Source organism: Argiope bruennichi, chromosome 7 (genome assembly GCF_947563725.1).
Source record: "Argiope bruennichi chromosome 7, qqArgBrue1.1, whole genome shotgun sequence".
Taxonomy (NCBI): Eukaryota; Metazoa; Arthropoda; class Arachnida; order Araneae; family Araneidae; genus Argiope; species Argiope bruennichi.
Window position 1 is genome coordinate 65,806,926 of NC_079157.1, and position 110,806 is coordinate 65,917,731.

General features: G+C 28.5%; 3 protein-coding genes across 10 annotated transcripts; 1 reads left to right on the forward strand and 2 right to left on the reverse strand.

The window, feature by feature from the left end:
• The first annotated feature begins 711 nt into the window (after window positions 1-711).
• Window positions 712-64,086, forward strand: LOC129976327 (protein hu-li tai shao-like). 6 transcript variants are annotated; one of them, XM_056089835.1, is made up of 18 exons: window positions 712-838; window positions 28,325-28,507; window positions 29,725-30,019; window positions 31,038-31,268; window positions 32,521-32,664; window positions 33,834-33,932; window positions 34,097-34,324; window positions 35,639-35,769; window positions 36,617-36,743; window positions 42,983-43,093; window positions 50,764-50,856; window positions 53,018-53,210; window positions 54,341-54,460; window positions 55,274-55,336; window positions 55,624-55,695; window positions 58,830-58,909; window positions 59,714-59,879; window positions 59,965-64,086. In XM_056089835.1, the coding sequence occupies exons 2-17, from the start codon at window positions 28,341-28,343 to the stop codon at window positions 59,870-59,872; spliced, it is 2,313 nt and encodes a 770-aa protein (XP_055945810.1). In that variant the 5' UTR covers window positions 712-838; window positions 28,325-28,340; the 3' UTR covers window positions 59,873-59,879; window positions 59,965-64,086. The 6 variants fall into 6 exon arrangements, with proteins under 6 accessions (XP_055945810.1, XP_055945812.1, XP_055945809.1 ...); XM_056089837.1 differs by lacking the exon at window positions 712-838 and adding an exon at window positions 24,986-25,317 and having other exon boundaries at window positions 55,274-55,321; XM_056089834.1 differs by lacking the exon at window positions 712-838 and adding an exon at window positions 24,987-25,317.
• Window positions 64,087-66,975: 2,889 nt separating this feature from the next.
• Window positions 66,976-76,456, reverse strand: LOC129976287 (gastrula zinc finger protein XlCGF62.1-like). The gene is made up of 2 exons (XM_056089776.1): window positions 76,303-76,456; window positions 66,976-70,365 (listed from the first exon to the last, which is right to left on the reverse strand). Exon 2 carries the CDS (start codon window positions 69,259-69,261, stop codon window positions 68,335-68,337), a length of 927 nt encoding a protein of 308 aa, XP_055945751.1. The 5' UTR covers window positions 69,262-70,365; window positions 76,303-76,456; the 3' UTR covers window positions 66,976-68,334.
• A 4,931-nt stretch (window positions 76,457-81,387) lies between these two features.
• On the reverse strand, window positions 81,388-97,385 carry LOC129976068 (uncharacterized). 3 transcript variants are annotated; one of them, XM_056089438.1, is made up of 4 exons: window positions 97,330-97,385; window positions 84,538-84,674; window positions 82,771-83,130; window positions 81,388-81,727 (listed from the first exon to the last, which is right to left on the reverse strand). In XM_056089438.1, the coding sequence occupies exons 2-4, from the start codon at window positions 84,571-84,573 to the stop codon at window positions 81,554-81,556; spliced, it is 570 nt and encodes a 189-aa protein (XP_055945413.1). In that variant the 5' UTR covers window positions 84,574-84,674; window positions 97,330-97,385; the 3' UTR covers window positions 81,388-81,553. The 3 variants fall into 3 exon arrangements, with proteins under 3 accessions (XP_055945413.1, XP_055945414.1, XP_055945411.1); XM_056089439.1 differs by lacking the exon at window positions 97,330-97,385 and adding an exon at window positions 90,460-90,523; XM_056089436.1 differs by lacking the exon at window positions 97,330-97,385 and having other exon boundaries at window positions 84,538-85,201.
• Between the last annotated feature and the right edge of the window lie 13,421 nt (window positions 97,386-110,806).

Below are 110,806 nucleotides of genomic sequence, written 5' to 3' on the forward strand. Positions count from 1 at the left end.
TTCATTTTTAAAAAATAAGAAAAAGAAATATATCGAAGAAATTTTCAATTCGCAATATTTTCCTTTCTCAAATCCGAACATTTTATTTTTTAAAATTTATTTCAAATTGAAAATGAGAAAAGAAGGGAAGGAAAGAAAAAAAAAAATCGATGTGATACAAGTTTACTGGAAACCAGGGCGATTAATTAAGATTCTGTCTAAAGAAATGGGCTCCATGCTACCTTAGGCCAATCCGTACAGAAAAGCTAAACTCATTTCTAAAACTTTCTGGCTGAAAGACTTTTCATACAAAACTGACAGGCTCTTTATGTTTGCTATTAAAATATTTTCCCCTTGATTTCTAAATAATTCCAATGCCAATGGCAGTGCCGATTAGAAACCCAACATACCCATTCTTTGCAATACCTAAAATAACATTTCTACTGCCTTCAGTAATGTTGGAAAGATGAGATCTCTCGCAATATTCGAACTGTGTAATTATCATTCATTTAATTTGAAAACTCATCGAGACTCAGAAAAAGTAAGGCATTTATATCTATTATTTTTACTGTTCCTCACAAGATGGCGCTTGTAATATCACCTTCAGAGAACTCGAGGACAGTTTACAGTTTCAAATTTTGCTAATTGACATTTTTATTATCATTAAAATCGTTAAATAAATCGGTTTCATAGCTGCAAGCAATATGAACTTGCATCTTGAATCATGTGAGACTCCGAATAAATTCCAAAACCGAAAGTAGTGAAGAGTTTCTTTCAATCGAGGTGGCAACGGTGTCAAGTCACCGCACCCTGCGATACCGAACGGATCTCGAAGCAGCTCATTTGGGAGTGGGCGCAGGTAATATTTAGTTTTCTATGTATTATCTTTTATTTAACGCTTGATTAATGTTTTTGTTTGTAAAATTTATTAAAAAGTGAAGTGTCAAATCTATGCGATTCTGTTTTCAAAATTCTTATATCTAATATTTAGTGTAGGTTATATCCAAATCTGATGCTAAGACTAGCGGTCTATGTTTGTTGTTTTTTTTTCTCCTTCATGCGGCGTGCTCATAAATATTTATTGCACGATTGAACTTTTATAAGTGTTTGATCCAGAAACGGATATTTCATACGTGAACGGCAATTGAAATTGTCATTGTTGTTTCCGATTGTATGTTTATTTCTAACATCGGTAATTTTCAGATGTTAATGATCATCGATTTACTTTTATATTTCTATTTGGATGAAAATTGTTGAATCAATAACATCCATTGTAAGTGTTGAATTTTGCTATGATTGTTGTAATTATTTTTTTCATTTTCATTTTCATTGTAAAAAAATTGTCTTTGTCGTTTTTTTTCGGAGAGATATTTTTATTTTCAAGCGTGGGTGGAGTCGCGACGTGCAGAGCATGCATCTTTCGATAATTTCCCATAGAGCACCACTGCATCTGTTGGTTAAAGATTATATATTTAAATAATTAGTGAATGAATTTGAAATATCTTGACAAAATTAGTTTAGAAAGGTTATTTAAGTTGTAATTTTATGATCTTGTTTATTATTTTTTTATTATTAAATTGCTATATATTAATTCTTTTTCTTTCCAAGATTTCTCTGATGAATTTTCCCTAGTTGAATTAATGCTAAACATTTTACCTCAAATGCGTATGAAAAATCTTGGAAGTAAAGACCACCAGTAATATCTATTTTCATTTGTTTTATATTCCTGTAAACTTTGTGCAATGATCCATACCCCTAAATAAATCAACTAAAAGTATCTTATCTGATTACTGTATAAACTCATGATTTTCTTATATGCTGTTTTGAGTGTATGAAGGATTTAAACATTTTGCTTTATCTAGTTATTTAAAATATAATTCTTGATAAAAATATAAATAAATGTGGCATAATTTGTTTAAATCATATTTAAATTTGTTTTTTAATGTTCTGTATATTTTAATGTATATCTTTTAGTTACTGTGACATTTTATTTTGCGTATATTAAATTTAAATTTTTTCGAAAGTCCTCAAAAATTAAAGACTTCCTTTAAAATACATGCAAATATGTGTAATTAGTTTAGATTTCATATGATATAAAAACTCTTGCAGAATTTGTTTACTGTTAATTTTCACTACTTTTTATAAAATATTTTGTAATAAAATATTATTTTCTAATTTTTTTTTTTTTTCATTTTATGTGAAAATACAGAGTGATAAATAAAATTTATCAAATTGTATGTCAAATGGTTAAGACTTGTAAGCAATGATATTTTTGTTTTATAATCTTACCAAGTTGTTAAAATAATTCTAGTTTTTAGATAAATTCTTTTTTGGTTAGTTTAACATCTTTAATTTCATCAAGATGTATGATGAAGAATCTACTAATTACTTTGAAATAGTTCAACTATCTTTAGCAGATTACAATTAACATGGAATTTCTAAGAAATTACAAATAAGTTGGTTGTTTTAAAAAATTATCTGTCATATTTTCTTATATTTGCAATAGGAGATTTTAATTACTAATAGTTTTGCAAAAGTTAGCTGGATAAATTGTGCTGAATTTTCTGAGCAATGTTAATATTTAAGTCTAAAGTTTTATTTTTTGTTATCATTTTAGATTAATAATAATTTTTAAATAAACATAATTGTTACAAAATAACTATTTGTTATAAAAGCGATTACAAAATTTAATATATCATTATTATTCTGCAATTCTATATTTTTGTCATTTTCTTTCATAAACAGAAAACCTGTATAGAAGAAGCTGTTTTATCTCAATGCATTCATTCATCTTATTTTTTTTTATTTTATTTTTTTAGATTTTATGTATAGAACTAATTTTGAAGAACTTAATTATCCGATTGTTAATAGTTTGCATTAAAATATATGACTGAGAGAAAATTTTGTTTCGAAGAAAAAAAATTCACAAAAGAATATTATATGGAAATTAATGGAATAAAATTATTTTATATCTTTTTAAGGATTTTTTTTTTTTTACAAAAATTTATTTAGTTTCTGGAAAATAAAGTTTTGGTTATTTTAATTGAAAACAGAACTTTCATTTGATTACCTTATTAATTAAAATTGTATTAAGTGAAATGATTGTGTATCAATTTTTTATTCAAACGTTATCTTTTTTTTTTTTAGGATTTATTTTAAAAAGTTAGTTTTTAGGAAAGAGATTAGTTAATTTCTATACTTTCTGTAAACATAGGGGCAAGAAAAATGAAGAAAATCATTAATTGGTTTTTGTTTTTCTTTCTCACCTTTTCATTACATAAAATTGTTATATGTCTCGTATTAGCATAGTGATGTGTTAGACTGCTTGCTATTTTTTCATCTACTTTATCTCAATTTTTGATATTCATGATTAAATCATTTAAAATATTTTTTGTTCATATTTTTACAGAGAAGTAAAAGCATTCCTTGCGAATTGTTGCCCTGATAAAAAGTACATTCCATTGAGGCTGTTCCACTTTTATACATTCAATCACAATGTCTAAAGGAAATTCATTGACTGCATTAATATAATTTTGTATTAAACATTGACAGTAGTATATAACTTAAAATATATACATTAAAAAACTTGTGGGTTTGGGTGTAGCTCCTTTGTTGTGGCATCTAGTCGTTGTCAGTGTAGAATTGAAATAGAAACTTAGTTAATCTCTATATTTCTAGAAAATGTAAGAAAATAATTGTAAAGGAACTAAACTATTATCAACTATATGATTTCAAAATATATTCAAACAACCTAATAGATTGTTCATAATTAATGAGGGTTGATAAGTCTAATGTATCAGTAACATAATTTCTGGTTTTTTAAAATTAATTTTTTATATTATTATCCTAAATTCAATAAAAATAATAATTTATCAATTTATTTTGAGCTTTTAATTTTGGAACAATTGAAAATGAATTTTAATGACAACCATGTTTCCCTGCGAGTTAAGTATTTAATGAGCTTTAATATTTTTAATGTAATACAGAATTGATTTTTGTTTTTTTCTTCTTTATCAACATATATTTTAAACATAAATGTTTCAATATCATCTATATAAATTGTATATCTTTACATAAAATAAAGTTTTCAAAACATTTCCATTCACCTTGAATTAAATGCTGTTATCAAGTCATTTCCCCCCCCCCCCCCGAACCTTGGTAATATTTTACTGGTAATATAAATTACTATAATAGTCTAATTTTCAGCTTTTTTTTTCTTCATGTAATCAAAGGATTTCAGTTGCGTATCAAATCTTTGAGCATTATTTATGTGAATCTGCAAACATTGAAATTTATTGTAACGAAATTTTCTCAACTACTTTCTAAATTTTATTGTGGGCCTTGGTGTTAGTCCATTGTGAATTCTGAGATATTTTTTGTAGGTGTTGTTCTTGTTTTCTGAAAATCGCAAAATATTTTTTGCAAAACTTAAAAATTAATTTGGCTTTTTTTTTTTTTTTTTTTTTTTTTTGTATAAAATTGTGTAAAAATTTTGAGATACAGTTAGCTGTAATTGTTTAGAAGTTTAAAAATTAACTAGATTATAAATGTTCTTTCATGCAGTATTTTGTTGAAGTTAATGTTTATATTAAAAACATATTTAAATATTTGAGAATACTTAAAAATTCACTATGACTGATATTAAACATATAAATAATTAACCCCTTTTCATATAGAAATTTTTTTAAAAAAAATAATGAACTCACAAGTTTTTACTAGCTTATTTGCAGTTCTGTGGGTTTTATTAATGCAAATGTTATTGCTGTACTCGTTTTTTCGTTATGTTTTACATTTGTTCAGGGGGGGGGAGCTGTTTTTTTTTAATCCCTTAATCATCTATTAAATTATTTCATTCATTATAATATTTTCGGTTCGTGTATACATACCTATACTACTAATACATATGCAAGATTGCCTTTGACACGAAAAAATCATTTATTTATTTCGATTTTGGTCACTAGTAACGAAAAAATCACGAATTTCTGTTTAAAAATCCCGAAATATTTCTAGGAAAAGAAAATGTTTTCTCGTTAGGAAAAAGAACGATTTCTTAGATATATAAATATACTTCGAAAATATGGTACTGATTTTATAAATTTTATTTTTCTCCTCTGCTTTATATCTTATTGGATTGCATAAAGTAAACATCAAAACGAATAACAAAAATAATGTTGAAAAAAATTGATTCCTTGATTGAGGAAAAGGCGGCTAAATAGGTTAGCGTTATGGGATATCAGACGAATCTGTTATAATAATAAGTAAAGAGAAATCAACACATTGGTATTTATTATAAACATTTTGTTTTTTCTTTATATAGTGTGCGGTTCGTTCTTTTCACTCTCACTAATTGTTTTTCTCGTACGAGTTAACGGTCAAACGCCAATTTATCAGAGCCGAGTAATTGAAAATTTCCTGCTGACGATTTATTTTTTATTTTTAGAATTTTTAAATTGTGCAAAAATAATTTTATGATTATTGAAGGACCAATTCTTATTTGGATTCTTGCCAAGTCAAAACTGGAAGGACGTGACATCTAGTCCTAATCGTCTAGTTAAGAAAGAAAATTTCCTTTCGATTTGCAGATGGATATCATGGACATTATGACTCATCAAGAAAACTATTAATTAAAAATATGTTTCGGCCATTCTTATATTTAATTAGGAAGAAATTCACAAACAATGGTTACGAAATGTCGATATTTGGTATGAATCTAGCTTACAATCTTCGCCGGTTTTTTTCACGGTTAACCGCTGGCATGCAGTTAATATACAAGCATAAAAAAATTCATTATTTATTTTGGACACCGTTTTTCCAATGCCTGAAATCAAAACTTGCCATAGAGCTACGTCTAATAGTAATTACATTCCAAATTTCATTTATTTAAGTCATTGCTTTTACATGCATGCAAACGGATAGTTGGTGAACCTCGTGACGGATATGGTTCTAATTTTGGTAAGAATATATATTTTAGATGATAAACCTGTGCATTTATCTATCTGTCTTGTTTTTTCCGTTTTGTAATTATCGGTTTTATTTGAACTCTAGCAAACTGACACAAGGATTTCGTTCAAAATTTGATAGAAATCTACAAATTTGGTTTATAGTCCATATATGTTCCAAATTTAATTCTTCTAGCTCAGTAGCGTTTTTAAGTTTGTGTTCACAGGCAGGCATAATGCCAAAAGTGAGCCTTTTGAATCCAGGAAGATTTGAATATTTTTATTATTACGTTATCCTTATATACTTCTTATGCGAGAAAGTAAAAAAGTTCAGACTTCCAAGTTGCGATTTTCTTTTAGTGTAAGCCTTGGATTTTGAAAAGTAAATGAAGAAAGCAAAAAATCTGACACATTCATATTAAATTTTTACTTTATTGTATAAATTAATTGCAATTTCAGATATTATTTATTTTCTAATCATCCGATATATGGATCAGCACTTTCCAACTTATTCAGTACTTCTTGAAATCATAACTGTAGTTGGGCGGATTCTTCTTGAACTGTTAAATTGGCTTGTCATTTTTCTTAATGATTAGTGAAAACTGCGATGAACACAAAATGTATGAATGTCTGTCTGTATCTAGTTTCGAATTGTAGATGTTTCAACCTACGTAAAGATTGCGTTTTTTCTCTCATTCTAATAAGGAAAAAATGTGGAATCATCGAAAAATCGTTTGTTACAAAAACCTTTACCATATCATTTTCCGACGAGTTTTCTCCACAAAAGGATGATATGCACATTTTCGGATTTCTCTTGTTAACCGCGATTTTACCTGTTGCTGTCCCGAGGTTGATTTTAGCTTTATTTTTGGATTGTACTATTTTTTAAATTCGAAACTGGATTATTGCTTAATGAAAAAATAATCATCTCCTACTTCAATGCTTTCGTCCCTATTATGGTGAACTCCAAGCAGATGATCAATACCTGGATGGATTTAATTCCAGATTTGATGCAGATCTGTATCTTGGATGTTAAACTTATGCACTGAATTTTATCTGTTCTGTCTTGTGTGCATTTTTTAGTTATCATATTCATTTGGACAACTTCCCCCTTAGTGGATTTTGTCTATTCAAAATCTGCAAATTCATTACAAAGACAATGTATTGAATTTCATCTATCTTGTTCAAAGCGTTTTTGAGTTATCGTGTTCACAGACAGACTGACATAATTCCAAAAATGTGTTTTCCTGATTTAAACCCCATGGCTCGTTGCTTTTACGAATATGGTCGTAAATCTACCATCTGACTAATTGTAAGACCACTCTCAGCTTGTGGACGTCGCTCGGGAGCTCCCCGCAAACTATCGGTAAAAGAGCAGACATCAAAGTGTCCCGGATAACCACAAATGAAGGGAAAGAGGGCAAAATGCGCAGGGCGCACGCAGGCATGGAAAGAGGCTTTATGTTTCAGACCTCCTCGTGTTAGCACAATTCTTGTTGATTTGTGGGAGTTTAAGCGTCTACTTGCACTCTTTTAAGTTCTTTCCTCCGGACATTTCAGTAGATGGATTAATAGCATAGTAATGAAGTGATTGTGCATAAAAAAATTCTTTAAGTGTGCTTTATAATTATAAAATTTATTTATGAGACTGGAGAGCGGTTTTATAGGTAAAATTCGTTTAAGAATCAAATTGTTATGCTGAAGCTGTTGGAAATACTTTAGTCTCAGAAAAAATGACGAGATCTTCTGCGGTTCTCCGACAGTTTGGAGTTGTTCTTCAACTCTTGAAGTTCGTTAATAGTGATATTATCACTTTTGTCAAATTTTTTTAAGAACTGGACAATTGCTTATAAAAGCTTTTAACTGTTGAAAGATCAAGGTCTTTTCGAATATCATTGTTCCGCACAAATTATGGCATGTTACTGGTTTGCCGAACTGTTACATTTAATCATCTTCTAGTGTTGCAGCAGTTGCCCGTATGGGGGGATGCATATAAGATTAACGGCCGCAGCGTTGTTTTATAGATGAGAAGATTTGTTTTCCCTTGAGAATTTAGGTTTGAACTTAAGAATTGGATAAAGTTTTGCCTTCGTTCCTTTGTAGTTTTTGAATTATTATTATTATTATTACTTTTGGATATGCTTTTTGAAAGTAAGGTGCTTGTTAAGTGTTATTTCAAGATAAATGATATTGTTATACCATTGAATATTTTTCCGAAAAACTTTAGGTTGGTTGAAAGGTTCTGTTAACAAGAGAAGAATACTGCTTGGCATGTATTAATATTTGGATCTTTCACTGTATAAACCATTCTGCTATTAACTTTAGGTGTTAAGAGAACTTCTCAGTGTTGAAATTGGAATCTTTAGCGATACAGAGTTTAGTCCTATCGTCCGCAAAAAGTTTAGTATCTTGGAATATGATGCAAATATTGAAATGAGATCGAGTTTCGGTCCTTGAAACAACTCTTGCATGGATTACAATACATTGTGTACTTCGTATACCAGAAAGTAAAAAGGGATATACGTTTCACAAACTAGAGTTTAGTTCTCTAGAGTTCATTAGAGTATTATTAGAGTAGTTTATTAGAGTATTTTGTTCCCTATTTATAGCACTTTTCTCAAATAAATGCCCAATAGCAATTAGTTGCTAGTTCTACTCTTGTTTATTACTTCTGCACTACTACTGGCTAGGAGAAAGCTGTATATTCCATTTATATTCTTTTGATTTGGTTATCATTCATAGATGTGAAATAAAAGTCATTTCCTTGTATGAAGCATTTACGTCTTTGCAACTAGTATTGTGTTTACAATATTAAAACAAACATTTATTTCAGACGAAGAGCATACTTCTTTCCGAAATATGCATTCCAAAATGGATTTCTGTTTACATCTTTTATTCCTTGTTCCTTCTGAAGTTCATTAAGATGATTTATCCTTTTGCTACTGACAGGGGTGTTTGTGCTCCGGGGAAACCCCGGAATTCCGGGGATTTTGAACTTTGATACCCGGAAATTCCGGGGATCGTCGTTCAAAAGGAAGTAAGAATAATAATGAATAATTTATTTTGATCTGGGTAATTTTGTTTGCTTTGAAAGCAGAAAACGCAAGGTCAGTGTGTGCGGTGAAAACTTTTCCTTTCTTTCTCCAAAGGCAGTGATAATGCGTGAAAAGGGGGAAAAAACTTCTTTTTTGTTCTTTCCTTATTGCGAGTTATGACTCATTCCCCCGGTTCTCGGACATTCTCTTCTGGATTCTTTTCGGCAAGTAGGCGCGGCAGAAAAAAAAGGGAGAGACTTCGTTCGACCAGATGTGCGATAACGTGACTCTGGGTTCAAAGGTCTTATCTCTCCGGGCGTGGCGCCAATAAGTAGAGAAGGGGGATTTTTCGCCGTATTAGCTATTTGTCATTGATCGCTTCGCAACTTTTTTTTCTCCGCTGTGTAAAATTTTCGTTTCATTTATTGATGCACGTGTAAATTTTTCGTTTCGCTTATTGAAATATTTTTTTATTTATGTACGCAAGAGAATTTCACTTTGAAATTTCAGCATATGAAACAGAAATTACCCCTTAAAAATTCATATCTAATTAGTTTTACAGCATTAGATCCAGAGCTAAGAGGTAAAACCAGTACAATATTAGCTTTTGAAAAATTATCATCTTTTATGTCCCATATTTTTAGTCATAATGAAAAGTCAAAAGTAGAAGCTGAAATAAGGTTATACCAGAGTGATATTGATATCACCAAAGAAATGCTCTACACATCTGATGAAAGTGGAAATCAAGTCAAGTGTACAATTGATAAATATTGGTCTAAAGTTTTTAATTTAAAAGATGATTTCACAAATGATTATAAGTATCCTACATTGGCTAAATTGGTCAAAGCCTGCCTTAGCTGCTTCCATGGCCCATTAGTGGAAAGTGCATTCAACTTAATGGATACACTTGTCACTGACTATAGAACCTCTCTTAAGATTGATTCCCTAGATGCAGTGCAGACTATTAAATATGATTTAATGGCTTCTAAAGAAACCTCATGTGAAAAATATGGCTCAAAAAATCCAATGACTGATCCAATTCACAAAGATCTCTTACTGAATATGAACAGAAGTTGGAAAACATATCAAGAGGACTTAAAAACATGTATTTCAGATGAGTCACCTATAAAAGTCTCTGAAAAACCTTCTACATTAGCAGAAAAGCAAACTGCTTCTACCTCTGCATGTGCTGTTCTCGAGGAAATTTCTTCAACTGTAAATGAGGAAAATAAAAGTCAACCTTCCTGCAATTATGAAGTTCACCACAAAAGAAAGACAAGCCCACAAACATCAGAAAATAAAAAAAAAGCAGCAGAAATTAGATAATTTTTTTTAAAAGAATTAATTCAGGTAATTTAAAATATTTGCATAAAATGTAGTAATTTATATGTTTGAAAATTTATGGTTCTTAATTTTGCAAAAAAAGTAATTCATTGAACTTTTATAATTAGGTCATTCAATACTTCATAATTGTAATTTTTCATTTCTCCCCCCCCCCCTTCTCGAAACTCCAAAATGCCGGTAGTAAGTCCGTAAAAGTTTCAGGGGATTTTTTGGGGTCCCACAAACACCCCTGTACTGATGATTATCACGAAGTGTTTTTGGTTGGTTAGAAAGAGTGTTTTTGTTGGTTATTTTATTTTGTGTGTGTGTTTTCTCCACGTTGTGCGCTTTTTTTTTTCTTCTTTAAGCAATCTAAACTTAATGAGTTAGTAAAGGGCTGAGTTAGTTTTCATATACTAAAGGAATTTAAAAACATTGTGAACACAGGAAATCGACGATGGCCAAAAAAAAAAAAAAAAAAAAATTGTTGAAAACGACGGAAAAATATAAAAGCCGATAATGCTGTATTGTTGTCTATAAATGTAACAGAAAAAGAGGGTTCATAATATCAAATCATGATAAAGCCCCAAGCCCTGAAGAGCCCCCCCCCACCCCCATGATCATCAAGAATTAATCACCTTTTCTTCATCATCATCTTTTTTGTTTTTCCTTTCTAATGTACATCTGATAGATATAAGGGGGGGAAAAAACCAAACTATAAAACTGGTTTATTAACCGCCGCACCCGAAAGTAACTTGTAACACAAATTCCAGTGCGTAAAAGGGACATAGATAATGTTATTGTGAGGGGATAAAACGAATGTAAAATGATTAAGTCTAACAATCTTCATATAGAATCAATTTTGCTGATTCTGGGAGGCTCGTTTGGGTAATAATTGGCAACTGTATAACATTTCTTCCACATCCACCATGCTGAATTATCACCCCATTCTGGGTGTGGGAAAAATTTTTGTGGACCATCATGCTTGAAGAAAACGGATGAAGGTTGGAAGACAGGCTCTTTTCCACTTGGGTCCTGTATTCGACAGCTTAAAATGCCATACCTTTTTGTACTCATGACGTTTTTTCATCACCTAATTGTTTTGAAAAATATTTTAGCTCTTCTTCCTAATGTTTTTTTTTTTTTTTTTACGTTCTTACAAAGGTAGCTGGTTTTGCTGATAATAGAATTTTAGAGATATTTGACTTAAGTTAATTAATAAAACGTACAAACTACGCCAGCGAGATTAGATTTTAACTAATAGATCTTATCTTGAGTTTCATTTTGAATTATCATTCTGAAGAGAGCAAAACATGTTTTTATTCCTTAAATGAATTTTAAGTTTTTAAAAATTTGAATCTACTTCTATGATTATTTCATATTAAATTCGTTAATTTGAACGAGTTAAACCAAAATGAGATGGCCGACGAACAACTTTCTTTTCTCTTCTAAGTCATTTTTTTTTTTTTTTTTTGCTCCTTTTGCCGTGACTCAATACGTGGTGATTCAATTAGTTACACTTCCTTGAAGTTGAATTTTGGCACTGGTGTGTGAGACACATTTTGTTGCTGTTTTGTGCGGGACTTCTGTCTACAGTCGTATTAAATTTTGCTCCCGCTCTCATTTCCTTAACCTGCTGAAACTTGAAATTAATATGAAGTATCATTTCTTTTTGTCTTTTTGTATCAAACTGGAAAACCTCGTTCAGTATTTTCGATGTGATCTCATTTTTGTATCGTTGTCGTATTTGGTTTCTTTTCTTTGCATTATTTATTTTCTTATTATATTCGCCGGAAGTTTATGAATTCAGTTGAAAAATAAAAAGTTTAAGAGTCCTTGATAAAAGTGTGTCAAATTCGAGTCTGTTATATCAGCTGAAAGTTTTGTGACAGATGCTTGGTGAAAAGAGAGAGCAGAAAACCTAGTTATATTGGAATTGGAGAACAAGTGTATTTTTTTTTTAATACTTAACCGGTTATTTTTATATCTAAACGCTATTAATCAGATTTCAAAGTTAGAGACTTAGAAGAAAAAGTGATTTGGAAGAAAAAAAATCATAAAATATTTAACATAATTAAGTATGAATATTAATATTGTAAAATGTAACAAATAATTTAATATTTTTACTTGGGAATAGTAGACGTGTGATTATCTGTTTCTAATCTACTAAACGTTTTCGTTGATCAGCTATTCGTTAAACCTTGTTAATAGTTTTAATCTGATCATATGTGCTAGCTTTGATGAAGTAAATTTTACCGCAAAAAAAGAGAAAGTGTTATATAAAATAGAACATTCTGATTAGTTAATAGTGATTGCAAATAGTACTAATGATTTATCTAGAAGTCATGAGTTTTCATTTAAAATAAAGCTTTTCGGATATTTGTTGTTGTTGTTAGAGAATGTACAGTGGAATAAAGTTTTAAAACTTCTGTTGAAAATAGAGGGTTTTAAGAATAAGTGACCATTAAAGATATTTAAAAATCATAAACTAGCATATAAAACAAAAATTGGCGTAATTGGACAAGTGATTGGGGCTAGGGAATTGATTCTTTGGGGGGGGGGTTCCAATTAATTTTCTACTTAGATGGCTTTCATGATTTCTGAATGCGAGATTAGCTTTAAATAAATAATGAATATGATTGATGGCAAAACTCTGTTGAAAGAATGATATGTAGTGATTACAACGGTGTTCGCGGATGCGAAGGTTCTTAACCTTCAATCTTTATTTTTGCCTTAAGATAAGTGGTATTACAATTAGCACATTTTTACAACTTGGGTTATGTCATAATATTTTCTATTAGTCGAAAAAGTTTAATTTTTAGTGCAATTATTCTGTAACCAAAAAGTTCAATCTTAATGATAAAGATTATTAAAAGTAATGCGATATTAAAAGAAGAATCGCAAAGTAAATGGCTTTTAAAGTGAGAGGCAAAAATTACTGACTTTAAATTTTATCTCGATCTTCGGCCGTATGATCAGATTAAGAGAGTTATTATTTTTTTAAAATTAATTAGTTAAAAAATCGAAAGAAAGAATTTGACCAGATATTCACATTTTTAATCAATTATTTAAAAAATTATTTTTAAACAATTGCTAAATGCTTGGTAATCTGACAAAAAAATATTAAAATTTACTAATTATGGCTGTGCCATTTAATTCTATTCTAGTATTATCATGAATAAATAATGGATTTTTTAAAAATATATAATTTTATTTAAGTATTGAATGGATTGCATCGAATTACAAAAAACATAATTATTTTAATGGAATTAAATATGCAATTTTTTATTGTCAAATTATGCCTGTATTATTGATATGATTCTCTTCCGTCTACCCCGACGCGATTGCCTGAGTGATGGCATTTTTTCACACCCATTTCGACATTGTTTGATACGAGTAAATAAACGGTGTATGTCTTATCATTTTCTTTTATACTTGTTGCACTTTTCAAAAGGTAGGATCTTTCAAGTGGCGGATGTCTGCAATCTGTGTTTATCATGGATTCTCGCAAACAGTGGAAGATTTAGATGTTTTGTTGCTCAAGACAGTGCACAATATGTGGCCCTATTTTTATTAAGATGATAAAGTTTCACTCTCAGTATTTTTTAGCATGTTTGTAATTTATTTTAGATCAATATTTTTTTATTTTTAAATATGGTTTTGTTTTTATTCATGTCTCCAGATTACCAGCACCCATGTTTGTCTACAATATTATTTAAATAGATGTTCGGTTTTATAAATTTTCTTATTATTAAGAGAACGTAATGAAACCGATAGGAACCTGATCATTTTTATACTTGATAAAATGTTAACATTATTCTTATGTTTTTGTATTTTTTAAAATTATTTAATGAGAAACTGGAAAAATAAAAATATATAATAATTTTTTTAATGGGTCTGCTTTCAACCCTGCCTCAGCTAGGTAGTTGCTTAGTTGAAAATCCCCCACTAGTCTTAAAACAATTTTTATGTAATTTGGCACACGTCTTTTTTTTTTCCCCCTTTCTTCATCCTTACTATAGAAATAATATTTATTTTAATTACTAGCCGCCTTTGGCGACCAGCCGGTTCGCCAATCTTAATGCTCGTTAAAATTTTAATAATTAAATATTTTAGGCAATTCCAACTTTAATAGATTCTTCAGCAAAATATTTTAAAACTTCAAATTTTGATAGTCATATAATTCACTCATAATATTATAAAGGCCTTCAGTCATAACGTGATATGTATCTCTCTAATTTTCTGTTACCCCTCGTAGAATTTATGCTTTAAATTAAAGTGTAAAGGATTAATCTGCAATTAATATAATAATATTTTTTACTGAAACAAAGCATTTTTTTTAATAATATGATTACTGATAATAGAGTCACTGAGCGTTTAAACTTTATGGACACTAAAGAATATCTTTCTTAATTTATATAATATCTCAAGAATTTGTCAACAAAATTTTCTCAGATTCATCATGAACGGATCGATTCATTTACAATGTTTCATTTTAAATGCATCAAACACTAAGAAAATAAAATGAATCGTTTAAAATAATCGGTCGAAAACAGGTTTAAAAAAACTACTTAAAAAACGATGTACTTAAAACTATAAGCATATATCAAAAATTATATAACTACCATAAATACAATTTAATTACAAAAACATGCAACTAACCTAAAAATAATTTAAATCATTGAAAACAGGCTAAAAAAAACTACTTAAAAAACGATGTACTTAAAACTATAAGCATATACAAAAAATATATAACTAACATAAATACAATTTACTTACAAAAGCATACAACTAACCTAAAAGTAATTTAAATCGTCCGTTGATAATGGTTGCCATGGCAACAATCAGAACACAGTGCGCATGCGTGAATTTTCTTCGCCTTTTACGGTAACGCAAATGCGTGAATTTTTCTACGCCAGTTGGGGTAACGCTATGCAGATTATACATTTTTAATTTCCTTTATTCTGTGTTATTTTAATTCAAAAGTACTTCAGAATGAATGTGAAACATGGATTAATTAACAATGTTTAATTTTAAATGCATAAAACATTAAGAAAATAAACAGAATCGTTTAAAATAATCCGCCGAAAAATCTTAACCCTAGCCTCATTACTGTTGGGAGAAAAAAAGAACTAAAGCCTAAATCATTTGGCGGTGGGGAAAATGGAAGATTTTTTTGGCGGGAAAGTTAGTTTTTAATTAATAATTAAAATTCTAATTAAAATTTCAAAAAAAGGGACCCCAGGTGCACATTCCCGACCTCTAAGGTATACATGTACCAAATTTGGTAGCTGTATGTCAAATGACCTGGCCTGTAGAGCGCCAACACACACACACACACACACACACACACACAGAGCTTTATTATAAGTATAGATATAGAAGAATGAGACACGGATTTCAAGAATATCCAGTTAATGGTTTCAAGTACTGGTAATACTTTAAATCAATCTCTTGTTATTGTCTTTATTCTGTATAAAAACTTTACATATTTTTGTAAATGCAGATAAAATCTTTTTCTCGAAACGTTGACTATTTTTATTCTGAATTGCTTGTAAATTGTATGAACTATAGCTTATAATTTATTCAATGGGAAGAATTATAGCTCGAATTGCATTTGCCCTGTCTACTTTATTCTTAACAAAGTTAAGAGAATATGGCTGGCAAATTGGCTGTCTCTTTTTTTTTTTTTTTTTTTTTTTTTTTTGCAAATGAATTTATAATGGCGCTCTTTTTTGCGAGTTATTTTTATCTAGACAGAAACTTCTGATAAATTATTCATATAAATTGAAGTAAATAAAGAGTATGTAATAATTAATGAAATTCGCTTATATATCTCAAGCATTTCCTGTTTTTTATAGCTTTGGATCAAATTATTTTGTTATGTCTAACGGTATATATATATTTTTTTGTCTGAATATTGTATGCATGACATTTCCATTTATTTTATGCATTGTTAATGATTGTTCCTGGAATTTTCAAAACTGCAATGGCATCAAATTGCTTTTTTTTATGATAATGGGAACAATCAAATCTTTCATGACGAGTTATCACGAAGTAACGGGGCCGAGATGATTTCACCTTCCGTATTTGAGAGTCGTCGATTCATGATTGAAATCCACTGAAAATCCATTTTATTTGTTGGCTTCCAATTAATATGATAAAATTTAGAGAAATTGGCTAGGGATTGCTGTTTCAAATGTTTTTTCACGTAATGTTGGTTCAAGATTTTAAGGTGGTCCTAAAATAGCCTCTTTCATCGTCATAATGGATTTAAAATAAAGGATTCTCATTTAAGCCTACTTTGATCTAGCCTATATCGAAAACTGAGAGAATTTTATTTCAGAATCGTAGCGAATTAATTTTTGTGACCAAAATTATTTCAAAATCTTTCAAGATTTTCTTAGTTATCTGACATTAGCACATAAGGCGTGAAAGTTTTATCTCGATTTCTTTCTTCTGGGATTTAGTTCGAACAAATAACCCATTACTATTTATCCATTTGAAAATAAATAACTTTCCATTTGAACCTCATTTAACACAATAATCAGTGGATTAAAAGAATGATTTGTCCTATTAAATTTCAGAAATAATAAACTAAAATTAGGTTTCTGAAACATGTACTTTCATGATTGAAATATTAAATTGGCATCCATTGTACAAAGTATTTAATTAAATAAAAATATTGTTGTGTTTTTCTTTTTGCATTTGAAATTTTGAATTTAATAATAGGTTATTTATTAAAACTTGGAAATTTTTTATTTAACCAGTTTTTGAAATGAATTGTGTTGTTAAAAAAGTAGTACTTATTTCGCCATACTTCTTGCATATATCTGTAAAATGCTTATTAATATCATGCATTTACGTATATATGCCTAATGCCTGATTTTTTCACTTGATTACTTAGATTTAATACTGTAAATAGAAGGAATTAGATTTAAAAAGTATTGTCAGAATTAAATTATTTCTCATTTTTTATTTCATTAGATTGTTTTAAATTTCCTTATATGATATAATTTAAGATTCATAATAGAATACTTTTATTTAAACTTACTTACAGCAAACGATAATAATTTTACTTTTTAATGAAATTTTTTTGCCTTCATCATGTAACAAGTTAAAAATCATTAATAAAAGAGATAATGATTTTTTATAAGAATCATTTTATTTCGAAATTTAATTTTTTGGATTTCGTTCTTATACGTATATTTCAATTAAAAGGTGAAGTACGTAGGGTTGTATATGGAAATATAAGATTAAAATGCATATTTTTGTTAAAATCTCTTGATAAATTTTAGAATACTAATTTTACATGTTTTAAGTAAAACATGTAAAATTAGTATGTTCCATTAAAACATGTAAAATTAGTATGTTCCATTGTTTTCTATTCGATATGAAAAATAATTATGGGATCTGAAGTGAGACAGTCAAGAAAAGCAGTGAAGAATTAAAAATTCTGACAGATAAGAAAAAGAAAATCTAAGAATTAAAATAATAAAAATAATAAGATATAAAATTTTTAAATTCATTCGCCACCCAATTCGAGCTCTAATTTTCGAAGTTTTGTTCAGCTATGGGTGTTTATTTTCACATAAAATTCATACAAATGTAAAATTTTAATATTAAAAATTGCAATATTTACTTGTGAATGAACTTACATTTTTGAATAATTGATTTTGCTTTAAATAAGTAATTCATATTTGCGTCCAACATGAAATGTTTAAACTAGTGTGATTTTTTTGTTGGTTTTTTGAAGGCTTAAGAATCTGACCCATAAGAAATATTGCAGATTCATTACGAACATTTTTCCGCAAGTTACTTTATGCTTCCTTCATTTGGAGCCATCAAGAGATTAAGAAAATTGCGTGCTATTTAAAATCAGTAGTTAATACGAATCATAAATGTACCCATAATGTATTAGAAGTAAGGTCTTGCATATGAGTACAGAAATTAAATCTATTTTGGGACATGTAAGGATATTTCGGCCAATTTTTTCCCCGCAAAAAACTGCCTAGGATTTGTAATGAACTTCTTCACGAATGTAGGATCTCCGTGCTTATGCTGCTTTATTTCATCCCAGAAAGGCCTCGTATAATTTTGGAATATTCACTGATTTTCCATCAGTTAATGTGGAAATATGTCATTTCTTAAAGTTATAATCTGATTGATTTTTTTAAAAGCAATTCTAAGTTATTTTTAAGTTTGAAACGCGTTGCGTTATGCGTGTCGAGATCTCCTGATTGTTATCAAGTTTCCATCAACTTTTTTTCGAACTAAAGATTTTTTTTTTTTTTTTGACATCTTGATACGGATTTTTCTCTTTCATTTATCTAAAACCGTCTCTTTTTTTCCTGAAGATTCTCACGAGAAAAACTTTCTCATTCAACCGAGTCTCTCTTTATGAGAAACTGTTTATCGAAAAAAAAAAAAAAAAATCGTCTGTTTTCTTATTAAGTAAAATTGAAGCTACATTTCAATTTATTTACTTCCGATATGATAGTGCAGAGTTCTTATTGAATCTGCGATATATAATAACTTTGGATTCCTTATCCAAGGAGCGGCTTACAGTCCAGCAGCACGCACCTCAAGAAAAAGAACGAGAGAAATATAGAATTGACGAAAAATCTCCAACACAATTGGCATAAATTTCGCCAATTAAAATTAGGACAAAAAGCCATTATGAATTAAGCATATCTTTTATCCAATAATTCTGCTATAGAATGTATCGAACTGAAGGTATTAGAACTTGGATTAAAATTCCTGGATAATTTGAAAAAAAAATTAATAATATCTTATTAATTTATGTTTACAAATCTTCTGTTAATATAAATGGTTTTTTTTTTTTGCTTATGTTTTTAAAAATTTAAGTTCATTGCAATTATATCCTTTTCGAGTATTATTATGCCTTTTACATTATTATTTTTTGAAGTTAACTAAAAAAAATTATACAACATTGTTTCAAATTACGTTTAAGTAAGCTGGCCAAAAAAGTCAGCTGTTTAATCTGAAAGCTTGGCTTAGTAGTTAACGTCTGGTGACAATTCACTGCGATCTACCATCGACATCAGAAAAGAAAGGATTATTTTGCTTTATGTGAGTCGGCATCTGCTGACGTTTTCGGATGTGGTGCAGAATTCTAAGAAAAGAATAGATATGTAAAACCGACTTGAAGAAAAAGAAAACTATCTCCGTTGACTGCTTGCTGAAAACCGTAACTATCACAACTTTGTATCTTTTCACAGACGGCGAGAGAGGACAACGCTCTTTGCGGCGTGGCATTGAACGTTGTTATATTGATTTAGTCTACCTGGCGTCTGGCTTGCGATCGATATAAGTGGATGCCAGTTAAAATGTCACTCCGAATTCTCCGGATAGTTGTGGGTGGGTGTGACCATTGTTATTGATTAAAACAGCTGGCACCAGAAAAAATACTTGAAATACTTCCTGTTCATATGATTTGATGTCTTCCAAGTTTTATTTATTTATTATTATTTTTTCATATCGGCATTCTTGGAAAGTTTGATCTTAGTTGAAATTTAAAGTGAACATCTCTTTGCCGTTATATTGGGGCGTTGTTTTGGTTTATGCTATTGGCTATCGATGCGAAACTGCGTGACTTGGGCTTTCGTGTTTTAGTATCATTAAGGGATTGTACTTCCCTTCAATTTTGCATTGGTCCGTCACAAGTGCAGCTGTATGGAAATACTTTTCATGTTATTAGGGTAGTGTGTTCTAGGAATGTGTGAACAATAATCCGAGTTAAAGAGTTTAGTTTCATTTTTTTCTAGTTTATATATATACATGTATTATGTTGATGGAATTTTTTAGATTGCTTTGACAGTACTCTTCATATTTAATTTAGCAGCAAATGTATCTGTGATAGCTTGGTGACAGAGCTGGGACTTCGAGATCTAATGATCGCATAATTCGAAGTTCTTTTTTTATTGAGGAAACGACGTGCATATGGTCTGGTGTAAGTCTTTGAATGAACAATTTTTTTAGTCTGGTATGCATGTTTAAAGATTGGATCATCAGGTAAAATTTCGGTATTGCAAAATGTTTCCTTATATAGTCTTCGTGTAGTTTTGTATTGGGTTGCTTTAAAAAAATCAAATCAGCCCTATTAGCAAATTATCTGTTGTTCTGTATTTAAGAAAAGGGGTGGTGGAATTTTAGATATTTTGTCAGTTAAGTTTTTCTTCCCCTCTGTTTTACAGTCATTTGTTGCATTTTATCTATGTATTTAACTGAGTTTTATACCTGAGGAAATATTTTGTTGATTTTATAATGTCCAATCCAATCAAATTATTGGACGGATCTCAAGATTAAATATTTCGATAATATTTTAACTTAAAAATTTCTCCACTTAACTGTTCACCATTTAAAGATATTCGGTGTCTGATTTCGCTTAAGTAAAAGACAACTTTGTTAGTTTGCAAAGTCTCAATTTAATCTCTTAAATGAAGAAAATGTCCGCTCTTGATGTATTTTGTCAACTGGATATAGTTCGTAATATTCCAAAATCAAAGTGCTTTCATTTCAGGCTAATGAATTCTAGTTAAACCTTCTAGAATAAATTTAGTAATAGGATTGACCTTACTTTTTATTGTAACCGGTTTTTCTTTAGACATAACAGCATTGCGATGAAATGTCAGAGCGCACGTTTTCGACATCATAGTTTGTGTGGGAGCTGTAAAAGGTGCAGATATTACACTTTTAAATCACAGAATACGTTTTGCTATTTCTTTATTTTTTAACTTTGACCGTAGGTCATCTTTCAAGTTCAAGGTTTTGCTTCTTGAAAAACTTGTTAGGTCTTAGGTAAGAAGTGCTTTAGTCATCAATATACTTGTACTTGAAGCAAGAGTGTGAACTATGCTCGGTTAGAAAAGTGAAATGGTTTTCTTTATTCGGTGCGTTGCTATTGAGAGTTGTGTGAAAAGGTTATGTGGTAGAAATAATAGCACTTCATAGTCATCACTAAAAACATTTTCAGTGATTGAACGAATTTGTTTCATCGGCTTCTACACGAATTTGTCATGTTATGTTCAGTTGTAGAAGAAGTATTATTAATTGTTAAATAGCTGTTAATGAATCATTTTAACATCCTGGAGTTCGTCGAGATGGGAACAAAGGATCAAAGATTTGAAAGCAGCATCCGAATTTATTTTTATGGGGAAGCAGATGGATTTATTAACGCTTGTATTAATTAATGTATTTAATTAATACAAGATTGATGAAATGTTTGCAAAAAGTACGTGATGGTATTCAAATAAATATTATCTTTAAAAAAATAAAAGTTTGTGCAGTTATACGTTTGGGAACCAACTCCAAAATTAATTATTACATTAGCTGTCCTTTTAGCGGTTGTATTTCTTTCTCTTGGCGAAATCCATCTGGTTGTTGATGCTGGAGTATACTGCTAGTTTTATTTTCATTTATCTTTCGAAAATAATAGGGGGTAGAGGAGGCTGTCATTGATGACATACCTTGGGTTCATAAGTTTCCGTATGAAATAAAAATGAGCGAGATCGGTACAGTTATCGTGGCTAGGGAGTTGTTAAAGTTTTGCCCTATAAAGAATACAATAAAATAGTGTTTTTGAGATCCAACCCCCTCAAAAAAAATAGATGCGATAGAGTATAGACGACGAAGAAGTATTTAGGAGTCAAGATTTTTCCTGTGGCATAAAAACTGATGAACTCGATGCAGTGGTTGGGCCCATGATTATAGTTTTTTAGTTTTTAATTTATTTTAAATATGTAAATTATTAGTAGTTTGTTGTGCAACGCAGCGGAATCATTTTGGCTCTCTGTAGCAAATTACACACACATATTGGCATAATATAAAATTAGTGAATCCTGTATCCGTAAAATAATTTCCAATTGAATAACTACGTTTAGATGTTCTACCAGATTTCTCTTTTCTGTTTGGATTTAAATTCTCCAGCTTAAAAATAACAAAACAAAAAAATGTATAAATGATTATCTTTGCTATGAAAAATTTGTTGTATAAAAGTAAAATAGTTTTTGCTAAAACCTTTTTTCTTTTAGTGGTTTATTTTATGAGAAAGCGGATATGAACGAGGAAAGGAATCCGATAGTAAAGTGAATGACCCTTTACAATATCGCTTTGATTTGAAGCGAATGCAAATTGTTCTTTTATTGTTGCATTCACCATTTTTATGGAAATCTTTTTTGTTCACCTTTCACGTTTTCTATGACATGGATCCGATTCCTGATTTTTCGAAAAGTAATTTTGTGGCTCTTTATACATCGGATGCATGGATTTTGCTTGAATTTGCAAACGATATTTAGAGTAAGGTATTTTCATCTGAAAATGGCATCTTTAGTCGCAGTGATGAAGTTATTATTGTCGGTTCGGATAAAAATTAAATATGTTTTTAAATAAAAAAGCTTTCTATCTTGATTGGATTCAAAAAGTGTTAATTTAAGAAAACTTTTATCTTCTATACTATGTTGGTGAAAAAAAGATTTTGTCTTTAAAATAATTAATTTTCAATTGATAATTAAACGAAAGTTGGTTGCTTCTTTTTTGAAAAGTTTAAAAACTGGTGAGAAATTTGCTTCTAACTTTACTCGTTTCATTAAAATTGATTTTAAAAAATGAAACTGGTCGCAAAATCTGCCCTTCCGTTCGTTTTTTTTTTTTAAACTATAATTCGAATTAAATTTCGTATCGCAAATGAACTGAATTGATTCTATCTACGTATAAAAAGTAAAATCTTTGGAATGGAATTTTAATGCAATGCAGAAATTAATCATTAATGAAAACTATTCTATTTTCCTTCTATATTTCCGTATAAACTCTGACTGTACTTATATCCTATACATATCGACTACGACATTCGGGGGGCACGAAAACAGTTAACAAGACAAAAAATAAATTCTGAGATAGATACATCTTCCTATTACTGACACTAAAGTTAGGAGGCCTTTTCTGTTTATGCAGTTGCTAAGAAAAAAAAAAATTTCGGTTATAAACTTGCCTAATGGAAGTTTGGGTTTCAGATATGTGTCTTGAACGGAATTTCAAGAAATGCGGATCGTTGCGCGAGTTCATTGACCTTTCTTGGTGCTACAGACAGTAATCGATTTATATGATGCGAGGATTAAGATACTATTATTAAGTAGTATGTTATCGATTAAGCAATATATTATCTCTTACTATCATTTATAAATAAATTTCTAGTCTGTACCCTAATTATATTTGTATTTTAGCGCATAGTTGTCTGTTTGTTTACCTAATATATTTGAAGGTGGGGAATATAAACTGTTTAGTTACATCCCAAATAGACAAAATATCTATCACAATAACAAATTGCGCTACGCTTAAATATTACCAAATTCTTTTGAAATCTTAATAGTTGATTAATTTTTGAGAAATTTTCGTATCGAATTAATAACGATTCATAAAAGGATTTCTCAAACTATACTGCACTTAGTGCTAATAATTTATTACATTTATTTTTGGGGTGTGGTATTAAAATAAATGAATGTAAGAATTGCTGTCCTTTTAATATTTGTGTAATGGCACATATATTTTGGTTCACATTCTAGTACATACATTTTTTTTATTCTTATTTATGTTGTATAGATTTTTTAAAAGTATGAGAATCACTGATCTATTATGTTTCCATTTCTCTCTTATTATCGCAAAGATTTAAATGATTATAAAATTACCATACTTCCATTATTGTAAATTGAGGTAAGCACTCATCTGTAAAATTCAAACTTTTAAAATCCACTTTTGAAAAAAATAATAATAAAGAATGCTTTTTATAAGTTAAAAAGATATTCGATTATGGAAGCTTAGAAATCAATGTATTTTTGGGAGTAAAGTCAGAAAAAAGAATTTTTCTCCGAAAAAAATTATTTCTGTAAATTAGAGGTATTAAAAAATAAATTTAAAATAGTCATTTTACAATTTTAATTAAAAGAATTGTAGGTCACGATAATTTTTTGGCATTTTTTAAAAATCAATATTGGGGGGGGGGGAAATGCTGTGGAAATTTTCACCGTTCTAGTATTGCGCAATGCAAAAGGTTAAGAAAAACAGTTAACTTTTTTAGGAAAAGAGAAACGATAACAAAGCTTACATCTTTCATAGTTAGAGTTGAAATCCATCATAAATGCAGTCTAAAACGGAAGTTTTCAGAAGAAAAAAAATGTTTTTAATTATTATATATTCGAGCAAATGTTATGATATTATAAGATAGAAAATAAGGAAGAAAAGCCCAAATAGTATATAATGTGAATGCGCTTTAGCATTTATTGTATTGTAAAAGGTACGGGTGTGATTATATATTTTATGAAGCCATTTTCGTTATCAAGTGCTGATTTCTCCATTGGGAGTGTCTGTCAACTCTTCATCTTTAAAGTGTAGGATTTGTTATTTTCTTTCTTCCGTGTTTTCTCTAGATAACGGATGTCTACGCCTGTCAGGCGTCTTATTTCTTAACTGCTGCGCATTTGAAGTGATTGAAAATATTGAATATAACTTGTTAGGCGGGAACTTGTTAACTCTCTCTTTGTGATTTCTATTATGTCGTTCATGTTCACATGATAAACGTTAGTTGCGGCTCGGTTATTCTTTTTTGGCATTCATAATACATTTTGTAGGAGACAGAAGGCGTCAGTGTCACTGCTCAGTGTAGACAGCGTGCAGTTAGGTGAATGATTAATGAACATTTATGTTTGTTATATGAAATGGAAGCTGCATTTCTACAAAATTAACCAATTTAAATCAATTATTAAACTTTTAGTGTATGCTGATGTGTTGTTGTTGTTGCTAATCTCCATGGTCTGACTACGTCAGACCAAATCCAAAAATCCGTTGACAAGAAGAAAGTCAAAAACGAGGAAGGGAGAAGAATAAATTTCTCCCCAATGAAATCCTAGACAGTCCAGAATATGTTCAGCAGAGGCCTTATGCTGGCAGCATTTCGGGCAAAGAGGGTAAAACTTTTCACCCTGAGAAAAGAAAAGACATTTAAGGTGGCCACTGGCAAGGCGCGACAGGCAAGTGTTGGTTTTTCTATCACAAGGAAGATTTAAGGACTGCCCCGGCTTATTGGCTCTATACCAATCATGAGTAGGGGGAACCATCCAATTCTTCTTATTTAGGAATTTCGCCTGAGAGAATAGTTCTAAGTGTGTGAGCTCAGCAGAAGAGGAAGTCGCTAGGCTGCTTCCTTTCTTTGCAAGCCTGTCTGCTATTTCGTTACCAAGTAGATCCACATGAGATGGGATCCACTGGAAATGAATATCATGTTAAAGATGCTGATGTGTAAAATTAATAAATAGTATATATCCTTCCCCTGAAATTTGCTTATTCAAATTACTAGATTTGATACTTTACAAGGACTGATTATTTTACCAAGAAAAAAGAGAAAATCTTTGATAAGAGTTAGGGATTTTTTTTCCCCTGCTTATTTTTTTAAACATATTTAGAGTATTTTCTTCGGAAAATAATTATTCAATTAGCATAGATATATTTCATACGTAAACTTTTTTTAAATTTAATTTTATTTATTTAATTTTTCATCTGGCATAGATTTGCATAATTTTTCTTTTACAATCGCTTTATAGTTTATTAGAATTTTAATCATCCTTATAAATCTTCTGCTTTAAGTAATTAAATAATTATAAATAATTCTGATTGCATAATTTTTAATGCAATTCGTTTTGTTCATTTTCTCTCTTTTCCTGCTCCTGTAAAAAAAAAATATATGTGATGATAGAAATTTCATTCGATTAAAGTATGTCCACTTCAACCTTGAATCTTGTTTTGTTTGTCTTTTAGTCTTTTTTATGTTAATTAATTTTAGTAATAATTATGTGATAATTTTAATCTTTACCATGAAATAGCAAAAGACTCTATTTCGAATTAATCTAATCTTGAGTAGATGGTTGTTAATAATAGCAGCCATTTTTCAAGAATCTGACGTGTAATCGCAAACAATGTAAAAATCGTTTGGCCTCAAGATTTTTCATCGATTTAGCTGATACTCATATTTAGTAGATTGCTATAAAAAATATAATCGAATCTTAAGGCAAATGGATCGAAATATTATTTTAAATCCATTTAATCATTAATAAGATGCGGATTTTATGGACATATATAACATATTTTGATGTATTATATTGCAAATTTATCATTTGCATTTCTACATTTTATTTCGGTTTTAGAATTTCATGTGATGAAAAATTACAGTATGAGTAATGTATGCTGTAGAAGTAAATGTATCCCGGCCTTGTTCCATTGTTCTGAAAAGTTTACTTTTCTCTTTCTTTCATTTTTGTTGCTGAATATTCAAATGACCTGGTTCCACAATCCTATACATCACGCCATTCCCGCTTATTAAGAGACTATCGCCTGCCCATTTACTGCTGGAATGGAAAAGAAAAATTCTATCAACCCGATTTCTAGTGCGAAATTCGCTACTTCCCATTCCATTTACGAGATGTTTGACCCATCTCTTGACCAGTTTCTTGCAACATCTACCGAGTATACTTACTCTATTTTTATAAACCGGGGATTGCAGGTTTGGGTTCAATATGCGTATATTTTTCGAAACTTTTCTACCGAGTTTGACGAATCGCATTTTTCTCGTCGTGGTTTGCTTTCTATAAATAGAAAATGTGGTTCGTTAATGTCGTCAGACGTAGCTTCCGAAGGAGCATAGGTTTGCCGGAGAAGTTAGTTGGTGGTGGAATGAAATGAAAACTGATTATTGTTTATTAATTGTATTTTTCAAGGATTCTTTTTTTTGTAAGACCGACAAAAAAATTATTGCTGTAAATATTCAGTCTGAAATTTTATTATTTTAGCAAATAATTGGTAATAAAATTTTCTTTTTAAATTTAGTAAAAAAATTTCACCGTACAATTTCCAATATTCATTAAGTGCAGCGATTCAGAGTGAAGTGTTCTTTTTTTGTTCTGTCAATTTACTTCTTTCAAAATAACCATTTTTCTAAAATGTATGTTTACGCCATATTACCTCCTATGGTGAGTGATTCCATGCTGTGAGTGAGAGAATTCCACTCATGTGGCTTTGAGTTGAAATTTTATGAGTTAGGAGTAGAAACACTTTCTTATGAACTCTGTAAACATAAATATTGATTCAATTAAATTTAAAATTCGCCTCTTTTACTAAAATAAAGAACACATTATTAAAATAACAAACATTATTAAACAAATTTAAGATAGAAAAGTACAACAGCAATACTTATTATTAGTCCCATAAAAGAAGCAAATTGAGTAATTAAACCCATTTCTTATTTTCTGTGATTCTGGCAGCATTGAAAGCACAAAAGTGAGTTAGTATTTACTGTTTCCCAGAATTCGTATGCGCAGAATTTTTTTTCTCTCTCTCTCCTTCAATGCATGTGCAGGGGTTTGTATCATTCTTATTTCGTTTCTTCTAAATTGCAAATTTGTTTTTGGATTAATTTGTATTTTCCAAAAATTGCTTGTTGATTTTTTAAAAGTATTTTTCGACTTTCTCCTTCTTTGAAGTAGAAACAATGTTTATAATTGTCGGTTTGGACATTTTTGTAAAGATATGGATCCCTTATGGAAAAATCTTTTTAAATATGCCACATATAATTTCGAGGAAATTATGAAATTTACAAAGTATCCATTAGGCAAAGCATTTTTAGAACGAAATACCACATATCTATTTCCAAAATGAAGGAAATTGCCTCATTTAAAAATTATTTATCCAATTGATCTTTTGTCGGTTAGATGAGGATTGATTTTTACTGTAAAAGATACTAAACTATTTAGTGAATATCTGTGGAATGCATTGACATTATTAACAGTGTTTATGAGAGGTTGCATCATGGTTTTGTCTTTATTTTTCCTTCTTTTGGATTTGATTTTTCTGTGTGTAATTTTTATTCTATTTTATCACTTTTACTTTTTTTAAATTTCATCATTTCATTAAATTTTATTCTAAAATCTTAAAATGTATTGATTAGTATTGAAATTCATAGAAATAATATTTTATTTTAATTTTTAGATAAAAAGAACTCAGTATGTCCAATGTCGAGAATGCCAATGAAATCATTGAAGAAACTAGAAATTTAGAATTATATGATCCTGATGATCCTGAATATCAGAAACAGTTATGGAGGCCTCCTGATATTGAACAAGATGTTAAAGAAATGGAACGACGAAAACGTGTAGAGATAATAATGAACAGGTGTGTGATTTGCCATAAAATACTTATTTTTTAATTACAATTTTGTAAGACATGTAAATATTTCAGTTAACATAAATTATTAGTAGATGTTTAATTTTTTGTGAAATGCAAACTCGTTTAATTTATATTGCTTTAACAATGTTTCTATCATTCAAGCTTTATTTTAATTCTTAAAAAATTATTTTGATTTCTTCTAGTATGTTATTAATTTTCCTAATCTTTTTACTTTTACTGTTGAAATCATCTTGAAATTTTTCACGCCTGTCACCATTTTGAATGGAAAAAATTTTATAGCCTAGTTTCGGTTAGAAAATTTATGTCACAACCAAAAAGTAAAAAAGTAATTCTGAAAATAAAGCATTAATTAATGTTAATTTAAAAGTAACTACAATGAGAGTGAACTAACAAATTTTAATGAAATATTTTAAGTCAAAATGAAATTAACAATGATTTGCAATCGTACTTGAACCTTCCTAGTATGATTGCAAATCACTGTTTAAAATATCTTACTGTAAAAAACAATTCTTTTCCCCACAAATTTATTTTTATTTTACTTTTATTTTTGTGTGCTTATTAGTATTAGTATCTTGATTTCAATTATTTGTCTGTTAACACTATTTTTTTTAAAACTTAGGTTTTAAACTTTTCTGTAAAAAAGTTGTTAATGAATTAAAAAAAAATTGCAAAATATGTGAAAAGTCACTAAAAAACTTTTTATATATTTATATTATAAAAGGCTAAAAAAATATAGTAAAGTTTTTTTTTTTTAAGCCAACATTTTGACTTTGAATTTGACTGATGCATGATACATGTTGGTTGAAAATTAGGAATGCATATTGACTTCTTTGTGGGGGGGGGGGGGAGAAAGGAAATGAAATGATGGAATGTGTTTCGGCTTAGCCAGAATTGAACTATAAATAGAATACTGGCCATTGATTGGTGAATTAACCACTATTATATATTTATTTATTACATTTTTAAAAACATGTAAAATATATATACATTTTATTAGATATAGATAATGCTATATGTTAATAAAACATGAAAAAAGTAACATGTTAATTTTGTGCTTCTAAATCAAAACATGTATTAATTCTGAAATTTATCTGTTTATAAAAAACATATTTAAATGAATGAAGAATCAGTGGTTTAAAATATTTGGGCTTTAAAATTTATTTTGTTAATTTCATCTACATTTACTTATTTATTACATTTAGCCAAGTATTTCGTGAAGAGCTTGAGCGTATCATCGAGTCTCAAATGAGTGAAGGATATGTGCAGGCCGATCTTGCAGCACTACAACAAGTTACTGAGTTGCTTCTGCCTCACACATCTAGAACTACTACAACCTCAGTTAGGTCTGGTTCTTGTGTAATTCCAATCAACGATATTCGGGGAGTCGATGGATTACGATATGCGAAAGGAGAAAAGATTTTGCGATCTAAGCTGGCTGCTGTGTACAGATTAATTGATTTGTATGGATGGGCAGAGAGTATGTTTAATAACATAACAGTAAGTGTGAATATATTATCAAGTATTTCATTTTAAAGTCTGAATTATTTTTAAATTCATATTTCTTGTTTGTCTGAGAAAAACTGTTATTTTTATCTATAAATTTATTTTCTTGATTAGTGAGATGAGATTTTGAAATTTCAAAAATTTGTGTTGGTTTAATTTATTTAAAGTTACTGTCTATCATTTAATCACCCCTGATCTTGAAATCCATAGATTCCACTAACAACCATTTCTTAAAATAAAATCTTTTGAATGTATTGATCTTATTTATGAATACACATAATTAGAATTTTTCATAGATGCAAATCAATTACACAAAATTTAGAATCAAAATAAAAAATTTGATCCTTTGTATGTAGTTCTTAAATTGTTTGAATCATTTATTGAGTGATATCAACTAGTGTAATTATTTTGCACCTTAAATCAACAAAGGGGTTATTGATTTTTCAAAATTGTTTCATCTGCTCTTTCTGTTTAGTGAAGTGAAATCTATTTTTTTAATTAGTACTTTTATTTATCTGCATTAATAAAAATTAAATTCATAAATGATTTTATTATATAAATCCAAACAAATAAACAATTTTTTTTTTTATTAAAGTTTGTGAACCAATTTTTTTAATAAAATTTTGTTCACAAATATTATAAAACATAAACAAGATTTTAGTAAAGGTTTCAAAGCTGTTAATTAAGTTAACTCGTATATTAATTAAAAACCCTTTGTTTATAGAAAAGATTATTTTATCTGTACTGTTGCCATTCCCAATGAATATAAGATTTTTAAAATCATTTATTTATTTGCCTTTGATTATTTAACTAGCATTTAGACTATACACCCTTAAAGCAACTGACCAGGATATTATAATTTTTATTGCTGATGTATTTCCAAGCTGAAATCAGGCATGAAAGTATTTGATATTGAGTATTGCAGCTGATAGTTTGAAAAATTAAGATTCTTCTGCAACATGCTGTTTTCTTTGAAAGAGTGCTCAAGTGATGACTTATGTTTTCCAATTAGGTGCGTGTTAGTCAAGATCAGGAGCATTTTCTATGCCATCCATATGGTTTACAATATCATGAAATTACTGCTTCATCTCTTTTGAAAGTGGATATGCAAGGGAATGTTATTGATCCAGGCACTACTAATTACACATTCAACAGATCAGGATTTGCTCTTCATTCAGCTATTCATGCTGCAAGACCAGACTTGAAATGTATAATACAAGTTCATCATCCTCCATGTATTGCAGTAAGTATGCAATTAAGTACTTAATGTGTGCCATTTTGATATGTTTGTATTACTATTTGTCTTATTACAGTTAAGTGAATTTATTTAAAGAAATGAACATCTCACTTCATTCCTGGAACTATTTCTTTTATTCTGTGATTATAAATGAGCAAATTAAAATCAGATGCATTTTTTAGTGTAAGAATATCGAAGCTACAATTTCTTTTATTTGAAAAAATTAATGTACAATTGCACATTTGTATGAAGAAATTCTTGCTCAACTTCTATTTTTTTTTAACAGAACTTGATTTTATTTCCATATACTGTTGTAAAACAAATATATGTTTCAGTGATCTAAATAAAATTTAGCTTTTATGTAAAATACTATACTTAGAATGAAAAATATTAAATATTACCAATTTGCAGGACGATAGGCCCAAGTACTTGAACTAAGAGTTCTTAACCTTCAGACATGATTTGTGGGAGAAAAATTACTTAACAATGTCAAGTGTTTAATTACACTATAAAAAGAAAGAACGATAACAAATGAAAAAAAAGATTTTTACATGATGGAATTAAGGGTCGAACACAAAGTCATATTGATGTCGTAGAACTGCAAGTTATTGATGGCTTACTCACAGGTGATTGTGCGAGTCTCTTCGTGTTGTTTGGATGGGAGGTTTCAATTTCTTTGATTGTAACACTGTCATTTTTTATCCCAATCATGACATATAAACAACATAGAATTTTGTAAAAAATTCATATTTTTTTACCATGTGCGAGTACTTTAAATTCCTAGTTATTTCACTAAAATTGAAACAATTTTCTTCTACTTAATTTTTTCACATTAAATGCAAAGATAATTTTAATTATTTTATAAAAGTTTAATGCATTTTCGAAACTTGAATTAACTAAATTGTATTGAGTTAGAGACTTAGTTGCCAAATTTACTTTCTTTACACTTATTAATGTTATTTTTTCTTTTTGATGTTAGCATAAGGATTCTTTACATAAATAAAAGCATTTCAGCACATGATATGCGATTTGGAAAAGATAAATTCAGCAGGTGATGAAGTAATATCAAACTATTTTAATTTTATATCAGGTAGAGATTAAGAATAAAATAGAAATAGATTCATTATTGTTTATAAATTTTGTATCATTGTGCAAAAATCTCTGATTCATTTGATCTGTCATTTAATTATGATGTATTTCTTTTGCAAATTTTCCCATGCCAGTTAAATTATACAAATGATGTTTTGCTTTATTTTAGATTTCAGCTACAAAATGTGGTTTGTTGCCTATCAGTCCAGAAGCTGCCATTCTTGGTGAAATAAGTTACTGTGATTTTCATGGAACACCAACTACTCAAGAAGAAAGAGAGCAGTTATCTCGCACTTTAGGACCAGTAAATAAGGTAATTAAGTAATAAAGGTAATTAAATAATAATAGTAAATAAGGTCCTCAATTTCATACTTTAGCAATTTGTAATTATTTTGGCATTTTATTTTAGGCAAGAGATGAAATGTCATAAATTTTGTATCTGTTATTCTCTCCATTTTATGGGATATAGTGTGCTGCAATTCATGAATGATATATAATGTTTCATAAAGATAGTTCTTGAAAATAATCCATTATATAATTCAGAAAATTAAGGCAAAAAAAAAAAAAAAAAGGCTTTAGTTAAAGGATTTTAAAAGCTTTTTTTTTTTTTTTGGTGAATATTATTTTGAATAGTTATTAATGTGTGAAAAAAGTAATTATTAATCATCTAAAAGAAGAATGAAATAAATTTTTCATTCTTCTTTTCCATTTCCTGAGAAATTTATTTCATTCTTCTTTTCCATTGTTGAATTCTTAGCTTATCATCCAATATTATGCTTTGGATTTTCACATTACATATTAATACCTGATGGGTTTTTTTTAAAATTGATGTTCGTAATTGCTTCAAATTAGAGAATGGCATCTTCTCTATCTATTGCATTTTAGAATCATTTAATTTACAGTGGTGATATCAATCATTATTCGTTAGTGGTCAAATTGTAGTAGTAACCAAGTATAAAAATTAAAAATTCATCTTATCTTCCTGGCAACAATATTTTCCTCAATTTCATCTTAATATACTCATTTCAACTAAATCTAATCTGTTTGCTGTTATTTAGTTGAAGGATTCTGAAGCTTTTAAATTTTTCTCCTCATAAATAAAAATCACATAAATATGTTGTATTCCAGTTATAAATGAAAGCATCCTAAAGAAAGTATTTGTATTCAAGGAATAGAATATATATAAATTTTTTATTTTGCTATTCATTAATATTTGCTAATTAAAATTTTACACAATAACAAATAATGAATAATAGCCGATATTAAGATTTACTTTGGATGAGAATATAATAAACGAGTTTGTTTATAATATGTTAGACTTATTTTTCATTAATTTCAAGTGTGAATCAATTGTAGTCATATTCTTTAATTAATTTAATAGTATATCTAAAAAATTACTTGAAACTTTGATGTGATATCTAAAGAACTTTAATAAATAAAAGTGCATGTATTAAAAAACTTTCTCGGCAAATTTTTTTATAGGTTCTGATTTTGAGGAACCGTGGTATGCTGATATGTGGCGAATCCATAGAAGAAACACTTTTTATGCTACACAAGGCAGTAGCAGCTTGTGAAACCCAGGTATTTAATTAATTTATGTAACTTTTTTGATATTTTAATTATTGTTATATTGTATTGTGTTATATTATATTGTGTTTTTTTTTTGTTTGTTTTTTTGTACTTAGTGGTGTTCTTCTTTTGTAAATCCAACAATTCTTTTGTTTTATCATATTTTTGTATTGTAGGTGAGATTAATGCCTATAGGTATTGATAACATTCAATTAATGTCCGAGGCTGCCATTAAGCACGAGAGAGAAATAGTGAAATCTGGTGGCTATCCACCTGAATTCAAAGATGATGAGCCACCTGGTGGTGATGAAGATAAAGAACGAGCTGAGCCCAAGGAGAAAGTAAAAAAATGGAGGATTTGGGATCTTGAGTTTGAAGCTTTAATGAGAATGTTGGACAATGCGGTAAGATATAAAAGATTTTTTTCTTTTTTTATGTATGGGGATCAGATTGTATTTTGGAATTATTAGCTTTAACTTTGTGTAGATTTTTTTTAGTAAATAAATAACAAAATATATGAAGTCAAAAGGCACAAAAATGCTATTTTACATTGAAAAGAAAAAATATACATTGTATTAAATTGTGAAGCTGTTTTTTTATTAACTAATCTGATTTTTTTTTTTTAATTCATGAAACATTTTAATACTTTTTAGAGTTCAGGATGCTGTCTGTATCTTTGCTTTATTGTTAAATGTTTATTTCCATTTCATTAAGTTGAAACAAATACTTTCAATACAATATGCAATGGAAAGAGAATTTGGTAACATTTTCATAGAATTTTAATTGTAGTTAAAAAAGTTCGTAGAAAATGAAAGTTTTATTCGTTCCAGAGGCATCATCTCATACTGTTATACTGCCTATGTTTTGTAAATCTGTAGTATTAAGTAATTTTTTTAACTGAAATTATTTTATTGTATTGATACTTTTACTTTATACTCTTTATTTTTTTATCGTGTCTTTTTATTTAATTTCAAACAAACAGAAATGTTTTGAAACTATTATTAAAAGTTAACCATTTATGTTACTATCAGATTAATAATTTCTTTGACATATAAAGCACAGAGATTTGATTTCTCTAATGTTTTAAAATTGTTTTTTATTCTTAATTCTTTAATTTAGTTAAAATTCTTAAGTATTTTAGACTTTAAATTACTGTATAGAACTTTGATTATCCGAGTTGATTAGCGCTACAATCAACTCAATTATATATCAGAAATTCAATTAATACAGACTAAATTTTAAATTATTTTCTTTAAAAATAATTCCTCCCACTTCACAATGCAAAACTTTCGGGACACATTTATAATGCTGTTTCTTCATATCAAATGTTGAAGTACTGAACTCCTCCCACCCCTTTTCTAAGTTTCTTCTTGGTGTATGAAAGATCGCCTCCAAATAATGATCTTTTGCAAGGTTTTTTTTAATTCTTTCTAATTCCTGTTGTGACACTCATTCTAAAAAATAAAGATAATAAAATCTAATTCGGCTTTCTGGTACTAGATCAAATAACAAAGACTTCATTTCATAGGTGCCCAGATAATCGAGTGTTTATTAGAAATATTTTTAAAATGATGTGCTTATCATAGATCTGCAAATCATATGGTACAAAATTGTTTTAAATATTTTGTTTTGTCTCATACTCTTAAATTTGTTTTATAATGCCCTTCTATGTTCTTTGAAAAATCTGAATGTGAGATTGAATCAATTTTTCATTTTAGGGCTTTCGAACTGGCTACACTTTCAAACAACCTATGGTTCGTACTGATCAAGTTCGAGTAAAGAATGATGTAGAAGTGCCACCTTCAGCTTCTTCATATAGTCAATATTATGGAGAAGATAAGTGGCTGAGGTAATTTCATAAATTATATGTCATAGCAATTATGAACTTATAATTCTATTGATAATATTTACTATTTAGAAATTATTTAAATTCTGTTGGTGATATGTCTTTTAATTTGTTTCTTTTTATATTGCCTGCTTTAAATAAATTTTCTTCAGACTCTTGAATGAATATGGCTGTGAAATTATTGTTGAAAATTATGTAGTTGTCTTTTTATGTCATCATCATATCTAGTGTAATGATAAATATTAAAAGGAATTTCTTAGTATTAAAAAAATCATATTGCTTGTAAAACAAAGATTTTATTTTTCAACTGCTCTGCAAGATAATAATGTTTTATTTAGATGTTTTTAATGGAATAATGAAACAAATTTTGTTGATCATTTTTTATGTCACTTTTGTTTTAAGTGACTAAAGATGATAATTTTTATTTGTTTTCATGCTGTTAGTAGTGATATGCATGATAAAAAAATTGTTCAAACACTCTTCTAGTCAAACTGTTGAAAAACTGCCAGATTGTTTGGCACATAGTTATATCTTTAGTAGTAATTGCTCACTTAAAAAAAAAGAATTTGCCTAATTTTAATGGGTTTTGATCATATTTTACATTACTTTAAATAAAAAAGTAAAGTTCTAATGGCACATTGCATTTTATTTTATTTTTTTAGGAATCTATTGCACTTATATTAATAATAATAATATTATTTCATTTTAAAATAAAAATAATGCTAAATTTGCAATTCAAAATAGTTTTAATAGCTCAAATTTGTATTTTTATTATTTGCATTTTATTGAAATTTAGATTCACAAAACATTCATGATTTCAGCTTAATGAGTTTTTAATCTTATATTTTAGCCCCTTAAAGAAACTTGTAGAGGGTCGTAAAACTCAAGATAAGCTGCGTTGGGTCAACTCTCCAAATGTTTATCAGAAAGTAGAAGTTCTGGAAACTGGAACTCCAGACCCAAAGAAAATTACTAAGGTAGAAGCTTAAGCTTTTGATCATTTTAGTTTAAAAAAATAAATTCTGTATTCTGCTTCTCTTCCACTTTTGCACCCAGACTTTTTTTTATGTACTTGACTGAATAAACTGGCATTGTAGACTTTTGAATTATATTGCTCAAAACTTAAAACTGAACAATTATTGTGTGTAAAAATATTTATATTTTGATGTTCATCGCTGCTCCTTTGTATAAGATCTGAGGTAAATATTTTGTAAATACTTTTAAGAGGGAATTTTTTTTATTAATTTGGGGTATTTTAATTTTAATTAATTTTTTTAATGTTTATTACACGAATTTATGTCTTTGTTAGTGTAATCATTTCAATTTATGATGAATTTGAAAGCAATTTCATGCCAGAGTTTCACACTGCTGTGTTATAACTACATATTTGAAGTACAATCCATTTATTACTTTATCAAAAATTGGATGAAAAAATTCAAAATTCTGCTTAATTATATCTGAAGGATTTTAATTTTGTTTCAGAAATTATCAACATGCTGAAATTCTTGATCAGTTAAATGATTATAATTGTTTCTTAGTATAGTATGTGAAATTGTTTTACTTTTATGGCAAATTCACTTGCCATTTCTTCAGTAATGTTCAAATTCCATGTAAAATTATTTCCAAAATCTAGATCATCTTTAAGGATAGTAGATTATTTCATGGCATGATTAATCTGAGAAGTTGATATTGATGAGTTTCATTAAATTGATAATATTGAAATTACATTGTGAAATTACAGTGAAATTTTTATGTTTACATTTATTTTTATATTGAAGAAGAAGATAAAATATTATTTTTTAAAGTAATAATCTGTTGAAGTGGCAGATACAACTAGCATAAAGAAACTGTTGTGGCGGGCATTGGGTAAGCACAGGCAAACAGAAAAGCAAAGCCTTCTAGAATTTTTTTATTTGATTTGTTGATTATCAAGTGCAGAAACTATATACTATACATTTCATACGTGATATTGAAATATACATAATTTGAAGTTTCTAATATAATAAGATATTAATCTCTTCTTTAAAAGAAAATGTTCCATGTTAACTTGCAAATGTGATGAAGCACTAAGCAAAATGCATGCAAATTACTTTGTTTTTGATAAAATGGACCTAATTAGTATTTTTGAAAATTGATTAAATTAACATAATTTTTAAAAAAATAAGAAAGGGTGGGGAAAGTAGGAAGATTTATCTGTAAGGAATCCACAATAACACGTTAACATAATTGGATCTGAATAAAATCATCCGCTATTCTTGCTGATATTGCAAAAATAAAAATATATAAAAGTACTGATTACAAATTATTGGTCAGGCATTTGTATGTTTCATAAATGATTCTGCTTCTTTAAAAGTCTTAAATATAATAATCAAATGATAATTTTTATTTTTCTGACTGTTTTATTAATTTATTTTTTTCTTCAAAATGTTTACCTCAAAAATCTTGGAATTATATTAAAAGTTGTGAGGGAAAAAAAGATTATCACACTCAGTATATGTATATGTTGTTTCCCCACTTTATGTATGTATATATTTGAAATTTTTATTTTAAATAAAAATGTAATTTGTAGCATGTAGTTGCATAATAATGGGCATTTCCTGTAACCTGTTTATCTGTGAAGTGATGTAAATGTTATTCTATGAATGGAGCTTTGTGTCTTTAAGTGTACAGGATCAGTATTGCACATGTGGTTGTTTATGTCGTGTAAATTGCATGTCCGTACTATGCAAGATTTGCCAGTCTTGTTTGTGTAATGGATTAAATGTTCTGTCACATGTCATCATCAGTGAATGGAATTTTGTGTACAGGATCAATGTTGCTTATGTGGTTGTGTTTGGTGAAATGCACTTTCATAATATACAAGATTTATCAGTCAATTTGTGTTATGGATCAAATGTCCTGTTACATCTCATCATCAATGATTGAAGTGTTTATGTCCATGAATGTACAGGATCAGTATCGCTCATGTAATTTGCACTTCCAAATGATGTAAGATTCTTCAATCAATTTGTTTTATGGATCAAATGTCCTATCACATGTTGACATCAAAATTTATGCGTCTTGAAAGAAAATTTATTGGCATGAAGTGTTATTTCTAACATGTTAATCTCAATATTTTATCTTTATTAATACCTTGCATTATCAATAATTAAAATATCAGTTTGCTCATAGTGCAATTTTTTTTAATTAGTGTGATCTAAATAGAAAATGAATAATTTTTTTGTAGACAAATTAATATTTTATTTTGCAACAACTCTTACAATCAATACATTTCTCTTAACTACTTAATGTGATTATTGTAATTAAAACAAACATATTATAGTCATATATGCACTTTTTCCACTGCATAAATCTATGTAGTCATGCTATTTTGCATGAAGAGAAGGTGAATTTTCCCATCAGCATTTTGAATGTCTTATTCAGAAATTGCATTTGTAGAAAATCATTCATCAGTCTCAGTAATACTGCATAACTAATAGTACTGACACATTTATGACTTGATATGCATTACATTTGCAATTTATTAGTGATCTTAATTCTTAATAATCTCTAAAAGGTTGTACCATATTTGAAAATATCATCTCAGTGAACAGCTCATTTATGCTGTTCATATTTAAATCAAACAGTATTATTCTTTATTTTTAAGCCATTTTAGTGATATTTTATTATTGCTCATATTTTTGTTTTTTGAATATTTTTTGAGGCATTTGCAGTAAATTATATTTGTCAGAAGTTCCTGTGACTTAGCATTACATAAATAATAATACCTGAAGGGAAGTAGTCATTAATTGTGCCTTTCATATCATTTTTAAAAGATTGGCATAATAATGTTATGAAGGTTATGTAATTTATTAAAGAAATGTTCAATCTATTTTAATTTTAGTTTGGAGAATATTTCATTTGCATGAACACTTGCTGCTGTTTCTCTTTTTAATATTTACATTGCTCAATGAGATTTTATCATTATTATTTACATTTATATAAATAGTTCTTTTATTGGTAGATTTGTGGGTATTTTTAATTTTACGTCCAAATAAGTTGTTCCTCTTTTTTTTCTTTCTTGCATTTAGATATAAAAATGAATTAGGAATTTCTTTTAAGTTTTTACTAAACTCTATTTTGTATGTAATAAAACATTTTTGGATTTTACCAATATGTAATACCCCCCCCCCCATATTGTAGTTATATTGGATTGGATGTGATATTTGAAAAAAAGTGTTCTCTCTTTATTCATTGCTTTGCGTTATATTAGTATTTAATGGCATTAATTTTTTTATAATTTAGATTTTACCTTATTAATCAGAATTCAGTAATACCCCAACATAAGTGAATTTATCCAGTTTCTTATTTTTCCCTGCTGTTTCAAATATTTCTTATTATTTAGAATATCACTATAAAATAATAATTAATCTATTCTTTTTCAAAAATGAGACAAAAAATAATGTTAGGAAATTGAGCAAGTCACTAATGCAACAGAAAATTTTATCAGTCTTTCCGAACATATTTGGAAATTGATAGTAATGATTGTCAGTGAACTGTTGACCTTTCACCTTCATGGTTGGGTCAGTGAGCTGCATGATCAAATCTCATTCAAATCAAACCCCCTAGAAAAACAAATGACTGTTGCAAGCATGGTGGGCTTTAGCTCCCTTTAAAAAAGAATTGTTTTAGTAGATTTTAATGTTGAAAATATTTCAAATAAAAGATAGGGGGAAAAAATTATTTTTTGTGAAGAAATTTTACATTAAGAAAGAAGATCAGTTGAATTGTCAGAAGAGTTTTTTAAGTTTTATGAAGTCAATGACATTTAAAATAATTTATTTTATTTAGCATCTTAAAATGTTCTTTTGGTTTCTCACATACATGGAAACTGAACTTCTTTAGTATGTGCTTTTTCCAAATAACTTTTTTCTTGGCCCTCTGCCTCTAATTAATTATTTCTAAACAAAATTAGACCCTGATTTACATTCTCTTTGTCACATAATTTTGGGGTATTGCTATAGAAATGTTTGCATATGACTAATTATAACATGTAAATTTATGTAACGTGAGCAGTGTGTTTTAAATTATAATTTGTGTGAGTATTTATTTAATTTAAAAAATTTAGATTGGGCATTTTTTTACATAAGAAATGGCATCATTGCTCATTATGTGTATGTTGTTATCAACGATGCCAAATGTTTTTACAAGTTTTATATTGCATATATTTTGGTTATTCTGTACAGTTTGATGCACTTCAAAAAATTGTTAAATTTAATATTAATGATTATTTTTTGATGTTGTCAAGATATTTCTCCAGTACATTAATGTTCTAAAAATGTATACAGTTATTGATGGAGAATATGGGTAGGCTAGTCAGAAAGGTTATTCAGTATTTCGGTATGTTAACTATAAAATAATAGTTTTATAAATTGAAAATCAAAGTAGTTTTTTTATATTTTCATGTAATAATTTTTACAATTTCTATTAAAATAATAAAATTTTTAAAAATTTCAATAATGAAGTTTAATTTTCATGCTAGTAATTCTTCCATTTATTATTGGTAATAAGCATTCCATTTCGTGAAATTCCACGTCTTTATTTAAGTCTTGTATCGGTTATGCATATCAAAATACCAACTTATACCAAATATTTTATATCAATTACAAAATCTCATTTAGTGCAAGTCTGATTTTTATGTATTTGTTATTTGTAATATCCTTTAAATGTGTGTTCTAATATTAAAGCATGTTTTAAAATGTTTTTGATAATGGTTCACATTATTTTGTGCTTGCTTTTATTTTACCAAAAACTTTTTCTTATAGTAGCATTTATGTGTAGCTGTATTTTGTGAGAACATATTTATGCTCTGTTATTTGTTAATTGTGTTTGTATATATTTAGTTACATTTGATTAGAATAGTGCCTGTGATCTGTTTTTCGTTTAGATAAATTTTGTTGTATTTTGTAGTTTTGCTTTTACATTAATGCCATGTCTTCATTGTATTACATATTTAAAGTGAAATTAAAATCTGCTAATCTCTGCAAATATGAGTAATTTTGTGTTTATTGTTTGTGCATTTCTTAATGATGCATAATAGGAAGACTTGTATATAAGTTCTATTTATAAAAGCAGTCTTAGAAAAGAAAAAGAAAAAAAAAAGGGGGAAAGGGGAAATTTACAGTCAGATCTTGTTTTCTGGATCTGTTTTTATTATTATTATTCCTGTGTTTGAGTAAGGTTTGGCTAAAAGAATTTCAGTATACATTTGAAGAGTAAAGAAATAGTATATTGAATTCTAAAAAATCACGAAAATCTATTGGATGCAAACACCTTGTTATTTTTCAATTATCTTAAATGAAGTTGCTTTTAGAGTGCTTTATTAATTCTTAATTGATACTTACTCTTATTGTTAGCTTTTTATTGAAAGGAAAGAAGTAGCTTATAGAAAAAATAGTACATTGCTTTTATTTGAACATCAATTGTAAATTATGTATCTTTCTGGTGATACAATTACATGCATACAGTAGATAAAAAATGATTCTTTTTTATTCAGTATAAATTTTTAAGATGCCTACTGCAATTTTGTATAATTTGGATCATTTTTTAAGCACTTTTACAGAATGAATACAAAAATGCTTTGGGAATGAAAATAACAGAAGAATAACACCACTTTCTGTACCCACTAACTTTTTTTTCATTTTATTACCTTTTGTTCTTTTTGTTGCCTGTCACTTTTTTCCTTTTTATTTTCTACCTTCATTAATTTCTTCAGGTTTTCTGCCAATACAAAAGCTTTTATTTTGCCTTTATATTCTACATTATCAGATAAAATATTTTTTGTAAATTCCTTTCTTGATTTTAATCTTCTCTCAATGATAGTTACTGCATGCGTGTAATTGTAATCATTAATTATATTTCTTTGAACTGTAGAAAATTACAGTTTTGTTCATATTGAGCAGCTTGCTAATTTAATTAATTCATTCATTTATGTCTTTAATGTGCAGTTTATGGATTTTATGTGTCTAGAATACTCCATAAATTTAGAGCTGCAGAAGCTTTTATATACTTAATTATGTAATGATGCTTAATTATGTAATGATTTCTGTCTAGTGTATTTGGTTTTGGCAGAAAACCTGTTCTGTTCAAATCTGATTTCTTTAAATGTTTCTTTTGCTTTTTTTTGTGTTTAAGTCTTTCTTTGACAAATTCCCTTTTCTTTCTTTTTCCCCTACAGTGGGTACAGGAAGGTTCTCCATCTCACAGCACATCTGTCAAAATTCAGTCACCTCACCAGTTCATTCCAATTTCTAATGACATTGGAGAATTTAAACGCAAACAGAAAGAGGTCAGTCCATACCTCGTTATTTGCATTTTAGTTTTATTTTTGGTGTGCATGCAAATTAATGGTTTGAAAAAATGATTTGGGGAAACATTAACTTAAAATTTTGTAATATTTCTTTTTTTTTATCGTTATTTAAAATTTTCTAAATAATTATTATATAAATTACAATATGACAGTTATTTTTTTATATATGGGATTTGCCAATGTATTTAAAAAAGATGTGGGATAATTCATATATTGTCATAAAGATGTTGATTAATTCCTTAAATTTTGGATAAAATTTCAAAAATTTAAGCTTAGAAGATTTTATTAATAAATTTAAATATTTACAAATATTTCTGAATTAAATCTTGTACATAAAAAGTCGAAATATAATCTTATTGAAGATAGAATTAATTTTTAGAGGATTTATTATACTTCTGTATTTTATTACACATGAATTCAAAAAATATATTCATGCATATTTCTATTAGAGCTAAGGAAATTGGGAATTAGTTACAAATATTTTTCATAATAAAGCTTACTGGTAAAAAATACAGTAATCTTCTACAGCCATGTTATGTTTTATTCTGTAAAAACATTTTTTAGTCTTGACGCATTCATGAATAAAGTGATTTTAGTCCAAGATAAATATGATATGCAGTGGGTTTTTTTTGTTTACATTTGTTTTTATCTGCATTATATAGGTAATTATATATATAGAGAGAGAAAGAGAAATACAATTACTGAAACAATACAAGTCTTTAAAAAAAGTTTACATATTTCTTTAAAAAATTGTAAAAAAAATAATAGAATTAAATTATAAAAGTAATTTAATGTAATTTATTCCAAAAGTCAAGGATTTTTTTAAAAAAATCTTTTATGTTGTGAATATTTTTAAATCTAAAAATTTAGAAGAGTTTTTGAGGATTTTGATAAGTTGGCATCAGCTCTATTATATTAGATTCAATAGAATTAAATAAGGAAATAATTAATAGTTTAAAGAACAATTCATTCCTTGAACAGATGAATCACTTAAAAAGAAAAATATATATATTTATTAACATCTATCCTTACAAAGGAAATTTTATATTGAAAGAATAAAGAATAAATATTACAATAATTGTTGTTATAAAAAAAAACGAAGCATCAAAAATATCAACAGGTATATTATTAAAAATTGTTAAAGCTGTAATTTGTTTGGGGCCATACAAAATATCCTTTTTTTTTTCTTGTGCATATGGGATAGTAGAGTCAGACAATACAGCTGAATATGAGAAGAGTGGCCTACAAAAAAGAGCATGGTTGTTAGAGAAAGAAGTGTTATTTATCTTTTCTTAGTTGGGCAAGACATGATAATTTTGCATTTGTTCCAGTTATTGAAAAAGTTTGTAATTCTTTATCAGGATAGACATTTTTTCCCTAACATATAGTGTGCATACATGCACACACAGAAAGCCTGGAATAAGTTCAGAAACATTGAAGCTGCAATTTTTTACGTAATCCAAATCAGATATCTCATAAAAAGACCTGAAAGATCAGTAAAAGGTAAAAGCGTTGATTTCTTTTGTCCTTGTTATTAGGAATTTTACGGGCAACTCCAAGTCTTGAAAACTATATTATAAGTTAATAGCATTCTTAATAACTTCAGAGGCTTTGATTGTAATTTGAAAATAAATATTTACTACTTGCATATTATTTGACTGTTTTCCTCATAGTCTTGGTGTACTTGTGAAAAACAATCATTTGTCTTTGACACCAGGATTATGCCTAAATTGATGAAATATTCATTGCTATTGGAATCTGTGTAAGCAAAATTCAGTCAATAATCCCTTCAAAAGAAGCTTTCAAAGGGAAAGAAAAAAATTTTTCCTTTTGATTCTTAAATGATTTGAGGAGGATATATTTGAAATATTACGAAATTATCGTTTTCACCCTCAGAATTTATTTGACCAGCTCTAAATAATAATTTTTAAATAAAAATGTTTCATGGAATATTGCATATAAACAATCATAACTATTTAATACCTTTAATTTGGTATAATTTGCAATTATTGTATCATCAATTTTATGGGGAAAAGTCAGGGAAGGAACCTTTATAAAATTAGAAATGCCTCAATTTTATGAGATTCAACAAGGACATTTTTAAGATACAGAATAGAAGCACATGTTAAAGCGAGTAATTATTAGTAGTTCTCATTAGTATAGAATGTACTCCTTCAAGTAGAATTTTCAATTTCCTATTCAACTCATTTTTTCCCTCTCATTTTTTCATTATTTATGTGCCTGAAAAGGTCTACTTATGTAAAAAGATTTGGTAGAATAACTTTAATCTCACTCTCAAGAATCATAAACTATAATTAAATATCAAATAAATTTTATTTAATCGGTTTGCGACTCTTTAAACCTGTCCCATTGAGTTATTCACCATTAATTCTTCAGACTTGCAAATAACATTGGAATTCTTTATTCATATTTTCAGCATAATAGATCAAAATATGAATATTGGTTCAAAATAATTAATTTGTAATTAATAAATTAGTATTAAAAAACAACCATGGATGATGCAAGATTACTCTTTTTATATTCATATTATCTGTTTCTTATCAAAAAGTATCAAAACATCAGCTTCAGATTTGTCTCTTAGCATCAAACTATTTTCTTCCATAGCATAAATCTTCTTGTTTTGTTTCACACTTGACATCAAACAGCGTTAAATAATTACCTAAAATGTACTTTTACTTGCGAATGGTAGTATATATATATATATATATATATATATATATTTGGCATAATGTTCATCATTGATGGGGCAAGATGCTATTGTGTTCCGAGATTTAATTTCGCTTCCTACCGTATTATAACTAATTCCTAGTAAATGAAAAATACATGTTTTTATTACTTTATAGTAATAAAAGCATGTATTTTTCATTTACTAAGAATTATACACTATAATATCTCAAAGTTACTATTAAAGACTTGTTAATTATCTCAAAAGGGAAATTATCGGGGATAATACTAATCCAAAGAGGAAGTCCAAAATTGAAAATTAAATCTTACTCATAACCATTATATCCAATAGACCCTAGAAATATATAAGTTTGCAAATTACTTTGTAAATAAGCAACATAGAAAATGAAAACAAGGATTAGGAAAGTTTGAATTTCACCTTTTTTGCTACAGTTGCAACTGAAGTAAACAAACATTAGAATATAACACTGGGAAAAGTGGGAAAGTCTTTGTCTTCTTCTAGAATGTTACATGTTTCCCAGTTCACTATTGCTTCATTAGTATATACTGTAATCATCATTCTTTCCAGGCCTTATATTTTTCCTTGCCAAAACTCTCTCAGTTTGTTGCATATGGAAATTGTTCATTAATTCTTATTTTGATTTGATTTATCACCATCATGATTACATTGAAAAAAGGAAAAATTTAAATTGGTATTATTAAATTAATTAGCAGTACTAAAAAATAGATATATGAATCACTGAAAATTTAATGTTTCAGTGATTCATATATCTTTTAGTTTTACTTTAAATAAAATTCTATGGGGTTTTTTGTATTTGTTAATTTATCAATAATTAAATATAATTATTAAGATCTAAATCTTCAAAATGCTCCTTAACCACAATTCATTTTTCTATTCAAATTCTACTCTTTTTTAAATCAAATGAAATACCAGATTCTGTGCATAAATCATTCTTTGCCTTACAATAAATAGTCTTTCAAACCTTGCTATTGAGCCGGTATATAAAAAGTATGTCAGAGTTTATATGACAAACTTCAAGGAAAACTAGAAAATACCATATTACGAATTCTTTATATACCAATTTATGGTTAAAAGTGATACATTGAAACATGAACAAAAGAAATAGGCACAGAAGGAAATAAATTGCTTCATTGGAATTGTGTGGAAACCATTTGGCACTATAATCACTCAAATATTTTATAGTCCTATATGACCGTTTAGAAAGCTTCACAATGTATCTGTAATGCTGCTTACATTGAAACACGAACATAAGAAATGGGCATAGAAGGAAATAAATTGTTTAGTTGGGAATTTTGTAGGAACCATTTGGCACTATAATCACTCAAATATTTTATAGTCCTATATGATAGTTTAGAAAGTTTCACAATGTATCTGTACTGCTGCTTTGTCATTGCCTTTAGTAATCACATACATTACACACATATCTGTCTTAGTATCTGGAAAATTACATTTCACCTCTGACTGGAGTGTTTTGTATTCCTTTAAGTGTGCATAACCTGTTAGTGAAAAAATTAATTTAAATCATAAATTTCTGTGAAATTCTTTTACATTAGGTTTAAACCCCCAAAGTCTGTGATAATTGTAAAATAAAATTCAATTCAATTTTTGCTTTATTTTTTAGAAAAATTATTAAAATTATTTTATAAATGTATAGTAAATAAGTTTTAAATATTAAAATTATCATAAAAAGCGATTTTAAAAATGATAACACATTGAATTTAAATTGTGGCTGATAGATAGTAAATGCTAATTGAGATCTGTATTGCATATTTGAATACATATTGATTGATCGCAGGGAGGGGGGAGCAATGGAATGTCATTGGTTTAACCACAAGAATAAAATGTTATTTTTCTTAAATGAAGATATTAGATATGAATATTGATATCAAGTTAGCCCCTACTGCTTTCTACTACAACAATACATATCAGTTGACTGAATTAGAAGTGCTGTTGTGGGTTGCTATGCTTTATCTCTAAAACTTTAAAGGGTGGCTTTAAATTTAGAACATTTATATGTAAATATGATAAAACATTTCTGAAAAAAGAAGCTGTTAAACTTTTGATTGAGATAAAGTGGTCAAATTTTCAGATTTCTTGTTCTCATCTAGTATTCTCTTGATATTAGAAAATTGTATGAATCAGGAATGTATTGGCTAATCATAAATATCCAGTTAATTTATAATTTATTTCTAAAGATAATGCAGTCTGGAGCTGAATTAAATAATGTTCAAAGGAATTACAATATTGAATTGGGTTTACCATTTGTGAAGTCTACCAAAACAAAAATGACTTTTGCTGCAAATTTTGAAAAGAATTTTTTAAAACTAATTTTTAAAAATGATATATTTAAGTTGTTAGTTAGATAGTAATATATGTAATTTGTTAGTATTAATCAATTTTTTGTTTGTTTCTTTCGAGTGAAAAAGGGGACATTTCTTTCAAAATTAGAACAGATCTGAATTAAGATATTGAAACTATCTTGACTTATTCAGCATATCTGATCTATTTGCAAATATAGTAAAAATTAAAAAAAAAAAAAGAAAAAGAAAAAACCTCTAAAGAAATTGGTATCTAAACTTTTAAAAATTATTAAAAATAGTTAATATTTTCCAGTACAAGTTATTTATTTATGATAAAATTTGGTATATTTAATTCAAATCCACAAGTAGTTGGAGACACTTTTTCATTCTGGATGAACAATTAGTTTTCAGAACTGTTAAAAAAGAACCTGGACTTTTAAATCTTTTGCTTTTGTTAAAGTCATTTATGTTACTTGAACATACTCCTGGACACATTTTTACTAAGTTCAATTGAATAAATTATTTATTAGTCTCTATATCTAAGTTAAAATATGCTATATTTGATATTTTACTTTGACAGAAAGGCAAGTTCAATTCTTTTTTCCTTCCTTCAGTCTTATTTTCTGTTGTTAGTAGTATATTCTATATTCTAAGTAATATTTTTATCACCAATCTAAGATGTCTGGATCTTGCAAATCAAAGATTTTTAAATTTTGTTTCCTTAAATTTTCATATTTTCCTGAAGTTTATTTTGCTATAATAGCAGAGATAGTATTTATCTGTTGGAGTTGTAGAGTTAAATGGAAATCATGATATGAAATAAATTTCTGTAGATAGCAAATATTTTTAATTAAAACTGTACTTTCAGTTTATTGGGAATTGTCAGCTTTTAATTATGTTTATAATTAGAAAATCTTCTTCCTTAAAGAATTAGTTCTACACATACTCAGTTACTTTTTTTTTCTTCAATAATTTGAATCCTGAAATAAGGGATATACTTATTTTTTTTAAATATTAAGTGTCCGTCAGGATTAGTAGTTAAAATGTACTTTGTAAAATTTTTATTTGCAGTGGTTAGGTAAATTGTTTTGGTTATTGCAGAATTTCTGATACATGTGTTCTGAATATTTTTAATGAAAATAATTAAAACTCTCAAACTTTTAGTAGAATAAGTCATTTGTGTTCTTAGATTACTTTCAAAACACATCCTTGCATAAGATATTTTTTGAAATTATGAAATCAGTATGTATAATAAAACATAATCATAGTTGCCAACAATATTAAGTCTGAATATGTGAGCTAAAGACAAAATTTGAAGAGGAGGATGATCTTTAATGAAGATAAAATATTTTTTGCTGTGTTAAAATGTGTGACTGTTAAAAAAAGGAATACAGAATTGAAGAACTGATTCAATAAATGTTATCAAGAAATTTTGTTGGAAGTTTTAATAGTATATTTTATAAATGGGAACTTCAAACTTGGCATATATTTTAAATCTTTATAGTATATAAAAAGTTTTCTTTTCAATATACAAAATATAAATGCATAATAATGAAGTGTTTTTTATGATCAATTAATTATTTATCCATAGTATAATTTAGGAAATAATATTTTTAAAAAATAATAATTTATTTTAATATTGACCTATGTTTTCTTCTAGTTTTGCATTTGTTTTGCTGAAGTTCTTATATTGGAAAATATATAGTAGAAAAGTGAAGTTTAATAATTTTTATTATTAGAATGAATATAAAAAAAAACTTAATGGATTGTTTTTACGAAAGTATTTTTTGTCATTTGTACAATTACAAATTGCACTTGTGTGTTGGGAGTAGGTGGTAAAAGACATATTTGAAGAATTCTTTAAATGAAGAATTAACAAACATTATTACACTAAAACATCTTGTTCGGATAGTTGATAAAAGGATTAAATATGTAAATTATAGCAAATTATGATATGGAATTAAAATTAATGAAAAGAATTTTGGTTTAGATTAAATATTAATTATTAGAAATATTAGGTCACTACTAGTAAGTATGTTCATTATAATGACTTGCAAAATAAGTTTTTGTCTGACATTTATTTTACATAGAAATGGAACTATTAGTTTGATGAAATTTTCACTTGATATTTAATTAATTGGAAACAAAAAATTTTTATAAATTAAAATCTATATTATTATTAAATAATTATCAATGTTGTTACATGTAAATATGAGAGATTTTTGAAATAAGTGTGGAGAGATGGAGTTTGTAAATATGCATCTGAAATAGATGAATTTCCTATGGTCATGTACTTAAAAATGTTTTGTACATTGTTAGTTGCAGCTTTCAGTAACTCAGTGAAAATGATTAGAATTATTTAATATTTTTTGTAACTGAAATAAAAATCTATACTACATATAATTTTATTAATAATATAAAAAAAAATTTTTATTATCACTTATATATCAGAATTTTTTCTCATATGACCTATTGAAATGATCTACAAACAGTATTTAACCTAAAATATCAAATAGTATTCTGCTACAATAATTAATTGATTTTTTTTATTTTAAAATTTAAATTCTTCAGATTTTTCAAGTATGCATGTTTTATTATGTACTTCTATATTTCATGCACAGCTAAAAGCAAACAGATTAAAGTCAAAAGTTACTGCCGGCCCACAGTCTAATATTTTGGAAGGTGTTACCTGGGAAGAAATTCGTAAAATGCAGGTGAGTAAATTTTATGTTTGTTTATCAGCTTTCTACATGTGTTTATTTATCAAGTGATTAAATATAATTATACAAAATGAATTATGCATATTCTAATTTTTCTTAATGTTGTGTTCAGGAAGCTTATCTTTTATTTAAGAATTTTTATTAGGTACCAAAATAATTAGCTATAATAAAAATCCATAAAAAAAATTTATATTCTTGATAATATTGTAATTTTCTGTAATGAATGCCCTTTTGAATATATTTAAAACTTCATAAGCTTTCATTGTTAACAAAAAAAAATCTTACATAATCCTTTTAATTACTCATTTATGAATTTATGTGGAAGTGCCAAACTCTGCAAATAATTTGAAATTTTGATGTTTACACACAGACAAGCAAATTTTTGTAGCTTCATTGTTCAGTTTCAGCATCACTTTATTCTGAAATAATTTTGCTTGACACTGATGAGTGATGATAGAAGTGATGCAGGAGATGCATCACAGAATTCATTTATATTTGTAATAAATTAACTCATTCTTAAGTTTTCAGAATATTCAAAATCATAACTAAAAATGCTATTTTTTCCCATTAAAATTTGAATATTATTATTTTGAATGACTTATCACGGCTTAGTTTTTTCTCTTCTGTGTTTGTTTTCCCCCAAAAGATTTCAATCTCTCCACTTCTTCAGAGTCTTGATATAAATCTAAACTTTGTTCTTCATCTTAAACATCCCAACGATTATCCATTTCTTTTCACTTTCTCTTCTAAAATTCCATTTGATTTCTTTTTAGTGATTTCATTAATTGATCAATTACTTTGTTATGAATAATAACTCTAATACAGCACATATTAGTTTATTTAGAAAAATATATTGTTCCAATTACATCATGCCATTCCATACAACTATTTAAATGTTACAATACAGTCTTTGGAATCTATCGTTTGTTTTTAATGGAGAGAAAAAAATATTGGTAGACAAAGAAGTAGATATGTTGTTGGATTTACTTTAACTTACTATTCCTTCTCTACAAGATGTTAAAAATATGTTGATAAATGGGTTTTGGAATTATCATAGAATTATCTCTGAAACTTTATGATTTACTACAGCAAACAGTATTGAAACTGTATTATTTAATCACTTTATATTTGTTTATTTCCTGAAACTAATTTTTGCAATGCTAAATTAGTTTAAAAAAGGCTTTAATGAGAAAATAGACAAATGAAATGACATAAAATAATTTCAGAGATAATGTTGATGAAGGAATTTTAAATTTGTATAAACTTTTTCACTATTTCAATTCAGTGTCAGAAGAGTAAAAAATCTTCAAAATAATCTTTACACTGCATATTAAGAGGCCCTTTTAAAATCTGATCAAGTTAATATCACATTTTAACATATTTGTTACTTAATGAATGTCATTGTTATATTTTATTTTAAATTTTTAATGTTAGTAATTTTGTAAATATAAATACATAATATGAAGAAACAATCACGGAGTTTAATGGTTTTTATAATTCATAGTTTCTAGGAAATAGTCCAGTTTTTATCTTTTGTCAAGTTTTCTTTGTCAGAACTGTGCCAAAAATGATGCAGTAAACTGAATAGGAAAATAAAATACAAAAAAGTATTTTAATCTTATTAAAAAAAAAAAAAAGGCTGATACATTATTTCGGTTTTAGGAGAAAAATCAAAGCCTGCTTAACTCAGAAGTTACAATGAAGCTGAATTATTTTGAGAAAGATTAATTAAAAATTACCACATGCACGCAATAAATATGAAATTATTGAAAGATGAACCATATTAATAAGTTAGTGATTTCCTTGCTTAAAAATAAAAGTATTTTATTTTTATGATAGATTGTAGGAAATAAATAAACTTCAAACTAATATAATACCAAAAATTATTTTACAGGACTTGTCAAATGGAATTACTAATTAAAGGAATCATTAATTTATTTAATAAAGATTTTAATAATTCATTGCAAATACTCATTGTAGTCCTAATATATAATTTATAGTTTTTTTTTACAAATTTATTTATTTGATAACTATATTAATAACATTTTTATTTACCTTTTGCTCTTCTTAGCCCACTGATTCAAATAATTAAAATCTTTTTAAAGTGTGTTTTACATTTAAATTAAATAGAAAGTATATTTTTACATTTGTGTAGGATGCTGTTAATGCTTCTGGAGACCAAGTTGTGCTTGTTGGCGCTGCTTCGAAAGGTATAATACAACGAGAATTTCAACATAATGCTATGGTATATAAGAGTGCATATTCAAAGAATCCATTTGACAATATATCAGAGCAAGAACTAGAGGAATATAGAAAACTTGTAGAACGGAAACAGCGAGGAGAATTAAGTGAGTTAAATTCCTAATTATTTATTTTTCTTTGCTATTTAATCAGTTGAAACTTTTTGGAATTTGTTGTTATTTGCATTCTGCTGAAAGATGTGTAGAATATTTGAAACATAATGAATTTCATATAATATTGATTCATAGCATTCCACACTGAATTAATTTCAATTTATGATTTCTAAAATACGAGAATTCAATCACCTCAATGTTTCATGTTTCACTTCATGTTTAGCATCTTGTTCTCAAGAAAAAATATAAAAACTCTTGTGTATTTTTTGTGAATTTGATCAATATCAGCCCTTTAAAAATTCATGCTAATTGAAAATAATCCAATAATAATTAGTGATATGGTACTATTTTTTTTAAGTTTGGGATATTTGCATTATTTTGTATTAGACAGATTCTTTTTAAAAATTTTGATTGTTTCTTTTGATATCTTTGTTTGTGATTTTGTTTTCTAACTGAATAAATATTTACTTTAAAATTGCCCAGCAAAGTATGAATTTATCTAAGAAAAACAACTCAAAAATAAATACTTTTAAAAAAATTTTATTTTTGAATAAACCAAAAAAATATGAATTATTACCAAATTTGAATTAAAAGCATTCAAATTAATTAAATTCCATAACAAAAAAAATTAAGTTTAATAATGTTCTTTTTGTATTTTTCATTTAAATGAATTTCTACAGATTGACTTTTATCAATTGTTAGAAATAACTTTTTACTTGATGGTTATTTATAAATTTTAGTTTTAAATTTTGGAAACTCATGAATGATTAAATCCTATCAGCTCATAAAAATATGATTATTTTTATATATTTACAAATATAAATATTATAATTGCAGAAATATCATAATATGTTTATCTGTATTGTAATATTTCTTTTCTACTTAAACTTTTTGGAAAATGAAATATTTGTTTCCTATCAATAACATTCATAAAATATTTTTAAATCAGTTGATTTATCCAGTATGTTTACATAAAATTTATGGATATATGATCTTTTGTTTGATACACTTGTTTTGGGTTTAATTTAAAACATTTTCATTCTTTCTTTATAATGCTTTAGTTCCTTAATCAGTATAGTTTAGAATATATCGAAAATAACCTTTCAAATACTTTCACAATATAGTTGAAGAAGATGTTCCTGATGATATTAAACCACTTTTGATGGAACCTGTTGCTGAACCATCAAAGCCTGAACCACCACAACCGCCCACTTCTAAATCTCCGCCCTCATCCCCAGCCAAAAGTAAGCATATCATTTGATTGCATATTACAGTAAAATCCATTGTAATCAGCGTCCATTTAATCTGTACTATCAGAATAACAGCAATTTTGTAAATATAAATTTAAATACAAAATTTAGATGTGGGATAAAAATATTTATGTAATAATGAATTATTGTAAAGGAAGTGCATGCATTTGTGTTGAGAATTCTGCATCCCATGACAATAGCAATCTTGATAATGACATTACAATAAAATGTGTATTACAAAAAGAGAAAGATAATTGCCCACATTAAGTAAGAAAGTTAAGTGGGAAGAAGCAAACAAAATATTGCATACTTTCTTAAAGTTTACCAAACAGTGTTAAGCCATATCAGTGTATTGTTATGAATTTATAATAATACCTCTCTTTGCAGTTAGTTTCTTGGTAAAAAAAATAATAATAATAATTTTGAAGATAGCTTTAATGGATGTTGTGCCATTGTCAACAAAAAGGAAAACCCCGAAATATTCTAGAATCTTGGATAATTCCTTTAGGATTTGAGCTGCATCTTACGTCGGTACATCTTAATTGAGTGAACTCTGTCTTGGATTCTTGACTCTCCTGATTTCTATCTTCCTCTTTGGACTATGTCTCTTTGGTTTGTAGCTCTTACAATGAAATCTTCATAATGGATGAAAACAACTCTCTCCATAATATCATAAAGAATAAAGACATTGTTATGTACTCCTTAAATAAAAAAAAAATATTTAAAAAAATGATATATCTATATTATGTGTATTTTTATATTTAAGATTGACTATTGTTAACATTATTATTTTTTGCTTATTTTTAGGTAAAGATTCTGATAATGTTGCTGTTCAACGGGCATTAGCTGAGCAAGGTAGAACTTTACCCAGTATGCATGCTTTTTCATTTCTTCCTTTTTTTTATAATCATTTTATGCAAAATTTTCATTTTCTACATATTTTATTTGCACTGCATGTTTTCTTTTCTTTTTTTTTTTTCTTTTAATTTATTTTTATACTATGAATGGAGTTAAATCAACTCAACACTTTGAAATATTTTTCTATTTTGTAAATCTTTTGTAACTGCTGCAATATGTTATTGAGACCACATACACTTTTTGCTATTGTTTTTATGCATGAGAGCATGAATTGTATGATAAAATTGCATGTGTTTTAGACTCAGTTGAATCTATTGAAAAGAAGCCAAATTTCTTCAAACGCACATTTTCTGAAAGAAAACCCAAGAAGTGTAAGTATATGCTGGAAAAATGTACGCACATTTTTTTTCTGTGACTTATTTTTATTTTAAATTATTTTATTTTTGCATGCTGAATATTGAATAACAATATTTTTAATAATCATCAATGACTGATTTATGAAAAAGATTGTATCATTTCTTAACTGACAAGGGGAGGGCATGAAGTTGAAAATTGAGTTTGGGATGGGATTCAGCATAATGGTAGTATACATTTAGAATGTTAATTCATGAAAATATTAAAGCACAATAGCCAGCCAATTTCTCGAAATTGGCCCTCAAATTTTGAGCATAACTTATATACCAAAAAAAAGTGTCGCCATTGCCGAGACCCAAATAGGATAGTAAATTAAGCGCTGGCATAGTATTCAGGAGACCAATTCAGTTCTGGGCTAAAATCGTTTTTATTTATTATTATTTTTTTCCATTTTTATTTTTTTAAAATTTATTTAAAATTAATTTAACATTTTACAGAAAGGTTTAATTAAAATATTTTTCATTTTTTATAAAAAAAAAAAATATTTATTCTCCCAATTCTTGGATTATAATTTAATTTTTAGATGAAAAATAATTATAAATGCTTTTTTTTTTAATTTTCAGTATTACCTAAATTAAATTTACAATTAAGATGGTTTCAATTAATATGATACTAATTTTTGTATAGAAAAATAATACAAATAAGCAATAACTTTCTCTTTATGCAAAAATTATAGATTACTTTTTTAAAAATAATTTATGTTCATTCATACGATTCTTAAATTATAATTTAATTTTAAAGTGTTAAAATATATAATTTTAACTATAAAAAAATAATTTGTTATAACTCAAGGGAGCTGTATTTATATCGATAATTAAAGAGAGCAGCTGAAATTAATAAAGTTATAATGTCAAACATTCTTGGTTGGGTCTCATACCCTCAATTTTGTGCCCTCTCCTTTTGAGCTGTAAAAATGTCAAAAAGATGGCATTATAGCAATAAAAATCATGTTATGATGGAACTAGTATTGTCTATTTAATAATAAGGGGGAAGGGAATATGTTGTCACAAAGTTCGAAATAAATAGTTTATAATATGATGAGAAAAAGAAGAAAAAATATAGCTATTGGTTGAGGGGCCAACCATATGGGGAAGAACAAATAAAAACGAAAGATACTATAGTAAAGCAAGTTTATTAAATGCTATGGGTACTTAAACTTGAAAGTACTTATATCCCAAGATACATCAGCTAGTTGCATATATTTAACTAAGATTTGGATTAATTTATACCTTTTTTATCTAGAGATAATTCAAAAATCAGTTGTACTTTTGCTATAAAATAAGATGCATATATAGAATATACCATATTGTAATTGATGATGATCTCTGTAGTTCCATTTTCCATGAAAGATAGACAGGTTAGAAAGGTTCCCATGAAAGATAGACACTATTAATATGCATCATAATGAAGCAGCTGGTAGTTATCCTTTTAAGTTGGTCAAAAGGTGATGCTGGAATCAAAGATTGCCCACACACTATTTATATTTATAAACCATACCAATCCAGCCTACTCAAATAAGGGTTTAAGACCTAATATGGAATGGTGGGGAGCAATTACAGTAACTCACCCAAAGTGGGCAATAATTAAAATATAAATAGAGCAAGACACTATATCTCAATCCAAACCAATGGAGAGTAAAGATGGCTATATGGCTTATTTCACCAACATGAGAAGTGTTTATTTACACAGTAATATATAATAAAAAATATACAGCAGCAATATAATGTGTTACAATTTTGTATAAAATGTAATTCACTTATAAAATAGAAAATCACATAATATGACAATGTTAAATATATAAAAATGATTGATCTCCTAAATAAGTGAGTCTAAAATTATAACACAAGAAATAAATTGATAAAATTATACAAATGCATTAAAATCTTTCTAATGTAGCATCTTAAGGTATTGTAAATTATCTTACAGATTTTAAACGCTTCAATTTTTTTTTTTTTTTTTTTTTTTTTTGATATATTAAATTCCAGAATCACACTTTCCTGTTATCGATACTTTTTTAATTCTTAATGTACATGCATCAAACACATAAGGAAACAAGTTGCTTGGTTTCCCACAGGAGCAACTGAAATGGGCATGAAACAGACTATTGTTATTCTGGAAGTAAATCAAGTATTAAAGGCAAGCAGCTTGTTTTCCATCTTGTTAATGAATTTTCTATCTGACTGAGTTGAAATCAAAAGATCCCCAATATTTTTGCCATTCTAGAATTATATAAAGTTTCATTTTGTGTTTAATACATGAGTGAAGAGCCAGGATATTCAATTCCTCTCCATTAATAGTAGTTTACTTTATAAAATGGTCAGCTTGTTCATTTCCTTTGTTACTAGCATGGGCTCACATTGGAGAGACTGACCAATAGCCTTGCATTATAAATATTATCCTTGATTCTGAAAATTTGTACGATGCTCACGCATTATAAGGATAATGCTATATAGAGAAATATCTACAAGTAGATTGGGAAATTTTGAAATAATCAACTGGGGTAATTAAATAAATTTCCAAAAAATAAATAAATAAATTCAAATAAAAAAATAAATTTTCTTAAAAATATTTCTGGAGGTAGAGGATTGTTGGTATTAATATTGATAAATTAAAATGCAAAAATCCCCATTTGGAATTTTGTATGTCATTTTTCAAGTTTTAAAGCAAGGTTTCTTATAATTGTAAGCATTCGGCATAGTTTCTGCCTTTATGATTACTTTTATTCTGTTTGAATTATAGTTCATTGCATTTTGCTCAAACTGTTGATTTATTAGTATCTATGTAAGACTTCATCTATTTTTAAAAGACAAGTACTTGTAACTTTTGTCAAATTTCATGTTCATAGAAATTTTCAATTAAAAAAAAAAAAAAAAAAAAAAAAAAACCTTAGATTTGGAGAAGTTAATCACCCTTCTATAACAGAAATGAAAAAAGTTAAAAAACTGTTTAATTAACCTCAAAATTTCTTATTTTGATCAGAACTAATAATATTATTACGCACACTAATTCTGATTTCAGAATACTGATGAACAGAAATATTATTTCTGCTTGAGTGTTTTTTAGTATTTATTTGTTAACTTTTCCATTTCAGCTGCACAAGTAGTTAATGGACAGAAAATGCGTTCATTAGAAAGTGGAGATGTTTCAATAGCATCACAAAGTAGTAAAGAGGTAGGAACTACTTACTGTTAAAATATAAATCAAGTAATATTTTTATTTATCATTTTATGTCCCATTGTCATTTTTTTTGCTCTTAATCTTCGTAGCAAAAATTCAATTAAAAAAGAATTAATATTGCTAAAATGATGTGTCTAATTTTAAAATAATCTAGTAATCAAAATTGAATTTTTTTAATGTTAATAAATTTCTTTGCATAAAAAATTTTTCAAATAAAAGTCACAATTAAAAATTTCCTAAGATGTTGCAAACTTTCAAAAAATTTTAAATGGTTAAAATTAAAAGTGTTACTTTAAAAGTCATTCAATTTAGGAATTGTTTTTCTTATGGGTAACTTTTGATTTTTGAAAAAATATTTGACTTTGTAATTTAAAATGTTGGTCACTAGATCTATTTTAATACTAAAATATGGCCATCAGTATTGAGTAATTTTTCTTTCTAACTAATGATGATATTGGGCTGTATTTGATATAAGTGAACAAGTGCACCGTTTTTTATAGAAATAATCTAAAGTTATAAAAAGTTTTAAGACTTTTAGGAAATATGAAAATTGAAACAATTATAGAAAGAAAAAAAAAATTAAGCTGTTAAAGAATGACTAAGAGAAGTTTATGTTCATATTTTTGTCATTTTTAATTTCTGTTGGTGACTTAATAATGTAATATATATGTATAAATTTAATTATTGAACACAAAACAATTTCCTACAATATTTTGTTGTACTTATATAAATGTTTTTTAATAGAAATACTTAATTTTGTGAAATAGTGAAATTTTTAAATACATATTTTAATTTTAGGGCTCTCCCACAAAAGATTTAAGTGAAAGTTCATCAAGAAAAGAAAAAGAAAAGGAGAAAGAGAAGAAGAAGAAGGGTGGAATTAAAGCTCCATCATTTTTGAAGTCCAAGAAAAAGCACAAAAAAGAAAAGCAAGAAAAAGGATCTACTGATATATAGTAAAAAGGTTTCATTCCTGATTGTTTTACTTAGTACAAATATAAATTTTATACCTTTCAATATTCTAATACTTTTTATTTAATTCTTTTCAGATATTTTTTAGATTGCATTAACAAGTGAGAAGGATGATGTTTATTTCAAGTGTGCATACTTTCATTGAGTCTGCGTGCTACGCTTCAATAGCGCTTTTTTATAGATACAATATTTCATATTTATGTGCATTGTTGCTGAGTTTACATTTGTATTTGTTGAACTTTCACTTAGATATTAATTTTTTCATAAGACAAGCTTCTTGAGAAAGTTTTATATGCATTTTAATTGATTGTAGGTTGTATTTTTCAAAGTTTGTTCCATGACTTCTATACAAATTAAGATTCTTTATATCTAAAACTGAATTTTTTTATTTAATTTCTTAAATGCTGGACATTGTTATGGAGATAATCATACTTTCTCCTATGAAAATCAGTTTTTTAAACCGTTGTTGATGATTTTTTTTTAAAAAAGCACAATTTATTCTATCATCTCTTCCTCATCCTTTTGGAGGGGGGAAAAGTCACATTATTATATTCTAATGTTTTTTAATGGAGCAGTTTGAGTTTTTAAAGTTTTAAGAACATTATGCAATTTATAGATTAAATTGTGCTGATATTTTATCTTAATTCCAAGCAATTGTAGCTGTTGCTTTCTGCTGTGTGCTAAATTTTACTGTTTGCTGAAAATTTTAAATTGTAATTTTTACTATATAAATGCCTTGATATAAAATCTATTAATTTGTATCCAGAATAGAATTTAGATTTTTTTAAAAAAGTATGTGAATCACATCTTCCTGTTGCTTGTGAATTTAAAGGAAAACAATAATAATGCTTCCATGAAAATTATCTTTAGAACTGAGACATTGAATAAGATCAGAATTAAATGACATATTTTATTTGTTTTATACATATTAGCAAGCTAGGCATACACATAAAATTTATTCCTATTCAAAATTTTATTTGGAAATTAAATGTTTGTTAAGAACTGTAGGATTTTTGTTTTACTTTTTTTGTGATTTTAAATTTCTGAATGAAGTTAGGGAAAAGAAATATGCATATAAATAAAATTATATTTGTTTCCTAAAGGTTAAATTTTTCCTCACAGGTTTGTTTCCTCTATGATTAATTCAATGTCTAGTTTATAAAAATAATTTTCAGACTTTGCTGATTTATTTTCATTTAATCTTAAGCACTCACATTTGTATCGATTAAAAAAGAAACATCTCACTGTATGCACCCTTCTGTTTTAAATGTGAAATTAACATTTTTTTTCTATCATAATATGATTTTACCAGTCAAATTTCAATGATATAGATCTACATTTATAAACAGTTTTTGATTGTTTCTTTTAATTGTCTTCTAAGTACTTAACATTGTTTTCCTCTTGATTCTATTTCTAATGTAATTGTGTTTATATACTAACAGTATTTTATATACATCTAGATTTTTTTATATTTAATTATTTTGGATTTAACCATTATCACTACATTATTTTCTCCTATTATTACATCATATTCTTCTGGTTGCTGCTATTGCATTTTTTTTTTACGAATATTTATTGTTGCTTCATTCTAGTCAAAGCTATTTTTTGTTTTTAACTGTCCAGTGATTTTTTTCCCTCTTAATTATTCATTGATTTTAAAAATTATCCTATGCTTAACAATTTTTACTTTTTGGAGTGTGTATTTTCTTATCTGAAATTCTTTGTTCTGTTGTTGATAGTATTTGTAACTCCAATAATTTGATTACTGTAGGCTTGCTTCTTAATGATCCTAGTGGGACCATTACAGAATAGAATAGATAACATAAAATATCATGTGCTGTTAAAATGAATGTGTAGAAGATAATTGGAGTCTTTTTTTTATATACAAAGTTTCTTTGTACACATTTAAAATGCTTCTGTGTGGCAAGCCTACTGTTTTTGTGATTTAAATTATTCCCAATTTTGCTCAAAGTAATGTGGTGTTGAAAGTAAAAGAACAAAATTTCAGTCCATTTATCAATAATTTTTTTTTTTATTAAAAACTTGGTGGGGACTTTATATAGTTTTGGAAAATTTGATATAATTTATTTTTTGGTACTGATTTGTGATCCTGTCATTAAAAAATTGTTTGAATACAGGAACAGGTTCCATATTAAAAAAAAAGAGAAAACCACTGCCATTGAAGAAAAGAAAAGCAATTTACACGGAACATTTTACACTTCCATGGAAATGTTTCTATATTAGATTCTTTAGCAGAATTGCTATCTGGAATCGATTTGCTGTTATTGCATATGCATATATATGCTAACATATTTGAAAAATTAATTTGTATGTTACTTCTAACTTACAAATTTAAATAGATATTTTCTATTAAAAAACATTTTCATGGAACTGTATATTAGTACTTTTGTAGCTATTGTATAGTTTTTATATAAGATAACTACAGTTTCCTTGCCTAAAAATTTGGTCATTTTTTGGCTTCGGGGCAAGTTATTTATTGCAAGTAATACTCTGATGCTGCTTCATAATTTTTTAAACCTCAGATTTACTGAATAACACCACAATTAAAATATTTACTGTTTTTGTAGTGAATGCCAAATAAAAATTGGAATGTGTTTGATATTTTAAAATTTAGTTTATTAATGTGTTAATTATCATTTATTCAGTAAATGCTTATGCTATTTATTGAAACTATTATAAACTATAAAGTTAGATTCTAATTTTAAAAGGTATTCAATAATGTTTTTATTTAGCAAATATATCTAGTTCTTAGCTTTTTTTTTTAATTATCATTTTCTAATTGGCATTGACGAATTCTATTTTACGTTGCATCATATAAAAAATTTGTTGATCTGTTTAACTCAGAAAGAATGTATCCCATCTCACCAACCCTTTTTCATTGCTTCACTTTTTTTAATGAAAAGCTCATGAAAGTTTCTGTTTATCTATGCATATATTGTATTAAAATATAATTTCTAATAAATATTTCGATAATTACCTGTTCAAAACTCTACTTTGTGAGAGTTTTTAAGTGACTAGGTAATATCGTTATATTAGAAATTATGCAGTAACATATGCATTAGTACTATTGTGAAATAGTGTTTTTAAGCATTGCATTTTAATTATTATGTATGCTTTTCATGCAATGCTATGCTTTTTTTGTTAACTTTCTGTGCTTTTTTCCCCTTACTCTCATTTTGATTTACTGTATTCTGAAAGTTTTTTTTATTTATTTATTCATAAAATAATTAACAAGAATCTAATAGAATTTGCACATAACAGAATTTCGTAAACTGACTCGTATTTCAAAACACAAATGCTAAGAGCTAATATATTGCGAAAAAGTGCTTTTCCCTGATATATCATGCACATAATTTAATTCAGTACAAAATAAAATTTTCATCTTGAAGTACTTTGATACTGAAATAATTTCTGTACACTGCCAAGCAAATTAGAAAAACTACATCTTAATAACTTATTTAACTTTTCTGAGCATTCATGTATAAATAAGTTGTTACATTATTTATAATTCTCTTTGCAGAAGTTCTTTTCCTTTTTTTATACATTTTCATTTTCAGTACATGATTTAGAGAATTTAATGTATATATATATAATTAACATATTTTAAATAAAATTGCAAGTGGAAAGTTTATTGAATATTGCCTGTGGATTCGGGAATTTTGTTCATCTTCCACTGCAATTTATATTTTTTAGTTCCTACTTATGAAAAACATTGACATAAAATGGTTGAAATGTGTAAATATTTACTTTTAACAATTATTTACATTGATTTATTAGCTTAAAGGCATCTCTAACATGCTTTTAAAGCATGTTATTTACGGAGTGTTTGATTTTCTAATCTTATTTTCAAATGTTTCATTGTGCAGCCTCATGACATTTGGTTATGAAATGTATTATAATAATTATAGCAACTAAATATTTATTTATGTTTTGTTTCCATCTTTGATTTTTTTACTAGCTTTTTATTAACTGGTTCTGATTTTTTTTTCCATTAAATGAAATGAATTATAAATGTTGCTATTATATGCATTTTTTTTTTTTTTTTTGAAGAAAACTATTCTTCTACAGCATATTACAATTTTTTTTTTCAGTAGCTCATCAATGCATTTGCTGTTAAAGCAGTTTTGTTCTCAATAGCCAGAAAGAAAATAACTATAAATAAACAAATTTATTTATAACAGTTTTTGATGTTTTATTTTGTTATTCTTTTATTCACCAGACAATGCGTTCTTAAAAATTTTCCACTTATAACTTTTTCATTTACAAACTACATAATAAGAAGTATTGTGATCATCAAAAAAAAAAAAAAAAAAAATGTCACCCAAATCCAATGGGCACATTTTTGGAATTCGATATGTCTTATACTTTATCTATACTATACTATATCTATATACTTTATTTATTTATTCAGGTCATTTTTTTAAAAAAAAAATATTGTATTCATAGATAGATAAAGTATGTGGTTCTAATACAAAATCTATCTAGGTATATACATATGAATGAAACTTTATTATATTTTAAAGGAACTTAAGTTTTTTTAATATTAGTAATTGATATTCTGTTTAATAAAACAATAACAAAAATGAATTGTTTAATTTCATAAATTTCTGTCATAGATTCTATTCCAAGATGTATGGACATGTATTATGCCATTCACTATTGATGTGTGCCTAGTAGATTTATGTGAAAGTTATTATTCCTGTATTAAACTTCTAGAAATTTCATTATTTCTACTAAAATAAATAGTACTCGAGGAAAATATCCTAATACCTCAAGCTAATACGAGTTGAATATGAGCCCATAAAGAAAAAAGAAACAATGATAATTTATATTCATTTTTGATATATTTATTTGGAATTTAAATTCAAAACAAATTAGATACCTGCTACTTTGAAGATTTATTTAGTACATAATATCAATCAAAATCGGCCATTTTTAGTAATCTACTAACTAAAAACTTTTTTTAATATATATATATATATATATATATATATATATATATATATATATATATATATATATATATATATATATATATATATATATATATATAAATATATATATATATATATATATATATATATATATATATATATATAAATATATATATATTTAACATTGTTAAATTGAAAGGAATGGTGGCTCATCAGTTCCAAAATAAGCAATGTCGGGGGAAAAAAACTATTTATCAAAAGGCAGCAATTAATAATTATTAACCTACTTTTGTCTTAACTGGCCTACAAGTTAATTTCAAATATGAAATAACTAGCATATATTTTGCTGTTAGTGAAGAATTAAGTGAATGTGTAAGTGATAATTTAATACATAAACAAATTATAGCTTCTTTAACACAGTGACCTTGATAATGCTGTTCTAAAATACATCAAATAAGTAGTAAATTATCTGCAATATTTGTTACTTTTTACATATAATAACTAATAAAAAAAATGTGACTATTCTGTAGATAAATGTATTTTTGCTGAGGCCATAAAAATCGAAATTGCACTCATAAATAGCAAATGGGAGAATATATATATATATATATATTAGTTTTTTTTTTATCTTAATTAAAATCTTTTTTCATTTCCCAATTTTTATCTTAAATTAACCCATATTACTTCATTCTTTTATTTCCTGATCCAAATCCCACTTCTTTATTTACTTATAACACACGCTCTAAAATATTACTTACCATTGCAGCCCCTCAAGTTCAAGCGAAGGGATACAAATCTTTTAATGCCTACAGCTTTCTTTCAAAGATGACCTAGATTCTCTTTCTCTAAATTGACACATTTCAAAGAAATATCAATCAGAAAATCTCTCGGTAAAATCACTAAAGGGAAAATTTCTGTTGCTTAGCTCGTGTCTTTGGTTTGAAGGAACACTATCCAATTTCGTCCCCATGTATAAATCATGTCTCTCGTAAAAAAAAAAATTCAAAAGTTTAGCATAATTTTGGCTGATGTGTAGCCAAAATAAAGACATATATCGAGAGAACTACGGCGATCTTCGAAAATGGGGGGGGGGGCAGTTGACAATGCTTCAATTTGAATCCGGTCTTCCTGCAGCTCTTATACTTCTAAATTCGAAGGGGAGTAAAAGCTAGCTTCAGGAAGAAGGGTTGGTCTTCAGATAAATTGTTAAGTTGTAGGCAATTTGAATACTTGGACAGGCTGCACACTGAACAGGCTCGCCAGCGTTTCATTTCCTGCCTTATTTTTACGTTTTTGCTACTTTTTTCCCATCTTTGTTGATAATCATACTCAGAGTAAAATAAGAACCAAAGAGTGTGGAACTCGCCGAATAGAAAAGTCAGTACATTTGATCAAAAACGAAAATGTAATTTTTAAAAACAATTTCAAGGGGCTGCTGCAATCCTAATGGACTGGTTAGAAGCTATTGTAGGTGTGCATTGATTGAAAAAGCAATGAATGCTCAAATATTACCGATGTAAGCACGTATCACATTTCAGATCCAACGTCTCACAATTGTTTTGACATCATCTATAAAAATTATTTTATTATAGTAATATTTATGGGATAGGGCGCTATCTATAAATTTCGATATGTGTAATATTACAATCATTCAAAATTCTATACAGAATAAATCATTCTGTATCGCTAATTCTATAAGCAAAACTATCGAAATTGGTTCTAGTTACTTTTTGGGTTGTAGGCACTCAATAAGTTTAATTGGATTTTTAGATTTAAAAAGCATTGTTTTTTTTTGCTTTCTTTTCAAACAGTTCGGAGCATATTTTTTATGCGTATTTTTCTACCACATTAAAATTCAAAATATTGCCTTTTTAGTGATATTAATTGAATTTGCATACATTTTTTCTCTTTGTAATAAATATTTTAAACATAACTGTTATAATTAATTTAAAAAAATACTAGGACAAATATCTGAAGCATAAACATTATCAGCCAAAAGTTTGAATTTCCTTTAAAGTTTTTGGAATTCATATAAAAAAAATAATTTTTAATAAAGTTTTTTTCCCTACTATTATGAGAAATATTTTTTAATTCCTAAATTATACTAAAAATAAGCAGTACAAAAGTGCTGTTTGTAAATAATTTATTCAGATTAAATGATACAAAGGGTATAATTTTGTTTGATTCATACTTTGAATCATGTTATAAGACGATAAATATTTTTGTAAAATTAATAAAACTATAACGGCATATGAAGAAAAAAATAACATCTGAATATAGTCCATATGTTATTCAATGTAATTTGTCCATAGAAACTTGCTTTACAAGCCGGCTCAGCCTTTGCTAGATTAAAACTCGTTTTTTATAATCCTGGTTTTAAATGCCGCGATCTGAATGACCTTTATTTCCATTAATGTATTTCTGCGCTTACCCATATATACAAATATTTTCTTCACCATTTTGAGTTAACTTACGTCTTAAATAATTATGCTTATTTAAGATTTATCACAACTCTTCTTCTTACGTAATTAAATATCTGGAAAAATAATTGTTTTTATTTGACTTTCAAAAACAGACTTCAGAATAGTATCCGATGAATTTCGTAATGTTGTTATTCGTCGTTTTGAAGCAGTACTTTTATTTATTTAATTTTTGTTTTGTATGAAGGATTCGGAAGAAAAACGATGAGGGTCCAATCCTCTCTCTCCACCTCCTGATTTTGAGGCTTCAGTCTTTTGTCAGCTCAATGGATATAATATGCTCAATGCTGTCTACTCAAAATAGCCTTGATTTGAAAAAGGCAATTGGAAGTCAGCTGAGAGAAAATCATAAGGTTCCTTTTTAAAAGATGATGTTCACGGCTAACTCCTAGCAAGATTTTTCATCGTGGTGCTTTTTTTAAGGCTTTAATGGTGTGGCAAGCCCCATAAAGTGGAGAAAAAAAATAAGGGCAACACTGACAGACCCATAACAATTTCATTGGTGAAATAAAAGTAACTATAAAAATTAAAAAAAAAATTCTGGTTAAACCTAAAGCAAGAATACTCTATTCCAAACTGTTGAATCTTAAACTTCATAAAATAAAACAATTTTTACTGATGAAATAGTAGAGCCAGAGAATTAAATTGGATTTTTTTTATATATTTCTGATACATCAAAATATTGTTAAAATATTTTTATCCACTCAAAATAGTATTATATACATTTTTTAAAATAAATTTTTGAGACATCATGATGTGCTGTATTGCCTTAATACGCAATTAAAATTATAAAAACAAACGAATGGTGTTAATATTGTTGGCAACAAGTCTAGATGACTGTAAACTGATTTTTTGTTTAATGCAAAATTTAAAAAAAATGGAATCCTCATCGTTTTTTTATCAGGACCCTTAATATTATAGATTTATCACCAAAACTACATTTAAAAGGCGTCTCATTAGTATAAGAAAAGAAATGACTCGTTTTCATAATAGAATATCTAACAAATTTCTCTTATACCTCAGATTTCACAGTTGAATGGCTTCTTAAATGCACTTTTAAATTGCTTTCTTTAGAAAATGACGTGTGACATATCTCACATGGGTACTGTTTCTGGTTTAAATGAGTCAGAGAATGTTTCCTTAAGTAATCTCTTGTAATAAATGCTTTTCCACACACATCGCAACCAAACTGCTTCTCTTTTGCATGGATAAGCAAGTGAGCGTTTAAATACTTTTTTGATGTGAATTCTTTGTTGCATTCGTCACAAACGAAACCCTTCCCATCTGGATGAGTAAGCATGTGCTTTCTGAAAAAAGCTTTCTTGACAAAACTTTTACCACATATCTCGCACACGTTAGATTTCTCTCCCGTATGTGAAAGAGCATGCCGTTTTAAATGGCTCTTTTGACCAAAAGCTTTGTTGCATACCTCGCAAACATGGGGTTTTTCTTGCGTATGAATTCGCAAGTGTCTCCCTAAATTGCTTCTATCACTAAACGCTTTCCCGCATTCCTCACACACACAAGGTTTTTCTTTCGAATGCGTGCGTAAATGGATTATTAAATTTCTTTTTAAGGAAAATGTTTTACTGCAAATCTCACACACATGAGATTTTTCTCTCCTATGAATACGCATGTGTTTCACTAAATCGCTCATATGACTAAACTCTTTCCCGCATTTTTCACACACACAAGGTATCTCTTTCGCATGAGAAAATAAATGAATTATCAAAACACTTTTCTGAGAAAATCCTTCGTTGCATACATTACAAACATAGGTATTCTTTAATGAAGCGAGTTCATCAGTTGTTTCAGATGATTTGCACTCATTGTTATTTTCTTCAGAATGACTTAAATCACTTTGGTCTGATTGGTCACTCTGGTCTTTCCCAGGTCTGTTGTCCATGGTTAAGTCCTGCGCGACTTCCACATCAGTCATGTTGTCTAATGTATCAGTAAACTGTCAAGTACAATAATCCTAAAATAGAACTGTATGCGAAACAAACTGTGGCTTTCCTGTGTTCCACACAAAAGCTTGCACAGAAACAGTATTTCAATGCTAAAAAAAAAAAAAATATTCTTAATTTCTAATTGCCACGTCTTTCTTATCAAGAGGAAAGTAAGTGAAAAAAGGAATAAAAATGTTCTAACATCTCCAGAATTGTCAGCACAGGTGAAGGTTGAAGTCCTTTATGTGGTGGAATCCAGAATATAATAAAAATTGCATTTATATACATAAATATTCAAGAACTTTTTTTACACAGTAGTGCGTTTGAATTCAAATATATTTATGAATATACAATGTTAATTGCTGTCATCCTCTAAGATTCCTACATTTGCTTCTCAGTTAATGCATTCATTTGTAGGTTCATACTAGTCATATCTTAATTCTTCAACTTCTTAAAAGCATATATACCATTTGTTATGTGAAAAGATATACAGCATGCTAAGCACGACTCCTAATTATTAGATTCATATAGTACTATCATATAAATAATTAACTCTTTTTTTTTCTTCTAATAAAAATGAGCAATAAAATATATAAAAGCTCTCATGTTAGTAGTTTTTCTGAACTATATACCTGCTATTCAATAAGACTAATATCTTGATAAGAATACTTTTTCATTCCACTTCAGTAAAGTTTCCTGAATATAAACTCTTGAAAACTTTTGAGAATTCTTTAACAGCAAATAAATTCGATATGTTTTGATTTGCAGGCCGTAATTGTATGCTCTAAGCTCCTTAATTGGCGCAAAATAGTCAAAATGTCTCTAAATCTCGAACAAATAAAACAATTAAATTCTTATCTTCAAGCTATGTAAAAGAATCCTATATGAACTCGATTATTCTAAACTGTTCTCAAAACAGAACTTGTTGGAACTCATAAGCATAAAAGTCAACCATCGGCAGCACGGCGATATGATGCGATCGAAGATTCGGCACAATAGTAGAGCACAATCACATTGAATCCAAACTCGTTCAATTCAGATCAGGAAGTTTTTCACATGGTTGACAACGACGTTTTGACATGGCGAGTGCACACCTGAAAATATGAAATCCGTACTAAAATGATATTGAAATCAAAAGAATAATAAAGATTTTCATGATCGATAAACAGAAGGGAGAATAATTTCACAAATTGGAAGAGTATAGTTATTTAACAACAGAGCCACTTTTAAAAAGGTAGGGGATCTGGAGACACTACAACATAATAAATGTGCAAGTAGAAACTCGGCTCTAAAGTTGGTTGCGTTAAAAAATATACTTTAATGCCTTGCGGAAAATTCTAACCTATTATCTCCGTAGTAATAGAAACAGATGACGACCACACACACACAACCGTTCTGCCCCCCCCCCGCTCCCTGTATCCGATAAAATGACAAAAAGTGAAGAATAACAAAATGACTAATAGATATTAAGATTTTAGAAATGAAGATTTCAAAGATTTTAAAATGAACAGGCCTAATTTAAGAGTTTCTATTTCTCACTCCTCTTTTATACTCATATATTGCAATGATACAATTTAAAGTATCTATTAATTCCTTTTCAGTTATAACTGCTGTACTACTTTTAACTTTAAACACGTCATATATCACTAACCATTACGTTTCAATTTCAAGCGAAAGATCAAAGGCCTTTGCGTCTATTTTAGATATGTAGCTTAGTCACTATTATGTATTAGCTTCAATTATTTACAAGCTGCCATTCCATGTGTATCAATTTTATAAGAGATGGATACTAATAAGTAACATTTACACCATTGCTTTCTATTCTGTTTTCAAACGAAAGAAAAATATGAGGCTCAAGATATAAAATTAATTAATTCGTCTTTGAATGAACATTATTGAACCATTTAACAACAACAAACGGTTTGCGAAATTTTGAGATGAAAATTTTAGTCTTAAAAACGATTCAAGTCCAGTAAAAAAGACAAAGAACTTCAAGTTTTAGTGGCTGAAAATCCATGTCAAACCGAAGTTATTCACCAAGCAATATCATTTCGGTTGCATGCAATGGGAAAGATAACAGAAGAAAGGAAAATGAATTCCTCATAAATTGACGGAAGAAAACAAAGAAGAGAGTTGGTATCAGCACGAATTTACTTTCTCAATATAAAAGAAAGAATTTTTATTGTACAAAATCATTACGGGAGATGAAAAGTGGATTTTATACGATAATATTAAACATAAAAAAGCATGGGTTGATCCGCCAGTAATCAGAAACAGTAGCAAAAACGAATAATCACGCCAAAAAAGTGTTACTGTGTGTCTGGTGAAACTGGAAAGGAATCATCTGCTTCGAACTTCTGAAACTACTGTTACAGCTGAATGTTACAGGCTCCAATTGATCACATTATGTGATGTTCAGCAGGAAAAAAGCTCATATACGAACCAAGGGAAGCTGAAAATGGTATTATTGCATGACAAACGCTCGTTCACATACAGCAAAATGAACCCAGGAACTCATCCTCTCCTTAGACTAGGAAAGCAACATATTCTCCAGACTTGACTCCTTCTGACTGCCACCTATTCAGATCAATGTCATATTTGAAAACCAAGATGTTCGCGAAAGTTAAGGATGTGCAAAAATAGCTCAATGATTATTTTGCTTCGAAACCACCAAATTTCTATCGCGAAGGCATTCATCATCTCCACAATAAATGACAAAAGACCAGATAGTAAAGGTGAGTATTTCGACTATTATTCTTTATAACTTTTCAATAAAGCTGAATTTGACACAAAAAAAAAAAAAAAAAAAAAAAAGAGAGAGAGAGAGAGAGAGAGAGAGTTTCTATTTGCACATCTAATAATTATTTACAGATCATTCAGTGTGATATATTCAAGTGAAAATATCCTAAGGCAAAATATCTTATTGGTGGTTCCTATATCTATAATAAAATTTTTAAAAAAAGCTAGATATAGTTACAATGATCAGAATTAAATATCTTGATACATCTCTATCAAAAAGTCTGAAATCAAAAAGAAAAATTCGTAAAATATTTCTCAAATTTATTTTATTTATATCAAATAAAAATAAATTATTTTGTTTTGACCTAAAATTAAACAAATTAAGAGTCACACTAATTACAATAATAAAAATAAAAAATAAAAGTTCGCATTACTGAAATTTTCTTTTACTTAAAATAAGATTTCTTAAACATTTCCGCCAGAAAAATTTTGCTGAGACCTCCAAAAGAGAATATATTAGCCAGCTGTACCTATGGCTTCGGCTGAATTTATATGTTCTATATATAGAGATGAAAAAGCAAAATAAAAAATACTTTGTTTTATGTTTAATCTCTTAAGAAATTTAAGACACTCAGTTGTAGTTCATTACTAATCTAAAGATTTCAAACAATAATTTTTTTTTGTCTTAAATTTGGCACATCATATATATATGCATAGTTAAATAAGACTACTTAGTGCTAATAATATATAATTGGCTGTAGGAGAAATATTGAATTTCTTGGTTTACACTGGCTTAATTTTTTTTAATTTTAGGACATTAAAAATGTTAAAAGGGGGGGAGGCAACCTAAAAGCTTTTTTTGTCAGATAATAGGCCTATGATTTAATATTTGATGTAATAGCACATGTAGATGGTTTAATATAAACTGCTACAAAAAAGAAAATTCCAGCAATTAAAATTTAGATAATGTGCAAGTGAATATTTACATTAAATATTATTAGTCATATTTATGGAGTAAAATGCAATGAGTGCATTGACGAACGCCAAAGCATAGATAAATAAACACACAGGGTGTCCAAAACAAGCAGAACAAGTATTTATTTCCTTGCAATTAAAAAGAAACATATACTTCATATCACAAAGTTTCATCAAATATGGTACCCAAATGCATGAAAATATTTTAGCTTTTATAGAGGGGATTATAATAGATTAGAAATATTAATTTTTTATGCAACAGATATAGAAAAAGAAATCTAAATCTAGTAAAATGTTTTTTTTTATATTCTTCTAAAGTATTCAATGTTTCATTCTTCTATCTGTAAAATTTCTCTAAAATAGTAAATTTATTGACAATTTTTTCATATCTCTGATCTAAACTTTCACTGCAATTTTCAGGCATAATATACATATCACGTAAGATTATTAAAAGGGCAGAATCAAAAACTAACAGACTATATTAACTTTTTTAATTAAAAAAATGGTTACATAAAGCAATGATTAAAATGCTTAAAAAATTTTCAACATGAACACTTTCAATACTTCTCCAAAGTTGTATTGCTTTTAATAACATTTGCCTATATATGATCGAGTTCATCACTTGTAATTTAAAGACACAGTTTCTTGAATTCGTCAATAAAGAGCTACAGAGCATGTACTACTCAAACCAATTCAATCCGCAGATTAGACATAATTCCAATCAAAATTAAATGAATATATCTGTTACCATTCAGCATACTATTATACAAAATGGAATCAATAATGTGTTTCTAAAAATAGAAATGCGTAATCTAATTATAGAAAATTGCCACTAATGATGAACTTCTTGTATGAAGCATGGATAATTAGCGTTCCAAGAGTGACAGTTTTGAAGATTGCTTCTATCTCATTAATCGTCTAAATCCCATTTCCCAAAAAGAAAGTTTTTATTTTATTTAAGATAAGATCTAATCTTAAAATTCTAGACACTGATTGTATAGTTATATATTAATTGTTATATTGACTCATGAACTTCACAAATATTTCACTTTTTTGTTTGGTAAGAGTAGAGTTTTTTGTAGCAGTAAGAGTAAAATTCACTTTCGCGCAATTATATTTTCATAAATTATGATAGAAAACTTCAAAATTCAGCTTAATTTTTATTTATAATTAATTTTTTAAAAAAATTGCCCCAAAGTGCACATTTTCATCCTTCGAAGTACATATGTGCCAAATTCGGTAAAAATAAGTCAAATGTTTGGCCTGCAGAGAACCAAAACATACATATTCATTTTCAGTATTAATAGAAGTAAGTAAATGTGCATATTTTTATAAACTTTGCATTCGATTTTATTCAACTGTTGATTTTAAACTTGCAATGGCTAATCTATGTAAAAAGAATAAACATAGGTAAATATAAAAATTAAGGTGTAACTCATTAAGAATTATTTATTTTTTTCACATCCACAAATCTATACACAAAAAGGTTTTAATTACTATTAAATGAGATAGCATGACGCAGGTTTAGAATTTAAAAAATTAAGCAAAATTTCATAAAATAATGCATTGTGTCAAACAAATTTTAAGACAAACACCAAGTATGATCAATTGAACAATAAAATATATACAAGAACTACCCAAGATAATAAAAATATTACAGGATGAGCACATAAAAGAAAATTAATCTCAAGAATGCTAAAATTCAATTCTGAAAACAGTGAAATCCATATTTTTATAGAAATGTATCAAATTTGTAAATGCTTTGTCGTTGTTATTGGAACAGAGAAGCATTTCCTTTCGCTGTTACATTCATGACATTGCTCTAAGAGAACGTAGGCAGAAAAAATTGTATATTCAAGAGAAAAAAATGAATATTTCAATATTAAGAAGATAATGCAAAATTGCAAGCTGTACATTTTTCAAAAACTATTACAATATTTAAATATTTAATTTATAAAATATTCTATAATATAGGCAACATTACCTTTCTTTTGTACCTATAAAAACTTTGCATACAATAAAGAATTTTAGTATTTTATATACTAATAAAGAGTTCTTGACAAAAATTATACCTAAAATTGTCTGTATAGATGATACAGAACTATAAATGCTTTCTATAATCATTTTGGTTTAATTCTGAAACTATCAATCATAAATCTGAAAATTTTGAAGGACTTTTCAAAATATATATTTCTATGAAAATACCTTTTCTACATTATATCATGTTAAGTATGAAAACTGGTTGCTAAATATCATAAATTACAAATTTTAATATAATATTCCAAAACTTGCCAGCCAAATATTTTGCTGCCTTTCTTTTATTGTAAATTAAAAATGACTATAAAAATAGTTTATATATATATCCAAAACAAGATATTAGAAATTTTCCAGATTCACAAAAGCTAAATTTATACAATATGGGATATGTTTAACAGGATCCAAAAGTTTTCAAAAAATTATTACAGAATTTACATGAAAATAATTTAATAATATATCATAAATTTTATGCATATCCAGAAAAAGTGGATTACTCCTTGAAAAATAAAGAAAAAACCTATCATAAAGTTATTGATTAAAAGAACCTTTCTTTTTAACATAAATAATAATGTCATGCAAATTGAAAATAACTATAAAAAAAAAAACTGAAGAAGTATTTGCCAATCATTTCATCCTGGCATGATGACAAGAGTCTTACAAAATATGGATGAAGCAGAATTTACTCTCAGAATATAAACAAATACTTTCTTTCTAAAATACTAAATAAGTAATTTGTCATCAGTGAGAACATTTTAACAATAATTTTCCGCATTCATTTTTAATATTCAAACAACACAATCATTAATTTCCATTTGGCTTGAATTTTATTTTATAATATTATAACTACATATATAAGTAATACATAAAAACATAAACAAGAGAGTTAAAGAAATTTTGATCTTTGAATGTTTCTTTAATATTTGTTATTTCTATTGTGTAAATTAAAATATTAGTGTAGTATAAAAAGATAAGAATTGTCCTAGAACTAATTTTAAAAAAATGAATACTTTATTAAAAATACATAATACTTTATGCATTTATTATTATTATAAAGGAAGCAAATTAAATAACCGTATACTTAAATAATTAAAAACTGAACATCGAGTAAGATTCAGTAAGCAAAAGGAACATGGAACTATTTTCTGTATGACCAATAGTAATATTTAGATATACTTGACCAAGCAAAAAGTTAAAACACGAATATGTGAATTAAAACATCAAACAAAATTTAGTACATAAATAAAGAGTAACGACTGGGAAGAATAATATAAAATACTTACTGGAAGCAATAAACTGAAATGTTTGATTGTTTGATACAGTAACACTAAAGTTAAAGTTAAATGTCAGGGCTTTGCTTAGTATCTAGAGCAAAGGATTGTATATTATTCCCTAGCATCCAGACAGTAACGTTACTACTAAGTACAAGTATACAGCACTACGTTAATGACAGAAATGTTAAGGTGGGTTCACAAGAGACCAACCATTGCACGCAATAGAAGATCACGCCTACTTCAGGAAAATCACGTGACTGCAACGGGACAATGGCAAATGGCTGTCGTCCCGAAGCGACAACCATTTGCCATTGTCCCATCGACGCTGTCCCAACTGTTCACACGAGGACAACAGCTGACAGACTACAATTGCGCGCAACTATTGGCATCGTGTGAACCCAACTTTAAAAAATCTTTCTTTTTCTTTTCTTTTTTTTTTTTTGAAATATAAGCGCGTTTTTAACTGAGTGAAAAAATAAAAATTTGACAAATATGCTGTTTATTGGATAAAATATATGACGTCATACAATTTAAATTTGAGGCAAAACAATTAATTTTTCAAAATTAATCAGGATTAATACAAACAAAAATCAAAATTTATTTCAGAATCCCGTATGATAAAAAATATAGGAATATACTATATATGATACTATATAGCATAAGATATAGAACTATGAAAGATTTCAGTTGGAAACAAGTATAAGTTTTAAAATCCTTTTCCTTTTCAATTATTGTAGCTTGATGAAGCCTTGAAATTGCTAGTTCTGTTGTTTCTAATTCAATAGCTCTGGATATTCATTTAAAATCCGAAGAATATTGTAACTAACAATATCGAATAACAATAACCGGAAGGTATGGATTGAAGAATTTCTACAAGATGTAAACAATCTGGGATTTCGTGACCAGTTTTGAGATCGAAAGCGTGCAATTAAGTTGGAGTTATTTGGTAAATAAACTGAAAATAATATAGTTACAAAATGTAGAAAGTGAATAATATATATTTGTATAATTAAGAAAATGCTTTTTAAAACTGAGTTTGTTTGATAATATTTGGTTGCATACATCTCAAGCTTGTTTTCTGCCAGTATGAGAAACTGATTTCTGATGATATCTTCGAAGAGCGTAGAAAATAGCTGTTAGCTCAGCAGTAAAAACAGAGCACGAGTTCTGCAGACGGTATAAGATTCAACTATTAATCCGCAGTCAGCATGTCCATCTGATTTCGAACCACCAGTATAAAAGTATAAATTGGCATATAAGAACGGAAGTGATGGTGATAAAAGCATAAAACAGCTTATAGAAAACTATCAGTGCAGTTTTAAACTTGTAATATTCAGAAAGCTGTTAAGAAATGAGAACTGTGGTAAATCCCATGCTTAGACTTGTCAAAAATGGAAATTAATCCTGGACTCGCTGTGTGAATTCTCAAAAATAACCTACCGCATATAAATTTCTATATCAAATTACAAAAATATAATTCTGTTTTTCAGGCGGAATTCATTGCCATTGAATTTGCACCAAGATAAGCTTTAGAAAATAATAACGAAATTAATCTATTCACTGATAGCATTTCATCCCTCCAAACAATTAAAAGCCCTAGACCCAGATCCGAATACAACCTCAGAGTTAAAGACATTATTTAAGACGCAAGATCACTAGGTCAGGCTTTACTCAATGGAAGGACATGTTGGTAACCCGGGAAATGAACAACTTAACCACTTTACAAATTTTCCATTATTAACGGAAAGGAATTAAAAAATATTCTCATTCAAATATTAAACACAAAATCAAATTTTATATAAATCCAGAATGACAGAAATATTGGGAATCTTATGATTCTGTTTCAGGGGCTTGGGTTAGATAATTCATTTACAAGATGGACAACAATCTGTTTGTCTTTATTAAATACTTGATTTATTTCCTGAGCAACCATGGTACGTTCCATGATTATTTTAACAGTTTTAAAATACTAAATGGCTTCAGTTACTCTTGTGGAAAACCAAGCGACGTGGTTTATTATGTATTCGAATGAATAAATGCTAAAGATTACCATCTTTAAAAACTAGCTATCGATAACAGGAAAACTGGTTTTGGAATTTAGCTAAAAATTCTATGGCTATCAACAAAATTATTGAAGCTTTTAAAATCAGTAAGACGAATATATAATGCTTTGAATGATAAATGCCAGCTTTACATTTGAAAGATTTTAATGCATTTGTATTGTTTTTATTAACTGAATTTTATGTAGTAATTTTAGATCCGCTCATCGGGACATCGACCCTTTTTATATTGTGATGGTTTGTAAAGTTATTTTATAACAAAATTACCAATTATGTAAAATTTTTAAATCATTATATCTGCTGTAGGAATGCTATATAAATAGACATTTCCCATATAAGGTGGGTTAAATTGTGTAATTATTTTTACTCCCTGTTGGTTTGGATTGAGTAGATGTAGTGTTTCGTTTTGTTTACAACTTAATTACTTTCCCTTTAGGGGCTATGACTGTACCTGTACCCCAGTGTTCCATATTAGGCTTTATACTTTTATTTTTGAAAACTGATTTGGTGCGAGTTATAAATTAATGATACTCAAACAACTAGTCACCGAAAAGAGATAGTTACTGATAATTTTGAAGATCTGTAGCCACCTAATAATAGACAGCTTGCTTTGGCACAGAAAATCATCTCAAGATTCGATCCTAAACATTCACTGTGCATGAGGGTTTCGCGTATGCTATATCAAACACTTTCATTCTAGCATGCCTTGAAAGTTTAGAGAATAGAGCGCAAGTTCAGGTGTTATTTTCTTCACTTCACAGTGCCCAAAGTAAGATCCACCCTAAAATATACTTACAATTTCAAAAAGAAAGATTAATCTGGGAAATCATACCTTATAATTCGCACGAAATACTAGTTTCCTTCGGCTACTAGTTTTTCGACCACCATATTAATAACATGAATAGCTGTGTCAACCAACTTCAATGAACTATATTTTAAAACGACAGATGAAAATATTATTTTAAATTATGTTAGCATAATAAACATACAGCATTCAGATTATTTAGTTATGGCTGGAAAGTAACAAAATTTATTGGCGAAATCGGTCAAATTATTGATGCTGATCGGTCTGTCAATATTTTATAATGTGATATCCCTCGAAAATTAAAGGCAGTGGTGGACGAGTGGTTTTTGAGGAGGTATCTAGGATTTATAAGTTTTCATAAAAATAAAAATTAACGGCATCGGTATATTAATTGAGGTTGGGGAACTGTGTCAAGGCTTATTCCCTTTGGCAATGTATTGTGATGTTTGAGATTTTTTTTTCAAAATGGGTAGGAAACAAACAAATTGGTATAGTGCTGTAGCAGAGAGATTTTGTCTATCTTTTCAAGACTTTCATTAATAATGTTACAATATCGAACCAAAAATCGATTAATTATAAATTGGCTCCTCTTAAGGTGGGTTCAGACGAGGCTTATTATTGCGCGCAATAGAAGACCACGCCTACCAGAGGATGATCATGTGACCAATCCTCAAACAGGTTTAGTAAGTTTGTAGAGGGCATTCCAAATCTCTTAATGAATCACCTTTTGGCGCACACTCTCATTTCATGTACTTTCACGTACAACTTTGTGATTAGTGTCTGAAAATATTTTATCTATCGACATACCTTCATGGCTGAACGAAGCAGCCGAAGAAGGCATTTATCAAAGAACCAGAAAGATTTTTTGAAAAAAAACTCTACTTCGTCTTCTTGCGGTTCTGTCTGAGGAAGTAGAGGAAGAAATGAACGCCACAAAACGTACTTGGGTTAAAAAATGGATTAGAAGAAGAGATGAACTCGGCACTTCTAATCTTCTTTTAAAAGAGTTAGCTGCCGAGGATCCGAAAGAGTACCGGCTTTTTTTAAGACTAACTCCGGAGATGTTTAACAATTTGCTATGCCGAATTTCAGATACAATTCAACGGCAGAACACAATAATGAGAGGCAGTTTATCTGCAAAAATTAAACTGGAATTAACGCTGACCTTTTTAGCCAGTGGATGCAGTTATAGAACGCTGAGCCATCTCTTCCGTGTGCCTAAGAGCACCATTAGTTCTACGATTCCAGAAGTTTTGGATGCTATTTATGAAAGCTTGAATGAATTCATAAAGGTATAAAACTTATATTTATATAATTTGAATAATTAGTGCTGAATGAGTCGTATCAAAGAGTTTTTTATAAATCTGCCGTGATTGAATAGTAATATGTATAGAGAAAAGTTAATTTGCGAGCATTTTTATGGCCTAATAACATTTACAGGTATAAATATTATAAGAAAATTGAAAACACACACGCAAATTAGTCATTTATATTTTGACTTCAAATGATTAATATTTTGGATACTATGCGTTTTGCTGTTAATTTATTTTAAAACACCTTTTGTTGCAAATGCCTTGTTCACTACAGTGATTTTTTTTAATACTTGATTTTAAAGCAATAGAAATGAGTTGCTGGTGTTAGAAATGGAGAAGTATCACGAGAAAAAAAAATTGTTCACTCACTATTGATATAGAACCATAAGAGATCCTAATCTCTTGTTGATATTTATAATTTTTGCCAAAATAATTAATACAACAAATAATCTCTTTGTCTTATCAATTAAGCATATTGATTTAAAATGTTAGATGTTAATTACTTTGTTAATTAACATCTACTAAAGGCAAAGTAATTAACATCTAGATGTTAATTACTTTGCCTTTAGTAAATATTTACTACAGCAAAATTTCCTACTGTTTAATTTTATGAAGGAAAGCAATAAATTGAAGGTTTTAAAGTCATTATTACTACTGTAAACAAATAAAATTTAAGTAACTTAAAAAAAAATTACTGCATATTTATTTAAAAACAACAAGAAATAATTACTTCATTTTTTAGTAATTATTTTATATTATAGCAACTATAAGTAGATATTAAATAATTCAGTCATGAAACACACAAAAAATCAAATTATAATTTATTTATTGATCGTTAAAATTTGTACATTGCATGGCTGCATCTAATACATCATTTAATGCATGTATGGGTGTTTTTGCACACTCTGCAGCCATGTCATGCAGCCGGTACTTGCTGATAATGCCTAGTATTTCCAATTGTGCCTGAATCGCTGATTCAGGCTTCAGTTTTTTAATATGTAATGCGATGGATCTTCCGAAAGCATCCACTTCATCATCTGAATCTATATTCAGTCTGTCCGCAAGTTGTTTTATATCCCCAGTTATTTGAAGCAAGTCCCTATTCCTCTTTTTTCTTTTCCCAAATGAGGTTCTGCCTCGTTCAGACTGAGGAGTCGACATTGAAGGAAGGTGAGGAGTACTCGCTGGTGTTGATGTAGAGATGATCTCCACACCATTCCTTTCAGCATCTGCTTTCTCAACAGTTGGCTGAGGTTCTTGAAAAATTGATAACAAATTACGATTTTGAATGATGTCACAAAAGCATATTTCAGAACATGAATAATAATTTTTCATTATTCTCATTAAATAAAAATTTTATTACAGGTCCCCTCTACTACAGAAGAATGGGCTGCTATTAAGCAAGGTTTTTTGAACGCGTGGAATTTCCCAAATTGTCATGGGGCACTTGATGGAAAACATGTCCTGATACAGTCACCTCCTAATTGTGGCTCACAATTTTTCAACTACAAAGGATTCCACAGTATAATTCTACTAGCAGTAGCTAGTTGGGATTACACGTTTCTGTATATTGATGTTGGATGCAATGGAATAGTTTCCGATGGAGGAGTACTACAGAACAGTGCTCTCTCCGAAAAATTAGAACAATACACTTTATTTGGTACAGATGGATGCATTATTGGGGATGATGCGTTTCCCTTGAAACCATATTTGATGAAGCCATTCAAAATTCATCCATTGACTACCGAGAAAAAGATATTCAACTACCGTCTAAGTAGAGCTAGACGAGTTGTAGAAAATGCTTTCGGTATTTTAACTAGCAGATTTAGAATCTTCACAAGAAAAATTGAATGCCAGTTATCTACAACTGACAAAATTGTGAAAGCATCTTGTGCTTTGCACAACTGGCTCATCAAAACATCTGCATCATCTTATCTATCTCGGGGGTCTTTCGATGAAGAAAATATTGAAACAGGTGAGATTATTCCTGGTCACTGGAGATCAGAAATAACCGAATTATTCAACATTCAGAGTATTTCTGGTCGAAACTGCAAATCATCAAAACTTGCCAAATTGTACAGGAATAATCTTGTCAGATATTTCAGTAATGAAGGAGCTGTGCCATGGCAAAATGGTAAAGTATAATAAATTGTCAAAATTTATTTATATTCTTCTTTTACTATAATTTTGTAAAATGTTTTATTGTTATTAAGGAACCAGAATGTGGCCATATCTTGTATATTTAATTTTTTAATATTACTTTGCTTATTGTATAAATAAAAGATGTTAGTGTACTTACCAAATTGTCTGTCGTATTCCTCTTTTCTTTCACCACATTCATGAACTCGTCCATTATATGAAACCATCTGAGATTCGGTACATAAACTTCTGCAGCGCCAATCCCCGATCTTTCGGAGGCTCTAATTTTTCTGCTCTCTATATTATATGTTCCTCGAAGGCTTTTAATCTTAGCCTTTACTAGCTCAGGAGTCCAATCTTGAAGACCTATTTCAGATGAAATGGCTTCAGTCATGGTATCCAGAGCCTTTCTTTTTAAATTTTTGTTTTTATATGCAGCGCTATCGACATTCCATAGACATTCATGTTCCCGATAAAGGGACACAAATTTGCATGTCTCACTGTCAGACAGCTTCATTTTCTAAAATGGAAAACAAAAACAAAAAATTCTTAAAGTTAAAAATTTCAATTTGAATAAAATACAACTATAGTTCAATAAAAAAGTACACATCAAAATATTAATGTATACCATAATTACTTAACTTTTTTTTATACGTAAATATTAAAAGCATTTGAGTTAGTGGTATGCTGAGGGTCCTACATTTTTAGTTTCTTGCTTGAATACAAAACATTAAATTTTGTATATTTTATTTGTAACCATTCAGTTTTAAACTTAGCTTATTCATAAAATTACAGGTGGTAAGAAGAGTTTAATATTAATAAACAGAGAATCATTACCACAAAACTAATTTAAATACTCTTGAAAAATGTATATTATACCAAATAATTCATAAACATATGGTGTGACTAACTTATGATTGTATTCACTGTTATTTGTTTCGCTGCTATTTTTTATACATGTATAAGAAATATTTCACAAGGAATAGAATTAAATATTTTATTCAAAAAACATTATTGTATACAAATGGTTAAAAAAATCCTGAAAACTAAAAAGACTGCACATTCAAAACCTTTCTCCTCATTTCATTATCAAAATATAAATCCACAATTATTGCTAACACCAAATGTATAAAGCTCATATTTCATAAAACTATTTAATAATAATAGGAATGCATTAATTTATAAAAATTATTAGTTATTAAAAATCTAAATGTTTTAATTAATACAATTCAGTCCATATTAAAATTTTAGCAATTTCTAAATTTAGAAGACAATGACCATGCCAAAATAATGGTAAACAGTAACTGTAGCAAGCATTGAATATTTAAAAATTATATTAATTAACTAAATAAATGTGATAAAATGACCATTAACATGCTAACACCAATCTCAAGCAAATATATAAATATTGACCGAAGGGCCTTTTCATGCCTCTGCCACATCTAACAAATTGTGTCAAATATATATTTTATAACAAACAATTTTATTATAGTATTGGAATACTTTTTCATAAAAATTAGACATAAATAAAACTTACCTGATAAATAAACAAATAGCTAAAATGAAAGGTGAAAGAAATAAAAGATCAAGTAAATTTTAATGAAGAAAAAAATGAAAATAGAATGGCCGTAACGAAAGAAAACAATAATCGAAATGGCGAAAAACAAAGAACACACGTTGTTTGGAGGCTTCGCACCTTGGTACTTTTTACGCCAAATAAATTTTGTTTACACGCCAACAAACATAATTTTTTAAGCCAAAATCTGCACACGCATGCGCAAATAGAGGAAATGTTGGGACAATGGCAAATAATTGTCCCGTCGGGACAACCGTTTGCCATTGTCTCAAGTGTTCACGCGGGGACAATAGAGGGACAACAGTAGAGAGACAACGATTGCGCGCAATAAAAAGCCTCGTGTGAACCCACCTTTACAGTTATACAGCTCTCACAATGTGATACCATACTGGAAATGGAGCATCTCGGTGGCAACTGGTCCTATTCCTCTAGCAACTGCAAGTCCCGAGTGATTCTGGATAAGGAATGGGCAGAATTGAAATGTCCTCCTAAAAGTTTCATAGATATGCTATAAAAGATTTAAATTGGAATTCTGATTGATCAATTCAACAGGTAAATATTTTCACTTTGCGGAAATTCCGCTACCAGATGAGCTCTATGAGCACAAATATTGTTTTCTATAAAAATCACAGTCAATTACATCCTGGAAATAGCGAACAAAGAGTTTTAAGAATTTATCTCTATATTCACCCCAGTTGCAAAGCCTCTGACAAAAACCTGAAGCCTGTCAAAATGATGTTTGTCAGACTACTAAACTGCCTTTGTCATAGTGATCTCGTGCTCAGACGTTGGATTTCTGTTTCTTTCCAGCCGAATTAAACACCGAAAATCAGTGTTGACACTGATGATACAGTGTTGACAGTGACTCCACAATAAGTAAAACAATCCTCCACTAATCCCTAATCCAAAGTCAATGTTCTCGATATCACATTAAATGGATTCACCTGTGTGCAAATCAAAAACAGATCTCTCATGTAGTCTTTTGGAAATAATAGATTGCGGTGTGATAGCATTTATTGAGTCTTCACGTGACTATTTCCTGTGCTCGCATGAAGGTCATGAAAGCTAAGTATTGCCTTTTTGCTAAAGTGGGTTGACTTTAACAAATGTGCAATAACTATAGGGCACAATAATTGTTTGCTGCTGTTATCCCGAATTAGCGTAATGTGAGCAATTGAGACAACGTTGATGGAACAATGCCAATGTCCCAATGCAGTCACGTGATTTTAGATTGGCGTGATTTTCTATAGTACTGCAATAGTTGACCTTATGTGAATGCTATTATGTGCATCGTCACGTCTTTTGAACGATATTATTCCCACTTCCTCTCCAAAGACAAAATGACTCATACGTAAGTACAGGCTAAATGCAACTGAACTGAAGTAATCTTGAAATACATTTAACAGCAAGATGAAACTGCAAGTACGTAATGGTGCTTTTCATATGGCAGCCTGACAAAGGAGTGAAAAGCATCAAACTGCAGGATTGCAACATACCAACGTAATTTTTTACAAAATAAACATAATTATTTTGTCTTTTTAAACTGTATCCATGCTATTTTATTTCTCTCTTTTTCTTTAAAGCAAGCTAGATGATTATGTTTTTTATATATATCTTCAGCATATCATGACAGATATTGTTAAATATGGAGTTTTCAAGTACTTTTTCTTTTATTTCTTTTCTTATTGCCAGACATGACACTGGTTTGAAATTTAGCTGTACAAAAATATTAAATTAATTTATACAAAAAAAAAAAAACTTTGAGATATTGTAAAATTATAAAATACAAGAAAATTATAAGATATCAAGAATAATGAAATCCGATTCTGAAAATGCTGAAATTCGCGTTTCCGTGGGAATGTGTCATTTCCGCATCACCCAACATTTTCATTTATACAAAATCTGCATGCACGGTTTACGTTGGATTATTGAGACTGAGCATTTAGAAAAATGTTACAAAAACACATCGTTAAATACTTTATTTTGATTAAAAGTTACATAAAAACATTTTTTAAATATAGTAATATCTATATACACTAATTTTTACATTCCGCAACAATTCTTTTGAATCGATAATAATTTTCCAAACAAAAGGATTCAATGCAAAATTAATTCTTCTATGTAATGACAGACAAAATAATATTAAAACTATAATAAATTTAAATAGTGCTATAGTTTTAAACATATCAAATAAAAATGATCTCACATATATCTTCTGAAAATAAATAAATAAAAAACATTCAAAGACGCCATATTTGTACAGAATATCAATAAGGTTTAATGTATCTTTGTTAATAAATGAAATCTTTCAAAACTATATATATATATAATTTTTGAAGCAGAATCGTGGCCGAAGACAGGGAAGACAATTCGAATTTTTTTAACTTCGTTTTATTTTATCTCGGGATGCATGATTTATGCAAAAGCAGCGCTGACGGACTGGCGTCCGCTCACCAGCGATACAGGAGCAGAAAAGAATAAAAGAGAAGGAAAGAAATCCCCAGTACTTATATACTGTGAGATTTTGATAGGGATTTCTCTACACATGTCGATCCAGGTAAGGGAATTATAGGGATCTTTTAAAAGAATTTGTTTAGGTCAGCAATTTTTTATCCCTTCACTCGGAGCGTGTTTATCGCCGTCCTGAGCATTTTTACAAAGCTTCTGTTGAAAAAATTAAATAGAAAAGTGAAATGGGTTCAAGAAAAAGAGAATATTTTAGAATAAAGTTAATATGTGCTGAATTGTGTTAAAAATTAGGAAATTAATTAGATTTTAATATATATATATATATATATATATATATATATATATATATATATATATATATATATATATATATATATATATATATATATAGAGCAAGTATAAAACAGGAAATGATGGTGAAAGCTGACAGATACACTTTGGATTGCCATACATCTTGCATTTCATCATTCAGGCTTGTATTACTTTCCTTAAACTAAATACGGAAGAGAAGTGTCCGAAATATTTTTGCAGATACAAAGCATACTGACTAACCATACTCAATAAACAACTACTTCGATCTGCCCAAAGACACATGGAAATTTTGAATGACTGGAAAGCCTCGCAAGCAAGGAACTATTGTTAAGTCTTAAGCGCCATCAACGGCCATGATACAAATCCTCCCGTAGAAGACACGCTCTGTTATCGATATGGATAGCCGATCCTACGCCATTTCTGTACCACCAGGACAATGAGAAGCAACCATCGCATCGTTCACTGTTTCTTATCCTCATATTTAAGTTGCCTTCCATGGGATAAGTATACTAATTAGAAGTAATGCTTAATAAAGTTATGCGAATACGCACTTACCAATACAGCCCATAATGTAAAGAAAGAAAAAAAAAATTCTCATGTCAATACAATAGTCAAACAAAATAAACAGGTTATTATTGGAGTTAAAATAAGCAATTCTAATTTGTCAATATAATTTAAAAAGGATTTCAACGCAGTTTCATAACTATGTGAAAGAAGAAGTAAATGATACCGTTATGAAAGTGAAATCAATTTTAAACTATAAATGGATTGAAAAGAATTAGTCTTGTAACTCTCTTGTTATTTTGGTTGTTTAAACTTCATAGATTTTTTTTTGTCATTGTAAAATAGACCATTATTCTTTGTTTCAAGACCATGATACTCGTACGTTCGGACGATTTAACTTTGAAAAGGGGGGGGGGATAAACAGTAATATGTGTACATTTTCCAAATATTTTTGTTACGCCTGAACTCCAGTCTCGTTAAAGCACTTTCGTTCGTTTTACTGTTTTTTTCTTTTTTTTGTGAAATAAAAACCTTCTGATGCATGCGCAAAAGCGAGAAGAGTTACCGATCGAACAGAGTTGACAGGGCATACGCATATTTTCCAAGTTTAATTTATTACGCGTTTAGCACGTTAATGTTTAGTACTTAAACAGCTCGTATCCATGATTGAATATTAAGGCAACCCTAGATATATTAGAAAATAAGAATTGTCTGTACACACTAAATTTAAACCTACACATATAAATGTAGTATAATTTCCCTTAACTGCGGTCTGCCTGAAGATCTGATGCAATCATTTTGATCCCTGTATTGTACAATATCTCCAAGATGTTGTTCGACATTCTGAATGACAGACAATAAATATCGTGATAGTATCAAATGATATTGTACGGAATTTTGTGCTAATAAGGACATCAAAGAGCTTTTCATCCCTATTAGCACAAGATATTGTACGACATCTCCACGATATTGTACGATATTTTGAATGTCGACCAATGTCGTAAAGATATCATAACAATGTTGTTGAACATTTTGTGCTCATAGGGATAACATAGACGAAATGTTTTTTTTTTCCTTATTCAAATAATTCTTAATAAATATTGTACACGATTTAATCCCCTGTTCCAAATGGCATTCAGTTTTGGTATTCGGATAAAAGTACTAATTTTCTATTGCAGCTTATTCTTGAAGAGGTTCTTCTCTGCTGGTTTCATGCAGGTAACTGTTCTTTCGAATGGATCAATAAATGATGCTTCAAATTAAAATTGTTTTTGTAAGCTTTGCCACATATCACATTCATGAGACTTCTCGCCTGTATGACTAATTGAATGCCTTTGCAATTCACCTTTACGTCTAAACTCTTTGCCACACATCTCACATGCATGAGGTTTTTCAACAGTATGAATGTGAACATGAGCTTTTAAATAATACTTCTGCGCAAATCTTTTATTGCATATCTCACAAACATGAGGTTTTATATTCTTATGGATAAGCAAATGCGCCCTTAAGCTGCGGTCCTGGGAGAATAACTTCCCACATACCTCACACACATGTGACTTCGTATTTAGATGCACGAGAGAATGCTCGCTTAGATAGCGCTTTGTCCGAAATGCGCTTCCACATGCTTTACATACATAAGGTTTTTTTTTTGAGTGGAGAACTAAATGAGAAGTTAAATAACCTCTTCTAGTAAATGCTCTATTACATATCTCACAAACATAAGAAGTTCCATTAGTGTGGATAGGCCGATGTCTTTGTAAATTTTTTCTCGAAGTAAATGTCTTCCCACAAATATCGCAGGTATATGTTGTAGGCAGATCCTTGTCTATTCTGTGTATGATTATTTTTCCTTCTGATATAGTAAACAAACTTTTTCTTATCGTACAGTTCTGTTGAAGAAATTCTTTACCAGATGTATCGTCTACATTTAGGATGTTTGATGCTTGCATATTACTCATGTTTTCTAAAGATTCTGGAATGTTTCGGGTTCAGAAGAAATATAAAAACATTATTCTTATTCAAATTGATATTGGTCTTTTGATTCCAGATCCATTATTACAAAGAATTTTTAAATGAGAAGCATACAAGATGCAAAACTTTGCAACAGAATAAACTTTAAAATCTTTAAAAAAATTATGAAGCAAATCCATAATAATTAATAAAAATTTAAAAGCGGAGAATTGATTGAATGAAACTTGCTTTTAGCATCTAAGTTTTTTTTAAAAAAAATTATTTCGTTGATTCCATGAAAAGAAGCAGACAAAGGCCCAAATATCTGAGGTTTAATAATTGAATTTTATGGTTGAAAATTTCACGAGTTTTCAAAACCTCTCCATCCTCAAATAAGATTTTCAATATAAATACAGAAATTCATGTTTCCTCTGGAAATTAAACTATGAAACGGTTTATAACATTAATCTTATTTCTTATGGATCATAATAAATATCACTAAATTATCTTATGGATCATAAAATCAAAAGGAGAAACAGCTACACTGATGTTAATTGATGGACCATCAATTCCAAACAATGCAAAGCATTTTTATCTATGTTCAAAATTAGTGGATACTAGGATTACATGTAAAGCAGACTTTCTTTCAACTAAGATCAAGACGTCCAGAATTTATCGTTTTCTCAAAGTAGTATTTACCTGGAAATATAATTTATTATTAAAATGACATTGAAACAAAAATATGTTCAAATAGCTATTTTAAAAATAAATAAGCAGAGTAGATATCCACTTAAAAGACAATGAGAAATATCTGATTTAATCCACTGAAGAAAAACTCGAAAGATTACAATGTTATAATTTGTAAGTCACTCATATTTATAAATTTGATTAGATTAGTTTAAAAAATTACATAGAATTAAAATTCTAAGAATGTGTTAAATTCATTGTTATTACATAGAAGTTATAAAAGCCTCATTCTCTTCATTTTTTTAAAATTCATTTTTATGATTTTTTTTCATTAGAGAATTTTTAACTTACTTTATATTAGAAACACGAATTTAATTTAGTGATGTCATGTCTCATGTTATGTGGTATCTTGCTGTTTTGGCAATCAATTTTGTTGTGTTGAGGTCTTACTCTTCATCAGTACTTATTGTTTGTTTCAGAAACCCGCGCACATTACCTTTTTGGACGATTTTACTCAGCAGAGAGGCGATAAGAGATCCTGCAAGTGCAATAAAAGATAGAAATAAACAATCGACGTCTGTGATTAAATATGTTAGCAAAAATTGTCATATGAGCGCGGCAATTTACTTGGCTGCAAATGGATAGCATACGCTTCCTCACTTTTTGGGGATTTTGATAATAAAGGTAAGATAATTCAGCGCATCAAAGATATTCCTCTATCAAGAAACACAATTAAAGAAAGAATCTTAAAACTGGCCGGAAATGTAACAGATGACATTAACTCCGCTCCTTTTATATCGCTATGGCTTGACGAAAGTACTGACGCCACTAAATCTGCACGTTTAACTATTTTTGCTCGATATTTTGTAGGTAAACGTCATTAAGGAAGAATTAATTGCAAGAACAATCGTTGCTAACAACTACAAAGCGCACAGATATTTGTAAGGATGTTTAAAAATCGTGTGCTGAGAAAAAAATTGATTTAAAAAGAACTGTTTCAGAAACAACTGATGGTGCTCCGAATATAGCGGGCAGAAAAAAAAAAAAAAAGGTTTTATTAGTTTATTTCAAACAGATGTAGGACATTCAATTCTGGAATTTCACTGCATTATTCACTAACAAGCCTTGTCTGCTAAGAGTGTTTTAACATTTTTTGATAATGTAATGGCGTTAGTCACAAAAATAGTCAACCTCATATCGTCGCAGGCTTTAAATAAACGAAAGTTTGATGCTTTGTTAGATGAAGTCAACTCGGTGTATAATGGCTCACTAATGTATAATAATGTTCGCTGGTTGAGCCACGGGAACGTACTTGAAAGGTTTGTTGACTGCTTGAAAGAAATCAGACTGTTTCTGCAAAATGAAGGTGAAATTGAACAATACGTACAGTTGTTGGATATTATGTGGCTTTCAAAACTGATGTTTTTTATAGACATATGCCCTTTGGCATAGACATATGCCCTTTGGCATATGTCTTCAGTCAATCAACTAAACAAAAAACTTCAAGGAACAAATAAAAAAAATGTCACCATGATGAATCTCATTTGCACTTTTGGCGGAAACGATATTATTATAAGAAACTACAAACTTGAAAAAAATATCAGTATTGTACATCAAATTTAGTTGTGTATGAGAAACCAAAGGGAAAAAAAAGTGCTTTAAGAATTTATGTCCGTAACTGATTCTTCAATCAAGGAATTTTCAGAGAGATTTTCTCAGTTCAAAGAATTATCAGAAGTTTATTTTGTAGCCCGATGTGATTTCATTTGATAAACTGAATTTGTCCCAATTCGATTGGTTGGAAATTGAAGAATTTGAAATGCAACCGATTGATTTCCAGTCTAGTTTAATATGGATTTAAAAATTTATTGAAAGAGGAGAAAAGTTGGAATAGATTGAAACAGAAAGATTAACAAGCAATGTAAGTAAAAATGACAGTAACGAAATTTTGGAAACATAGAATTCAATTCCAGACACATTTAACTGTTTGAAGAAGCTGGTCATGCTACTTTAACCATATTTCATCTACTTAGGCCTGCGAGTCCTTATTTACAGAAATGAGTAACATTAAAGACTCGCTTAGAAACCGTTTGGCAGATGAATCCCAATTCCGCATGCATTCTGCTAAAAGTAACACCTTACAGTCCTATTATAAGATATTTGTCATCTAATCTGCAACAACAGAAATCACACTGATGTTACTTTAATTTGAATTACACATAACTAAAACATCTACTACTATACAGTGCAAAATGTATTTTTTCGTAGTAAAGAAAGCCTTGAGTTATTAACATTTAATTTTATTATCTTCGCAATAATCACAAGTCAAAATTATTTGACGATACGTCTATACTTCTTTAAACATTTCTTTAGAAAAAAATGGCACGTTGATCTACAAAGGTTCGCAATCCTTGCTCTATCATTATCTTTTCTTCATAACATCCATTTCCCACTAATTCGAAACAGACCATGAACAGAATATTGAAAATAAGTTAATTAAATACAAGAAATAATTAAATATCGGTATACTTTATATAGATTGAATACACTATAAAGAGCAAGAATCCTCACTAAGAGTGCATACAAATTAACGAAAGTAAAATACCTATATCATTCATATATTGGAATTATAGAGTTCTCTTTTGTTTTGTTTGATAATGAACTCAGGTTGGTTGGTTGGTTTATTGGCGCAAAAGCCACATTTGGCCATACTGCGCCAATCAAATGGTAAAATTATAAAAGATTTTTTAAACACTCGTTTGTTAAATTAGTATAAGTGTGCAAAGATAAAATTGTATAATGCAAAAAGTGATCTTAGCATCTGAACATTTAAAAACATGGTTCATGAAAATTTGAAACTATGAAGAACGAACAAGAACACAAAAAATGTCCAACACAAATAGAATAATAGAAAAATTATATGCAAGTAAAAAAGCCAATAGCTCTTAAGAACTTAAAAATATTTGGATGGTATTTTTCACCCACCAAGTCTTGTAATGTTGAAAACGAGTTAAAAAAACGAGCACGATAAGAATTAAAAATAGGACATTCAATTAAAATATGGTGAACAGTAAAATCAACTTGGCAGCTGTTGCACATAGGCGCAATTTCCGCGAATATGAGATGTTTATGGGTGAAGCGCGTATGCCCTATACGGAGATGAGTCAATTTAACATCCATCTCAAGTATAGGATGAACAGACCAAGAAACAACGTCCGTTTTTATAAAATGTAATTTATTGTGGATCTGCAGATCCCATGACATTTGCCAGTTAGAACAGATGTGGTGATAGATGGACCTTTTAATGTCGCAGAAGGGAATTCCCATGCTTAAAAAAGTCATTGCAGATTTTGCGGCCAAGTCCGCCTTCTCATTCCCCAAGATGCCGACATGACTCGGTACCCAACAGAAAATAATATTTAACCCATCATTTTTTAAAAGTCGCAAGGTGAATAAAATTTTAATGGCAATCGGATGCATCTGATTGTGGTAATGCGATAGTGTATCCAGAGCACTCATGCTATCGGTGTAAATAATAAATTTACGCTGAATAGAAGTTGAAATTTTCTGAAGAGCACAGAAAATTGCCACTAACTCAGCAGTAAAAACCGAACAGCAATTGCGAAGACCATGGTTCAGTGTGTCAGATCGATCCCACAACCAACATGGCGATCTGATTTCGAGCCATCCGTAAAAATTGGCACAAAGGAAGAATACCGATAGCGATGATATGAAAAGAGCTGTTGGAAAACAAAAGGTGCAGTTAATGATTTGTCGAATCCTGTGAAAGGATTCAAGTACGAAAATTGTGGGATATCCGATAATGAACTCAGAAATGATGTTTAACAATATTAAATTAACATAAGTAATCACATAAAAATGGTACTAACATTAGATTAAAGATAATAATCAATAAAGTTAAAAAGTAATTCAATTTTCTAGTAAGTACTCACTGAATTGAAATATCATTATGAGTATGATAATTAATAAAATCCTGCGAAATTTTCATACATTCTATTCTACTTTCTTGATTTAAATCATTTACATACAACTTAACATTTATGTTTCTCCTCCCCTCCCCCCAATTTTTTTAAAATCATGAAATTGTTATAGACATCAAAATTATGTTATTTTAACAACTTTACAGCAGCTCTACTAATTGTATATATGAATCATCCCATAAATCTAGGCACATGATATAATGCATAAACATAATGTGAAAATATAATTGTTTAGATAATCGATCTTCTAATTTTGTGGTATTTAACATCAGTTCCTTATCCCTTATATAAATTACATAAATATTAAAAAGAAATTTTAATTCCATAGCTTTTAACAATTGAAGAAAATCAGGCAATTAAATATTTGATGGAACAATAAAATCAGTTTTTATTTCAGTTCAACAATGAAATCTATAGTTAAAAATAATAAATAAAAATATTTTTTAAAATGTCGAAATTCAGCAAAACTTTATACAACAATAATATTGATGTAATTGACCAGATAATTTTTAAACTATAAGATAATGTGAACATTTTTTTTATTTGTTGTAATATTTTCAGAAATTATTATAGGAAAATAGCAAAATGTTATGTAATTTTAATTAATTAAAACTCCAATTTAAACTTTAAAAAATCACTTTGATTTGCACATTCTTATAAGCAGTAGAAATATATTAGAGAAATTTACTGCATTATTATGCTGAAATGTTTTTAGAATATAAATATAGTATATGACCTTTTAATATCTTAGAATGTGAACCAGCTTTTTTCTATTTTTTACATTCAATTCAAAAAATAGAATTGATAATTACCAACATAAATTTCTTAAAATTCTGTAGGTAAAACATGCTAAGATTTTCAACATAATTTATTACATGTCAAATTATACTGTATAACCATGTTTAAAGTTAATTTCTCAGAATATATGAGTTATTCAATCAAAATAATTGCCCACTTCAAAGGTTAATATCAAAACTTAAAAAATAAATACAATTTTAGATTTATAAGTAAGATATTAACCATACAGAGCTATTTTTATGACAAAACAGAAACAAAATTAATCAGTAGATAAGATTCAACTTCCATCATATTAATAAAGTTATTATTATACAATTCATGCTTTTACATATGGAAATAAGAAACATGTTAATATATAGACATATTTCATATTATAGATAAAATTACAATAATTAAAGTATTGTCTTCAGATTGAAACAAAGAATTATATAAATATTTTGTAGTTAAAAAATCAGCTTTCCACCTATATAGTCCATAAACAATGTTGGAAGAAATCTCAAATGTTTATTTTAGAGTAGCATTTAAATATTTTATAGATTTTCAATTGTTTTATAACTTTCAAAATTGTAAATTTCAATAAAATGGGCAAATTCAATCTAGGAAAAGGTAGCCTTTTAGAAGAACAGTTTTGATTTTAGACAGTATATTTGAGTTTATGTATCAACAGTCTTGATTTAATGTATACAATATCATGATAAAAATTACAATTTAATAATTCGTTTATATAATATTTCATAATAATGGTCTTTAACTCTTTATTATCTTACTGCAATTTGACTTAATTATGAACACCGTCTTCACAATATGTTTCAGATCACTACAACAAAAGTAGAAAGTATTATCAATTTTACCGTAGCTGAAATAAGAAATGATATATGAATTTTAGTCACAAAAGCATACTATCTAAAATTTTAACAATATTTGTTTTTTAAAAAATTAGGCATTTGCACAATATTATTTGCACTAAAAAGTTGTGGAAGGCAGCTGCATACAGAAAGAATTAATTTCTGAAATATATAATTAATTATCAGATTCGTAAAATTTTAAGAACCTAATATTTAAATACATTATATAATATCTAATATAAGAAAAATAAAATTGCTTAAGTAAGATCTATTGATTAAATTATCACTGAGGAATCTAGTTAGTGAGCAATATAAAATTACTTAACTAAACTACAAGTTTATTTATGTATGAATATACAGCATTACGTAAAATACAGAAAATAATTAAACATTGCCTACTTAAAATGAGATGAATAAATACAATTAAATTTTTCTTACTTTTCAACATATTTTCACATAACTATACTGTCTGATAAAAATTTACCTTCAAAGATAAAAATGATGATATTAAGTAATCAATTCTAGACTATTTCAATGAGCAACAAATTGTATTCCGCATTTAGAATAATAAATTCATTATCTTTATTAAGTACATAAAATCTTTTAATTTTATGACTTTTACCAGACTTTTTTGAACAATTATTGAAAGCATGTACAAAATTACTAAATTAGTAATAAATTTATTCTTAGTCAATATGACTGAAAATAAAAAACTCATAATTATAGTAACTATTAAAAATATGGCTTTTTTGAATATCATTTTTGAGTAACACAAGCAGTAGAGGAGAAACATTTTCCATAGTTCAGCAAACAAAAGAAAAACACAAATATTATCATCTGAAAAGCAGGAAACTATATGATTTAAGGAGTATTAAAATGGTACAGAAAACTAAAGTAAGAACCACCAAGATAAATTTTCAATGGATAAAATCTTTATGAGTTATAACACAAGAAAATATAAACAATAATAAAAGGGATTTAATTAATATATTTAGACAAGACCTACTGAAAAACATGATACATTGATAACTGTAAATGCAGATAAAAACATTTAGCAACATTTTTATGACATTTTATTTACATATACTATATTTTAAATATAATTTTTTAATTATCATTAAATTCTTACTGTCATAATAATTATTTTATTAGCAAAATATTTAAACTTTCCATATTGAATAGAATAACATAACAGAGACAATTAAGATTAATTTAAATTGTACAAAATTCATGCTTTTTTTTTAAAAATCTTTTTATAGATTTATTTATAAACATGCTTTTTATTAAAGGGAAAAAATAGAAATTCAATGAATCGGTTTGGGATTTTTAAGTTATAAGATTTTATTTATAGTCGCAATAATTATTTATGAATATTTTAATTAGTTATTTATAAATATAAATTCTTCTGCTGAATGAAAAATGAAAATAAAGATTGGTGACGATATAAATTGTGCTTTACACAAATCAATAACAGTAATTCTACCATATTCAACAAAGATTGCTTTTGGAAATAAGAATATAATTTTAATAGAAAATTTTTTAATTATAAATTAGAATAGTTATAAATTAGAACTCACTTTAGATTTTATAGTTAAAGTTAGAGAAATATAATTCGTACACATTTCACTTAAAACTTCGCGCTGGAAACAACACCAAGCGAAACCTTCAAGTAATTCGGCATCATGCAAAATCGGTTGCTGTTAAACAGCGAAAGGCTCGTCAAAATATCCGGATCTCATTATGTAAAGAAACTCCACTTAGGTTCAAAGAGAGGACAGCAAATCTAGATCCGAAAACGAGTCGGATCTTGGATCATGTTCTAAAGGCGAATAACCAGGATATAAGCAATTGCCTATGGGGTCCTACAGTTTTGTAGGGATGACGAATATTTTAAGAGCGGTTATTACGTAACCAATATCAAAAAGTCACAAATACAAGTGATCAATACTTTTCAAAGAGGGGTGTGATTCAAATCCTTGATACGATCTTAATGATGATATTTCGATTACAGGTTTTGGATCACGATAGAAAGTAACAATCGATACGATATCACTGAAATTTGCCGGAGCGGTGACTTCACTGGAAAGTAACAATCGATACGATCTGTCCAATGGAAGCTTTCGAAAGAAATCTGTGATTAGATTGAAAAGTGAACGGACCGGTTATTGGAATTAATCATATCGTATCATTGAATTGCATATCACTGAAATTTATCGGAGCGGTGATTTCACCGGAAAGTACGAGGCTTCACTGGAAAGTGCGAAGTCACCGCTCCACTTTACGGGAGTGACCGATATTCGTATTTGATGATGCACTATTCCATACAGATCATTTTTAATTGCTCGTGACATGATTGACTTTGATTACATGTACTCTGTTTACTGCTGGCGCCATCTATTGGTAGAATATAGGACTAAAGTAAACATTTTAAAGAAATGACATATATTTTTTAACTTATCTTTTCCAGAAAATGGTTCACTCTAATAAATAAATTAAATAAATAGTTTTGAGAAAAAAAATAAAATTTAAGAAGTAAGCTGAAACAGATAAATTAATTCAATCACACGTTACTTAAATTAGTAAATTAAGTATTAATTCAATTAATAAATTTTATATTTAATATTAAGTAATAATTTTTAATTAATAATATGATTGAAATAACAGATATTTGGAACGCATATTTAAAAATAACAATAGCAATATTATTTGTTATTCAAAAAATCGTGGATTATGCATCTCTACAGTTTTGTACACCACCATACACCAAGCCTCGAGATTTTTTGGTGCTATTTTAAATTCTATTTAATTTTGTCACTTCAATTAATTGTAAGGACTGCGCAATCGAACTTATTCCAATAAAAATGGAGCATTGTTTTAATAAATTCTTAAACGTTGTTTTTATAAAATTCTTAATTATTTATCAGTTTGAAGCTTTGTGCTATGTTATGCACGACCGAAGTTTAACCTTCTGCTTGGTGCAATTTTCAAAAATCGCCAACCACAGTCTTGCGCAGTGTAAAAACACTGCGCAAGCCCGGGGAGTTTTAAGAAGATAATTTTGTAAAAAAAAAAAAAAATGCTTGATTACACATTATTTTTAATACAGCTTTTAAGCATTTTTTTCTTTAAGGGGGGCTTCACCTCCCTGAACCTTATCGTTTATTTAAAATTTTTAATGCTTTTTTAAACACTGCAAAAATACTATTTCAATACAGAAAATTTTTCACTTACCCATTACGAGGCGCTTGATCTATCGTAGTCGGCATGATCCCTCACCCAAGGTGTATAAACTTTAATAACGTCATGCTTAAAAGCCTTAAAGGTGTCAGGATCCACCGAGTGATCGTGGTTTTTTCTCCACACATTTTCAAAAAGGTAGGAATCAAAATAATCGGCCTTATGAGGAGTATTCTTCAGGGCCCTTTTGATCGCCGACCACGTAGCTTCGATGGCATTTGTGTGGGCACCAGTTTTCGGATCTTTAAGATGGAGATTGTGTTGGACCTGAAGATGTTTGAAGCTCCAGTCCTTTAAACATCCATAGGCTTTCTAGCAATCGCATATGATTTCTGTTCCAGGAAACAACCATTCCTTTAGCACACTAACAAGTTCCTCAGATGTCCTGTTAGGAACAACTTTAAAAAAACATTTTTCCGATCCTCTTTCAAATTTACCAAACACTCATTCACCCTTCCTCTTCCATACTTTATTTTTCCAACTTCGTTCTCATCTATTTCAACAGTCGATACCACGCTTCCAATCATAGTACTCTCTTCAATCAATACAGTCTGACAAACCTCTCTACAAAAGCTATACCAATCAGTCACTGTTTAATTCACCACATTCTAATCAGCCATTTTATACTTTTGCATACACTGCCCTAACCATTTATTCGTCAATTTCAAAATATCACATATACTCAGATGACTTCCAGCAAACCAAGAAGCCATCAGGTGAATTGTAGTTTAACCCCCTTCTTTGCCAAGTTGGCGTTTTCTATAGTCTGGTAACCCTATTATCTTTCGCCTTTATTATGCGTTATGATTGGACACCTGTTCCCTCGTTTTTGAATTGTAAATTAATCTGTGATTGGATAGTTTCAAAGCTTCAAATCTTACCAAAATTTTATCTCTAATCTTAAAATCAAATCCAGCATTTCTTTCTTTTCTTTGCCTCTACTACGAACCTGAAACCATTAATCCAAAAATCATGTCTTCTATGGAATTTTTAGGTTACAAGAGGAATTTGGAAGAACATTTTATGAATGAAGTGAATTATTCTAGCGGATATTTTGCTTTGCTGCCTGAGTATAGTAAAAAAATTGTGTTAGATTGGTATGAATGAAGGTTTGATTGCTTCAAGTTATGAATGTCCTGAGTGTGGGAAGCAAATAAAATTGTTCAAGCAACCCAACCTGAATGATGGGTTAAAACATGGCGCAAGACCGTGGTTTTTGAGAAGACAATTTTGAAAAAGTAAACAAAAATGCTTAATAATGCATTTTTATTTTTTAATAGTTTTTTAAGAATTTTTTTCTTTTCTTTTGAAATTCTTATTTTATAATTGCAAAAAATGTGGGGGGGGGGATGTAATTTTGGACAAATGTCAATATTATTTTGACTGCGATAAGTTCGTCAACAAATCAACCAGCTTTTGCTCCGCAATGAACCGAACATTCCGTTTTCACTTGTGAATGAAGGCTATGCAGACTGTTCGGCTTGCAGATGTGTATGCTCTTTTACGGTTCTAGAGAGGAGTCATGCGCCAACTACCAACATCGCGAAAACTTTCAATAATCCAAAATGTGTAAACAAGCCCGGTTTAACGGCCATATGGGAGATGTGTAGTCAAATGCCATATGATATAAAAGAAAGGTTTATAATGAAATGCTGCATTTAATAGCTTGAAGAATTCCTACAAATTGTAAATTAGTGTATGGTAGTGATACTGTTTTGGAAATCGGATCAGTAGGCAATGATATTTGATTGGAAAAAGTTTCAGCATATTATCCTGAGTAATATTAATAAAAATATTCAAGTAAGTTTTTTGCTCACTGTTCTCTGTTTCTTTTCAATGCCATTTTTTTTTTCAAAATTTTGATAGTATATGTGCATGAACTGGTACTATTGACACTTAAATAAACTCTGGTTTTCATTTTCTTTGAGAGTAGATTTGCTGTAGTTTGAATAAATGTTATAAAATTTTAATTTTGTCTAAATCTCAGATCCGTTAATTTTTAAAATTTCGCGTATCCGTTCTAGTAGTAAAAATAATGATTTTGAAAAAACTTTAAATATGAAAATGTATCTTCTATTCATTTATTTCAGATACATTGTATGTATTAAAATGTAGTACCTATTTTCCATGGAAAAATATTAACTATCAATTTAAACACTGAAATCAAACTTGAACTTATTAGAAAATGAAACTGACATTGAATGTTATTTATTTTGTAAGGTTTAAACTAAGTTCTGTTACTGTCAAAATCACTTTTTATATTGTTAAAATTATTTATTTCTATTAAATAATATCAATAATAATAAATATCAGTTTTTTTATATTTTCATAATTATATTTGATATAATATAAAGTTAATAAATAATATAAAGTAATTATTTCTGCTAGAGCCAACTTTTGTGGTGTTAAAAAAATCACTGATAATTTAAATTCTTTTAACTTTTTGTCATTAAATACATTTGTTTATGAAGTATATTCTTATTATTGTTAATATTTTCACTATAACTGTTTTTTATTCAATATACATTGAGAAAATTTTGAATGTTTGAATATAATTTGGCATAGCTTAACTTAAAACTGTCTGAACTGTTCTTGACTTTATTAACCGTAACTATATTTGTAAATAACTAAACTTATTTCATTACAAATAATATATATAATATTATTAATTTTCTTTTTCATTAATATTTTTTTAATTTTCTAAAATTATTTTATTATTTCTTTCTCTTGAATATATCTTACTGTATATTATGAATTCAAGTAATTTAAGATTATGATTTAATTCAATCATTGTGTATTTGTAACAAACTCAATTATTCAAAATTCATCTAAAATTTTCAGATGAAATCATTTTCAATTGTTCTGCATCAGTTAAACATGTGAAATACTATCTTCAACAATAAATAAATTAAATTAAAAAAAATATTTAAAAAGTAAAAATTATGTAATGAAAACATTATTTTAGTATATACATCTATTATAATTTTTTTTGTGTAACTATCTAATTGTCTTCTTCATATTAAGCTATGATAATATAGAAGAAATATATAATTTATTGTTGTCTAAATTAAATAACTATACACCTATAACATTCGAAAGCATATCTATATAAATAACTGAAAATCACATCACAATAAGTTCTTATTCAGTAATTAGTATTATAAACCAGATTTTCTTTTTTTCTCTTTGTAATTTTGTAAAAATTGCTGTGGAGGAAATGTTAGTAAACACATACTTTATGGATGATTTAATTAATATTAAAATCTAATATTTTGCATACCTACTCTGCCAACTGATCTAAATTATTAATATTATAGGATTAATTTGGAATTCCTTTGCAAAATTATTATTTAAAGTTCTAGATTTTGATCTTATGAATTGAAAAGAGTCCTTATTCTATTCATCACATGGAGATGCACTTAATAAATAGATTGAAAAAGAAGTGTAAAAAGTGTCAAGTTGAATTTTAAATTTAACATTTTTTTTTTTCAAGATATCTTAAATATGTTTCTAGCTATTTTATAGATTTTTCTGCTATGCTGCTATAGTTTTCTTATGATGTATGTAATATTCTATTGTTAGATCTAGTTTTATTTTTTAGGATTTTCCCTTCATTTTGAAAGTTTTAGAGCTCTCATCTCTAAATTAAAAATTATTTTGCCAGTGATCAGTTTTGGTACAGATATATATGATTTGGGCTTATGGTTATTAGCAGCCTTATTTACATGGGCTTTAACTCAATTTGCATGAGGTCATATTTGGGAACTTGTGATTAGTTGTAATCAGACCAATGATTTTGCTCCTTGAGTGCTTTTATTTAGGTTGTGTACTATCATCGGTCTATTTGCTGCCTTTGATGTTCAAGTATTTGCTGACATTTCATGAGAAAGTTTGGATGTACCAGGTTCATAAATACAATTTCTAATCTTTGTATTCCAATAATAGGAAATATGATGCATTTATATCTAGATCTATTGCAACCCTTCCCATAGAAGCATGGCTATAAACTTTAGTTTCAATATTTTTATTTTTAACATTTCTTTTAACTGCATGATATAGGAAAGAATAGCATACAAAATATTATTTATAATATTGTTGGAGATGCAAGTGGGATTGTGTGCTTCTGATATGATAACAGAAACTGATTTATTGAAATTAATATTTCAGACAATATTACTGAATTTATCTGACTTTATGTACTTAATTGATTTTAAAATCTGATGTGAAAAAACTTTTTTTTAATTATATCTTTACCCACATTAATTTTCCATAGTGCACTGACAATAACGCTTACAGAAATTCTAGTAATTAATTGGTTTTTCTATACAAAATAATTTGAAAATTTTCATTATTAGATATGGGACATGCAATAAGGCAAGTAAATTTTCTTGTATTTCAATATTAAAATTCTTTTTTTAATAAGTTTGCTCTCACCCATTAAATTTCTAGATTTAAATCTACTAAGGTTTTAAATTTAGAACAAATCTGATTTTGCTTTACATGATTTTTTTAGTATCAAATTTATCTCTTTATGTTCTCATTTTATATAAAATGAATCTTTTATATAACATGTATTCTTTTTATAAAATTCCAATTTGTATTACAGTTTCATAATTTTTATTTTTGCTAGAAATTTTGTTATTTAATTCATTTATGCCTGATTTAATTTAGTGCATAACTTTCATTAAATTTTTATGAAGTTCTGTTAAAAATATTCAGATTAAGATGATAACTGTGAAATAAAATAATAAATTACAAAAAAATAATAAATAAATAATAAACCTATTGGAAAAATTAATGAAATGATACATGTAAACTTTTTTTTATTAATATATATTGAAAGATTAAGAAAGAAAAATACAGTTTACTTTTGATTTCCTTGCATTACTTTGAAAATAAAGCAAAATAATTAAATACTAACATTTTGACTCCAAATATAACTAATGGATATATGTGCCAATTGAAAGTTGTTTAATGCATGGATATATATTGATTTCTTAGACAATGCAGGAAAAACACAATGAAATATATTTCGTATTTCTAAAAAAATAAAATGTCTGTTCTATAAATAGGACACTAGATGTTAATAGGTAATTAGAAGTAAACTTATGTAGTTTATCCAAATAGTTTACTATAATGTGTATTTCCTGAAATAGAGTTAACTTTCTAATGAATATTAAGAAAGAGATTTTGATCATTGATTTATATTAAATAGATTTTTTTAAAAGTATTATTAATGTCGTTTTGTTTTATTTATTAGGTTAAATACAAGAAGAAAGCAGAAGTTTTTTTATCAACTATCCTAGAGTTTAATTCCATTTTGATGTTTGTGAGCATATGAATTTAGAAAGGTTTAATTTTGGGAAGGATAAAATAAAACTGACTGGTTTCGAGAAGGCAAGCGTGGATTACAGAGAATGAAGCTATGTTTTAAAGAAAATGGCTTTACATCATTCATACAAAGATAAGAATTTATGTAGCATTTGTGGCAAATCTTATAGCTCAAAAACTAATCTAAAAATACACTCATTTATTCATGCAAGTGAAAAACCTTATGCCTGTGAAACATGCAATAAAGCATTCACACAAAAGGATTCTTTAAAGATACATATACGCACTCATACAAAAGAAAAGCCTTTTGTATGTGAGGTGTGTGGAAAGGCATTTTCTAGAAAGGAAAGTTGGAGAAAACATTCCTTCATTCATTCAGATCTGAAGCCATATGTTTGCAAAGTTTGCCATAAAGCTTTTTCTCAAAATAGCAATCTAAAGACACATTTACGCACACATACAGATGAGAAACCATACACATGCGATATGTGTGGGAAAGCATTCAGAATAAAAATTACACTTCAAACACATTTACTGATTCATGCAAACATAAAACCTTATTCTTGTGAGATATGTTATGCAACATTCACACAAAATAACCAGTTGAAGACACATTTACGTACACATACCAATGAGAGACCTCATGTGTGCGAGATTTGTGGGAAAGGTTTTGCCCAGAGAAGTTCTCTGCAAAAACATTGTTGGTCACACACAAATGAGAAACCTTATAAATGTGATTTTTGTTCAAAAGCTTATTCATGGAAAGATAAATTCAAGCGACATCAATTGAAACATTTAAAAGAAGCTTCTTAAGCTACCATTATACCTTCATGTTGTAATTTTTTTTTCAGAATATGCATTTGTTTTAATGTTGTTGTATATGCAAATTTTTAAAAAAATGTTTCACTTATCTAGTTGGAAAAAATAATTTTGAATGAAATGTATATATGAAGCATTTAAAAGTAAGTTCATTGAAAGAAAAATTTATTCATTAATCTGTGTTCTACTTTGAATGATTATATCAAGTGTTCTATAATCAAACTTAATAGGCAACTTGAATCTTTATATTTAAAGATTCAAGTTGCTCATTAAATTTGATTTCAGAGAACTTGATATTCGACAATCAGCTGAATATGTAGATTTTATTGATCGTTCAATTCTGAAAGTTGTTACAAAAACCTTTGAAGATGTGCAAGATACTTTCTATTTGTGATAGATCTTCAATTCTTTAAAATTGAATTTGTTGTGTACAGAGTTTTATGGATATGCACCATGAAAAAATTCTTCCAGACAAGACATTACTTTGAAAATAAATTGAACTGTTATTTTTTATGACAATGTTGCCCTTTTTGCATATACCTTATGCAGGGAGAATATTATGTTGTGAACATGTTAATCTTTAGTTTTTTTCTAGTTATTTGTACACTTCCTTATATGTATAGGAGAGAATTAGAGTCAAATGATATGTTTTTGAATGTAAGGATTAATTGTTGCTCAAAACAGACTGTGTATCATAAATGTAATATTCAGTTTTTATTAAATTTAAAAGCAATATTTTTTCATTTGTTTGGTGTTTTTTTTGTGTAATTTTTATTGCAAAATTTTATGATTGTTGATGACTATACAGAATGATTGAATATTACCTGTATAATATAATGTATACAAAATATTCTGTGACATGTTAATTTTTTGTGTGTGTGTTTTCTGATGTACTATTTTTCACTTGAAATATAGTACATCATAGTACTTGATTTGATAAACACAAACAAAAAATACCACAATACGCAAACAAGCGACTCGTGATTATCAAGAATTTGCCTACATAATCAGAAATTCTCCATGAACATCCAATTCAAATTGTGTACGCATTAATTTTGAAATGGTTTGTTATCATTTATGGAAACATTTATTATATTTAATAAATATATTTTTTAAATCGAAATATTTTTTTGACCCATAAAACCTCTTCCGATAGAGGTTTTATGGGTCAAAAAGTCATAGATGCTGTTCATAAAAAAATTCAAGATTAAAAAGAGATTCAATGTAAAGTGGAATGCTATAGACTCCATCTGTGTGAAGTTAGTCGCAACGTTTAAAAATTTGGCAACTCTCGCTGTATAATAAAAATCTTGCTTATTTCGAAAAAATTTACAAATTACTACTTACTATATACATTATGTGCAATAGGTCTGTTATGTTAAATTTTAATATAATTATTTTTTTGTATTGATAAATAGTAGTGTGTTGAGTAAAGATTGAAAAATCTATGTATCCATATCTCTTTCTATATGCTACATATATATATGAATTTTTGCAAAAATTTTTATTTGATTGATGCTTTTCTGAAAGAAAATTCTAAATGCTGCTCAACATTTTTGGAAATGTAAAACTGTGTTATGCAGTTTTAAAATTCTTTGTTCCAAACATACATCATTCTTTGTTTTCATCTGTTGATTTTTTTTTAATTCCTAATATTTTATTCAAATAGTGCCAATAGACACGAAAAACATTTGCCTAATTATTATCTGCAGAGATGCATGAATTTAAATATTTTAATTTATTACTTTGATTTTAAGAAGAGCTATACATTATGTTGCCTTTTTCATTATTATGTAAAGCGGATTCAAATTTTTAAAAAGCTTCCATTCAGATTAGCAGTATACGAAAGCATTTAAATATTCATTTATAAAAAAAGAAACCTCACTAATGTGAAAAAGTAATTTCCATGAAGACTTGCTTAGAGTTGCTGTTAGCTATTCATTCATACAAAAAAATGAATAAAATAAAGTAATCAAAAATAAAAAAACATATTTAAAGCAGGCTAGATAGTATTTCTAAGAATATCATTACGTGGAAGTGCAATTTTATATAAATGGAAATATTGTTACAAATCTGTAATTTTGCTTCCCATTACGAATAGTGTCATCGTAAAAAGTACCGTCGTACGATCAGCCACGTGGGTGCTGATCGTGTGCCGTGTCAGTGACCTCAGAGCTTGACGACAAAATTGATAATGCTGGAAACTTCGAGAATTTTAACGATCCGGCCAACAGGAACTGAGATACGCCCAGAACCTTCTGGGCCCGCCTCTCGGGAGCTATAAAATGCCGGCAGTCTCAAGCTGTGTGGTGAATTCATGTCATTGATGTCAGATTCACGATACTACTCCAGCCATTTAAGGAGACGAACGCTCGGATGACTCTAGCAGCTGCAAGAGTAGTAGGAGTAAATATCCAGGTTCATTTACTCCTACCGAGTTTATGCGGGAGATTAACCAACACTGTACCAACCTACGTAGTACGTATAGAAATTTGAAAGATTCTAGAACAGCCTTACAGAAAGCAACAGTCGAGAAGAGTAAACTTCTTGCTAGCGCGGATATAGAGGATAAACAGAAATGGATAGATGAATTCAGTAGACGAATTCATATGTATGAAGAAAGATTAAAAAATGCAAAACCCTGCATCAGGAGAGATTGCTATCCCCATGAGGGGAACAAGAACCTATGCGCACTTATTAAAAATCACCAGACCAGAATTCAACGACTTAATTCCATTGCTCTAACCTTTATAGAGACCCTTAAACAGATGAAAGAAAACCACTTAGAACTTACAGCACAATACTTTGATGACAACGCTAAACTCCAAGAAATTCAAGCTGATATCAAAAATTTAAAAGAAGATCTAAACGAATTAGGCCCATGCCCTATCCCGAAATGTGACAAGCACACTCCAGATAGTGAAGAACTTAATTCATTAACTCTCTGCCCAGCAAAAAATTGCAATTCGCACACAAATACAGCCGAAAATACTCATATGGAAATAGAGCAACCTTTCCAGGTAGTGGAGAAGAGGCACGTGGCCAAAAGAAAAAAAAAATCAGCTGACAGTCAAGAAATAATTGTACACAACAAATTCCAAGTCCTAGAAAACACTGACAACCCACCCATAAGCCTGAAGATGGATGAAGATTATAACCTGACACTACAAGAGATTTGCCGCAAATATCCTGGCACCGAAAATCAATATGTAAATGGCTTCTTAAGAATCACCCCTATCAATGAAGAGGAAAGACAGGGAATCATCGAAATATTACAGAGTAAGAAGAAAGAATTCGTCCTTTCCGAAAACCCCTCCGAGAGACGCATAAAAGTTGTCATCAAAGGCCTCCCCGGAAATCAAGATAAGGATGAGATAAAGAAAGAATTAGAAGAGCGGAACTTTGATATCGCCAGAGTAGCACAATTAAGGAACTATAGAAATAAGACCTCCATCCAATCTACCTAGTAGACGTCAATAAAACCGGAAACTTCAAAAACATATATAATATCAGATCCCTCTTCTAGATCAAAGTAAAGGTAGAGACGTACAGAAAACCTGAAAAGGCCACTATGTGCTTCAATTGTGCAGGGTTCTTCCATAGCGCGAGGAATTGCAAATGCAATCCTCGCTGCATCAAGTGTAATGGAAATCATCCCACCCAGCAGTGTCAAATCAAGGAGAAAATACCAGACCCGATCTGTATCAACTGTCAAGAAACTGGACACTTAGCCTCTTGGAGAGGATGCAAAAATTACCCAACAATATAAACGTACCCACCTATCAGAAGATCCTTCGCCGAAGTTACAAAAAGAAACCTTGCAAACACAACAGAAAACAAGCTGCCTTAGACCAACCTAACCCACGGACCTGAACAGCCACCCCAAAAACCAGTCTATAAAACCAAAGAAACCTCCCCAATAGAAATTGCCGACTTCAAGGAAATAATTGAAGCCCTTAGAGAAATCAAAACCCTCCTGAAAGAATTCCCTGGAATCCTGCAAGCAGCCAAAAACTTGAAACAAACAGCCGACAAAGAAGAAAGAAAACTAATTCCGATAAACGCACTTCTCGCCTAAAATCTCCGTTCCGCCCACCACAGCTCCTAACGCTTCTGATTGGCCACTGAAGAACAATAGATTATCCTGCCACCTTCCCCCGAGAAATACATGTCTTTCCATTGGCTCCGACAACTCTCCCCCTCTCCTACGCCCATGCCGACTGACTTGAAGGATCACTCACCATACCATCGCAGTTCAGGGCACATTCTCAGCCAGGTTTGAATGCTGCTAGAAAGGAGATAGCCTGGCTACGCCAGGCGGGTGCTCCATAATCGCCAAATCCCGCTGTGTGGTGAATTGAAGCGTAGTCGGAGTCGTAGATAAGTAACGAATCTTCGAGAGGATAGCGAAGCAACGGCGAAATGCCTGCGTTGTGTGGAGTGAGTGCTGAATTGCTGTGTGCCGAGTCCTGTTGTCTACTGTGGAAGCAGCGTCGTGTCGTGTGTAGTAGCCAGTTGTGAATCGGCAGCGAAGGCGAGAAGTTCAGCCACTGGAGAGACGGTAGAGCGAAGCTCCGAGGATTCCCTATCCTGCTGGATTTTGTCTGGCCGCTTTATGTGCTGTGGTCGATTACTAGTGGGCTATTGTCTCCTGTAGAGTGCTGCTGTACGCTGTCCTGTGTTCGTCACTGCTGTTGTCTGTGTGCTCGTGTAAATAAACGTCGCCTTTGTTTTCTACTGAGGCCTGCTGATTGTGTTTTCACACCTTACACCCACTACAAGGTGAAGCCGGTGAAATTCCGTAACAATATTTATGATCTTGACATCTGTGGAAAATGTTTGTTATTTGTGTGTGTGTGAAATAAGGCTTGTAAAAGCATGATCTTTTTCACAGATAGAAAAAGTCTTAAAAATAAGATTTTTAGACAAAACTTAATATAATCCTGATCTAATCCATTGTCAATTCAATAATCAATCCAAAACTTTCTTATATACTCTTTAATAAATTTACATGTTTACTATTAACAACGGAACAATTTTGACGGAAGAACCTACTAGCATGTGATCTTTACAATTAATTGTTAGGATGCGGTTAATGCACAAATACCAGAAAACCATTTGCATGTTTTGGACGACTTTTTTCCGATTGATTTAAAGCAATAGGAGATGCAAAACTATAATTATTATCAAATACCGAATTTCATATATGTAAGTCTTTTTTTTTTTTTTAAATGCTCACGTTTATATGAATGTACAAACCGATAGATGGTCTACTCCTAGAATGGATTTAGTTCCAAATGTGATATCTACACTTTAGACATCAAATTTGTGTTTTACTTATCTGTCTGTTTTCGTTTTTTTTTTTTTTTTTTTGCTTATATTCGAACAGCCAGACTTCTAAATGGATTTCTTTCAAAATTCATAGAAATCGGCAAATGTAAAGTCTATATAACAAATTTCATTCGTCTAGCTCAAAGTGTTTTTAAGTGATCATATCCATAGCAGAAACATAGATCCAAAAATATGTTTCTCGGACTCTTGGTTTTTATTTCACTGACATTCATCATGTTACAAGCAACACTGTATGGGTTCTGTTTATTAAAAAATATTTTATTGATGAAAAATCTTGCTCTTTCAAATGGGCTTAGTTATTGTATGTTTAATTCT

What these genes read in the sequence shown, in the direction of transcription:
- LOC129976327 (XM_056089835.1), top strand. Translation starts at nt 28,341, where the DNA reads ATGTCCAATGTCGAGAATGCCAATGAAATCATTGAAGAAACTAGAAAT. An exon ending in TGAAAGAAAACCCAAGAAGT is followed by an intron (nt 55,696 to 58,829) that starts GTAAGTATATGC and finishes TTTCCATTTCAG; the next exon opens with CTGCACAAGTAGTTAATGGA. An exon ending in CATCACAAAGTAGTAAAGAG is followed by an intron (nt 58,910 to 59,713) that starts GTAGGAACTACT and finishes TTTTAATTTTAG; the next exon opens with GGCTCTCCCACAAAAGATTT.
- LOC129976068 (XM_056089438.1), bottom strand. Translation starts at nt 84,573, where the DNA reads ATGGTATCACATTGTGAGAGCTGTATAACTGTAAAG. An exon ending in AGAGCTGTATAACTGTAAAG is followed by an intron (nt 83,131 to 84,537) that starts GTGGGTTCACAC and finishes TTTCCATTTTAG; the next exon opens with AAAATGAAGCTGTCTGACAG. An exon ending in GGAATACGACAGACAATTTG is followed by an intron (nt 81,728 to 82,770) that starts GTAAGTACACTA and finishes CAATTTTTCAAG; the next exon opens with AACCTCAGCCAACTGTTGAG.
- LOC129976287 (XM_056089776.1), bottom strand. Translation starts at nt 69,261, where the DNA reads ATGACTGATGTGGAAGTCGCGCAGGACTTAACCATGGACAACAGACCT.